At 37.6% G+C, this 144,179-nt stretch overlaps 10 protein-coding genes across 10 annotated transcripts; 7 read left to right on the top strand and 3 right to left on the bottom strand.

The window, feature by feature from the left end:
• Positions 1–6,925: 6,925 nt before the first annotated feature.
• LOC137253636 (uncharacterized) lies at positions 6,926–45,874 on the top strand. The gene is made up of 8 exons (XM_067790989.1): positions 6,926–7,241; positions 9,586–10,082; positions 10,157–10,523; positions 12,537–12,723; positions 42,042–42,244; positions 42,324–42,826; positions 45,231–45,600; positions 45,666–45,874. The coding sequence occupies exons 1-8, from the start codon at positions 7,004–7,006 to the stop codon at positions 45,872–45,874; spliced, it is 2,574 nt and encodes an 857-aa protein (XP_067647090.1). The 5' UTR covers positions 6,926–7,003.
• Positions 34,512–37,656, top strand: LOC137246265 (uncharacterized). Its single transcript, XM_067777374.1, has 3 exons — positions 34,512–34,863; positions 34,943–35,445; positions 35,505–37,656. Exons 1-3 carry the CDS (start codon positions 34,668–34,670, stop codon positions 35,559–35,561), a joined length of 756 nt encoding a protein of 251 aa, XP_067633475.1. The 5' UTR covers positions 34,512–34,667; the 3' UTR covers positions 35,562–37,656.
• Positions 45,875–47,734: 1,860 nt separating the features above from the next.
• On the top strand, positions 47,735–54,366 carry LOC137253585 (uncharacterized). The gene is made up of 9 exons (XM_067790853.1): positions 47,735–48,085; positions 48,255–48,751; positions 48,808–49,171; positions 49,707–49,898; positions 50,765–50,790; positions 50,999–51,262; positions 52,056–52,667; positions 52,746–52,962; positions 53,987–54,366. Exons 1-9 carry the CDS (start codon positions 47,881–47,883, stop codon positions 54,178–54,180), a joined length of 2,571 nt encoding a protein of 856 aa, XP_067646954.1. The 5' UTR covers positions 47,735–47,880; the 3' UTR covers positions 54,181–54,366.
• Positions 54,367–58,979: 4,613 nt separating this feature from the next.
• Positions 58,980–60,651, bottom strand: LOC137246259 (uncharacterized). Its single transcript, XM_067777362.1, has 2 exons — positions 59,329–60,651; positions 58,980–59,254 (listed from the first exon to the last, which is right to left on the bottom strand). The coding sequence occupies exons 1-2, from the start codon at positions 60,458–60,460 to the stop codon at positions 59,055–59,057; spliced, it is 1,332 nt and encodes a 443-aa protein (XP_067633463.1). The 5' UTR covers positions 60,461–60,651; the 3' UTR covers positions 58,980–59,054.
• An 8,551-nt stretch (positions 60,652–69,202) lies between these two features.
• LOC137253542 (uncharacterized) lies at positions 69,203–82,364 on the top strand. The gene is made up of 6 exons (XM_067790720.1): positions 69,203–70,284; positions 71,157–71,353; positions 78,809–79,904; positions 79,965–80,170; positions 80,994–81,342; positions 81,401–82,364. The coding sequence occupies exons 1-4, from the start codon at positions 69,246–69,248 to the stop codon at positions 80,162–80,164; spliced, it is 2,532 nt and encodes an 843-aa protein (XP_067646821.1). The 5' UTR covers positions 69,203–69,245; the 3' UTR covers positions 80,165–80,170; positions 80,994–81,342; positions 81,401–82,364.
• Positions 72,085–74,042, top strand: LOC137246251 (uncharacterized). Its single transcript, XM_067777351.1, is given in 2 exon segments — positions 72,085–72,549; positions 72,551–74,042. Coding segments are annotated over 2 exon segments (996 nt in total). The 5' UTR covers positions 72,085–72,147; the 3' UTR covers positions 73,145–74,042.
• Positions 82,365–87,475: 5,111 nt separating the features above from the next.
• On the bottom strand, positions 87,476–94,534 carry RIOK2 (RIO kinase 2). Its single transcript, XM_067777343.1, has 6 exons — positions 94,235–94,534; positions 94,034–94,175; positions 88,987–89,365; positions 88,721–88,912; positions 88,417–88,588; positions 87,476–88,214 (listed from the first exon to the last, which is right to left on the bottom strand). Exons 1-6 carry the CDS (start codon positions 94,298–94,300, stop codon positions 87,501–87,503), a joined length of 1,665 nt encoding a protein of 554 aa, XP_067633444.1. The 5' UTR covers positions 94,301–94,534; the 3' UTR covers positions 87,476–87,500.
• Positions 94,535–98,863: 4,329 nt separating this feature from the next.
• Positions 98,864–104,081, bottom strand: LOC137238814 (uncharacterized). Its single transcript, XM_067763837.1, has 7 exons — positions 103,943–104,081; positions 103,734–103,872; positions 100,536–103,661; positions 100,154–100,456; positions 99,976–100,097; positions 99,223–99,881; positions 98,864–99,164 (listed from the first exon to the last, which is right to left on the bottom strand). Exons 1-7 carry the CDS (start codon positions 103,976–103,978, stop codon positions 98,990–98,992), a joined length of 4,560 nt encoding a protein of 1,519 aa, XP_067619938.1. The 5' UTR covers positions 103,979–104,081; the 3' UTR covers positions 98,864–98,989.
• A 477-nt stretch (positions 104,082–104,558) lies between these two features.
• Positions 104,559–111,362, top strand: LOC137238812 (uncharacterized). Its single transcript, XM_067763836.1, has 2 exons — positions 104,559–104,716; positions 110,367–111,362. Exons 1-2 carry the CDS (start codon positions 104,660–104,662, stop codon positions 111,150–111,152), a joined length of 843 nt encoding a protein of 280 aa, XP_067619937.1. The 5' UTR covers positions 104,559–104,659; the 3' UTR covers positions 111,153–111,362.
• A 12,624-nt stretch (positions 111,363–123,986) lies between these two features.
• LOC137246231 (FAM172 family protein homolog CG10038) lies at positions 123,987–132,866 on the top strand. The gene is made up of 6 exons (XM_067777332.1): positions 123,987–124,115; positions 124,377–124,482; positions 124,566–124,681; positions 124,752–124,939; positions 132,157–132,415; positions 132,484–132,866. The coding sequence occupies exons 2-6, from the start codon at positions 124,413–124,415 to the stop codon at positions 132,796–132,798; spliced, it is 948 nt and encodes a 315-aa protein (XP_067633433.1). The 5' UTR covers positions 123,987–124,115; positions 124,377–124,412; the 3' UTR covers positions 132,799–132,866.
• The last annotated feature ends 11,313 nt before the right edge of the window (positions 132,867–144,179 follow it).

The following is a 144,179-nucleotide window of genomic DNA, read 5'->3' as shown; positions in this document are numbered from 1 at the left end:
TGGCATGTAGATGAAATATGTTTTTCATATGTGACATCATTAAAAGAGTACATTTGAAATATGTAGATACGCCACACGTGTTGCGATTTTAATGTGGTTATACCTGTTCTGCCAAGTGCCTGTTAGATTTCAATAGAGATCACCAACAGCTGAACTAAAATTAAATATCATTTAAATAGCAAACCACATTTAAAGTTAGGAAGCATTTAATTCCCCCTGCAATTAGCCTTAACAATTAGAAACAGCTTATTATTTAAAATAATGACAACATATGTGATGAGTATTATCCCCCAGCGGGTTAGGGGTTAGAATATACCCTTGGTGGGTATGCCTGTCGTAAGAGCCGACTAAAATACCAAATAGATTCTAGGGGTTGTGTAGCGCTACCCTTTCAGGTTACCAGCGCAATATATAGCGTCTCCAAACCCAATTGCCAACCTCATCTATCCGTGGCGAATCCTAATAAATTAACAACCGAGGCTGGAGTCTTAGCCTGGTAAGCGCAGGGCATGAGCACAGAACGTGTTCGATCGTTTACTCCTCCAGCTCGCACTTCCTACATCTGCTATCACTGGCCAAGCCTAATTTAAAGGCATGTGACGCCAGAAGGCAGTGTCCAGTCAGAATACCCGTCCTCTCTTTTTAATGATAGAAGCAACTTTTTTAGTCTAAGGTTGTAAGACCTACACATAATCTTCAACACTTTACAGCCCCGCGCTTGAACCCACGCCTTTCCTGCTTGGTTGATCATGTGCACCTCTCGCATTCGCTTAATCTCGCCCAGTGTAATTGGGACGTCTACGGAGCAAGATTCAAGGGATGCGCCCTTTTTAGCTAGTTCATCCGCTTTTTCATTCCCATCTATTCCCATATGCCCTGGGACCCAATATAGATGTAAGACTCCAGCTACTAGGAGTGATACAGCTGTCAGATCTAGAAGCAGCAAGTAGCTTAAGTCCTAGGAAGCTTCTAGTATTTGCCAAAAGGACGGAGTTATTTTATAACATAGGTCCTGGTTTTTGATAGGGTTTTTAAGTTTGGTCGTTAAAACAAACTTCTGGTAACACTACTCATTCAGTCTATGTGAGGTCCTCATGGACCGGCCAGTTCAACCTCATGGCTCTAGGGGGTGGGAGGTCGGTATGGCCTAGAAGGTCGCATGTGGTCATAAAAAATCGTTCCCGAGATGTTCGGGCTTGGTACCGGAACGTACCGGATCTGCATCCGGCGGAGAACCATCAACATCGATAACACTCCCCAAGACATTCGGGGAGTGTCCTTACCGATACAACAACAAAAACAACAGTACATATTTCGTTTACATCGTGTATACTGGTTTCCAGTTATACATTTTTTTGATAAAAAAAAGCTTCTCCTTTTTAAACTGAACAATTTTATACCTTTCATGAAAATGAAATGGTATATTAATTTCGTCACGAAACCCAAAATTGTAAGTCCTTAAAGGAAAATAGATAGACCCACCATTAAGTATACCGAAATAAACAGAATGAAGAGCTGAGTTGATTTAGTCATGTCCGTCTGTCCGTCTGTCTGTTTGTATGCAAACTAGTCCCTCAATTTTTGAGATATCTTGATAAAATTTGGTGAGCAGGTGTATTTGGGTGTCCGATTAGACATTTGTCGGAACCGGCCGGATCGGACCACTATAGCATATATCCTCCATACAACCGATTTTTCAGAAAAAAGAGGATTTTTGTAATATCTTACTCAATTTAACAGATTGAAGCTTCAAACTTCACCATATACTTTCGTATATTGCACATATTGTTGCCTGAAAAAATTGATGAGATCAGTCGTATATATAGTATATATCCCCCACAACCGATTGTTCAGATAAGAAACTTTTCGTAATTACTGCCCTATTTTAAGAGCTAGAGGCTTCAAATTTCAACGAATGCTTACGTATATAGCATATATTGTTGTCTGAAAAAATCATACAGATCGGTGGTATACATAGTATATATATGGTGGTATATATAGTATATATATATATTTTCACAATTTTAGCCCCATTTTAACAGCTAGAAGCTTCAAATTTCACCGAACGCTTACGTATATGGCATATATTGTTGTCTGAAAAAATCATAGAGGTCGGTTGTATATATAGTATATATCTCATACAACCGATTGTTTAGATAAGAAACTTTTCGCAATTTCTACCCCATTTTAACAGCTATAAGCTTCAAATTTCACCGATTGCTTACGTATATAGTATATATTGTTGTGTCAAAAAATCATAGAGATCGGTGATATATATAATATATATATATGATGGTATATATAGTATATATATTTTTTTTTTGCGATTTCGGCCCCATTTTAATAGCTAGAAGCTTCAAATTTCACCAAATGCTTACGTATATAGCATATATTGTTGTCTGAAAAAATCATAGAGATCGGTGGTACATATATTATATACCCCATATAAACTGTATTTTTTTGCCCCTTTTTTACGGCTGGAAGCTTCAAAATTCAAAAAGTTTCATCAAATAGTTACGTTTACGTCATATATTGTTGAAATACGTGATTCGTAGTCATAGTTTTTACACGCAGATCACAAAAAACCTGAAACTTTGCATCCTCACACAAAGTACCTACCTATTTTTTATTTTATATTTATCTTAAAAATCGTTTAGGTATGTAGATCTGTTCACTAGATATTTCTTATCTTATACATCCGATTATTCGGAAATTACGAACGGGATAAGATTATTGTTCAGCCCCATTCATGAAAGGTATGAAGTCTTCGGCATAGCCGAAGACAGTCCCGTCCTTACTTGTTTAAATCTAATAACAGCAGCAATATCAACGATGGTAATCCCTGCAAAATATCATGCGACTAGTTAACCCCCAGGATGCAAACCGCTTTTGATTCCCTTTGTCTAATTTGGTCGTATCGGGATTTGGTGCTGTCTAAATCATGTTTTCGGGACTATTTCAAGGATATACTCGAACTTACGTTAAATTACATTTTTTCTGCTACATTCACTCAACGTGTTTATTCAGCTGTCTGGCAGTTGATAACGAAGAAAAATTTTCCTTTTGTTACTTAAGTGAAGTGTAGAGAATATTGTAAAATGTCCTTTTTCTTAAAATTCTAGAATAGTTGTTTCATTTGGCAGTTGGTTCAACTCATCCCGTTCATAAAACAAATGTTCTATCACTCAAAAGCGCCCAGTGTCGCATATCATAGTCATAAATCATAGTTTCTGTATACACTGAAAACAAAAATGTATACGCTCATAAAAAACATTTACCCAAAATGGGAAAAAACATTGGAGAATGAAATGTGAAAGCACTTGCTAATATTTAGTTGTAAGCGATTCCTGCTACACCGATATATTACCCTATCGAGGTCTGACGGAAAGAAGAGCTTGAAAAAATTTGTTCCTTGACTTTTAAGAACCTCCCCAAGGTAGTATCACATACGAAACAAAAATAATTGCTATCACTTTAGAAGTCGTAAAACAAAATTGGGTAATAGTAGCAACTTCGATGTAATAACAGTAACATTTTTAAGTGAAATAAGTAAGTAACAAATTTCGATTATAAAAACAACAATAGAGGCATTCCAAAACAAAACGCAATGATTGACTCATAACAAGTTCTTAGATAAAACTGGAAATGTGCCCAGTTTGAAATGGAGGCATATTTTCAAACGATATTTATGATATTATAGCAATTATGGAAGAACAGACATGCAGCCAAAAAATCACATTTATCGGACAACTAAGTTTGAAATTCCGACAGTAGTTGTTTGTAATTATTGCGTTTTGGGGCTCGTTTCACAAAACATACAAGTCAAAAGCTTTTCAGAATACATTTTTTTTCATTTTGGTTTGAAACCTTTTGGAATTATTTGGTTTTGCTTTCGAAATTATTGGATTTTATACACTTTGGTGTAAATGGTATTTGCTATTTATAGAATGGAAGTTTTGATACCATTATTTCAGCGACCCTGGAGAAAATCGTTGAACCATGTGTATCATTTTTGTCATATTAATACTCCAATATGAAGTATATGCTCCAGCTCTAGAATTGCTTGTGTATAGTTCATTAGTAATTCGTTAGGATTTTTTGGAAAGTTCTCGCCCGAGGATAGTTACGGAATTCTCGTATACGCCTGAAATACTCGTAAAGTACTTCTTATACTATTTTCACACAGACGGCTTATTGAATAATAAAGGCAGTTTTCTACATTAAGACGCTTATTGAGCTCAATCTTCCCTACAAAATTCGAATCTATAATTATTTCATTAGTAGCTAATCGAATGCCTAATGAAGTCAAAAGCACAATGCAACTCTGTTGGCCGCGTTCCGCTTCTTAGTTTTTGGTGTGTTCAGTGCTTAAAAATGTCATTTGTCAAAGTAAATGTCACTGTCTGCATGGCGGAACGATACAAGGTGGTCGCATCGAACAGCTGATTATAACCTTTTTTATTTGATTTGATACATCAACTACCGGCGCAGTACGATTTTGACATTTATCCATCGAATTTACAAGTACATGGAATTTTGTTTGTTTGTAGGTATGTCACCATGCTGCCACCTTGTATCGTTCCGCCATGATTGTCTGTCATATAGCATTGTCATTTTATTCGCTTGACATTTCATCCTTCATACTAATCGAGCAGTTACTTCTGTGTGAAAACAAAAAATTTACGATTTCATTAGAAGGTGAAATGAGATCATTAAGTTTCTGTGTGAAAACAGTATTAGATAGACCTTAAATGGGATGCCAGTAATCCACAACTTATCCCCTTTCATATAAATATAAAGAAATTTTCAACTCAAAAAATTTATAAAATTATTGCGTTTTGCTATGAAACGTATTTTTTGGAATTCTCCAAAATGGCTAAATTTTATATTTCTTACTTCACATACAGATAGTAACATAGGTTTTAGAAAGTTAAGTTAAATTCCATAAATATCTCAAAAAATAATTAAGCGTGCACTTATTGCGTTTTGGTTTGGAACTCCTCAATTGATCTTTATACTATAAAATTAAGTAAACACATATATAATTAATTTGTATTCACGTAGTAGATAATATTCAGACACGTATGGATGAAGATAAGTATGTACAGTGGCATGCCACAGAATAAGATCGTCTACGTCCTACTTAATACAGGTTCCTTGCAGTGAAATAAAGTTAGCAAGGTCGAAAAGGGATACGACTGAAACTGCACCCAGGGTATCTAAATTAGAGTAGCAATAAAAAAACTGGCGTACATACTCAATTTTACAAGGGCGAAACTTCTATTTAATTTTGTGGTAGGGAAAGCAACAGAGGTCATATGTCATAAAAGTCATGCTTCTATATCAAACAGTTGTTTGGTCCATACACGATCGTAAGAAAATGGGTCGCATATTCTTGTATTAAGGGTGCACCTCAGTTACCTCCAGCTGATTCTATAGCCCGAACATGTCGGACCAACAGTTGGTTACTTATTTTGAGGCCACTTAGCCAACTGCAAAGTTTGCCGGCTGCACCAAATCACGTGGAATTACATATCGCACACCTAGATCAAAAGGGAGCTAACCCAAAAATCAAATTTGGAAGTTATGAGTATCAGCGGGCTTCAGAATTCAATACCTAATCAGCGAGAAATTGCTTTAAAAAAAAAAAAGGTCCATTGGCGCATGTGGATCTCAGTTGTCTGAGCGATTTTTTTTAGTTAATCGCACTTTTGCTCTCGGTGTGCAATATCGTCGGTCCCAACGAAAACTGACTCATTTTTGACTCCCATGAAATACCAACACTTTTCATCATTCGGGTGGGAAACTAGCACAGTTCGTTGGTTTTCTGGAAAAACTTCAACAGTTCCGTTGTGTTAGTCTTGGACAAAAATAAACGAAATATATGACGACGAACTTATCGCCGTAGGAACATTTCGTTCAACTTGAAACGGTACTAAGATCCGAATAGTGGATCTCTAAAAATATCGTGACATTAAAACCTATAACGCATAAACTATTGTTATCGGGAGGCAATTGTATTTACTTGTAACATTTATCACCATGGCCAATGAATGTATTCTCATATCTATATATAAAAATGAATGTCCGTTTGTGTGAGGCTTATAGAATCAAAAACTATCCGGCCGATTTTGTCCAAACTTTCACATAAGTTGCGTAAACCTCACGCGGTGGCTCGCACATAGGTTTGGTTGCGATCGAATCACAGGGTCCCGAGATATAGGCCAAAACGTGGACCCGGGTACCCCTAGAATGTGTTTATAGAATATGGATAACAGATGAAATCCGTTAATGAGTGCTTTAGTAGAGGGTAATTTTCATACCCCTGGGTGACTAGGGTCTCGAGGTATAGGCCAAAACGTAGGCCCGTGAACGCCTAGATAGTGTTTTTACATTATGGGTATCAAATTGAAGCTGTTGATGTGTGCTTTAGTCCAGAGTAAGTTGTATGCCGCTGGGTGACTAGGTTCGCGAGATATAAGCCAAAACATGGACCCGGATACACCTTGAATGTGTTCTTTTTAAAATGTATGCAGATAGACCAAATTTAGGGCAGAACAACGTCTGCCGGGTTTGCTAGTCTTTAATAAAAATGTAATGTTATAATATATGATTAAATAAACTTATAGAAAAATAAGCTCGTTCGATTTCCTTATTCATTATTTTTATTTTATTATTGCGTCCAAATAGATATGCGTCCAATAGAAATGAGTTGAAAGTTCATAACGTCAAACGGACGAACACGACCCAATCTATAACTTTTTTTTACGCGACACATTTTTATATATAAAGGTCTTCTATATTATCAATTCCAACTCGCCAATGTTTTGTATACCTATTCATTTGAACAGCACTGTATTTATGTGAATCTTAAAGGTTTTATAAAGGCTCGAAAAACTAGCATCGTTAGTAGTTGTCCGCGAGATTCTAGCCCTAAAGACAAAAGATCACAAACATACATACGCCTAAATGAATATTAAGTGCAGTGCTAAATTGAAATAAAATGACGTCAAATACTCAACATAACGGGAAATCAGATTTTTCATCCGCTTCAAATGAAGCCACGCCGCAAACTTTTAAAGCCCCAGAGTGGGTCAACGTGGCGGTTTTCGAAAAACTTTTAAGTCGAATTGTTCCATATTATCGACAGATCAAAAACTTCGAAATTAAACCGGCTGTAGCAGCGGGAGAAAATTTTTTCACAGACTTGGTTCGCGTTAAAATTGATACTGAACTTAAAGGTCCGTTAGGGATCAGTTATGCCCACTTAATGACCGAGACACAATGAAGTTTCCATAAAGATGCGTTTAACGCAATCTTATGCATGCCAGTAACATCGACACAATCACGCAAGACGTTACGTTTCTAAATATGAAGGAGCTTCAGGCTCGGCAATTGAAGTTTATTTCGCCTTCCCAATTCACATACAAAATTTTGCCAATCAATGTTATAAACATTCTCACTATACAACAAAAATACTTGCTAACATATTTTGTGTCCGTTTCATTTGTTAAGTTTCAGTTTTTAATTGTGAAAACTGTTAGAAAAGTTACCAACAAGTGGGAGAAATAATTTCACTTGCAATGTGTGAAAGCATCTTTAGCCAAAGCAAATGTCAAATTCTTCTTATGCTTTGCTTGCAACAAAAGTTGGAAGTTGGCTACTTTTTCATATCAGATGGCGCCACTGTTGCTCAATCTGCCGTTCTGCATAAAAATTCGTGCAGTATACTCATAATGCATAAGATTGAGTTAAACGCATATATGTAAATGGAAAACTGCTTATGTAACGGGGCTATACTTGGAAGTGCCGCTAAATTTCCTACCTCCACTTAGTTGTTGTAAACTGATCCCAATTTCAAATCCTTTCAAAAAACGTAATAAAAATTTCTATCGAAATTTCGAATGGCGAATTTAAAAAATGCAACCAATTCTTTATTACGTTGACTGGAAACCATCATTTTGGACTATCTATAGACTAAAATATAGACTGAAATAATTTTTTTACTACGGTATTAATCACCCAACGACCAAATTCGCTAATCTGAAAGTTATATAATTCTTGCAACAATTTTGATTTTTCCTTTTTGTATGGAGTTTCATATCAAAACGACACATTTACATATTTGAAAAGCTTAAATTGGCTATAGGGACATGTAAATTTAAAGTACAAGTAATCCCTTCGTTAAATGCTTATTAAGTCAAACATACTCGATATGAGAAGAAACAAATTTCGTTTGGTATAAGTGGTAAAGTAAACTTTGCCGATTTTCTCGGAACTACTTACGATGTACATGTTTTATTTCGGTGTGGACCCCTCTACATATGAATAAGCTTGTCTCATGTAATTTAGTATAATAATAATATGATCTCGTATATTAAGAGGCCAATTTACACCTCTAAACAAAATATTCGAGAGTGCCTTTGAAGAATGGCTCCAACAAACATTTCTAAAAACAGCGTAATGTATAGGATATGTTAATTCAATAATTATAAAAGTGATATGTAATATGTTCATGGTACAATAAGTAATCGGCCAGTTCAAAAAAAAGTAGCAAAAGAGTGCCCATTAGTTTGATACTGTTGTTTGAAAGGAGCCGGAACAATTTTTTTTAAACGGTTTTATTTAGCTTGACTTGTCAGGCCGGCCGCCCTGAATAGAAAGCGACCTATGAAGAAAAATCGCCGCTAGGTGGCGCAAGGATCGAGATTTTCAAAAAAAATCGTATCTATGGTCCGATTTTGTCCATATTTTGAACACATAAAATATACACGAATAGAAAGCGACCTATGATGTCCGATTTGGCTCATGTTTGGAACAAATATTACATATAGTCCGGTAGAAGTGACATCAAAATATTTTGGAGTTCGGGGAGGGACAAGCATACGTGGCGCAGAGTCGAGTAAAGTCTTTGGAAGGATTATGTATTTAGTACTTAGATTGTAACAAATTGTCAGGAAATAGTCCTTCTAATAATGAGTCACTAAATGAACTAAATAAATTAGGTAGGTCCTAGATACTAGTCATCACATTCCTCATCAATCTAGGGCGCTGATCAGACAATTAAATAAAAGCGTTAGACGCGTCAAATTTCTATTGATAGTCATATATAACACCAACTAAACCTTAATAAGGTTATGCTACGCCTCACATTTTTAAAAATTTCACGCTCCCAACGCTTTTATTTACTTGTCTTCAACGCCCTAGGTTGATGAGGAGTGTGAAACCTAGTACCTAGGACCTACCTAATTATTTTCTACCTTTTAGTATTATTATTACTTCATGGAAGTATTGTTTTCAATAAAACCGTTTAACTTAGAAATTTTTTTTTAATTATTTTTAGAGCTGCCTTAAACTGCCGAAATATTTTTTTATTTAATATTATAAGGTTTCCTGACATGTGATTTTTAAAATTGCTGTCATTATTTTAGTCTTCAGAAGCTCTATATTTCCTTACATCGTCCTTTAGAAATTTTATTGCACTTTTGTCGGCTAAACGAGTTGTAGACTCTTTAAAGTATATCAGAGCTTAAAAGGACGTAAGAAGGAATTATAAAGCTGCCACTTATGTACTATGCATTATAGATGATACCACAAAGTTGCTTGCGTTTATGATGAAGTTACCTCTACAAGATGAGTTCATGACAGATATGATGACAAATCATAATATTTTCATGGTAGAATATAAGATGTATCATGATGTTGTGCCCGAACTTGAAAAGTTGTATCGAGATGCTGGAGAGGAGGTAATATTTTCGGCAAAATCTTACAACATCGAAACACCATTAAAATGTGATGTCATCTTACTGGAAGATCTGGGCCCCCAAGGCTATAAAAACGTCAATCGCTTAGAAGGGCTCGATATGGAGCATACTAAAGCGGTGCTTAAGCGTTTAGCGCAATGGCACGCTGCCTCTGCTGTACGTGTGGAGACTAAAGGTCCATACCCAGATTTGTTCAATAAAGGCATGTTTCACGAAACGCAACGAAAAATCTTGACTGAGGTCAATACGAGAATGTGTACACAATTTTTAGAATCATTTAGGACTATCTCTGGCCTTGAGAAGTATTATGACAGTTTGGTAAGTTGATGAGATACATAGATTGGTGCAATTTTTTGTTTTATGTTTTATTTATATTCTATCTTCATTATTAGGAGAAAACTTTAGTTAACCTGCTCGATGAAATGTTCCAGACAGCGAATATCGATCCAAAAGAATTTAATGTTTTGAATCATGGTGACAGTTGGTGCAACAATTTGATGTTTAAATACGATAGCGAAGGAAAGTTAATTAATACATTACTTATCGATTACCAATTGGCAAATTATGGCACACCTGCGAAGGATTTGCATTATTTTTTGATGTCGTCAACGAGTTACGATATCAAAGTAAAGCATTTTGATTACTTTATTAGCTACTATCACGAAAATTTATCGAGGAGCCTAAAGCTTTTGAATTATCCGAAAAAAGTGCCAACGCTGAAAGCTATTCACATCGCAATGCATAAATATAGCATATGGGGTGAGTTGTTCTAAAGTTTAAAAAAATTCATAGTATGTATATTTATTTATATCACACAGTTAGATCTGAAAAAGCTCGGTTCATCAGATAGATGTTTTTGCTGTTGTGTAGCACCTATAATTTGCTTCCTTCAAATGGTAGCTTAGGTTAGGGACGCATGCTTCAATTCTGATTCCGTCTTCGGATTTCGGTCCCAAAATTTTGAATTACGACGTGTAAGGCAAGTGGATTACTAAAATGGTGTAACGGGAAACGTATAGAGCTTACGGTGCGTTTGATTTGTCACCCGTAAACAATTTTCATTTGGCTCAGGAAAATCGAAAATATTTTCACCAAAGTTGTATACCCAGCTGTACTTTTAAACTGGGTATTATAACGAGTCAAATGAGGAGGGTTGCAATTGTATAAAGAAACCAAGGCCGACTACTTCTTTATGTCAAAACGCTTGATAAGTTCAGAAAAATGGTGTTATTTTGACCAAATTTATCAAAGTGGCAGATTATGCTGAAAATAAGATAAATCTGACGATGTCATGTCCAGTTTTTCTATATCGAAAGTTTCGAAAATCGGAAAAAATTCGATAGTGCATTAACAAATTCTGGTGATACAACTTGGCTAGTTATGACCTAAAGTACAAATTTTGTAAAATTTTCAAAAACAATCGTGGCACCACCCACAATCAAAAGAAGAAAATTTAAAAGTTTTGCAAGTCGTAAGTTGAATTTTGGAATTTTATTTCCACACAGTAATCCAATTACTATGCTCATCGTGAGCCTTAAATTTTCTCTCTTTAGAGATATAAGCAATTTTGTGACTCTATCGTCGTAGGATTTGCACATGATCTTCGACATTTTTCAGCCACACGCTTCTGTCCACGTCTTTCCTGCCGGTGGATCATATGCAACTCCTGTCTCCATTTCATTTCACCCTTACGGATTGGGACGTCTACCGTCGATTTATCGACTTCTGCACCCTCCTTTGCTCATTCATCGGCCTTTTCGTTAGTTTCTATCCCTTTATTACCGGGAACCCAGTATAGATATATGATCAGAGCGAAGTATCTACAATGCTTCTTGTGTGAGATTTTTGACTTAATATTTATCTGACTTTCAATATGTATATTGATGTGACTGCAGCTTAAGCACGCTTCCTCCGGAAATTCGGTTGCTATCTTAACGGCTACAATTTCCGCCTGAAAGACACTGCAGTATTGCGGAAGATTATAGGATCTCCTTATTTTTAGATCGACGTAGTATTCAACAGATCCGACACTTTCCGTTAGTGACATGGTAGAAGGGATTCAAGGGCTTGATAAGTGCAATACAAAACTGTATAGCTTCGAAGCTTCCGCAACCCAATTGTCAACCTCACGTACCTGAGGGGAATCCTGTTACAAATATGAATGTATCACACACATATTTAGCGGGCGAAGCTCTGGCGACCCCAAGTTCCTCATGGAACTAGGGGGCGGTGGGCGGGATGGCCTAGAAAGTTTAATGTGGTCATATTAATCGTTCCCGAGCTGGTCGGGCTAGTACCTTAATGTTACTTTGTTACCGGAACGTACCGGATCTATATCGGGCAAATGGCCATAAACATCGATAACACTCCCCAAAACCTTCAGGCAGTGTCTTTGTCGTTAATAAAACAACAACAGTGATATGGTTGAAAATGGGCGCGGCTTTGTCCTTATTTAGTTAATCGTTTAGAGTCTCGAAAATACTTTGCCAGTCCCAACGAAATATGGTAAAAATATTATTTTTATGACGGTTACTGCAAGAGGCTATATCTTTCGGAGGACAATATTTGCATATAAATAAGAACTACCTTTCAGCTTTCATCTCATTCATTGTTTGTGACATTTATCTTTGATTATCTCCTTAAACTATGTGCCACCGCTGGGTATAGAATGTTCAGTTTCACCCGAACCTAGACACGCTTACGTGCTTTTATTTAAATATATTGCAAGCTTCCATAGATAAACAAATAAAACACATTTTATTTTTACTATAGGACTAACATCAGCCTTGAGTGTTATGGCCATTGCTCTATTGGATCCAAAAGAGGCTGCTGGAGGCCAGGTTCTTGGATTATCTAAAGATTGTGAACGTTTTAGAGCTGCAATGTTTAGAAATCCTCTTTATCGAAAGCATTTGGAAATAGTTATACCGTGGATGAGCAATCGCGGCGTGTTTTTGGCGTAACTGTTTTAGTTAACTTTCATTATTAAGTAAATATCTAGTTTTGCAATTAAACGTTTTTTTTTATTAGAATGTAATAGAAAATAAAAACAAAACGTCAAAAAATATACCAAAAAATTTTAAGAAAAATACAAGTAGAATTACAAAAAATATCGTTTTGGAACGTTTCCCCTCAATATAAACCATGGTTCAATCATATGGTTGGCTCATCTCATCAGCTGATTTTATTTATTTCATTGCATGGCCGATGGGGTTGTCAAAAGAAGATAGCAAACTCAAAATGAAACCAACACATTGGCAACATTTTCTTAGACATACAAAAACTGCTAAGTTTTATGCATGGTTCAATTATACAGGTTGGCTCATCTCATCAGCTGATTTTATTTATGTCATTGCATGGTCGAAGGGATTGTCAAAAGGAGATGGCAAACTCAAAATGAAACCAACACATTGGCAACATTTTACTTACACATACAAAAACTGCTATGTTTTATGTTTCCATTCCATACCATTCGCACTAACTAATACACAGATTTTGAAAATTTGAACAGACATATTTTGTTATTGCACAGATGAGCCAACCATATAGTTGAACCATGATATAAACATAACGAAATTTTCAACCCAAAAATTGTAAAAACTTCGATTTATGTATGTAGGTACATATGTATATCATAGTGTACCTATACCAAGTGTGTTCACTAAGCGATAAACGTCAAAACTACAAACAGCCTCGCTCACCTGATGGAAATCTCAGGTCTAGAGTCGCATTTTTAGTCTCAACGACAACATTTTTGACTACCAATCGTATGGACTTTTTCAATTTTTCAATCATTCGGAGCATTCGGTAATGGTATCCATTTTGAATTCGCTGTCATTCCGAATCCAGCGAGTGCCTGTCAGAATGCTTGACAGATAAGTCAACACACTTGTACTTGTACACTATGATGTATATTAGGACAATTCTGTCCATGATTCAATTACTAGAGGTTTGTTCTTCAATGACGGCAGAGCTTTCACACTCCCAAATTGAAAAATCTGGACGGGTTGCTTTTACGAAGTAAGGAAAGCGGGGAATAATTCAATCCCCTTTAGCGAAAATTGTAGTATAGTACATTTAGTAGTATATTCGTAGTGATAATAAATTTGTAAATGCCAACAGGTTTTGGAGGAAATAATTCATTTTCAACTAAATATTTCGTGAATTTATAAAGAGCTATGTTGGTTTAGAATTTTATTCAAAAATACACTACCAAAATTTTTTTCAAAAACTCCTTATATGAGCACAAGTTCAATGCATTTTGACACAATAGAGAGTTAATGAAAACCATTCTGAGGCGTTCTTCAATCTAATTCTAATATAGGGCGTTTTTGTGACAAATCATGAAATGGGAAGTTTTTGAAAAGTATTTTGAGATAGGACGATATTGAAAAGGCAGCCGACATGGTCATCCAAAAAAAATGGCTTATCGTCTTAGAACTTTATATTCCGGTCTTGACTTTGACAGAAGAGTTCAGCTTTTATGCGGTCCTGCTACACAGGGAGTATTCACCTTTTTATTCTGAAATTTCGGAAAGCTCCTTTACGTTGAGTAGTCATGGAAGTCTTCCGTTAATTTAGAATATTCGGAACACGTTCGTTTCATACTACCTGACGTGGTCCGAATATATCAAATAAGTATATACTACATAATATTCCAAATATAAATCGATTCCCCAAATAATTAAATAGAGACGAATTTTCCGAACTTACGGAATGAATAAGTTAACATGCTCAATGAGTACATTTCGTTATGGCATCTCCGATATTTACTAATTACATTTTTACATAAATCGATTTACTAGTAGAGTTTTTGACGTTGAACGATGAATTTTGAAGTGGTTTAGGTTTCGTATGTTCATAGGTTTACGAAAGTGCACGATTCCTTGGTGTCCGTACTTTTCAAAAAATTACCTATGTTCCACACTAATAGATCATGGCATAGTTAAAAAATTCATCATAAAGTTAAAATAAATGTTTTAAGGAATAATGCAGTTCAGTATTTATAGGGGATTTGTAAACTGATTGCTTCCTATTTCTACTACTAATATTTTTCGAAAAATTGCAAAGAAACAACACAGTTAACGGATGTCAATTCGATTTGGGAGCAAAATGGCTGCAATTGTCAAAAAATTCGCCTGTCGAGCAAACCTCTTGTGATTGAATCATGCTCTCTGTCTAGGAAACGTAAATATTCCATATGAAATGTTCCACAAATTATACTTTTTGTTTTTCAGGAAGTGAAGTTGAATCCCATCCATATCTTAAACAAAATTTAGTCTGCATTTATAGTGTTTTGATTTGGAACTCCCCATATGTACCTATGTATTACATAACACTGGTCTTACGAGTATTATAATCTCAGCACTAGTTTGTTTTTGTTTGTATGTATGTATGTATTAATGTATTTTGTTTTCATTATCACTCACCAAATAATCCAACATTAATATTTATGTTTAGCATTATAGAGGCATAATTTTTGTCACGAATAAACAAATATGAAAAGCAAATTAGAGGCGAACCACTATTTATTTATGCTGATAGTGTTTTATTTTTAGGTTCTTGTTTGTGCGTTAATTTTGAGTGCGAAGAGCTTCTTTTAATTTTTTATTAATTTAAACAAAAGTAGAATTTTGTCAACAGATCAGAGCACTGAAAAAAGTTTTCTACGTTTTTCCATTTTTGTTACTCAAAAATTTCCTTGAGCACCCACGCATTTATAGCGGTTTCGATTCTTGCAACGTGTCAACAAAAATAGTATTCCCTGAAAGCGTCCAATGGTATTTGGATTTTAATATGCAATTTTGATATAAACCGTTATTGAAGCGAAATGTGTGGGCATAGTGGGAAAAGTTTTCTATCCACTAATGGCGTTTTATTTTCTGCAAAAAATGTCGCTCTGTTGGTCCTTTTCAGCTCCATTTAAGTTTATGTGCTTCTCTTGCGAAATATTTCCCTGAAATAGGAAAAGGGCTACCATTACCTACAAATTTAGCTATTTTGGAAAGCGCCAGCTGACCTAGTTCAAAGGTTATAATTTAAGATTTCAACATAGGGTAACATTTTTCCAGAAAATGAAAGGCCAACGGAAAATATTTTCACTCACACAAAAAAAAAAAAATAAAGTGCTGTGTTAACACTTTTCGGAGTATGAATAAAACTAATTTTAAATTTAGCACCAAAATAAAAAAAAAAAATGTAAGGCGCGATAACCCCCAAAGAGGTTTTAGGCCGAGCTTCTCTTCCAATTTGCGTCGTGCTCCTTTTTAATTTTTCTTACAAATTGGCGGGACGGGACCTACTTGTTTTATGCCGACTCCGAACGGATGAGTTTTCACTGAGAGCTTTTCATGGCAGAAATACACTCGGAGTGCTTGCTAAACACGGCAGAGGGGCGACCCCGCTTAGAAAAAATTTCTTCTAATTTAAAAACCTTATTTCTAAAATTTTAAAACGGTGGCCGCCTAGCACCAAAATAGTGCAATGTGAAAAACTTTTGTGTAATTGTCCATCCATTTTTTTGTTTTTTTTTTTTTATAATTATAACTTAACTTCTTGGAGGTGAAATTCACACTAATTTGGTTTTTATTTGAAACAATACAAAGTGCGGGTTTGATAGCAAAATTTGTTTGTGCACTAAGCTATTTAGAAGCATTGGAAAGTTATTTCCATTAAAATAATATTTTTGAATGACAGTTGAACATTTAAGGGGCGATTCTGTTTAGAAAAACTTTTTCCTAATTGAAAAAACTTGTTTCTAAATTTTTATCGGTGGCTTAAAGGCGGAGCACAGTATCACCATACCACGGCAGCCGACGTTAACAAAAATAAAAAAAAAAAAATTAACGTATCATGTTGCAAATCATTTTTGCTGCTATTATTTTACTCGCAGATGTATGTACGTAGGAATATCGAAAATATCTAAATTATTATCACATGTTCAATCAACATCCATATATATTTTAGAATCATATATAAGTATGTACATACATATATACTCATAGATAGAAGTACATACACACTTCAAAAGCATATACCAACTCGGTTTTTTATATAACAGTGTTGCGCAAGCCATGGGCCGATGCTCTGCATTACCTGAAACCACTAACTAAAAAATTCCGGTTTCGTTGTTAAAACGTTAAAATAGATATTAAAAAAAAAATATTTATAGAGGCTAAATGACTGAAACAAATCTTTTATTTCTGTTTTGTTCGGAATGGTATTGTAAGATTTTTATTTTTATTTTTAGGGTTTCATTCTGTATTGCGAACGATAGCTCAGACCAATGTGAATTCATACAAGTGGCGAATGTTTGATAAATTCGTTCACAATAGTAAACAGCCTCGATCACCTGTTCAATCGCTGTTCGATTACTTAAATCATTTGTTCAATAGTGTTTATCAAACATTTTGTAGACAACTGATATATTGCATTATTTACATATTCTAAAATGTTTGCGTAACTGGCTGCTCACATTTAATCTATTAACTAGATTTCAGAAATGAATATTAATATGTAATGATTTTCTGCATACACATTTAAAAGAAAAGCTGATTTGAAACACAAATGGGCATTTCATGGCACTTCAAATTAATAACTGTGAGCAAAAAACAAACCTTGCTTCCATTCTCTGGCCATTCGCGACGGCAGTTCTCCCTGTCAGCTATTATTTGACGCGTAGGTATAGTAATGGAGGAATAGAAAGATTTTTCACTAGTATGAATTCACAATGGCTCAGACGAACGATTCGCCTCCAAAAGATTTCGGCTAGCAATGATATTCTCTATAAATTTCTTTCGGCCCTTACTTTTCTTACTTTATGTCAAACAGGAAGGCGAAAGCAAGTGTCAAATGATATGTTTCCATCGTTTAACATAGTGCAAATACACCAGCGATTCGTCTCTGAGGCGAAACGAACGTTCGTCCTTAATTGTGGTATTTCGCGTTGGGAATTACCTTTACAGTTAATGAGTAAATTATACATATGGATTTATAATCTTCAGCACATTATCACAACCATTAACATCAATCAGTTATCATACATAAATTAGAATTATCAGTCAAAGAATTGGTGAAGTACTCCCATTTCGTCGATTAGAACTGTTTGCCAATTGGTGTCTGATAACAAAAGTAAAAAGCCGAGGTGATTGCTGTTTGCCATGGCTTTTACACAGTGTGACATTAAGGCAATCATATTGTGTCTCAAACAAATACTAAGATTTATATTTAAATAAAAAAATTTCAACACTACTTACGCTGTTATCGTTTTACACTATAGTAGTAATGTTGGTATATCGCATAACATTCGGAAGGATGTCTTTAAAAGAACAAAAAATCCAATGTCACTAACAAGTTCTGTTGAACGCGTCAAAAATTATTCCTCACAATATGGATAAAACATAGAGTAGATATGTACCGTAGTATATATAACAAGGAATAGCAACAACAAGGCATTACTTAGAGACTAGTTTCAAAACTGCTGAGTGAATAGAGTCATCTGCCTTTAAACCAGTATGAAGTATAACAACGTGAAATTCAGAAACATGTCGTGGGGCCCTATTCGCTATCTGTGAGTTTTAAAGTGTACACAAGATATTGTGTAAACTTTGAAATTCTGATTCTGTAAAGCAAAACTGTGAACAAGAAAACTCACTGATAAAAACTTTGTGAGTTTTCTTGGCAGCCAGTGTACACTACTGTGACATTCAAAACTCATACGCACTATTGCAGAATAACTTTTTTCTTTTCATGGCGTTTGATAAACATTTTCTCACTGACATATGAGTTTTACATTCAGCGCTCATTCAGCAAAACAATGCGCACAATACTTTACAGAATCGCATGAAAATTTTAAGTGTAAATTTTGTGTGCAAATGAGTTTTCGATAAGTGTACATTTTTCAGTTTTTCACAGTTAGGGAATTGACCCCCTGGTAACCATCGCCGTGTGAAAACAAATTTTGTAATTTTGCTTTAGTACCAATAACAAAAAAACATATGTATCGGAAAAATCAAGACAAGACAATGATCAGCTAATTAAAATGTCTTCGATATGATACTGCAATATAGTGCTGAAATTTTTCTAAACAATTTTATGTTAAATGTTAGCATTAAAATTTAAAGAAGCAATTTAGTTATTTCATCCCACTGTGCTGCATTTGTTCGGGAGTCACCGCTGGTTGCTGATCTAGAGTAGGGGATTTATACTCTTTGTTAGTGTTTTTATATTAAGTAGATTGAAACGAGTGAAAAGATATCAATGGAACTTTTTACCGCAAAATAGGCTTGGCAATACCAATCTCTAGAACAGAGCCGGCCACACAAATACTAAAACAATTGTATAAGTGTGTGTAAAAATTGAGTGACAACTCCCCACAGTGTGCTAAAAGAAAATGTGAACTGTGAAGTTCGAAATTAAAAAGGACTCTGGTTATTTGATTTCAAGCTAATCCTAACAATATTTACTTATATTCATATAAATAAGAACGCGGAGGTCGAGCTAGCCAGATAAAACTTTTTTATAAAAGAAGATATGGTGTTTCTTCAATGCAAAATTTACTTAAAAAAATAATTTTTTCATTAAGAAAGAACTATAAAACAAAGTAAATGTAAAGATAGAAATATATATTTTCAAAACATATAGTTATTCAATAAAAAAAAATTATAAAAATTAATAAAACTAAGTAGAACGTATAAAAAGTTACTTATATTAAATTGTCAATATTTATTAATAATTAATTAATTATTAATATTTAAATTGTCAATATTAATATGTATGTTCAAAGGAACTTAATAATACTAACTAAAACGTATTAAAAGTCACTTTAACCTTGCAGCATATTGTTTTTATTATGTGCCCAAAAAGTAGCATGGACTTTTCCTTTTGCATTCACTGTTGATTTTAGTGAGTGACAAGCGAAAGCAAACGATCGTGATCGCACATCGTTAGTGTCTGTGTGAAAATACGTACTCAAATTGCGCAATGTGCAACTTTTGGCCGGCTCTGCTCTAGAATACTAACCAATCGCTCTGCACACACTGACAGTGAAATCACTCGTTGCAAATATTACAAAAAAAATTAATAACTTTATAGAAGCAAGAGGTAAATAACTGTGAACATACATTTATTTGTTGAAATTATTTATTACTTTTCACTTATTGAGGAAACCTATAAAATCACTTTATGAAAATACCTAAATATTTGTTGATATTTGGCGATGGAGTCGTTGGTGAAAAAATGTTTAAGCTAAACAAATACGAGATCGCGCAACAATTAATTCGGGTTTGAAGTCCATCCGACTACACTGTGCAAAATTAAGGAATGAATGTGTTCTAGCAAAATTTGCGAGAATGGAAGATCTTTAGGAAGGCGTTGCTTATTACATTTATTTTTACAGTGACTGAAGCTACACTAGTCTGGTGTTAAGGTAGTATCACGAATCTTAAAAATTAAAATTAAAATTAGATGCAAGGCGCGATACAGCTCTGAAGAGATTTAGGTCCAGCTTATCTTTCAATTTCCTTCCTGCTGTTTTTTTATTTTTAATAAATTTTTTATTACAAATTGGTGGGACATGTAGTCCCATGTTTTTTTACGCCGACTCCGAATGGCATATGCATGGCAGATGAGTTTTCACTGAGAAGCTTTTCATGGCAGAAATATACTAGGAGTGTTTGCCAAATCACTTCCGAAGGGCGATCCCGACAAAAATGCCCCATTAGTTCGTTTCGGAAAACAATTCTGGGATAGGGCGTTTCTGAACTCGCAGCAAAAATAGGGAGATCATCGACGATATTGCCGTAACAAATTCTTCTGCAGTAATGCAAAAATATTTTAAAAGTACACCCCAAGACTAAATTGTTTCTTAAAGTGTTGCTTTGAAGATTTCATGGAATTAAGTTTTTACAAAATAAGAGCATTTTTGCAGCATTGCTAGAAAATTCAATTCCTCTTCCCATGAATTAGAAAAAAAAAAAAATTTTAAATTCTGTTTTTCATTTAAATTTATTTATTCAGCAAATTGTTTAGAACTAAGAACATTAGAAAACGCGGCGTAGTTACGAGATGCATATGTAAGTATGCATACAGATGAAATAATACAATTTAGACATCGACCTATCTTAATAGAAAGGTCATCACTCGAAAGTTTTGTTTAAAAGGATCAACTAGAGCATCCTGTTTTCAAATTCCTGCAATTTGATTACTTTTGGAATTTTTGGTTCTCAATTTTGATATGTAAGTTCGGGCTGATGATTTTATCAAGGTAAAGAGATACCCGAGGAGTGCCGGGATCTTCGGCTCTAGTATAAATTCAGGTTTTATGTTTAAAGATTACTGAAAAAACTGTTTTTTAATTTTAGTTTTCTGTATTCGTTAGGGAAACTTATGAACCTGCTGTATAATGATTTCTTATCAGATACCTACATTGGTTGCATGGTGCCCGGGAATCAGAAACCTGGACCCTAATAGCGCATTAGACAGCATTGTGTAAAGCTGGTGACAAACTTGACGTAGCCAAAAAGTCTTAGTCATAACCATATTGTGTACTTAATTAAACATATTTAATAATATTCATTATTGGTGCCTTTATCTTAAAAATAATTTTATAAATAAGTAGAAAATGAAAAAAAAAAATGCCCACATCATTTTCCAGCGCTTTGAAATAGCTTGCAAAACTATGAAGTGATGATGCCATTGCTCTGGTACAAAGTCACATGCAGGGCTACATATACATATATGTATGTATTTTTCAAAGAAATACAGTTTCCCACCCTTTATAATAGATATGTGTGTATGTTCATTATTACACATTACACATAGCTCCGCCCATAAGTAATTGCGCCATCTAGATGTGAACTTAATCCACGTTCCAGTTAAAATTGTTTCTGATAATTGTAATAAGGTAACGTTAAAAACGACACCATATTTCCGGGATATAAGCCATTCACAATTCACATTCACCATGTTTAATAGCAGAGAAAACTGCGTTTCTCCCAGTTTAAGGACCGGCTTTTCGGTGCGAGTTTAAACTCCAGTTAAAGTTGACTATTTGTTGCTGTTTTGTTCTGTAATTTAAAACTTTACTGTTCATATTAGCTTAATCGGCCGAAATGGCAGGATTAGAGTCCAGTCAAGTCCTGGTTTTTAAAGCAAATTTGAACTCCACCTAAGCTGCTACTTTGGCCGCTTAAACTAATATGAGCAGCAAAATGGGACGTTATCCCGCCTTGCTATAAAGTTTATTTAATAATTAATTAAAGTGAATATTTCGTAAATATTATTTCTTCTAATGACTATTTTCATGTTTCAAAAAAACCGGTTCCTTCAACTTACTTTTAGAAAAAATACACTGAGGGGGAAAACGTCCATCTAAAAACCAGAGCAAATTGCTTAGATTTAATTTTGTAAATATAAGACCCACTTACAGAAGGGCAAGTTATTTTTTTTTTTTTTTGATCATAATTCATTCTTAACTTTGTGAAAAATGTATGAGTTTAACCTCTCATGTGAAGCTAATTGTGAGTTAAAAGCATAACTTCGGCAACTGGGCCTTAACATGCCTTTCTTAAAATAAGAATTTTGCCCTCAAAATAAGTATTATTCCGGTCCGTTATTTTCCGATCTTGCAACATCACAACCTTTGTTTTAGGACTTTATTCTGTATTGCAAATGATAGCTCAGACGACCGATTCGCCTCCAATAGATTTCGTCGAGCAATGGTATTCTCTATTATTTTCGTTTGGCTTTTTCCTTTCTTACTTTATGTCAAACACGAAGGCAAAAGCAGTTGTCATATGATATGATGTCATAGTGCAAATACACTAGCGATTCGTCTCTGTGGCGAAACGAACTTTCATTTCGTAATGGAGAATGAAGCCTTTAAGCAAGTTATGCTATGGAAACGAATCGTTCGTTTAACTTGATTTTATAAAAATGCAACAATCAATCGTTTCATGTACATTTGGCGAACATGCGAAAAATGTATCTCAAAAATGCATGCAAATGTGACTGCATATAAACTAAAACATGCATTTCATTTAGAAAGATATTCCTTTGCTTTGACGAAGTACCTTAGTGTCTTTTGAATAACTTGAGGAACAAAAAAACCTAAAAAAATCAAGAAAAGTTTTTAAATTTTCTTGATCTTGATTTCAGTATTTATCATTATAAGAAGTTCGTTCACTACTTCAGTATTATCAGCCTCGAGCCGTTTTTAAGTTCGGAAATACATATTACACACAAAAAAGGGATTCAAGGGGTTGATAAGCGCAATACAAAGCTTTATAGCTTCAGAGCTTCCGCAACCCAATTGCCAACCTCACCAAAGCAAGGGGAATCCTGCTAGAAATATGAATGTATAATACACATATTAGTTCCTCATGGAACTAGGGTGGGGAGGGCGGTATGGTTGTTGTTGTTATTGTTGTTGTTGTAGCGATAAGGACACTCCTCGAAGGCCTTGGGGAGTGTTATCGATGTTGATGGTCTTTTTCCGGATGCAGATCCGTTACGTTCCGGTACCAAGCACCATAAAGGTATTAATTAGCCCGACGATATCGGAAAAGATTTGGTATGACTACATGAAACCTTCTAGGCCATAACGCCCTCCCACTCCCTAGATCCATCAGGAGTTCCGGGTCGCCAGAGCCTTGGTTGTCAATGATACAGGTTTCGCCACGCGTAGGTGAGGTTGACAATTGGATTGGAGAAGCTGTATATTGTCCCTTGAATCAATGGTCTAGAAGGTTTAATGTGGTCATAACCGTCGTTGTCGAGATGATCGGGCTAGCACCTTAATGGCGCTTATTACACGGAACGTACCGGATCTATACCCGATAGAGGGCCATTAAAAATGATAACACTCCCCAAAACTTTCGGGGAGTGTATTTATCGTTAATACAGCAACAACACATAACACAAACCAAGAGTGTGGATTTAATCCCCAAACTGGAAAAATAGAATTTAAGTTATAATGAAAAAAAAAATTTATTTGAATGTTGCTTCGGCCCGCGCTTGAACCCATGGCGTTCACATCTGCAATTACGGTAATACCACGAGCAACAGCGTACACTCAAAAATTAGTTTTGATGTCACTCCGAAAAGTGTTAACACTTTTTTTGTGTGCAAGGTTGAGAACGAAGAACTTATTTTTTCTTTTTATATATTTCCAAATAAATCCACACTAGATTTTTAAATCCCCCATGGAGCCCATACAAAATGGCAACGATCAGCAAGACAATGAAAATTTGCCAGCCTGGCTGAAGACAGTAACATTTGAAAAAGCTGGACGCTCTAGCGTTGGTGATAATTTTACGAACCTTTTAAAAATCTTTTCTATAAAAGTGGGCGTGGTCCTTAACCGATGTCGTTAATTTTTCTTCAAAGCATTCCTTATAGTAAAAGCAACATCGGCCGAATTTTAACGATTTATGATTAATAACATTTGTAAAATTGATTTTAGCACAAGTGGGCGGTGCCACGCCAATTGTAAACAAAATTTTTATCAAAAGCCTCAATATCAGTACACACGTCAAATTCCAACATTCTAGGTGTATTATTTACTAAATAATCAGGTTTTTTGTGTTTTCAAAAATGTTATTCATATATATAAAAAGTGGGCGTGTTTATCATCCGATTACGCCCATTTTCAATACAAATCTATTCTGGGTCCAGATAAGCTCATGTACCAAATTTAGTGAAGATATCTCAATATTTACTCAAGTTATCGTGTTAAGGGACATACGGACGGACGGACATGGCTCAATCAAATTTTTTGTCGACACTGATGATTTTGATATATGGAAGTCTATATCTATCTCGATTCTTTATACCTGTACAACCAACTGTTATCCAATCAAAGTTATTATACTCTGTGTGAAAAGCATTTCATTCACCGGCAGTCACCTTGGTCCAATTCTGTTCTTACTATTTATTAATGATATCTGTACCACTATAAAATATTCCAAAATCTTAATGTATGCTGATGATGTAAAACTTTTTAGGTCTTATGCGTTTATCAAAGAACGTCCCTTGCTTCAAGCGGATCTAAACGGCTTGGTTACTTGGTGCAACGTAAATTCAATGCCGCTGAACTTCAATAAATGCAAATTCATGTGCCTCTCTCGAAGATCTTTGCCAGCAACCCCTTACGTAATTAATAACTTTTGTCTTGTATCAGTAAATTATTTTGCTGACTTGAGAGTTACGATGGATGCTAAACTTAGTTTCAACCTTCATATTATGGCTATTGTCAATAAGGCTAGATGTGTTCTATCATTCGTGAAACGATGGTCTAAAGAATTTAGTGACCCTTATGTAATAAAGCCCTTTTTACCACATTAGTTAGACCGATCCTAGAATGTGGATCAATAGACTGAAATTAGCGATATCAAGTTCATGCAATACAGAAGCAATTTTTACTTTTTTCTTTAAGGAATTTTCATTGGGACTGTGGGTATAATCTTCCACCTTATACTAGCCGGTTAAAGCTTATCAATCTTCCAACTCTCGCAAGTCATAGAGAAATGATAGGCGTATTATTCATGGCTAAACTATTGAATGGACTGATTTCTAGCCCCTTTCTTTTGAACGAAGTAAACTTCAATGTCCCATCACGAGCGTCAGGACATTACAAACCTCTTCTTTTGAGGCAGTGCAGAACTAATTTCGAATTAAGTGAACCTTTTCGGTATTTGTGTCATGATTTTAACTCTCATTCGAACTCATTTCATATAACAGATTCACTTTTCACTATAAAGAAGGGAGGGTATTTATCCGTTGGATTTATTATTATCACTCCATAACGTGTAATACTGACAATTACGTCAAACTTTTTGACATTGCATTATTTTAGTGCTAAAACTACACCAAGATTAGTTTTGATATCAATCCTAATTCTTAATTCAAAGAAACCATTATACAAGGCGAGACCACGCAAATATTTTGTACACATGTGCGCGGTTAGAAATTTGAGCCTTAATTTTAAACCATTCAACGGTTAAGGCAATTAATGAAACTTGTTTATACTAAATGAACAACTGTGTTTTTTAGTTTTATTCGGTTTAAATTTTAAAAATATTTTAAAAAAAAGTCTAAAATCTTAAAATTGTTTTAAAACAAAATCAACAAAGTTTCAAAAATCTAAAAATATAAACTTGTATGCAATTCTGATTTTAAAACAAACCCAAGATTTTAAACATGGAGCTACAATTTTTTAAATCACAAATCTCATTTGTGAGAGATTCAAAAGTCATAGTCACGGTGCCACGCCTACTACTTTTCTATTCTGCGTCAAAAGGTCAACCCACCTACCAAGTTTCATCGCTTTATCCGTCTTTGGTAATGAATTATCGTACTTTTCAGTTTTTCGAAATTTTCGATATCGTTCCAGTAGTGATCTGAGATGAGTGCCCAGAACTTACATACCAAATTTCATTAAGATACCTCAAAATTTACTTAAGTTATCGTGTTTAAGGACAGACCGACGGACGGACGGACGAACGGACAAGGCTAAATGAATTTCATTTTTCGCCCAGATCATTTTAATTTATAGATGTTTATATCTCGATTAGTTTATGCCGTTACGGGGTACCGCTATACGAACAAAATTAATATACTCTGGGAGCTCTGCTCAGCTGAGTATAAAAAAAGATACATATTTAGAATTAAACTTTGAACCGTGTAGATAAAGATCCAAATGACGATAATGTGAACATAGCCTATGTTTCAAGCCTTGTTTATGCTATTATACATTGCGCAGCCAAAACTCTATTTCAATACTTTGCTCCCGTATTCCTGGGACCAAGTTTTGAGTTTCATTCAACTTTTTCAGGAAATCAATTTTTATCGAAATTTTTGTATGCTTAGCTATGTTTTTCTCACTGGAATCGGAAAGCTCAGAAAAATAAAATAAGGAAATTTAAAAAAAGTGATGTACATACACTGGAAAAATTCGTTTTTTGGGATATAATTTACGATTCACCATAGAACTACACATCTAAAACATTAAAAAAGAGCACACACAAGGAAAAGTGTTTTTTTTTCATTACGAATCTACTGACATGTGTTTCGACGTATTGAATCCGAATCTGGGGTCCGTTTAACTCAAACAAAAAGTTGTTTGTATATTTAACTAGAGGTGGATTGTTTCCCTTCGTATGTTTCTAATTACCGATAAGAATTACTTTCTATACTGGAGCGTCTTCATGCATTCTTATGACATGACCTAGCGGTCGGCATCTCGGAGACCCACATAAATCGTTGGTAGAACTTTGATCTCGATTCACGACACGGTCCACGATTCTGACCCATACATCAGCGCAACTATGATGAGAGATTTATAGGGGGTTATTCACCGTTTGATTTATAAGGTAAAATTTCAAAGGAAGCAGAGTTTCTGAAGAAATTTCTGTTTACAAAATTATAAATGAATTTGAACAACACCGAATGTGCGATATTTCAGTAACGAACATACTAATAATCCTAATCCGATGGAAGGACCAAGTCAAGAGCCAAGTGGGACCCCTTGACGTTGCCAATTAGCCGCGCTAACGAAACGAGGAAGAAACTATCAGCTTTATTAAATGGTATAATTTTTTTCGACTAAATTTTATCGATTAAATCGATTTTTTGGAGAATCGTTTTTTCGATTCGAATCGAATCCAGCTCTATATTAAACCAGCCCCACCTGGCGGCTAGTATTTTTGTGTGCGAGTCCGGTTTCGGTTTAGTTCACCACAAAGTTTCAATTGAATTGCGAAAAAGTATTGAAAAATCGAGATATTGGTATCGGTTTTTAGCAATTCACTGGATCCAGCAGGTCGAAATAATTGTAGTTATATGGGTCTGGTCATGTGTACAGGGGTATGTACCATGCAGTCTGGAATTACTTCAACTCTGTATTTTTGCCAACCTTGTACAACGTGATGACTTCTTGCATAAATGATGGTGTTGTGGAAATGTTTAAATTTGTCATATGGATGCCGAATTCATTATATTGTTTATAAAAAGTTTACAATCCGAGAATAAAAATCCTGAAAATACATATACACAGTTTTCAACGCAAATCCTAGGTAAACCATCAGAAATTTTTCAGTTTCTTTGGAAATTTCATTGAGACAAGATACATTTTTTTGTCCGTTCTTTGAGTAACAAAGTAACGACATTCGTAATGTAAGCTCAAACTGCTGAAATTGGAAGTTTTGAAAGTCTGGAATGCTTTATGAAGCGTGGGGATTTCAGTATAGACAACAGTAAAAACTTGCAGGGAGCCAAGAAACTATGATTTTAAATCGCACTCATGTGTTGTTTCATTTTGATGATAGCTCTCTGTTTGGAAACAAATTTTGCCTCTTATCCCGACATGACAAATCAATTTGATTTTGCTCGCTGTAATTCGGCAATTAGGACAAATTGTCTAGCAATATAGACTTAAAAAATCTAAAGACTTATCCCAAAATCTACTGCGTGTTCTATTCTAACACCGAGGCTTCTTATTTGACAAATTTTAAATTGTCGGTTAAAATGTTTGGCATTTTATTAAATTTTTTCGATAGATAGCGATCTATTTACGAATGCCCATCTTTTTTATTGGAACGATTGCATTAAATAAAAATGTAATACTATGTAGTTAATTGCTTAATATATATGCATTGTAACGAATATTAGCAACACTAAGGGGTACTGTCATCTCTAAGCCGATGCTAAGCAGTAACGTGAATGCACATCATTATGTCTACACATATGTACGTACACGCAGCGGAGAAGCAAAGCACAAACACATGCAGATATCTTATCTGAGATATGCAATTATAATTGTGGAAGTGTCGCTCGCAAACACACGCGCATATGAGAGCTATACACGTACATCTGTAGTTATAATTATACCAGATAACCAACTAGTAGATTCTAGAACAGAAGCGCCTAGACGATGCAACGAAGAAATCAAAGAGTATAAAAAGCAGCAACAGAAGAGGCACTGCAATCAGTTCCGATTAAGCACGCTATCTGTCGAGCAATAGAAGTGTTTTTTTGAAAGTACTTAAATAAAGGCCATTTTGCATTATTAAATATTGTAGTTATTTATTCAACAGTTTAGTGATTTGAACTTAGCAGAAGGTTGCAAATAAGAGTATTTGCAGTAAATTCGTTACAATTCGTTACAGTATATTATTTTTTCTTTAAAGGCGGGCGGCTGCCGTGGTGTAGTGGTAGCGTGCTCGCCTACCACACCGAAGGCTCTAAGTTCAGACATAGAGAAGAAACCACGAAAGTTCATAAGAACACCGATGCCGTTAGGAATGGGCATAAAACATTAGGTCAAGTCCCGCCAATTTGTAGGTAAAATTGACGACGTAAATTGAAAGACAATCTCATGGGAGGTATATCGCGTCTTTTATTAACTTATTTTTTGTTCGTGTTGTAATTTTACTAGCCCATATCTTGTTTACCTACATACATTGTTGTACATTTTAACAATATTTATTTTAAGTGCAGGGCTGTTCAAACATTTTTATATTGAAGTGCAAATCACCATACATACACAAAATTATATGTATGTACACTGTAACTTTTCAAATAGAAAAAAAAGAAAAAAATTAAAATTATTTATTTAAGAAGTTTTGAATAACAATTTTTTTCAGTGGTAAAATATTTTTGAAAAATTTTTTGCTGTCAATTTGTTATTGTAAATTTTAATATCATTACGAAATGCCTTGGCTACATATGGAAGTGTTTTTTCTTTGCACTTTCATATTCAAATTCAGGCTCTTTCATATGAATCGAAATTATATGTGAGGGCATATGAGAGTGGTATGAATTTTTTTATATTCAACGTGTGAATTTGTTTCTACGCCTATTCTTCAAGGCAAAACAAAAACAAAAGTTGTACAAGTGAGTAGCTCTGTTCAAGTGTATGACGCTTATTATCTTTACCGCTTCTCAGGAGTAGGGAACCCCGTTTATTGTTCATATGTGGAAAATTATTACGATATGGTCGAAAAGGGTATCAACGGATGTGCATGACTGCCAGTTGTAAGCATCCAATTGCGAAATTTAACTCTTTCTGCCCTTTAAAAAGTTATTTAAAACAAGTAAGGAAGGTTAAGTTCGGGTGTAACCGAACATTACATACTCAGTTGAGAGCTGTGGAGACAAAGTAAGGGAAAATCACCATGTTGTAAAAAGAACCTAGGGTAACCCTGGAATGTGTTTGTATGACATGTGTATCAAATGAAAGGCATTAAAGAGTATTTTAAGAGGAAGTAGGCCATAGTTCTATAGGTGGACACCATTTAGGGATATCGCCATAAAGGTGGATAAGGGTTGACTCTAGAATTTGTTTGTACGATATGGGTATCAAATGAAAGGGGTTAATGAACATTTTAAAAGGGAGTGGGCCTTAGTTCTACAGGTGGACGCCTTTTCGAGATATCGCCATAAAGGTGGACCAGGGGTGACTCTAGAATGCGTTTGTACAATATGGGTATCAAACGAAAGGTGTTAATGAGTATTTCAAAAGGGCGTGGGGTTTATTTCTACAGGTGGACGCCTTTTCGAGAGAGCGCCATAAAGGTGGACCAGGGGTGACTCTAGAATTTATTTTGTACGATATGAGTATCAAATGAAAGGTGTTATTGAGTATTTTAAGAGGGCGTGGGCCTTAGTTCTATATGTGGACGCCTTTTCGAGATATCGCCATAAAGGTGGACCAGGGGTGACTCTAGAATTTGTTTGTATTATATGGGTATCAAATGAAAGGTGCTAATGAGTATTTTAAAAGGGAGTGGGCCTTAGTTCTATAGGTGGACGCCTTTTCGGAATATCGTTATAAAAGTGGACCAGGGTTGACTCTAGAATGCGTTTGTACAATATGGGTATCAAATGAAAGGTTAATGAGTATTTTAAAAGGGCGTGGGCCTTAGTTCTATAGGTGGACGCCTTTTCGATATATCGCCATAAAGGTGGACCAGGGGTGACTCTAGAATGCGTTTGTACAATATGGGTATCAAACGAAAGGTGTTAATAAGTGTTTTAAAAGGGAGTGGGCCTTAGATCTATGGGTGGACGCCTTTTCGGGATATCGCCATAAACGTGGACCAGGGGTGACTCTAGAATTTGTTTGTATTATATGGGTATCAAATGAAAGGTGCTAATGAGTATTTTAAAAGGGAGTGGGCCTTAGTTCTATAGGTGGACGCCTTTTCGGAATATCGTTATAAAAGTGGACCAGGGTTGACTCTAGAATGCGTTTGTACAATATGGGTATCAAATGAAAGGTTAATGAGTATTTTAAAAGGGCGTGGGCCTTAGTTCTATAGGTGGACGCCTTTTCGAGATATCGCCATAAAGGTGGACCAGGGGTGACTCTAGAATTTGTTTGTACGATATGGGTATCAAATGAAAGGTGCTAGTGATTATTTTAAAAGGGAGTGGGCCTTAGTTCTATAGGTGGACGCCTTTTCGAGATATCGCCATAAAGGTGGACCAGGGGTGACTCTAGAATTTGTTTGTATTATATGGGTATCAAATGAAAGGTGCTAATGAGTATTTTAAAAGGGAGTGGGCCTTAGTTCTATAGGTGGACGCCTTTTCGGAATATAGTTATAAAAGTGGACCAGGGTTGACTCTAGAATGCGTTTGTACAATATGGGTATCAAACGAAAGGTGTTAATAAGTGTTTTAAAAGGGAGTGGGCCTTAGATCTATGGGTGGACGCCTTTTCGGGATATCGCCATAAACGTGGACCAGGGGTGACTCTAGAATGCGTTTGTACAATATGGGTATCAAATGAAAGGTTAATGAGTATTTTAAAAGGGCGTGGGCCTTAGTTCTATAGGTGGACGCCTTTTCGAGATATCGCCATAAAGGTGGATCAGGGGTGACTCTAGAATTTATTGTACGATATGGGTATCAAATGAAAGGTGTTAATGAGTATCTTAAAAAGGAGTGGGCCTTAGTTCTATATGTGGACGCCTTTTCGAGATATCGCCATAAACGTGGACCAGGGGTGACTCTAGAATGTGTTTGTACGATATGGGTATCAAATTAAAGGTATTAATGAGGGTTTTAAAAGGGAGTGGCCCATAGTTGTATATGTGAAGGCGTTTTCGAGATATCGACCAAAATGTGGACCAGAGTCATCCAGAACATCATCTGTCGGGTACCGCTAATTTATTTATATATGTAATACCACGAACAGTATTCCTTCCAAGATTCCAAGGGCTTTTGATTTCGCACTGCAAAACTTTTTCATTTTCTTCTACTTAATATGGCGTGACACCCCGTTTTACAAAGTTTTTTCTAAAGTTATATTTTGCGTCTATAAACCAATCCAATTAACATGTTTCATCCCTTTCTTCGTATTTGGTATATAATTATGGCATTTTTTTCATTTTTCGTAATTTTCGATATCGAAAAAGTGGGCGTGGTCATAGTCGGACTTCGGCCATTTTTTACACCAATACAAAGTGAGTTCAGATAAGTACGTGAACTGAGGTTAGTAAATATATATCGATTTTTTCTCAAGTTATCGTGTTAACGGCCGAGCGGAAGGACAGACGGTCGACTGTGTACAAAAACTGGGCATGGCTTCAACCGATTTCGCCCTTTTTCACAGAAAACAGTTATCGTCATAGGAGCTTTGACCTTACCAAATTTCACAAGGATTGGTAAATTTTTGTTCGACTTATGGCATTAAAAGTATCCTAGACAAATTAAATGTAAAAGGGCGGAGCCACGCCCATTTTGAAATTTTCTTTTATTTTTGTATTTTGTTGCAACATATCATTACTGGAGTTGAATGTTGACATAATTTACTTATATACTGTAAATATATTAACTTTTCTTTTAAAATTTGAATTTAAAGAAAAATTTTTTTAAAAAGTGGGCGTGGTCGTTCTCCGATTTTGCTAATTTTTATTAAGCAGACATATAGTAATAAGAGTAACGTTCCTGCCAAATTTCATCATGATATCTTCAACGAATGTCAAATTACAGCTTGCAAAACTTCTAAATTACCTTCTTTTAAAACTGGGCGGTGCCACCCCCATTGTCCAAAATTTTACTAGTTTTCTATTTTGCGTCATAAGTTCAACTCACCTACCAAGTTTCATCGCTTAATCCGTATTTGGTAATGAATTATCGCACTTTTTCGAATTTTCGAAATTTTCGATATCGAAAAAGTGGGCGTGGTTATTGTCCGATATCGTTCATTTTAAATAGCGATCTGAGATGAGTGCCCAGGAACCTACATACCAAATTTCATCAATATACCTCAAAATTTACTCAAGTTATCGTGTTAACGGACAGACGGACAGACGGACGGACGGACGGACGGACATGGCTCAATCGAATTTTTTTTCGATACTGATGATTTTGATATATGGAAGTCTATATCTATCTCGATTCCTTTATACCTGTACAACCAACCGTTATCCAATCAAAGTTAATATACTCTGTGAGCTCTGCTCAACTGAGTATAAAAACAGGCGCTTTCAATGCCAGCTGATCACTGATTTTCCATCGCCCATTTCACCAAGTTATTAAAACAAAACGCAAAAAAGAAGAGTTATATAATAAGTGCAAATGCTCACTTTCAATTCCTTTTTCAGAAAATTAATAAAGAACAATGAATTCAAATAAAAGCCTCAGGGTCGAACACGTTTTCAAATTGTCCGCAAGTTATTAAAAACACTATGGACACATTCAGTCTTTGTGAGTTCAACCTATTAAAAAAACAAGTTATCCAAAATATCCCGATCGGCTAAAAGAATAAGCGAAATCGGTGACGCAAAATCCTTAAGTAGGTTGCAGTGGCTTAAATACACCTTTGAATTGATTTTCACCTCATAATTAAGTTCACGATGAGAAGGGTTTGAAAAATCACTTGGCCTTCTATTCAAACCTCTGTTGCTTATTTGTGGAACTAAGAAATAGCGTCTGAAATTTTAATTTCGATTTTCACACTTGATCATTACCAAAACTCAAAAAAGCAAAAGCTTTCCCAAGACTGTCGAACAAATGTTCGGGGGTGCTACTACCCTAACGTAGTGGACAGTCGAACTAGTCGGAAAACTGAAGCTCTACCCAGGAGGCAAACATACAAGATACTTGCAAATATAATGGTTTAGAAAGCTAGGCCTTCAGACACAATTGACAAAGCATTTGTATTTGGGTTGTCGTGTAGCATTCGCTTTATTGGAGTATTCTGTCCAGGGCTTTTCGTACTGCATCGATAGAGTCTTGATTAATTGTTTATGAGTTTTCGCATGCAGTGCTGTAAGAATGTGGTTTATCGTTTATGTAGTTTCTACTGGTTGGTCTATATAGATAGAAGAAGGTAACAAAATGGTTTGAAAAGGGATGTAAAAAGCTGAATCTCCACTTGATGAACTTTGGATGTGAACGTCCACGCAAGTCTTGATTGGCATTATTTGAATCGGAATGGAAATAGTAGAGGCGCATAACCATATCGATAAAGTTCTTTATTTAGCATGAGGCTATCTATAAGCTGATACAGTCGCAATACCTGCGTATTTACAGTGGCCGAAAAAGGTTGTATCGTCGGTTCCATGGAACTCTAGCGCTTTTAATTATTTGGGTCGAAGACTTTTCATAAATTTTTGTATGACTTTGCATCTTGAATATCGGTGCAAAACCAATAATTTTGTTAATGCTACATAAGTCGGTTGATCTTTTGCCTGCTGGGTCATTTAATTAATAATTGGAATGTACTGCACGCACACACATATTCAGTCGTTTGAACTGAACAGAGCCCCACAGATTTTGCACACATGACTTTTGGATTTAAGCGGAAATTCTACATAATTCGACATCAATCTATTAAAAGCTGTGGCAGTGCTAAGTTAGAATATATTTTTGCATTGTAATTTTTTGTAAATTGAAATGTCTAAAATCAAAAACCCAAATGAAGACTTGCTGATACCCAAATGGATAACTGTAGACTATTTTGAAAAGGTACTCACAAACGATGGTGAGATATTTGAAAAAATCTCGAATTTTACGCCAGTTGCAGCAACATCCGCCGGAGAAAATTTCACTTCAATTATATTGCGGATACACTTAGGCTTAGAATTGAAGGGTAAGCGATCGTATAAAATTGTGTGAGTGAAATTAGTATGCCTATACCGTTAACTTATTTTTGTGCATAACAAACTTAGATGGGTCAAAGAGGCATAAGACGTACATAATGAAAACAATGTTAGATGATGAACACGGCGGCTCTAAAGTTAATGAAATGGATTTGTTCCCCAAAGAATTGCTAATGTATGAAAAGTATTTGCCAGCCTTTGAAGAGTTATATAGATCAGCTGGGAAACCCAAAAAATTAGCACCACGCTGTTTATTTGCTGAAACGAGAGATAATGGCATCAACTTTGTATTTGAGGATTTGTCCTGTAAGGGCTTCGTAAATGCTGAACGGATTAAGGGCTTGAATATGGATGAGATGAGAAGGAGTCTGCAAATGCTGGCAGAGTTTCATGCTGCAACCGTTGTATATTTCGAGAAGAATGGCCCCTATCCCGACATTTACAAATTTAGCTTTGTCAAAGAATCGGGCTATGAAGGTCAGCAGAAATTGTTTAATATGAGAGCGGAGGAATATAAAGAAGCGATGAAAACATGGGGACTGAAAGATATTGATAAATACTTGGGCAAGTTTGTAAGTCGCTTTTTTACTCATTTACACATCGACACCTAAGAGGATTTAATGATATTTAGAGAGAATATTCGAAAACGCCATATCCCAGATTTTACTTCAAACATGTTTTATGCTAGAATTTGATTAAGAATTCGGTTGGTGTAAATGTTATGCTGGAATAATGTACACGGTTTAGTTGTAATAAGCGCAATCAACAAACCGGGATTTGAAAGCTGGACCGAAAACATGGCCGAAATCGGACCGAAACAGAATCCAAGCCCGGAACTAAACAGAATGTTTACATGTCAAACTTCACGAGCATTGGGTACTCATGCCTATCACAGTAGTTATTATAATAAATTTATGCCCAGATATGGTGTTTTTAAAACATATTCTCATTTAGGTAATTTTTCAACCGGACGTTGAGAAAGGCTGTTTTCAGCCAAATTTTTTTTTTTCTTTTTTTAGATTAGATTGTAATGTATTTATTACGTCCTTATTCTCTATTGCGAAACGAAAGTTCGTTACGTCTCTCAGGTGAATCGTTCGCCTATTTTTATTTTGTAAAACTCTCACAGCAACTGACGAAAGCAGCTGATGCTTACGTGGGGAACACGTAAAGTGTTATTCTGTATAGTGAAAAGCATCGTGGATAAATCAAGTGTGATATCTTATCCGTCAACTGCCTGACAGAATGTTCAAGATGGCTACTTTTTAGCATTTCGGCTGCAATTTGATAAGAGGTTCTATATGGCGACGACACGATCGGCTGTCTTCAGCGGGTGATAGAAAGAGATACAGGATAAGATCAGGATAGTCACCTTAAAAATCAGATGATCCATTCTATTTATGATTTTAACGCCTATGTAGAAGACATCACACTTGTCTTATCCACAATGGCGAAAAGCATGATAAAAACACCTATAAGGTATAACCGTTTCTGACCATTATTCACGTTTTTCCCCAATAAAATAAATCTAAAATTTCTCAGATGCACACATACATTTTTTTTTTTTTCTCAAACAAAAACAAATTTGAATATGGTAATTTGCATATTTTTTCATTTCCTTTTCTCAGAGATTGATTTTTAAATACTGATTTTTAAATATTATACTGCGCAAAAAATTAGAACGGTTATGCTTCGTAAGTGTTTTTATCATGGCGAAAACAGGCAAAACAAAGAAGAGATAAGTCCTTATAAAACGAGAATTAATTGTCTATCGCTTTTAAACAAAAATTTTCAAATAAAAATATTACAAATTCATTTAAAAATAATAGCTGCGATCTGACCGACTCTAACACATGACAGCCACATCTAGCCACAGCAGATGTTTCTATAAGCCCTAGAGCTTTTCAAACGGCCTTTTTTTAAGATCAGTATCAGTCCGCGCTGCTTAAGGCCACGAACATTATACTAATGCTTCTTTGCTTATTCACGCATTCTGCATTATCATTTTCATCTTGAAATCTGACGAAGGCGGCTATTTTTATAAACAGATTTAATTCAAAACTTTAATTTGTTGAGAAAACGCAAACAAAGTTTTTTTTCCACACTGTTTCAAATAAAATTCAAAGACCACTGGGCTGCACAGTGGTCGGTTCCATAGGCCAAAAATAAAAATATCTAAGTGAAAAGTATCCGCCACTAACTATGTTTTGCGACAGTTTTCTGATAGCATCACCCTGATAAATTATTATCGTATATTATATGTGCTCACATGTAACATACGACATTATTTTATCCAGTCGACGATATGCAAATGTATACTTTTGTCTGTGTTTGTTGTGTTGTTATTGTTATTTATGTAAGATCTTTAAATAACTTTAATTTCTTTATTTAATCCTATTAAACATTGTATTTGCGTTAGACACATCTTACCACTTTTCCACCCACATCTGCTTACCTTTTTATATGCATGCGGTGAAAGTGGGTGGTTGTGGGTCGGTATGAAGGTATCACCCGCACCAATTTTATGAACAAATAATTCTCACATATTTGTAAAAACGTGACCAAAGTTTCACGTTGATATCTCTACTGGAAGTATTTTTGCCTACCACCTCCATATAAGACCGACCAGTGTGGGCTGGTCACATTAGTCCCTGGGAGTATTCTATGTATGTGAACATAATCGCCTGTTGATATCTTAAAATCTCGATAAATTAAAAATTTGGGTTACATCAGTTTACAATAAAACGGGCGATATCTATAAAATAAAAGTATTAATGAGTATTTTAAAAGGGCGTGGGGTTTATTTCTACAGGTGGACGCCTTTTCGAGAGAGCGCCATAAAGGTGGACCAGGGGTGACTCTAGAATTTATTTTGTACGATATGAGTATCAAATGAAAGGTGTTATTGAGTATTTTAAGAGGGCGTGGGCCTTAGTTCTATATGTGGACGCCTTTTCGAGATATCGCCATAAAGGTGGACCAGGGGTGACTCTAGAATTTGTTTGTATTATATGGGTATCAAATGAAAGGTGCTAATGAGTATTTTAAAAGGGAGTGGGCCTTAGTTCTATAGGTGGACGCCTTTTCGGAATATCGTTATAAAAGTGGACCAGGGTTGACTCTAGAATGCGTTTGTACAATATGGGTATCAAATGAAAGGTTAATGAGTATTTTAAAAGGGCGTGGGCCTTAGTTCTATAGGTGGACGCCTTTTCGATATATCGCCATAAAGGTGGACCAGGGGTGACTCTAGAATGCGTTTGTACAATATGGGTATCAAACGAAAGGTGTTAATAAGTGTTTTAAAAGGGAGTGGGCCTTAGATCTATGGGTGGACGCCTTTTCGGGATATCGCCATAAACGTGGACCAGGGGTGACTCTAGAATTTGTTTGTATTATATGGGTATCAAATGAAAGGTGCTAATGAGTATTTTAAAAGGGAGTGGGCCTTAGTTCTATAGGTGGACGCCTTTTCGGAATATCGTTATAAAAGTGGACCAGGGTTGACTCTAGAATGCGTTTGTACAATATGGGTATCAAATGAAAGGTTAATGAGTATTTTAAAAGGGCGTGGGCCTTAGTTCTATAGGTGGACGCCTTTTCGAGATATCGCCATAAAGGTGGACCAGGGGTGACTCTAGAATTTGTTTGTACGATATGGGTATCAAATGAAAGGTGCTAGTGATTATTTTAAAAGGGAGTGGGCCTTAGTTCTATAGGTGGACGCCTTTTCGAGATATCGCCATAAAGGTGGACCAGGGGTGACTCTAGAATTTGTTTGTATTATATGGGTATCAAATGAAAGGTGCTAATGAGTATTTTAAAAGGGAGTGGGCCTTAGTTCTATAGGTGGACGCCTTTTCGGAATATAGTTATAAAAGTGGACCAGGGTTGACTCTAGAATGCGTTTGTACAATATGGGTATCAAACGAAAGGTGTTAATAAGTGTTTTAAAAGGGAGTGGGCCTTAGATCTATGGGTGGACGCCTTTTCGGGATATCGCCATAAACGTGGACCAGGGGTGACTCTAGAATGCGTTTGTACAATATGGGTATCAAATGAAAGGTTAATGAGTATTTTAAAAGGGCGTGGGCCTTAGTTCTATAGGTGGACGCCTTTTCGAGATATCGCCATAAAGGTGGATCAGGGGTGACTCTAGAATTTATTGTACGATATGGGTATCAAATGAAAGGTGTTAATGAGTATCTTAAAAAGGAGTGGGCCTTAGTTCTATATGTGGACGCCTTTTCGAGATATCGCCATAAACGTGGACCAGGGGTGACTCTAGAATGTGTTTGTACGATATGGGTATCAAATTAAAGGTATTAATGAGGGTTTTAAAAGGGAGTGGCCCATAGTTGTATATGTGAAGGCGTTTTCGAGATATCGACCAAAATGTGGACCAGAGTCATCCAGAACATCATCTGTCGGGTACCGCTAATTTATTTATATATGTAATACCACGAACAGTATTCCTTCCAAGATTCCAAGGGCTTTTGATTTCGCACTGCAAAACTTTTTCATTTTCTTCTACTTAATATGGCGTGACACCCCGTTTTACAAAGTTTTTTCTAAAGTTATATTTTGCGTCTATAAACCAATCCAATTAACATGTTTCATCCCTTTCTTCGTATTTGGTATATAATTATGGCATTTTTTTCATTTTTCGTAATTTTCGATATCGAAAAAGTGGGCGTGGTCATAGTCGGACTTCGGCCATTTTTTACACCAATACAAAGTGAGTTCAGATAAGTACGTGAACTGAGGTTAGTAAATATATATCGATTTTTTCTCAAGTTATCGTGTTAACGGCCGAGCGGAAGGACAGACGGTCGACTGTGTACAAAAACTGGGCATGGCTTCAACCGATTTCGCCCTTTTTCACAGAAAACAGTTATCGTCATAGGAGCTTTGACCTTACCAAATTTCACAAGGATTGGTAAATTTTTGTTCGACTTATGGCATTAAAAGTATCCTAGACAAATTAAATGTAAAAGGGCGGAGCCACGCCCATTTTGAAATTTTCTTTTATTTTTGTATTTTGTTGCAACATATCATTACTGGAGTTGAATGTTGACATAATTTACTTATATACTGTAAATATATTAACTTTTCTTTTAAAATTTGAATTTAAAGAAAAATTTTTTTAAAAAGTGGGCGTGGTCGTTCTCCGATTTTGCTAATTTTTATTAAGCAGACATATAGTAATAAGAGTAACGTTCCTGCCAAATTTCATCATGATATCTTCAACGAATGTCAAATTACAGCTTGCAAAACTTCTAAATTACCTTCTTTTAAAACTGGGCGGTGCCACCCCCATTGTCCAAAATTTTACTAGTTTTCTATTTTGCGTCATAAGTTCAACTCACCTACCAAGTTTCATCGCTTAATCCGTATTTGGTAATGAATTATCGCACTTTTTCGAATTTTCGAAATTTTCGATATCGAAAAAGTGGGCGTGGTTATTGTCCGATATCGTTCATTTTAAATAGCGATCTGAGATGAGTGCCCAGGAACCTACATACCAAATTTCATCAATATACCTCAAAATTTACTCAAGTTATCGTGTTAACGGACAGACGGACAGACGGACGGACGGACGGACGGACATGGCTCAATCGAATTTTTTTTCGATACTGATGATTTTGATATATGGAAGTCTATATCTATCTCGATTCCTTTATACCTGTACAACCAACCGTTATCCAATCAAAGTTAATATACTCTGTGAGCTCTGCTCAACTGAGTATAAAAACAGGCGCTTTCAATGCCAGCTGATCACTGATTTTCCATCGCCCATTTCACCAAGTTATTAAAACAAAACGCAAAAAAGAAGAGTTATATAATAAGTGCAAATGCTCACTTTCAATTCCTTTTTCAGAAAATTAATAAAGAACAATGAATTCAAATAAAAGCCTCAGGGTCGAACACGTTTTCAAATTGTCCGCAAGTTATTAAAAACACTATGGACACATTCAGTCTTTGTGAGTTCAACCTATTAAAAAAACAAGTTATCCAAAATATCCCGATCGGCTAAAAGAATAAGCGAAATCGGTGACGCAAAATCCTTAAGTAGGTTGCAGTGGCTTAAATACACCTTTGAATTGATTTTCACCTCATAATTAAGTTCACGATGAGAAGGGTTTGAAAAATCACTTGGCCTTCTATTCAAACCTCTGTTGCTTATTTGTGGAACTAAGAAATAGCGTCTGAAATTTTAATTTCGATTTTCACACTTGATCATTACCAAAACTCAAAAAAGCAAAAGCTTTCCCAAGACTGTCGAACAAATGTTCGGGGGTGCTACTACCCTAACGTAGTGGACAGTCGAACTAGTCGGAAAACTGAAGCTCTACCCAGGAGGCAAACATACAAGATACTTGCAAATATAATGGTTTAGAAAGCTAGGCCTTCAGACACAATTGACAAAGCATTTGTATTTGGGTTGTCGTGTAGCATTCGCTTTATTGGAGTATTCTGTCCAGGGCTTTTCGTACTGCATCGATAGAGTCTTGATTAATTGTTTATGAGTTTTCGCATGCAGTGCTGTAAGAATGTGGTTTATCGTTTATGTAGTTTCTACTGGTTGGTCTATATAGATAGAAGAAGGTAACAAAATGGTTTGAAAAGGGATGTAAAAAGCTGAATCTCCACTTGATGAACTTTGGATGTGAACGTCCACGCAAGTCTTGATTGGCATTATTTGAATCGGAATGGAAATAGTAGAGGCGCATAACCATATCGATAAAGTTCTTTATTTAGCATGAGGCTATCTATAAGCTGATACAGTCGCAATACCTGCGTATTTACAGTGGCCGAAAAAGGTTGTATCGTCGGTTCCATGGAACTCTAGCGCTTTTAATTATTTGGGTCGAAGACTTTTCATAAATTTTTGTATGACTTTGCATCTTGAATATCGGTGCAAAACCAATAATTTTGTTAATGCTACATAAGTCGGTTGATCTTTTGCCTGCTGGGTCATTTAATTAATAATTGGAATGTACTGCACGCACACACATATTCAGTCGTTTGAACTGAACAGAGCCCCACAGATTTTGCACACATGACTTTTGGATTTAAGCGGAAATTCTACATAATTCGACATCAATCTATTAAAAGCTGTGGCAGTGCTAAGTTAGAATATATTTTTGCATTGTAATTTTTTGTAAATTGAAATGTCTAAAATCAAAAACCCAAATGAAGACTTGCTGATACCCAAATGGATAACTGTAGACTATTTTGAAAAGGTACTCACAAACGATGGTGAGATATTTGAAAAAATCTCGAATTTTACGCCAGTTGCAGCAACATCCGCCGGAGAAAATTTCACTTCAATTATATTGCGGATACACTTAGGCTTAGAATTGAAGGGTAAGCGATCGTATAAAATTGTGTGAGTGAAATTAGTATGCCTATACCGTTAACTTATTTTTGTGCATAACAAACTTAGATGGGTCAAAGAGGCATAAGACGTACATAATGAAAACAATGTTAGATGATGAACACGGCGGCTCTAAAGTTAATGAAATGGATTTGTTCCCCAAAGAATTGCTAATGTATGAAAAGTATTTGCCAGCCTTTGAAGAGTTATATAGATCAGCTGGGAAACCCAAAAAATTAGCACCACGCTGTTTATTTGCTGAAACGAGAGATAATGGCATCAACTTTGTATTTGAGGATTTGTCCTGTAAGGGCTTCGTAAATGCTGAACGGATTAAGGGCTTGAATATGGATGAGATGAGAAGGAGTCTGCAAATGCTGGCAGAGTTTCATGCTGCAACCGTTGTATATTTCGAGAAGAATGGCCCCTATCCCGACATTTACAAATTTAGCTTTGTCAAAGAATCGGGCTATGAAGGTCAGCAGAAATTGTTTAATATGAGAGCGGAGGAATATAAAGAAGCGATGAAAACATGGGGACTGAAAGATATTGATAAATACTTGGGCAAGTTTGTAAGTCGCTTTTTTACTCATTTACACATCGACACCTAAGAGGATTTAATGATATTTAGAGAGAATATTCGAAAACGCCATATCCCAGATTTTACTTCAAACATGTTTTATGCTAGAATTTGATTAAGAATTCGGTTGGTGTAAATGTTATGCTGGAATAATGTACACGGTTTAGTTGTAATAAGCGCAATCAACAAACCGGGATTTGAAAGCTGGACCGAAAACATGGCCGAAATCGGACCGAAACAGAATCCAAGCCCGGAACTAAACAGAATGTTTACATGTCAAACTTCACGAGCATTGGGTACTCATGCCTATCACAGTAGTTATTATAATAAATTTATGCCCAGATATGGTGTTTTTAAAACATATTCTCATTTAGGTAATTTTTCAACCGGACGTTGAGAAAGGCTGTTTTCAGCCAAATTTTTTTTTTTCTTTTTTTAGATTAGATTGTAATGTATTTATTACGTCCTTATTCTCTATTGCGAAACGAAAGTTCGTTACGTCTCTCAGGTGAATCGTTCGCCTATTTTTATTTTGTAAAACTCTCACAGCAACTGACGAAAGCAGCTGATGCTTACGTGGGGAACACGTAAAGTGTTATTCTGTATAGTGAAAAGCATCGTGGATAAATCAAGTGTGATATCTTATCCGTCAACTGCCTGACAGAATGTTCAAGATGGCTACTTTTTAGCATTTCGGCTCCGATTTTATAGGAGGTTCTATATGGCGACGACACGATCGGCTGTCTTCAGCGGGTGATAGAAAGAGATACAGGATAAGATCAGGATAGGCACCTTAAAAATCAGATGACCGATTCTATTTATGATTTTAACGCCTATGTAGAAGATATCACACTTGTCTTATCCACAATGGCGAAAAGCATGATAAAAACACCTATAAGGTATAACCGTTTCTGACCATTATTCACGTTTTTCCCCAATAAAATAAATCTAAAATTTCTCAGATGCACACATACATTTTTTTTTTTTTCTCAAACAAAAACAAATTTGAATATGGTAATTTGCATATTTTTTCATTTCCTTTTCTCAGAGATTGATTTTTAAATACTGATTTTTAAATATTATACTGCGCAAAAAATTAGAACGGTTATGCTTCGTAAGTGTTTTTATCATGGCGAAAACAGGCAAAACAAAGAAGAGATAAGTCCTTATAAAACGAGAATTAATTGTCTATCGCTTTTAAACAAAAATTTTCAAATAAAAATATTACAAATTCATTTAAAAATAATAGCTGCGATCTGACCGACTCTAACACATGACAGCCACATCTAGCCACAGCAGATGTTTCTATAAGCCCTAGAGCTTTTCAAACGGCCTTTTTTTAAGATCAGTATCAGTCCGCGCTGCTTAAGGCCACGAACATTATACTAATGCTTCTTTGCTTATTCACGCATTCTGCATTATCATTTTCATCTTGAAATCTGACGAAGGCGGCTATTTTTATAAACAGATTTAATTCAAAACTTTAATTTGTTGAGAAAACGCAAACAAAGTTTTTTTTCCACACTGTTTCAAATAAAATTCAAAGACCACTGGGCTGCACAGTGGTCGGTTCCATAGGCCAAAAATAAAAATATCTAAGTGAAAAGTATCCGCCACTAACTATGTTTTGCGACAGTTTTCTGATAGCATCACCCTGATAAATTATTATCGTATATTATATGTGCTCACATGTAACATACGACATTATTTTATCCAGTCGACGATATGCAAATGTATACTTTTGTCTGTGTTTGTTGTGTTGTTATTGTTATTTATGTAAGATCTTTAAATAACTTTAATTTCTTTATTTAATCCTATTAAACATTGTATTTGCGTTAGACACATCTTACCACTTTTCCACCCACATCTGCTTACCTTTTTATATGCATGCGGTGAAAGTGGGTGGTTGTGGGTCGGTATGAAGGTATCACCCGCACCAATTTTATGAACAAATAATTCTCACATATTTGTAAAAACGTGACCAAAGTTTCACGTTGATATCTCTACTGGAAGTATTTTTGCCTACCACCTCCATATAAGACCGACCAGTGTGGGCTGGTCACATTAGTCCCTGGGAGTATTCTATGTATGTGAACATAATCGCCTGTTGATATCTTAAAATCTCGATAAATTAAAAATTTGGGTTACATCAGTTTACAATAAAACGGGCGATATCTATAAAATAAAAGTTTGCCTGGATATTTTTTCAGCATAGCCCAATTGAGGTCATGCATAAACCTAGTAAATGTTTTTTTCAAAGATATCACTTGAAATTATAATATATATTTTAAGCAATTTCAAATGGAAATGTCAAAACTGCCAGTAAGTGTTGCTAGAGTTTTTGAATTTATAGAATAATGCCTTTAAACAAAGAAGAACATAAAATTTGCTTACAGCCGACTTTTGAACAATATTGGAAAAGTGCTATGCGCATGTTGGATACGTCACAAAATTCCTTCAATGTTCTAAATCATGCGGACTTTTGGAGCAGTAATGTTATGTATACGTACCTGACAAATGGAAAAGTTGATGATATAATTTTGCTTGATTTCCAAATCTGCAAATGGGGTAGTCCAGCAGAAGACCTGCTATTCTTTATTACACTGTCAGCTGCAAATGATATTCGCATTAAGAAATTTGAAAAATTTGTTGCCATCTATCATGACCACCTCACTGATTGTCTTCGATTGTTGGAATATAAGAAGCCCTTGCCGAAACTTAGAGACTTACAAATGGCTATGTATAGTGAGAACAACAGTTTCTATGGTAAAATGTTTAATGAAATAATTCCTTAACAAAACGATTGACTGTTTTTATTTTCTTGTTTTTAGCTTTTTTTGCGATTTTCAATCATTTGCCGGTTATATTATTTCCTAGCGATAAAGACAGCAATATTCATATGCTTTCAAGGGCCAGCGAAGAGGGCAAACGCTTAAGACTTCGAATCTTTCAAAATACTGCTTTTAAAGAGGCTATGCAAGACATTCTTCCATTTTTTTATACCCGTGGCATATTTAACTTTTCCGATTATGATACTTAGTTTTTGATCGTAGATATGCTATTGTTGTTGTTGTTGTTGTTGTAGCGATATTGGTTTTAGAGTAGTCGAGCGGCGAGGAGACGAAAATAAATTACTTTTTCCGTCTTTACTCGATTCTAACAAAAGTTATTAACAGTACGGCAATACTTAAGGAATAGCGCTGAAGATGTATACGATATTTGCACTATAGATTGTTTTTGACATTTTATAAAAATTTAGATAGATATTATAGATAGCACTATTGAGTTTTATAAACCACGCTAAGTTTAGGATTATTATTTATTTCGCTAAATTGTTTGTATGTAATTACACAGTGCAACAAAAAAATTTACAAACTTTCTGGAAGGTTCACATATGCCACATATGAAACCTTATCATGGAAGCCAAATCTGCATCCGCAACATTTTTTAAACTATCAAAACTGCTTACGATTTGAAGCTACCTGTACAATCGATGGCATATGGATTTTTGCTTACCAAGTTCGTTTTTAATTCAGGTATCGAAACGAAACAAAATGTTTTAATTTTTATTTATTGGTGAAATATCAATATTTCCGGCTGCCGGTTCGAATGCAGCTTAGCAAATTTTTGAAGAACACCCCAGTTTTTTTTTATTTTTCAAATGTCACAGAATCGGTTAAAGAACGTTTTTTCTCAGCAAATTTGAGTAAATTTTGAACTGAGATAGGTGTTTACGAAAAAAAAAATCCGGGTTATTCATATTCATATGCATGTTTTTGTGATGGGACTTGAAAAAAAAAAATAAATAAAAATGAATGAAACAAATTTTTTTCGCGGGCGGAGCAGCTAGTTTAGTCTAGTAAATTTTAAAGTAAACCACTCGTATCTATCCATCCAAATTCCGAGAAGAAACAATCCAAATAGGCAAAAATTAATGCATAATTAGAGCCACGCCCGCCTGCACTATATACATACATAACATTTTTCGTAATAATAGAGCAATTATGTAATACACCTATAATAAAAAAACATTTGAGCTCGCGGTTGCATTGGTTTAAGATCAATTATACAAAAGAAAAAAGACTCAGGAAGTGGACGTACTCCAAATCAGAACAACAAAATCGGATAGTTCGAAAAATAAAAAACATCAATAGGAATAGAGGGAGGAAAGAAGATTAAATATGAAAAAGTAAGGTAAAAGAAAGGTAGATCTTTGTCGTCTTTGGCATGTGAGCATCAGGCGGGCGTCTCTCACGATCTGAGCAACAGAGCACCGCGCAGAGACCCATCTGAGGGCAATTATTGAAGAAGGCAGTGGTTAAATAACTCGCTCCAAAACGAGTTGTGCTTAATAGCGGAGACGCGAACCTCTGTGCTACGGCGTGTTGTTTAGTTTTTTTCAACTATATTTGTTTATATTTTACAATGTCGATGGGATCCTATTTCTGGTGAAGACAGCGCTTCAAGTCGTTAGCTTCTTAAAACAGCTTGAAGTTGCTAAGCGTACAGAAATGCTGGTCGGCTTGTAGTAGGAACAGTTCAGTTGACATCATCGGATGACTAGGGATGTGCCATTCAGTTACTCTTACTTCATCCACTGGGTTACTTTTATATATATTCTTACCAACGTAAAGATTAGCACAAACTTAACAGTATTTTACTCTTTGGGTAAATAGTTTAGACCACGGAGAGCGAGATTTAGAGATAAATTTCAGTGAACATAAATAAACAAAAAAGTTGACTGACACGCTCAGTTTTAGTTGTATATTTTATTTTTATACTGACAAGCTAAACAACTTACTAAACCTTTAGCAAATGTGCGTGTTATTTTAAGCGCGGGGAGGCGGGCAGAAATGGCGACCACACATACACTACGCGGTTTATATATTCGTGTCTGCATCGCACTGCGCCAACTTATAGCTAATGAAAAAATCAAATAATAGATATTTGGAACGTCCAGTCATTGCTCAGCCGCAAGAAGGTTTAGTAGGTACTCGGTAAATTAAATGCGAAGATTGGTATAAGAGGCATATCGCAGCAATAAATATGCCAGATAACAGCCGTAAATTTAATCCGGATATCGAATTGGAAATTCCAAGTTGGATAAATGCGAAATATTTTGAGAAGATACTGCATAAGGATAATGTGAATTTCAACAAAATATTAAAAGTAACACCAATACCAGCCACGCCCCCAGGCGAAAACTACACATCGCTAATGTTGCGCATTATAATGGATATTGAATTGAAAGGTTTGTAATTGAACGTCTAGGGTCTTCTAGAAGTAAGCTGAGTCATTTTGTAAGTGATTTTGTTTGTAAAAAACTTTCGTTGGACTGCAAAAGCTCTGATAAGATTATGATTGTTTGAATATGTGTTTTTTTCTTTTTCTACTTGCCTTCCCATCGCCTGCTTTCTCAGATGGCTATACACAACAGAAATCATATATTGTAAAAACAATGCTGGACGATGACAAAGGTGGAACCATAATCAATTCTTTGAATCTCTTTCCCAAAGAAAAACTTATGTACGAACGTATTCTGCCACATTTGGAAAAACTGTACCACGACATCGGCACTAAAGTGAAGTTCGCTCCAAAATGTCCATGGATCGAACAAAATTCCAAGCGTATTACGATCGTCTTGGAAGATTTGAATACAAAAAAATTTCGAAACATTAATCGGCTTAAGGGCTTCGATATGCCGCACATGAAACGTGTTCTCGAGAAGCTTGCCGAATTTCATGCCGCTAGCGTCATTTGGTATGAGATGCACGGTGCATATCCAGAAGAATTCCAGAAGAGTTATCTACCTGCCAACTATCACAAATCGAAATCTTATCAAGCACGCGTACAAAGTTTCAAGGCGGCAATGGCGTCATGGGGATTAGAGGAGTGTGAGAAATATATGGAACGTATTGTACGTAAGCAAAAAGAAATAGTGCCGATAACTATGTTCATTTATTATCATTACAGCCGAATGCCGAGCAATTTGTGAATGCAGCTATGAGTTGCTTCAATTCGGAACCCAATGAATTCAAGGTGCTCAATCATGGCGACTTTTGGTCCAGTAATGTTATGTTGAATTATACCTCGAATGGTGAAGTGAATCAAATACGTTTTGTAGATTTTCAGTTGGGCAAATGGGGCCCTCCAGCACAAGATCTTTGGGCTTTGATTGTTTGTTCAGTGAAATGCAATTTGCGTATTTCTGAATTTGAACATTTTATACGCATTTATCATACGCATCTTCTCAAGTGCTTGAAGATATTTAATTATGCTAAGCCGCCTCCTAAACTACGTGATTTACATATTAGCATGCTGAAATACGGATTTTGGGGTAAGTGGACATACTGTAACTCTATCATTGGCCTAGCAGGTTCAATGTGATCATATTAAATGGTTTCCGAGATAGTCGAGATATACAGTACCTTAATGGTGCTTGTTTCCGGAACATATCCGATCTAGATCTAAACAGTTATTTAATGCAAGCTACACATTGGGACAGGTAGAACGGAAGGTAGAACCTCATATGCGGTATAAAGCAACCAGATTCCGCGATAATAAACATTTTAAGGATTTGGGTATGGAATTCGTGACCTTCCTCGCTATCGAGCAGTACGGCAAAGTGTTCCCTGCTTAATCTAAGCACCCTCCGTATGTATGTTACCAGGTCGCCATTAGCGTTTCTACACACATTTTTCCCGAGATTTTTGTTGTTGTTGGAGTTTTTGGAACTATTCTTATTAGCCAGCACATTAAGTTCCTCCAACTAATGCCGTTCAGTCTCACGTCTCGATATAAGTCGCAGCCCGAATTTAGACTGCCTTACATGCTTATTATGACTTCTACTCAATTCTCGATTTTTTCAACAGGTTACAGCACTGCATTTACACATTTGGTTTTAATACTCCTGCCTTCAGATAAAGAAGCCAGCCTGCTTAAACTGATACAACCGGGTGAAGAGGGCGACAAATTTCGACTCAAAGCTTATACAAATCCGTTATATGTGCGCGCTATGCTAGACATTCTACCATTTTTGTACAGAAGAGGAGCTTTAGATTTTAGTTAGACTTAAAAATCGAATAGAATTAAATTAGTTGGTAATATTGTAATTTATATGTAATGTATGGCCTAGAAAGAAGTAGGTTATAAATTACTTCGTTAAAGTCATTCACATCCATTGATAATTTAATATTGAATCGTATCCATGTAAAATATTTGTAATAAGACCGTTAATGTTGATAAATAATAATTCTTAAAAAAATCATAAATTTTTTCATTCTTGAAAAACAATCCTATAACCTTTTCATGGGTTGTAGCGGTTTAAAGGGCTGCTGTGGGAAAATTCGAACATTGAACGCAATACAAGAAAAGGTCACTTACAATTAAATTAAAAAAAAAAAATGTTTGTTCTCTCTTTTGGGGCGAGAGCCTAGAAAAAGGGGGCGTGAACCGTTTAATTTGGTGACTATAGCACCAAGAATCGGCACCGCAGCGTTGAGATATTTCAGCACTAGTTTTAAACTAGCGCTATTTATTGGACGATATGTATATACATATGTAAGTAAGTATGTATATTTGTCAATACTAAAAAGGTGCCGATCGCTTTAATACTCAGAAAATACAATCAACAGAAATCACGAAAGACCCGATTAACGGGTATGATGAAATAATAAAATAAAGGCTGATTATAATTTTTCTTATCAGCATAAAGTTTCCATATACAACATTTTAAATTGTTACTTAATAAAAGCTTTCTTATCAAAATCAGCTGTTCCAGTTCTACAAAATATCTGGGTTCGCTTGTTTGCCGTTGAGTACACCGCCGTCTTATTGAGTGGAGGGTGAGACGTTTTCTATATTAAATCTTTGTGTAAATATGAATAGATAATGAAAGAGAATAGTAATAAATTCAAAGTAAACTGTATAGTTAGCAGTGAAGTTTACTATACGCTTGTGAGAGCCGACATTAATGCTTCACTTGGGTGATTTGATTACTCACAGCAACAGCAAAGCAGTTCGAGGAAACTTAGCAAAGAAAATTGACTATTGACAACCGATTAGCGGAGTTTTTTCTTACAGTCAGGTGACTACTAGAAAATTATGATAGATTTTGTGCAAGTTTGTAAGATCTCATTAAACATTTAAAATTTTATATTACAAGGCTCGTTTTTGTTGTTGCTGTTCTAAAAAAGTAGTAATGGGAACCGGCTCTAAAAATTACCAACCGCCAGAATGGATAACAGCCGACTTTTTGCAGGATGTGCTCAAGGAGTATTTCAAAGATGATACCCTCCAAGTGCATGAGATTGTGGTTAAAAATGCTATGAGTGGTGAGAATGGCAGCGGATATGCAAGCGAAATGCATCGGGCTACTTTCAATTTGGCACGGAAAGAGGGAACTGGACGTTCTTCAGTGATAATTAAAGTGAGTATAACATTTGGGAAATTAGAAATTTAATTGCTGAGAGGAACCACACCTTTCTCGTCTGTTGTTTCAAAAATGCTCGTTGAAGTAAACTTTGGAAGTATTCGTCCAGAATATCTGAGGAGTGATTTTTTTTAAGGGCGTTTTCAAACTGGGAACTGAAATAAGATGATATTTCAGTTAGACGTCGATATGCTCTTTCGAACGAAAATAATTTTTGAGTCCTTACTTGCCTCTCAAACTGATTTCACCATACATAGTGAACACTTAAATAAATTTTGTCACAATACCGTTAATAGATTTTTAATCAAAAGACACACTCACTTCTTATGTGAACAACGCGGAATCTAATATATATTATACTTAGCATCTTGCTGACAGCGTAATCAAATTTTAGGAGATTGGGTTTTCGACAAGTTGCGATAGGTCGAACATATTTTGAGTTATGTTATGCAAAGTTAATAAAAATATGCATCCACTTTTTATAACCCGGGGCACTGTTGTCACAAAAATTACATTTCAAAAATCAGTATTCATTTGGAAAATCAACAACTAAAGCAATCCCAAAATAATCTAGAGTCTCGAAATGATCAATTGAAAAATTTTTGAGTTATGTAACACTGTATGAGTGTTAGGGATATAAAGTTTGGTGACGAAGTCGTCGCTGTTTTCTTGTCGATCGAGACGCTGCCCGCCCTGAAACTTCGGCTTGATACGCTTATTTCCTTCGGAGTGTTGTAAAATTGGCCACTACCCAGATTTAAATAAACTTTTTTATTTGTTCTTTCTCTAGGACCATCCAAAAGGCTACACCGGTGTTGTTGCACACAAAAGCAAATTGTTTAAGCGTGAAATTTTGGCTTACAAACAAATCCTACCACGAGTTGAAGAATTATTGGCTTCCATTGGCGATAAAACTAAAATTGCACCGGCATGCTATTACACCACCGAGACGCCGGAACCATTTCTTGTGCTGGAAGACATGCAACTAACGGGCTATGACAATTTCGAAAGAGGTCGTTTACTCAATTTGGATTACGCCTTACTAACTATTGAGAGATTGGCCAAGTTACATGCATGTTCCGCAATTATAGCAAGAGAGACGCCAGAAGTATTAGAAACATTTCAAGAGGCACCCATATCAAGGAATCCTGATCGCAAAGATTTTCTTGGTTTCTTTCCTGTAAACCTACGGTGTGTAGCTGAAGAATTGACACATTGGAAGGGTTATGAAGAAATCACTGAAAAAATGTTTAAATTAGCTGAAAGCGTCCTTCAAAATGCGATTGAAATGTACGATGCACATAAGACGGGATTTCGGGTTTTCAATATGGCCGATTTATGGATTGACAATCTGATGTTTCATATCCATAATGACACAAAGGAGCCGGATGATGCGGTTATGGTGAGATTTGTGAAATTTAAACAAAATATCCAAATTATATGTATTTTAATTAAATAAGTTGATGCACTTTCGTTACAGCTCGATTTTCAACTATCTTACTATGGCTCCCCAGCAATGGATTTGAATTATTTCTTGTTTGGTTCTTTAAATGAAAATGTTCGAAAAGTGCATTTCAAGTATTTAGTTCGTGAATATCATCGTATATTGAAGGAAACACTGGAGAAACTTCACTACGAGGAAGATATACCCACCTTGAAGGAGATAAACATCGAGTTAATTAAAAACAGCTTGCAAGGTAAAATATTGAGAGCTGAGCTACCCACTTAGACTCTTAAGGCATGTTCTTATTCCTAGAATACCTAGAGCGAAGTTGTTTCACACATACACGGTTCTCTAAAGGTATTTTAATATCACATTCTGTAAAAGGTGTGTGGTCTCCAAAGATTCCTTGAATGTCCCTAATGTGACGTCAACAGATTCCATCTCATATTTCACTTAAGAAATATCTCAACTCGGTCTGGCAATTTAAACTTGTTAAAAGTTTTTACCGCTCAAATTTGATTCGCTTATTTGGAGTGATGTTGTTTCCTATCACCTTCCGATGGGAAATGAACGTCTATTATTGTCTCGATGGACTCTTTTCAATTATATCCCCGTTATTTCTCACCTCGTTATTTCACTGTTAATTTCAATGATAACCGGGCCCAGCACGCCTCGGTTTACTAATTTCTCGCCACCTAAAAAATCTCTCATACCTGCCTAATAAGAAAATTCAGACGCCACCTTGGCGGTTTTCCCTTTCCCCTAAACCATTTTATAGAGCAAGCTCTGTAAAACGCAGCTATTATCGCCCTTGATAAGATGTTATTTAATTCCTCCAGTTCATCTACATTGACCACCTCTTGAATCCCTTTAGGGTTAAGGCCTTACCTTCTGCCCTCTCAATGGATAAAATCAATAGGTACTCACTTTTAACTCCGAGGCGCTGTGCAGTCATGAATGCTGCACATTATTGTGAGACGGCTCTATTCCCACCACTGTCTCGTTGCCTTCTTTCTATATTTCCTAGGCTCGCGGGTTGCGCCTTCAGGAAGCTCACATTAGGGGCCACGCCTCATAATTCTTAACGCACGGTTTTTTGATGGTCTGGCAGAGGGCTAGAAACTGTATTTTTTACTCCTGCTTAAGTTCAACAGAAAAGCAGTTAGTTCGTGGAGGAGCTCTAGGAAAAAATCTGGTTGGATGAATGTGCCGCACACCTTCTTAGCATAATCGAATCTCAGAAAATACATTGATAAAACTGTTGTTTTTCATTTCAGGTGTCATCGCAGCCACATGCCTTACTCCTCTAATTTTTATGGAAACGACAGGAGATGAAACGCTGGAAAATCTCGCGTCACTCACTGAGAAGGGCGATCAGATGCGAAGGCGAAATGTTGAAAACCCCAAATACCGCGCATTTCTCCAGCGAACAATTAAAGAGTTTGAATTATGTGGCTTTTTAGATAAGTGAAATTTACATATTTTTCTAGCGTCAGTTGGAGTACAGGCTTAAACACTTCGCGATACACAGAAACCCTGTATTATATTACAAATCTCAAATGTATATATATATATTATCATATAACAAAAATTGTTCTAATTAGTCCTGGGATTTGCAACTTAATGAAAATATTTGCTTAAACTAAGTAATAATAAATGCTGTATTTGTTGTTGTGAAGGGAGAACCCCACGGTGTGACAGTCACTTGACGGGTAAGAACCCACGTCAATCGGGTTCTAGCATGTTCTGTTCTCAAATATGGGTAAAAAGTGACTAACAATGCGATAATCGGAGACGAACGTAGTCATATCGCTTACGTCACATTTCGTACCCGGAACGTACGATAATCGGCAAATGATCATCAACGTCGACAAAACTCCTCAAAACCTTCAGGTAGTGTCTTTAATAATACTTAAAATAATATACCCAACGGATTAATACCCTCGAAAGCCCTCCCAACCGTTGCGGGGGCCGCATCCGCATGATGCACGGATTTTGTTTTTGCCGAGTCGTTTCACGGATAAAAGAACACCTCTAGCCTTATTGCTACTGTCACTGTTAATATGAAAGTTGAAACTAAGTTTAGCATCCATCGCGACTCTCAAGTCAACAAAATAATTAACTGACACAATACAAGAAGAATTATTAATTACGTCGGAGAGGGGCACATGAATTTACAATGCACCAAGTAACCAAGCCAGTCCCGGCCACCGTGGTGTGATGGTAGCGTGCTCCGCCTATGACACCGTATGCCCTGGGTTCAACTCCCGGGAAAAGCAACATCTAAATTTTAGAAACAAGTTTTTTCAATTAGAAGAAAATTTTTCTAAGCGGGGTCGCCCCTCGGCAGTGTCTGGCAAGCGCTCCGATTGTATTTCTGCCATGAAAAGCTCTCAGTGAAAACTCATCTGCCTTGCAGATGCCGTTCGGAGTCGGCATAAAACATGTAGGTCCCGTCCGGCCAATTTGTAGGGAAAAATCAAGAGGAGCACGACGCAAATTGGAAGAGAAGCTCGGCCTTAGATCTCTTCGGAGGTTATCGCGCCTTACATTTATTTTTTTTTAAGTAACCAAGCCGTTTAAATCCGCTTATAGCAAATGATGTTTTTCAATAGACGCATAGGACTTAATAAGTTTTACGTCATCAGCAGACATTCAGATTTTGGACTATTTTTTAGTGGTACAGATATCATCAATAAATACTAAGAATAGAGTGGGGCCAAGATGACTGCCCCGCGCGACGCCAAAGGGAACAACAATGACATTTGAAAGAGTATTTTTAAAAACAACTTTTTGCGTTCGACCGTAGAGATACGACGAGATCCACTGGGTGAGACCAGGTTAGAAGCCAAGTCGATTCAGCTTGTAAATAAGCAAGGAGTGGGATGCTTTGTCAAATACCTCACTTTGAATCAGTATATATAAAATCGGTGTGAAGATTTTCTCTAAATTCATTAGACACTTGAGTTGTGAATTCAAGTACGTTTATAGTGGTAGATTCAGCTTTACAGAATCCGTGTTGGGATTATGCAATCAAAGTAGAAATGGAAAATGTTAGCTGTTATGTAGGTAGCGATAGCTTCAAATGGGATGGCCGACAACTTTGCAATTTCTCGATAGTTTTCTACACACGTCCTACTATACCTTTTGTGAAGGGATATGAAGAAAGATTCCTTCCAGCAGCAGGAAAAATTTCGTTTTAGGGACAGATTGCATAAATCAGTTAGAGGCTGAAGGAAGTGGGAATTAGGCCAGGATCGTATTTGCAAGATTACTTACCGCTATAAGAAGAATAATAGAGCGATCCTCCCCATTCATTGGCCTAACAGGATGATATCGCAGCCAAGGATCTACATGGAACAGGGTTATACCACTTGTAAGGCTCTGCGAATCTGACACTTTCCATGAGCTGAACACAATTAACCGATGTCACTATGTCATCGGTGAGATTACACCTCTCCCCTAAATGGTGAGTTCAGGCATGATAAAGAGTTTCGTTTAAATATTCTTGGTAGTTGATATGTTGAGAGAAATTTGTGGAATATTCCGAATACACTTTTGCAGCGCACTTTAATAAACAAATAAATACAAGGCACGATACAACTCCGAAGCTTCTCTTTCTTAGCGTCGCGGTAATACTTAAATTTTCCCTTAAAATTGGCAGGACAGGACCGGCCAATTTTGTAGATATAATTTTGGCTGAACATATTTATAGTCCCGCACATCTCAGCTCATTTTTATTTACATTTCAAGGTTAAATAGTCACAGAGGTTCTTATACAAATCTTAGCATTTCATAAATACCAGGGACCCAGTTGAATAGTTAAGTATTTTCGTTTTTGGTGTCATAAAGTCCGGGTAAGAAAAATGTTCAAGGTGAAAGTTTAAATTTGTCATAGAAAAACTGGTACCAACTCTCATAGTTCTATACTTTTCGTAGTAAACTTGCACCTCTTTTTTCGCAATTCTGTCGAAACAAGAAGAATTCTTAATTAAAAAAAATATTTTCATTTGGATGAGTCGTTCTATAGTTATAGGGCTGGACTTTTATTCTGTCCTTAAATAATAAAAGTCCGGATTCAACTTTTATTTTCGGACTGAGTACCAATGCTCTTGAATTTCGAGATGTAAGCATGCAGCTGTACGTCTAGAATACTAATTATTCAGGGACTTTTCTTCGGCGGATTTTTATTGTCAACAACCGATACCGACAAGTTATTGTTTTATTATCGAATTTTTGTCGATTGCCAATTATTATTGTGGAGTTACCGGCTTGTTATCGCCAAATAATCGGTTTCTTATAAGTTAATTCTTATTGGCTTGTTTTCGAAAGATTACAGATGTGTCATCGATTTTATATTGAAGTTTTATTGGTATTTATTTCGTAACAAACCAATGAATTGCTAACAAATCGATAGCATTCTGCCAACAAACCTATAACTTCTCCATAATAAACCCGTAATTTTTCGATAACGAGCCGATAAGTCGTTGATAAAAAATCAACTCATTGATAGCCTTCGTTATCGATAGCAAATTTATAACAAATTGATTACTTTTTATATATTGGTATTTCCTTTAATTTTCTTTCGTTTCCTTTTCTTTCTGGCTTTCCTTTCTTTGCTTCTCTTTTCGTTGATTGCCTTGATTTGCAATCTGATTTCCTCTGATCTCCGTGCGCATTCTGGATTCTTCCATACCGTCAGCGAAGATGTTTACAAATAAAAAAAAGCTAGGTTAAGTCGAATGGGCAGGACTAAAACTTCCAAAAGCGAGAATCGTACTGGCCATTATCTCATAAAGACTGATCAGAGCCCACGCTGATGTTGACCCCTTTGCAGTAGTAAAGGAAATTGGCAGCTAGTACGAATAGCTCTTCCTATCAGTCCCGATAAACTTTGATAACATTTGGATGCCCATTGATATTCCTTTGATCACTTTATTTGTAAATAATTTCAAACAGAACCTCCTTGACTTCCTAACTAATTCAAATTCTTCATGAAAAAATTAGAACATAACCTAAGTTAAACAATTTTGGGTACACGAGAACTTGAAGTCATAGCGGCTCCCCAGTGCTAGTGCACTGGTGAGAATACGTAAATAAATACTTATTCAGTTGATCGAGATTAAGAGCTATGAATAACGAAATGCAAAAGTATACCACAATATATACCTGAATAAATAAAATCCATGGTTGCACAAGGCTTCATTTTGCATTCCTCTGAATCTGTGCTGTGTGTGCGTAATATAAAAAGTTATATGGTTTAATTCGCAAATATTTCAGAAATAGATGTGTAAATGTATATTTCAATTACCTTTCTTTGTAGACTTCAGTAGTGTCCGAGACCACCTTATCATCATATTTACTTGGCGCTGTCGGGTCGACTAATATGCTTTCTTGGCCGAAGCGTCTTCGTCCATTCGCATAATATGACCTAGCCAACGACGCCTTTAGGTTTTTATTCGCTGCACTATCGTCATATCTACGCAAAGCTCATACAGGTCATCATATATACCTCCTGCAATACATACCGTTGGCATCGGGTAGAGAACCATGAATCTTCCGAAGGACTTTTCTCTGGAAGACTGCAAGAGCATTTTTGTCTTCTCTCGACACCGCCCTTGATTTATGTTCGTCGAGAAAGGACTTGTCATTTCCGTTTGATTTCTAAGCACAATTTTTTTTGCTGTTTATGTTGGTTCCCAAATAGACGAAATCTTTCACAGGCTCGAATTAATATCCGTCAACAGTGACGTGGCTAGCAAGGGCTGATTCTTTCTGGGACGACAGCAAGTACTTCGTCGTGTCCTCATATGCTGTATACCAACTTTTTTTGCTTATTTATCTAATCCAGCGAAGGCAGAACTCACAGCGCGTTTGTTCAGGTCAATAATGTCAATACCATCAGCATTCTCACGTAATTGTATGCTGTTATAATAGATGGTACCATCGCGGTTGATTCTGCTGCTTAAATTATCTTCTCCAGTATTATGTTAAAGAAATCACACGAAAGGGAGTCGCCTTGTCTGAAGGTTCGTTTGGTTTCGAATGTCTCGAGGAGGTTCTACCCAATCCTTACGGTGCTGGCGGTGTTGCTCAACGTCATTTGGCAGAGGTTACTAGCTTTGTAAGGAACTTAAATTCAGACATAGCAGCTATCAAATGCTGCCGAGGAGACAAACATACTTCCATAACTTTAAACTTTGCTTCATAATATGTTACATATTATTCAACACAACCTAATTATGTAAAAATGTATGTAATATATGTACATAGGAGCATAAAAAAGGAAATCATTATTTGTTATATTATAAAAATTCAGGATCACATCAAAACAAATAGGAACGATTATTGCATTACTTCTAATAAACCTCGTCGGTCATAGAACGGCAACAACTGTTTGATTATGCGTTGAACGTAAGGATTCTTAAAGCATGTATCCTTGAAACGAGTCGCACGTTCATCAGTCTGCATTATATTTTTGAAGTCTGCATCCTCGTTGTCCTCATTCCGCTGAATTGCCAATACAACACAAGTTGTGTGGAAAGCTGTGAGTATAATTAAATTAAAATGTTTAATATACAAAAATAAATTAATAATTTCTTTAATTTTAAAGATTTACCATAAAATTTCTTTTCGTCCAAGTGTATATGGAACTTGTGTAAACTAGGAATAAAAGATTTATATTTCAATTTGCGCAGTGTATCCGAGAAAGTGTCGTAATAGCAATGTATCAGCTCATCCTGTTTGTGCAAATTCAAATGCAAATCCTCGTTTAGCGAAGTATTAATGAAGTAATGCAAATCCAAAGCAGGCGATGTCCACACAGAATATTGAAAGTCAATGATTATCACATCCAATGGTTCACCTGTTTGTTTGTCATATTTAACCATCACATTGTTGGTCCAAATATCGCCATGAGCCAAAACATTCACATAACCTGGCGTAGGTTCGAACATCTTTTTACCAAACTCGATATATTTCGACTGCAGGTTTTGCAATTTTCGTGCATAATATTCATAGCCCTCCCATTGGGCTACACGGCGATTGCAAGCCACAAAAATTCCCTCAAAACCAGGCATGTAATTATCCGTATGATGATTGAATAAACCACAATCATAGCTTTCAAGGCAACCATTTTCACGTTCATTCAACACTGCAGAGGTGGCATGAATTTTGGCTAGCTTCCGCAACACCATCTTGGCCAAACGCATATTTAAACCCTCCAAACGATTGGGCATCATAAAATCACGTACATTGAGATCTTCAAAAATGAGCGCCGATCGCTGGCGATCCACTGCCATTGTTTCGCAGAAGATTTGATCGTTATCTCCAATCTCATGCAGCAACTCGTTTAACTTTGGCAAAACTTGTTCATAGATATTCATTTCACGGTTAAACATATCGAAGGGTTCCATTAGTTTACACGAAGCCTCATCACCTTCGAAAGATGATTTCACTATATAGCGACCGATAGCGTTGGTGCCGTTTGAAGTATGATAGTCCACGCTTATGCGCGTCATAACACCACCAAAATTTTCACCTTTTCCCAGCGCTGGTTTTATATGCAATCGACGTATTTTTAAATGTTTGTCCTTATGATAAATACGTAAACAGCGTTCTAAATAGGATATTGTAAGCCATTCTGGAGCATCTGTTGATTCGATTTTACCCTCACATTCGCGTGGAGTGAGGTAGGTATCCTTTGATAAGAACTCCTTAGAGCTCATTATACTTATATCCGGTGTTGACATTTTTTTTTTTTTTTTTATTTAAAAAGTAATAAATTTCCGAAATTCTTGCAGAAAAGAGAGTGTGTTCTCATCTGAAGCTATCAACTGACATAAGAAGGACAACCGATTATCTGTGACCTTTATATAACCATACCACTTAGACACTATGACTCGACTCAACATTGTCAACTTTTATAGCTGCACTGATTTATAGTACTGTATATGTAGGTGAAAATCCGAAACATTTTTTATATGAAATAGAAGTAGAATTTTTGAAGAAAGACATTTTACGTCAATAAATCTGTATTACTCATGCAATAACCGCTTAAGTCGTGATAATAAAAATGAACGTTATGTCATGCGCTATTGGATGCTACAAACATGTGTTCATTTGATAACTATCGACAAATCGTCACCTTGATAGTGAAAACCCACTAAATGACATTTAACAATTTTTCATTATAAAGTTGATTTACTTTGTGTGTGCCCAAGTTGCCCTGTTGATGCATTAAAGTATACAATTTGCAATCAATTACTGTTTAATTAATGTTTAATTATTTGTCCATTAGCGTAGTCCCTAAAATTCGATTTAATAATATTTTCAGTCAAAGCACATCACACGGTAAAAGTACCGTCAACGACGTGACGTACAATCTTATGGTTTTGATGTGAAACGGTGAAATTGCGTCGTGCAAAGGAAAACGCTCAGTTTTCCATATGGGGACTCAAAAAGTTTAAATATCTATATCTGTTTTTTATGAGCTTTTATTTAGTTTCACTTGGCTGTTGTCTGTAATCAAGTCTTGAAAGTTAAATGTGATACACTTCCCGGTGTCCGATTGAGCTGAAATTCTGCACGTATGTATAACTCCGATGACAATGCAATATTACTTTGCGAGAATTCGATAAATTAATCGATAACAGAGTTCTTAGTAAAGATTTGTGCTTACTTTGTCATAAAAGCCCAAGTCCTCAAGAACGCAGGTAAAGCGCCAAATACACGACACGAACATTTCCGCGAATATTCCCGTTATGTCATGTTTCTGCGACCTTTTCTGTCGTGTATGGTGGTGTTTGCCAGTTCGCGCAAATGTTCGCCAAAATTCAAAATATTTTAATTTTTGGCGAACAGTTGCGCGAACTCTTCGTGCGTGTATGGCGAAATAGCTCATAATCGTAGTAATTTCTGAACGGAACAGACGTGCGCGGAAAAGTAAAATGGACAATAAAAAATTTCTGAGTGAATTTATTGAAATGTATAAATCTTTGCCATCATTGTGGCAAGTAAAAAGCAAAGATTATTGTAATAGAATTAAAAAGAATAATGATTATGCGACTTTAATCGAAAAATTAAAAGAAGTAGATCCTGATGCCACAAAGGATACAGTTATAAAAAAAATAAGTAGTTTGCGGGCGCAATACCGGCGTGAATAAAAAAAAAAGAGAGATAGTTTCTTTGCACCAAATTCTTTTTTTGCGATCTTCTCTCTTTTTTTTACGCTTAATTGCCACAGCGAGCAATATTGCTGCGGCACAATTATTGTCCGTATTCATCGCTGTCTGAAAGAGAACTAATGTTCGGCCAAAAGTTCGTATGGTGTATGGCCAAAGCTGGGAACAAGATTGCGGAATGTTCGCGGAAATGTTGTGTCGTGTATTTGGCGCTTAACTTCGCTTTGTTTGTGTATACACGAACGAAGGCTGTTATCGCTAAATGTTCCATACTTGATCTTGTTTTACAGATTTTTGGAATTTTAGCTAAGCGAAAGTTGGAATTTTATTTTAAAACAGAGCAGAGATCTGCAATGAGTAGTTGTAAACTGAACGCTACATAGGCAAAGTCACAATAAAATATGATTTTAAGTTAGTTAACACTCGAATCGAAGAACTTGACTGTTCAAAGTTGACTTCGAAGAAACCTTGTAATGTTGATGCAGTAAAAGAAATGGATAGGATGAGAAACGTTACAAATAATTAAGTAAAGATTACATAACTAATTTAAACAATATTTTACCCATATATGTAATACTCCTATATTGCTAATACAAAAAGCTCGCAATGTGTTTTGGATGCGAAATAAAAGCAAGACAGCCTATAAAATTTGTGTGATTGTAGCAGAATAAGTGAGACAAGGAAAAACTTAAATTTTGGTACATTCGATTATTGAATACAAAAACAAAAACATGTAAACGCCAATATATCGGCACTCTGATGTTGGGGAATGTACTTAGCTTTTTGTAGCATTACATATATGATTTTACCCTACTAAATATTAAAAAAAGATTGATATTTAAACTAAATTTAAGAAAAAAGCTTTTCTATGAACAAGCTTTTATTACTTGTTAATAAAACGAACTAAAAGGTAAAAGATAAAATTAAAGAAAAAAAAAACTTTTTTAAGCTTTTATTATTGGTTAATAAAATTAACTAAAAATTAAAAAATAAATTGACTGTAAAGACATATAACACTTTATAAGTTCATTGTAACCTTTAACGATAATTAGGCTTCTTCCTCTGTGACAAAAAAATTCTATATTGTACATAATTATATATTTCTGACATTAAAATTTTACACCTAAATTATTAAATCTTACAGTTTATATCACAGTCCTAATTGTTCTAATAAAAAGCGTGTTAAATTTTGATGGTATAATTAAGAACATTTAGCACCTCCTTTTCTTGTTATAACAATAATTTTATTTTATGGCTACATTCTAACTGGTGCTAATCATATGCGGAACAGGACAGTTGGTAGCCGCACTTGTACCAACAGCGCTTAAGTCTAAGCCAAAGATTATAGAAAGTAAAGATGTTGCAGGGACGAAAAATCGTGTGAAGCAAGCTTCACAAAACTTCTAGTAGGTCACATTCACCACTTACCACAGCAGAATTTGTTAACTACCACTGTCTGAATTTGTTATTTAATAATTATTTGTACACTTTTTATTCAGGTAATGTGTTCAGAATTTTAACTTTTAATCTCTAAAGCTCCAATCAGTGTATTTCTGTGCTTAAATTATGTTAAAAATTGTGTTAAAGTTTTTGGTGTGGTGAAAGTGACCTACTAGAATTTTGTTACGCTCCGCTGCTTTCCACCGAAGTTTGCGCCTGCAAAACTTCATTTTCGATAATCTTTGCCTGAGCTATACTCAAAGGCAGCGACTATTTCAGAATTGCCGATGACAGAACCAGTTAAGAACGCATTCGAAAGGTTAGCAAAGGGGGACAATTGCCATTTCGTAGGACACCACAGCTTAAACCACTGCGAAGGGACAGAATAAGAACTACTATCGTCGAACTGGTGCGTTCGCTACAGGAATGCTGCTCGAATTTAAATAGAAAAATTTGATCGATTGTAATACACAAAATCAATAATAATATAGCCGAAGATAGCGTATTTCAATTTCTGAATTTGTAAGTATTATCATATCGAAATCTGAGCTTTGACCCACAGCATTCAAGTCCAAAATATGTGTCATATCTTTGATCGTGGTAATATCGTTTGAAGGGTGAGATAAAAAAATCGGTAATTTGGTTGAATTTGTTCTGAGTGAATTCTAAAATTGAATCTAAATTAACGGCGAACCTTAATATAAGACTTAAGCGGTTGTTGCAATAACTCACAGATAACATTACATTAAGCTGGGTCGAATTTTTCATTACAAAAAGGAGAGTTCAAGAGGGGAGTGGAGGAGAAATGACTAACAACCTGTTATATAAAAAAACAGTTGTATGATCCCGCATATGCAACACTGCTGTCTTATTTGGGAATGGGGGTATCTGCATTTTTTTCGTTAATGTGGTATTTACATAGGCGGCAGCGTAGCCACTTTACTACAATTGCTGTAGATATTCCACTTTATTCGAAATTTTTTCTTTCTACCTCATTCAACGTCAGAAATTTACAGAACAGACATTTTCTATTAAACGTATTTCATTTCACATATTCATATTTGACATTTTTCTATGCCATCGTTTTTTCACAATTATTTTTTTCATGAACAATTTAAACTATCCTAATGTACATTCACTGAATATAAAGACGTAAAGCTAGCAACGATATTTATATTTAAATACGTAAGTAAGCTACCTCAAACAGCAACAAATGTGTAAAATTCATTTAATTTAATTGCTAATTTGTAAAGTGCATATTTTATATGTAACAGCATCTTACACCCGCACAAGAGACGATTATTAGGTGCAAAAAAGGAGACCTTGGAGGAAACTTTCAGAATACATTTGAGCTCGGTGCTAATGGATCAGCCATCTAGAAGTGAGCGCAAATGCCACATATCAACCTCCTACCAGCAAATTGAAGCTATAAAGAACTAGAACTAACGTTAATAGCTACAGAAAAAGATATAGGGTGGTTAGGTTTGATTGAATTAGAGGGATACCGACTAGGAATTTAAATAATAGATGAAAGGAACGGAGGTTGGTGTTTAACAGGAAGAGTGGCGAGAAGGGGAAAAAATACGGATATAAACTACTAGATATTGAGGGTGAGGAAGCCGTAGCGCAGATTGAGCTATGGCGAGCCCAGTTGACGTTTTTCTTGTTCAAAAGATTTCGAATGAGGGTAATTGATTTTCCACACAGCCGTCTAAGTATATAACTCATATACCAACCACCCCCCCACCCCCCCCCCCCCCCCTCGATTGAAGAACTGTGCAAGTAACATTTGAACAAACAGTAGATAGGGCTTTGAAATAGCCGAGATAGTGTGCTATTCCTCTCAATTTCTAAAGCTTTATTCAAGATTATCCAACTTACTCAAAAAACTGTAATAAAATATGTATATTTTCCCGCAACAGTTTATGAAAGTTTTAAAATATATCCGCAGGGGCACTTACAAGGATTGTTTTCAGATGGGTTTTGTCTTTAATTTTGTTGGTTTTAAGGAGTATGATGTGGGTGTACAGTGTCGCTATCACATATAAGAGCGGTCAAAAGTATTAATCATGATGTACTTTCACTGTAGTTTAATCTCCACTAAAGAGTGATGCACGTCTCCCTGGGAAGGTTGCTTTAAATACGGGGTTCACCGGGCAATCTCTAGCATAGAAGTCAGATGCCTTTTTGTGGATGTCTCTAAGGGCCTTTTCATGCTCATGTTCTTCATACGGCTGGACTCTTTTAAGTGGCGGATTTCTTCATAGCGCTTACGGGAATGACTTCTTAAATTCCTGGTAGGCAAAACCTGTTCAATCAGATGTCTGTTGGGTTGCCCAGGTATGTGAGTTTCAGCAGAAACTGTATTCTCGCCTCACTGTGTAGATAATATTCTGGAGACATAAGAAGACATCCCGTGGCAGTGCTGAGCGCGGATTTTTACAGGCCTGCAGTTTCCTCTAGTGTCTTTCTTTTGGAATCGGCGACCAAATTGTGGACGCGTTGCATTCAAGCGGCCATCCATTTGATTTATATGTGGTTATGAGGGCTTCTTTACCTTTGAACGAAGTGCTGTTGAGTATTTTGCTACTGCTCTGGACTTTAAATACAACTGCGGCAGCATGCTCGCCAAAATGTAGATCCTGATCGAACGTCACACTCAGTATTTTTGGCAGTAAGACCATCGATAGCGTAATGCCATCAACGTGGATATCCAATATGGTCGAATTTGCTTTGTCTCATTCTCACTAGTCTTGAGTTTATGTTAACATTGCTTGTGACAAAATATGAAAATATTGCGGTGGAGTTTGGGGAATTTTTTCTATTCTCTTCTAAAATTAGAACTTAGGATAAAAATGACCTTGATTTTTAGCACTTGTAAAAAGTAACGGTACTCATAACTTGATCGATGAATAAATCAAAAACATACGGTTGCGATAAACTTCAAAATATAAAAAAAAAATCGTTAGAGATATTTAAATTTACTAACAGGAGCGTGTTATGTATCTGATCCGATTCACTATTTTAGAACTATTTGGATTTAAAAATTCGATTCGGCCAGGGATCGTAAACTATGTGGGTCCTGAATTTAAAATACTTTCAGTTAGTTTTTTGAGGAAAAACGTGGGCAAAATAATCGATTCCAGGTTTGAGAAAATCCTAATAAAAGCGCGTGTGTTGTATAAACTATTGTGTGAAATAATTAAAAGGATGTATTTCCCAGACTTTCACTAAGTTTTATAAAAAATGTATCCATGAACTTTTTTCACTTTTGGTCGCTTCGCGACATTGCGCGGCATTGGCATTACTTGAAAATTCCTACAAGGCTTCGTTGCAACATATTTATATTTCAATATGATAACACAAACCATATTTTGTGATATTCATTTTACAATGCCTTTTGTATTTAAATAGCTAAACTCTATTTATATTGGAAACATTATGTACACAAAGAATATAAAGAATTAAAATAAATTGTTTTCTTAGAGCTGTTGCCATTCAGACCGTAAAAGTCGTCGTACAAAAAAAATTTTGCATTATACATAGAGACCTAAAATGAACCCAATTAATTAATCCAGAAGTCAAGTATGATGTTTCAACTCAAATGTTATTGTACTAATTATCCAATGCGCAAATTAATAAAGAAAATGTTTATTAAAAAATAAGTCACGAGGGAAATAAAGCTAACATCGCATAATACATCTCATAATAAAGATAGTGAGCATTTGGTATACAAATCAATTTCAATAAAACAATACGAATTTCGGTAGTAATTTTTCTGCAGAATAACTTCAGTTTTGAATCAAAAATTGCTTGAAAGCTTTCTCAAAACATCATCCTAGAATGAGCATCATCCTAGAAACAGCAAGTAATCGTCGAAGCTTAATGTGGAGGAGGGAGTAAAGAAGGCACGACCCCACTTTGCATGTAAAAGAATGCTGAGGTGTACGTGGGGTCTGATCTATCGCGCTATCGTTTTTTTTGAGTATTTACATCGATTGTAAAGCCTATCCTATACTATGAAGTCTTTGTTTGGTGGACAGCCATACAAAAAAGCAACAACTTAAAAAAATTAGGAGCATGAAAACAAACCTGACGGCTCCACTATATGCCATTCTGTATATTCCACCTATAGAACCGGTGGCAAAGAACATAGCGTTAACAACTGCAAAGAGGATCAATGCCTCGGGGCAATTTGAGCGCAGACCTTACATACACATACTACTTAATTGCGTATCTGCGTTTCGAAGGGGTTCTTAGAGCCACAATAGAGGGGCACTATAAAAATGTGAAAAGTTTGTCCAAAAGCTATTTTCTTCACATTAGCTTTAATTTCTATAATACTTAGTGTATTTAGGGACTCTTGGTACCCCAACAGGTCGCCTTAGGATGATCGCGAGGTTGCCAAATCTAGCGGTTTCGTGAAATTTATTTTCTTAACGTGAGAACGGGCATAGTCCTAGGAAGTATAACATTAATAAAAGGTTGGCTTGACGTCCCTTGGTACTGCAGCTTGCGGAGAGCTTTCATCAAATTTGTATTCGACCTCTTGGATTATGAAGAATAAATGTCCGAATAGTCAGAGTTTTCAATTCTCAATAGTTACTTAATGTTGTAAAGTGGCGAAAAATCAGTTTTCAATTCAATAAAAAATATATATTTTTAAACAAAGATTATTGTATTGAACGGAATAATTATTTTCTGATTTATGTACCTCAAAATCATCAGAATTCCGTTACCCGAATTCCTTTGTCTGGAGTTTATTTTAAAATCAGTTTTTATGTTGAGACATGCATTTAATTTCGTGGCTTTACCATAGGATCGGTTGGGATAACTAGCTGGAAGATTTCTATGACGAATTATCGTAAACCACTTTTCCTTATTTTAAATATTATTTTCTTCAATTTATAGATATTTTTTTCATTGCATATTTTGATAAATATATAAGCATAAAACTGTGGATTTTTAAATTTGCATTCTGAATTTATCTCAAGTGAATACCAGCACAGTCTTTAATATTTTCTATTTACGATGTAAGGTACATAGCCGGATAAACATAAATGATGCTTGAAGGCGTGCATTTACTTTAATTAAACAAACGAAACGAAATACGTAATCGCAGCGTTACGGTAAATTGCTAAAATATGAATATAATATACTAGTGTACTGGGTAGACTTTGGTCTGCCTGAAAATTGGTTTGCCTACATTCAACTTCCCCTTTTCACTGCCTTAAAACATTTTCATAATTTTTATCTTCCATTTTACTTCTTATTTTTGTCCAACCCTTATTTTATTTATCTTCGTCCCACTCCAACTCAAACTCCGCCACTCACTCTCACTCCAAGATCCTCCCCCATTCACACTCTCACTCCCATTCCCTCTCCCACTCCAACTATCGCTCCCACTCGCATTCACACTACAACTCTCACTTCCATTCCCACTGCTACCACAGCCGCACTTACGTGTATATAGAATTTCTATAATAAATTTTGGATATGTTTCTCAAATAATTTCCGAGATAAAGCGAATTTAAAGTTTTCCTAACAGGGGGCGTGCCACCCCCTACTTTTCCAAGAAAAACTTTCTAAACCTTCCTTGAATTGCAACGAACGAAACAAAGAAACAATTATCGAAATTGGTTAAGCCGTTTTTGAGTTATAGCTAGACTAACGCACAGCAATTCATTTATATATATTTATTAGATAATAAATTCTTATTTACATAGATAAATGCAGTCGCACTCTGTTAAAAGTCGTCTGAAACGTTAATTAACAAACAAACTTCCTTATCATCTATGACGGTAATCTAAGTATAGGCTTCGTAACTTGGCGCTATAAAAGAGGCATAGCATTCATTGCAGTTTTATACAAATCTGCAACGACTTGTTGAAACACACTCTAGCGCTTCTGAATTATGGATGCCCCAGAATGGTTGACGCCAAGCTATTTGCAGGAGGCATTACGTCTACACCACAAAGATCCTAAACTACAATTACATTCGATGCATGTGCAACCCGCTACGGGAAAAGGTGAGAATTATGGTGGTGTTTTGACGCGCATCAAAGCACAATATCGACTCAGTCAAAATCAACAGAGAGTGGAGCGGAGCTTCATTGCAAAAACATCATTCGAAGCAGATCCAATTGCTAGCACTATAATAGCACCATATGATATATTCAATCGTGAGATGCGTATTTATGAAGAAGTTCTGCCCAAACTAAACGACTTACTAAGTGAGATCGATGATCCCGACCAACTTTTCGCTAAGGCCATACATGTGGATTACAAAAGACAATTACTTATTTTTGAAGATCTCAGCGCCAGAGGCTATGTTATTGCAAATCGTTTGCATGGTTTGGATATGGCTCATATTAAATTGATTTTGGATAAGCTGGCTAAAATGCATGCCACTTCGGCGGTGTTGAACGAGCGCGAAAATGGTTGTTTGGAAATTTATGATCGTGGTTTCTTTAATCGGTACACAGACAATTATAGTCCTTATTTCGTGGGTACACTGATTGCGTGCAGTGAATTCATTTTGAAAAATATGCCTGAAAGCTCGTACTATGGTCATAAACTAAAAGCACTGGCTCCACATTATATGGAAATTGGAAAACGTTGCTTTTCCCCAACGCAAGGAGAAGTCAATGTTTTGGCGCACGGTGATGTTTGGGTCAATAACGTAATGTTCAAATACGATCCAAAGACAAGCGAGCCCGTTGATGTGCTCATTATTGATTTTCAGTATAGCTTTTGGGGCTCCCCGACTATCGATTTGCATCATCTCTTCAATACATCTTTACAAGAGCCACTGCGTTTAAATAAGCAGGATATTCTCTTTCAATACTATCATAATATATTTAGTGACATTTTAAAACGATTAAATTATCGTACGCATCCAGTGCCCACATTGAAGAAATTCCTTCAACGGGTTGAACAGAAACGATTTTTTGGTGAGATTATTTCCTAAGTTAAGTCTATATTGAACCGTAAGGCGCACGACAGAGTGAAAGCGAGAAGCGTTGCTAAAATATAAAGATAGAAAGATATGAATATTTTTTCTTATGGAATATTTAAAAAGACGTCAGAAAGCCTGAAATGTTTAAAACTTGCAAAATATATGAAAATAAAATTGCTTCTCGCCTAGCATAACTTATAGCGAGCACTCTGCCGTCCAACTAACTTTGCAATTATCTCAACAAGATACAAAATCAGGAAAAGTATTATTATTAAAAAAGTAATTTAAGTGTCGTATCCTATCGTACGCGCCGCTCTTAACCCTTTATAAAGCATGCGTATTATTAGTAATTATAAGTATTGCAAGAAAACCAGTATTTTTCAGAAACCAATGATTTTTAAAAAATTGTTTTTACTTACCCGTACTTGTAGTGCAAGGGTAAAAAGATTGTGACTTTATTAATCGTAAAAGTTTAATCCTCAGTTAAAAAAAAAACTCGAATATAATGATTTTTGAAAAATGTTTTCAAATGTGGGATGTGGGAGGTTAAACGAATGTGATTAATTGCCTTATTTGATTATGCGATTATTCCATCGATTTTACAGCTGGTAATATGTAGTCACGTGTAAGGAATACAAAATTGAATATTATCCCGTTTGATTTTACATTCACATTGCGCCATAAACTGGAGCCATTTTGGAGTTCAGCATTCGAATCGAACCTTGAATCATTCGACATTAAACACAAAATTACTTCGAGTTAATGGCGCAAAGTGAATGTAAAATGATGCTTTTTAGGGGTTAAGCTCCGATTTGTACGCAACTGCCATGCTATATTAAATAATATTGTTTTTTTGTTTACCTTTAGCTTTTCATTCATCATGTGTCATACAACCAGTGATGATTTGTGAAGATACTGACGATGCCGATTTCAATACACTAATGGGCGAAGACGAACGCGCTCTAAAATTCAAATATAATATCTACCAAAATGCGCAAGTACAGAAGAATCTTAAAAATTTGCTACCTATATTCGATAACAGAGGTCTTTTGGAAATAAATCAAGCAAATTGACAAATATATGTGATATATAATTATGTTTGTATACAAATATGTTTGCAACACTCTCTTAGGCTTTTTGCAGTTACAACAAATCTAGAATAAGGTTATTTCTAAAATGCAATGAAATTTTTTTGATTGGAGTTGAAACATTATCACCACTGATTACCATAAGGGTGTGTTCAATATTAGCCAAATGCAGTTAACCCTGTTTGGCCGTGTAACTGACCTTTTAACATTTCTACTCGCTAGCGAAAAGCGATTCTTCGTCTATGCTAGTTGTAATATTTTGGCATTATGAATAAAAAATATGTGGCATAATAGCCGGGATTAAAAACACTATGTTTGGAGTTAGTAATAGAGATATATACCGCCGATTTTCGTCATTTTTCGCACACCGCCGCCGAATGTCAAAAGTATCGCCTGGGCGGCGGCTGCGTTCAGCGCATTACTATATTTTCTACTTTTTTAAAACTGTCTAGGCCATTTTTTGATCATGTCGAAAATTGAACCGATATGGTCGAAAGGGGTATCAACGAATGCGCATCACTGCCAATTATAAGAATCCAATTGCGAAATTTAACTTTTCTACAGATAAAGCTTTGAGATACTAAGTTAGAGTGAATATCAATAAAATATATTTGTTATGGTTATACTTTTCATAGATTCTTTAATTTACTGCAGTCATGCCTCACAAGCGGTAGGAGCTTTCGCTATAAAAAGCAGCGTTTAACGGATGAAAGTTGTTAGAAATAAAAATAGTTTCAGCGGCAGAGAACCAAATATATTTTGCATTAAATATGGATGATACAAATTTACATCCAGCGCCAGTTTGGCTCAACACTCAATATCTTCAGCCAATTTTATGTAATTACAAAAAGGATCAAGGCCTGACCATTAAAAAATTGGAGATTAAACCTGCAACTGCGAAAGGTGGCAATTATTGCAGGGTAATGACACGAGTTATTGTTACTTTTAAGCTAAGCAACAACAAAGCAGAGTGTGGCTCTTATATTGTGAAAACCACACATGAGGGCGATCCCTTTGTAGCCGGAATTATGAATGACTATGATGTTCATAGAACGGAAATGTTAATGTACGAACAAATTTTACCCAAACTCACCGAATTATTAAGGGGAATTGGTGATGATGATAAACTTTTTGCTGATACAATTTATGTGGACTACGAACATTCGGCTATAAATGTTTGAAGATCTGTCGGCACAAAAATTTGTCATAACCGATCGATTGGCGGGCATGGACGAGGCACAAACTGTGATGTCTTTAAAGAAATTAGCAAAAATGCATGCGACAGCCTCTGTACTGAATGAACGCATGCCCGGCATTTTAACTCAACTGCAGAAGGGGATTATAAATCGTTCGACAAAAGGATTTGCACCATATTTTGAGGGTATTTTAGATGCAGTTGCCGCTTTTGCGGAAAAATGTCCAACCTTGGGTTCCTACTATAAAAGAAAGTTGCTTAAGTTGAAACCTTATACCATGGAGTATGGTGCATGTGCTATTGATCCCCAGACTGGACACTTTTTAACACTTACACATGGTGATATGTGGACAAATAATGTGATGCTGCGTTATAGCGATAAGCAGAATGGCGTTGTAAAAGCTCGCGCTAGCAGGGCTATTGAAGATATTGTGCTGATCGATTTTCAATATAGTGCATGGACATCGCCAACAGCTGATCTTCACTATTTTTTTCAAAACATAGTGCATCGAATGCAACGTGAGGATGAGCTTGTGCAACATTATCATGGGTTTTTGGCAGACACATTATAAAAATTGAATTACGGCGGTCATATACCGTCCTTGCATGAATTTTGTGTACAAATGGAGATGCACAGATTTTATGGTATGTATTCCTTTAAGGGCCAATTAATGGTGACGTATAACCATAAAACCATAACCAGATAAAACTGCTGATCGAACTTACCTTATGGGAATCAATGTAATCGATTAATGGTGCCATACCATAACGCTAACGCCAAAACCATACCATAGCCAACCAATTGGTTTTGGTTTTCTCGCCATATCTTTAATATATATCCCATACAACCGACTGTTCAGGTAACAGGATTTTCATCATTTTTGTCGAAATCGACTTTTAGTCCGATTTAGACGATTTTTTCAGACAACCATCTATGCCCAATACGTAAGCTTGTGGTAAAATTTTATGTTGCTAGCTGTTAAAATGAGGCAGAAATGTCGAAAACTCTCTTATTGAACAATCGGCTGCATGGGAGGTACATATATGATATAGTGGTCCGATCCGGTCGATTCCGACAAATGTCAAATCCCCCATCAAAATATGCCTGCTTACCAAATTTCATCAAAAATTGAGGGACTAGTTTGCGTTCAAACAAACGGTATGTACGTGAAAAGTTGTAAGTGTTTTAAATATTAAATAATTGTGTTTTCTTGTTTTAAATAAACATAATTAATCCCTGAAGAGGACACAATATCGTGTCGAAACGCGTCGAAGTTATAAAAGAAAAATTAAGTTTTTGCTTTAAACTCAACGGCCAATACAGCTCTGAATAAGTACAAAACAAAGAGGTCCGCTAACTTTGTTTGGTTGTGCAAAGATGTCTAAAAAGCTCACGCCGCATTAGAGAGAATCAGGGGAACCCATAAATAAATAAAAGTAATGATAATAAATAAAAAATTTCATCCTTTGCTATTCGTCGTGGGATCAGATGAATATTCAAGGTCAAAGTTCTAGTTGTAAAAATTGCATACGCAGGTTCAACATCTAGTTTGAGCCTTAGCAGAGTCAAATCATAATTTTTGCCCAAGCGTGGGCGTTATAATCGTCCGGTTTCGCGTCGCTTGGTGTGTAGGAAGTCGTACGCGCCAAACGTAATGCAACGGACATCTATTGTAAACATCAAGTATTCGGAATTGGAGTTTTAAAATAAGAACGTAAAACTGGGATGCCTTGTTGATTTCTTCCTCACTGCCAAAAAATCCGTATCCTCTATCAAAATTATATTAATAATGCCCGGCCTATTGTTCCGAATTGTGAAATACGTATCTCAAGTCGTCCTGATGGGAGTTTTCTCCTAAAACTTTGGAACACTGAATTTTGCAACTGTATATTAAACCCATCTAAAGATATCGTTACCAAACAGCTTATAAAAAGTTTTTTTATAAAAATGCTAATGCTAGTTTTTTACAAATTTTTATACAGATTAAGTTAGTACTACGTAGACAGCCACGGTCAATTAAATTTGGAAATATGCAAGAATTTTATTTAGGGGAAATATTTCATATATACAAAGTGAATGTGCTTACGTACCTATTCCACCCATTTAAGTAAAAGCTTTTCAGATGCCGGAACAAAAACATGCGAGGATGAACCTTCATACTGAGGCTTCCGACTTTTTCGGTTGACTTAAATCGGTCGAGGTTTGTATTACATTTTGCGTAAACATGTATAGCTCTTTTAGCTACGGCACGTTTTAACTAGAGATGATACGTTTAAACTGTAATTTATGTATTTAAATTGTCCAAATATAATATGGGAAAACAATAAACATATGTAACACCTATTTAATTTACATAGCTTTGCGCGAATTTAATTTACAAAGCAGTTAACGAACTTAACGTTAAGCGTTTAGACGGTTAAGCGCCAATTAAGTAAGTAAGTAAGAAACGAACTTAACGTCCTTATTCCGAACGTTACCGGTAAGTTTGTTATCGGAAAATTAAGTAACCGAACATCGTTACCAGTTCCTGTAACCGCGATTCTGGACTACACGGTTATACTTTAAACAACAAGGATGCGCATTTGAGAATAAAATGAAAATGTGAACTAAATTTTGTTTTAAAAAGTATTAATATTTAGCAAACACGTGCAATTCTGCGTGGTACCATGAGGTTATCACCTATTTTACCCGCAATATGATTATGAAAAAAACATTGTTACTAGCTTAACAAAAATTGTTTTTTTATTGCTTTAACTTTCCACATTTGAAGTCAGGGATGAAGGTTTCGTTATGTCGCACTTTTATTTGATTTTCTCTGTTCCTCAATCATTTAGTAGCCGTTTTTCTAAAATATATTGGAATATGCCTAATGATGTTAGCACCAGTACGTTTGTATGAAGATTTTAACTCAGATCTCATCATAGTTTTTTTTTTGTAGTAACGTGCCTGGCACGAGAGGATTTTACCTATAATGCCGGGTCCTTTGGGGGTAAAAAGAACTAGTATAAGCATATCCTCACCTTACCTATCTGAGCTCTAAATGATGTTTGGAATTACCAATGCCGCCTAACTTGAATGAAAGCAGCAGCTCGATAGTGAAAGGTGATACGGGTTATGTCTGTTATTCAGCCATCGGGTCGCGCTTAGACACCTTTTGTGGCACCCTTAAATTTTTTCTTATCTGCGAGCAATTCAGAGGTGATAATTGTATAGGATTTCCTATATTGTTTGTTATTAAATTGTAAGATGGTAACTTTGAACAAATAGCGAATTGTATTAGATTAGGTACTAGATTAAGAAATGTACGATATTGCAGATTAGGGCAACTCTGTAAAAGGAGAAGAAGAATAAGATGGTCGATTTTCCGGTTGTGAAATATAGATTGATTGTGGACGACGGTGTGTTTTATTAACCCAATTGCATCTCCGCTAAAATAAGTAAATATATTGGTCAAGTTTTACAAAATAATAAATTTATTTGCAAGAAAATCATCATTCACTATTTTGTATTGCATAAATCATATGTGTTTGTAAAAATATGTCATTCAAAACCGTACTCTTTTCAGAACACGTAATGAAATTGCTTAAAAAAAACAACTGAGGATGAATGAATTTCAAATGTTTGGGACAAACTTAAGGCAGAGTGGAGTTTATAGATGTTTAATTTATCTTTACAGAGACATTTTTCATCTACACGGACTATAAGAAATTATTCACCCCGATCCCTAAGCTATTTTCAAAGCTTCAAAGTCCCGAGCACATCGAGAAAATAACTTAAAAACTGATTCCAAGATTTCTAGTTTGATGTGAATTTTCTTATTATCCATGCACCACCTAGCGGAATTTTTTGCCTTTGTTGCTTTCACGGTGCCCTGAACCAAAGCGGTCCATAAACCGAAACACCCGCTGTTTGGAACTTTGAACCGAACCACAAACCGTACCGAATTTAATTTAAAATTTAAAATCGAACCAAAAACCGCAAAAAAATGGCTCCGTTCAAAATAAAGTTTTACCAAAATAATTCCGAATTAAAAGAATTCCCCACTTTCCCTTTAAACTTTTTAAAGGAAGCAGCTCATATAAATTCAGGTATAATGCTTTGTTATCTTAATTTTTCTTTCGAATTTGCTCATATTCGTTTTTTTTATATAAAGTAAAATTCTAAAATTGTATGTTTGACGTTCTTTTGTCTATTCTGCCTCACTATGGTGATACTTTTTCTAATACTAATTTTTTTGGAACGTGAAATTAAATGTACTCTTCATCTTAGGTAAGGTGGAACTGGCCGGTCCCTTAGGATCTCACAAAGACTGAATGTGAGCAAGGTTTTTACTAGAATGCCCTCGACACTAGAAGCATTTCTGACTTATACTACTTGCTGCCTCTAGATCTAATAACTGTAGTCTTAGTCTAAGAAAAGTTACTCAAAAATGCATTGCGAAATTAGACAATTTTGAACTAAAACTTGCAGACCAACATGAAAGACCCTTATTTTGAATGAAGTAATAACAACCAACACTTAAAAACGCAGAAACCAGTTTTATTTTAACACAAATCATAATATGTCAGGAGGATGTGCCAGGAGGTGAACATTCGGCTGAATACTTCAAAATCGTTAATGAACGGCATCCAATCTGAGCTCTGCACGTGATGTAAAAAATTGTATAAATACAGTAGTCGCCCACAAATTAGAACCTTCAGTAATTAGAATGTCCAGAAATTAGAATCAACTTTTTCAATACATTACACGATCTGAAATTAAAATCGAAAATTCTAATTTCTGAGCGTATTTTGTTTTTTTTTTTTTTTGTTGCAAAATAGATATAAAAAGGGGAATCCCATTTATTCATGTTACGCTCGGTAGTCGTTAGATTTTCGTCGCGGTTCTGTACAGTTTTTGTGTAAAATTCGACACGCGTGCACGAGTTTTGGCATTGTTTGTTTAAAAGTAAAAGTATTTCGCTGAGATGTCAAATAAACGTAAGAAGACTACTTTGTCCTTGGAATCCAAAGTTCAGATCTTGGAAAAGCTTGACAAGGGAAACGGTTAGCCCTAGAATTTGATGTGGCGCCATCTGCAATCAGCTATATCAAGTCGAATAAATCATCAATTTTAAACGCTGTTTCTAATACCTATCATGAAGCTAACAAAAAATCATTGCACATCGCTGAATATTAGTTACTAGCAGAGTATCCAATATATTAGACTAATTCCAAGCCCCATTTGTATGGGAGATGCCACGCACCTTTTTCGCTATCCCCAATTTTTCCCGAGGGTGTAGGGATTAGCCTTATATACATCCTCACCTAACTTTAGTCGTCTATCTTTAATACTTTCAGATATATTGACAACAAAAAATTCCAGTTGTATGGGAGGTGCCCCGCCCCCTTTTTCGTTATACCCAGTTTTTCTGGAGGGGGTAGGGATTGGTCGCATATAACCACTCACCTAATTTCAGTCGTCTAGCCTTAATACTTTCAGATATATTGACTACAAAAAATTCCAGTTGTATGGGAGATGCCACGCCCCTTGTCAAAAACTTTTTTTATGTAGCCTACCATAGATTGACGCACTCAGGGTATGTCATGGCAAAATTTCGTTCGATTCAATTATGCGGTTTAGGCTGCAAGTCCAAACATACATACAGACATACTTTCACAAATATATAGTAGAAAGAAGATGAAGTTTTTGATTCATTTTTGGCTTTTTTAATGTGTTTCTATCGGTCTTTTATGTATTTTTAATGAAAAAATATATTTATTGTAATTGGAGTTTTTTGGATCTTTTTTTGATTTAGCATATATGTATATACATATATGTACATATGTATGTATATTTAATAGAAAACCTGTGATATGTATTGTACTGTATTGTTATTTTATGTTTTGTCGTTTTTATGAATAAATTGAATTTTATACAAATAAAAAACCTCCAGGAATTAGAATTTTTCAGAAATTAGAATCACCCTAAAAACAAAGTGTTTCTAATTTGTGAGCGTCTACTGTATTTGAATTTAATCTGTAGTCTAATTAAGTGGCTAATTAAAAAATATAAATAATGTCCCATTATATCATCGTTTTTATTTACTAAATTTATTACATATGTGCATGCGGAAGCAAATATTTAAATGTTATAATGCAAAACGAGATAGTTATATTCGTCAAGTGTGACATGCCCAGCCGCTCCCTTAAAATATTTGTTACATGCAAATATATTAAATAAAAATTTTCATTAGATCAAAGCATTCACTGTTAGACCTTTAAGACATCTACATATTACAGACACAATGGAGCCCGAATCGAGTCCTGTAACTGTTTGGTTAAACGAAGAGTATGTGCAGAAGGTGTTTCGTAAATATAAACGGGATGAAGGACTTAAAGTTTTGCAGCTGGATTTGAAACCAGCCACTGCCAAAGGTGATAATTATGTTAGCATTCTGACACGCATTAAAGTAAAATATCAACTAAGCAATAATAAAACGGAAAGTGGTTCGTACATCGTTAAGTCCTCCTTGGACGATGGGTCATTTGCAGCGCAAATTATCCAAGGATATGAGCTTTGTAGCACCGAAATGCTCATGTATGGCAAAATCTTACCCAAATTGTCGGCAATGCTTAAAGAAAGTGGCGATTATCAGAAAATATTCGCCGAAACTGTACATGTGGACTACGAACATTCAGCTATTTTACTTGAAGATCTGACAGCACAAGGATTTGTTTGTAGAGATCGCATTACGGGAATCAATGAGTTGGAGGTCAAGTTAACATTGAAGAATTTGGCGAAAATGCATGCGGCAGGCGCTGTGTTAAATGAGCGCATGCCCGGCGTACTGGACAAATTAAATATGGGATTCTTTAATCGATCAACGAGCGGCCTCGCGCCATATTATGAAGGACTTTTTGAAGTGTGCGCTAACTTTTCGGGCGAGTGTGAAACGTTGGGTTCATATTATAAAAATAAATTGTTGCAGTTGAAGCCGCATGTAGTGGAACATTGTACAAGAGTTTTTGAGCCGCCACAAAGTTACTTTCAAACACTTTTGCATGGTGATCTATGGATTAATAATACTCTGATGCGTGACTCTGAGGGAGGTGAACTTAAGGATATCGTCCTTATTGATTTTCAATTTAGTTGCTGGTCAACACCTGCCGTAGATCTTCATTATTACTTCAACACGTCCTTATCAAATGAGTTGCGCATTGATCGACAGGACGAGTTAGTGAAATATTACCACGATAACTTAGCAGAGACTTTGCTAAAGTTGAAGTATGACGGACGAATTCCTACCCTGCACGATATATGTGTACAAATGGAAGCTGGAAGATTCTATGGTAACTAATTGATGAAACTGTTGATAAAATTACGTAATATCTGTTTTTGATTGATTCTAGCAATGAGTTCGACAGTTGTTAACCAATCGGTAATGCTAAATGAAGACACAGACGATGCTGAATTTGAGAGTCTAGTCGGTTCTGATGAACGTTCGTGTAATTTTAGGAGGAGTTGCTATACTAACAAAAGAGTACAGGATAATATAAAAACACTCTTACCATACTTTGACCGCAAAGGTTTACTGGATATATATAAGTAAAGTAGAGTAAGTTAGTCATTGAAATATATATAGATATATCTATATCGCTTTATTGAATTACTACTAAATGTATTTGTTAATTTCCTTAAAAGTTCTGAAGAAGGAATATCGGCTTTTTAGCCCCATAAAACGTAAACATATAAGGCGAGTTATTTTGTTTTGTTCATTTTCCGACAGGGTGAATAAATGATGTATATTGGAACGATTTTCCGTCATCCCTTGTCAAATTTGGTTTCGAGAACGAAAATATAAGGCGAGGTTTAGTTATGTCAATGAGAAACAATGTGAAAAACTTCAATGCCCAAGAGGCTAGTTGTGGAGCTCTGACTTGGTCTTTCATTGAGGTCCTTTTAATCTTAATATAATTTTTGTTAAAGTAGTTTTGTGGAAGTATATTTATTTCAATCAGTGTATCTAGTCATATTAAATATTCTTTCGGAGGAAGGTATTCCATTTAGTACTAATCATGATATTTGCGGTTCAGAAAATTCATAGACTGGAAGCTTTAGACTCCAAATTCGACTTAACCTTACAACGACTGCGGTACTCTTGTGATTTAAGTTTAATACAAATAAAGAAGAAAGTTTTTTTTTTTGAAGTCGTTTTCTTAATGATAATTAAAAGTAAATAAATATTTTTAAATTGCCTAAATATCGCCAATTTCGGAAGGGATGGACCTTTCTGATGAGCTTCATATCAAAATCCAATAAGTGTATATAATGGTATTTGAAAGATGTAAGGATAATTGAGATCAGCTAATTAAAATATGTATTCAAATTATTCGATTTTATCTAAATTATTAAATTTTTCTATCATGTTTTCTCAATAGTTTAAGAGGTGATATTTGATCGACTAATATAATGTTCAAATTTAAAACGGATGATGCAAACAATGGCGGCTCGAAAATAGTTAAGGATGCGCGTCTTATTGACTTTCAATTTAGTAATTGGTCATCACCAGCTACGGATCTGCATTATCTTATAAATACTTCATTTGCTAATGAGTTACGTTTGAACCGTCAAGATGAATTAATAAAATATTATCATGAAATGTTGGCAAGCACACTGACAAAACTTGATTATGGTGGGCATGTGCCTGCATTACATGAGCTGTGTGTGCAGATGGAAGATCGACGTTTCTATGCTAAGGTACTCTAGCCATAGTCGCGTTTTTTGCAAGTTAGTTTTTTTTTTTATTAAAAAACATTAAAATAATTATTTTATATATAACTTACAGCTCTGACATCATCAATAGTAAATCATCCTTTGCAGTCCAGTGAAAACACAGAGGATTCGGACCTTACACGTTTAACCCAGCTTAACGAGCGATCAACAAATTTTTATAACTTATTATACAAAAGCAAAAAAACACCGGCCACCGTGGTGTGATGGTAGCGTGCTCCGCCTATCACACCGTATGCCCTGGGTTCAACTCCCGGGCAAAGCAACATCAAAATTTTAGAAATAAGGTTTTTCAATTAGAAGAAAATTTTTCTAAGCGGGGTCGCCCCTCGGCAGTGTTTGGCAAGCGCTCCGGGTGTATTTCTGCCATGAAAAGCTCTCAGTGAAAACTCACTCGCAACACTCGCATAAAACATGTAGGTCCCGTCCGGCCAATTTGTAGGGAAAATCAAGAGGAGCACGACGCAAATTGGAAGAGAAGCTCGGCCTTAGATCTCTTCGGAGGTTATCGCGCCTTACATTTATTTATTTTTTTTTTTTAAAAAAACACAAGAAAATACCATAGCACTTTTGCCATTTTTCGATAGGCGAGGATTACTAGATGTAGTTGATTAGGTGATCTAGTTCGAGGAGAGCAAGGGCTATATATTCTAGTTTCGAAATATTGTAACTCTATCGTAAGTAATAAAATATGAAAAATTTTCGGATAGAGTTACATAAAAACTCGAAGCATTTTTTCGATCTATTAATATCAAGCATGTATGAATTTGTTATAGTGAGATATATGTGCTCTTTTGGACTTATTTTGGCAATATAAAAATTTAATATCGCCCGAAAAAATAAGGGAGCTCAGATGCAGAATACTGTTAAAAAATGTACCTATATACTTTGCACTTTCGTACTTGAGTTACAATACTATAATTACATCTTAGTAAGCAATGTTTTTCCTGAATGACTTTTGTACAAAATTAATAAGATTTTTTCAGTCAATAAAAATTCATTCACTGCGTTTAAACAAATCGTTTTTCATCAGGTTATGGGCCCAGACCCGCAAACTGAATTGTGCTAGTTTTTCTATATGTACGGTTGCAAATAAAATCGCGAATTTTTATAATGGCTTCGTCACTTTATTCGATCGACAAATTGGATGACTCGAATTATGACTCCTGGTGCGTTCAAATGCGCAGCGTTTTGGTACATGGCGGTTTTTGGAGAGTGGTCAATGGACAGACCAAATTAGAAGATTCAATGACGGCTGATGAGAAAACGGCGTGGGAGTTGCTGGACGAGAAAGCATTGGCAACAATTGTTTTAAGCGTGAAATCTAATCAGTTGCTACATTTAAAGGAAGCGAAGACATCGGCACAGGCGTGGGAACAGCTTCAGAATGTGTATAAACCTAGAGGGCCAGTACAAAAGGTGGCATTATATAAGAAGTTGCTGAACCTACGTATGCGGGAAGGCGAAGGTATGTCAAGTTATTTGAATTCTTTTGCGGAGGTTACAGGGAAATTGTCCGAAACTGGTATTGACTTACAAGAAGAGCTTCAAACGATCATTTTGCTAGCTAGTCTACCAAGGGAGTTCGAAAATTTTGTAATTGCCATCGAAACGCGCGATGAACTTCCTAAGTATAACGTGCTTAAGGTTAAACTTTTGGAAGAAGCGGAAAGAAGAAGTCAACATACTGATATTCAAGCTGAAAATAGTCAGCAGGCGTTTGGTGCTAGGAATGCAGCAAAGAAACATCAGAAATCGGCGAAAGAAAAGTCCCAATTTACTGGTAAATGCTTTAAGTGTGGCAAAAAAGGCCACTATGCGAGTAAATGTGAGAAAGGTAAGAAAGGGGAACAATCCTCATTTTCTATGGTTGGTGTTGCAGAAACAAAAGCTCTTGATAAGACATCCTGGTATCTTGATAGTGGTGCTACATCTCATATGTGCAATAACAAAACCTTATTTTCTAAGTTAACAGATCATAAGGAGAAAATAATGCTAGCAGGGGATACGTATATAGAGTCTCAGGGCAAAGGCGAAGTGAAATTGTTTTACAAGCAAAGAGAGATAGTTTTGAAAAATGTTCTTTATTCACCAAAGCTCAAGGCGAATTTCATATCGGTGAGTAAGGCGGTTCAGCATGGTTTGATAGCAATTTTTTCGTCCGATCATGCAGTTCTGAAGAATGCAGCAAATGCGGTTATACTCAAAGCTATGAGACAAGAAAATTTGTTTGTGATCTCAAGTGAAACAGAGCGTTTGTTCACCATTACGGGTGAGCGAGAAATATGGCATAACAGATATGGTCATTTAAACTATCAAAGTTGAAGTCAGTTAGTTCAGCATGATATGGTTCGTGGAATGCCATCAATTAAAAGCAGCGAAAAAGTTCATTGCGACACATGCATGGTAAGCAAAATACATACTTTGCCATTCTCAAGTTCTGAGAGTCGTGCTACAGAGTTGTTGGAGCTGATTCATAGCGACGTATGCGGCCCTATCAATGTAAGCTCACTAGGTGGCTCCAGATATTTCCTTACTTTTATCGATGATAATTCAAGGCAGATATTTGTATATTTTTTTGAAGGCTAAGTCAGAAGTTTTTGACAAGTTCAAGGTTTTCAAGAAACAGGTGGAACGACAAACTGGACGTAACATTAAGGTGTTACGCAGTGATAATGGCCGCGAATATGTGAATGGAGAGTTTACAGATTATTTGCAGCAACACGGTATTTGTCGGGAGTTGTCGGTTCCATATACACCGCAACAAAATGGTGTCGCCGAACGTGCAAATCGCACATTGGTTGAAATGGCGCGTTCAATGCTGGTTCATGCTGGCCTCAGCTCGAAGTTGTGGGCGGAAGCAGTTGCGACTGCAGCATATATTAGAAACAGGTGTCCATCAAAAGCTATTGGTAACAAAACCCCGTATGAAATTTGGAACGGAAGAAAACCTTATGTTGGTCATTTGCGCATATTTGGCTCAAAGGCTGTTGCTTTGAACAAAGTCCGTAAGGGAAAATTTGATGCTAAAGGTGAGAATTTGTTAATGGTGGGTTATTCCATGGTATCTAAAGCGTATCGACTGTATAATGCTAAAACGCAGAAGGTAATTGAGAGTCGAGATGTTCTATTTAATGAGAATATGCAAAAAGAGGCAGCTAATGACAGTTTCCAATTTTATATTGAGACCGCCGAATTTCAAAGTCCGAATCAAAAAGAAGAGAGCCAAGGTGAAGGTATTTCTGATGGTGTTGAAAGTGATTGTGAAAATGTCCAAGAAGAAAATTTTGACACAGCGGAAGAAGACGAAGAAAGTGACGAAGGTAGTGGTACTCCAAAAATTGGTCCAGGTAGACCAAGACTTATTCGTGGTAATAGAGGTCGTCCTAAGAAACAGTATAATATTCTGAGTAGTGCAGTAAATGAAGATATTCCACAGACCTATGCAGAGGCTATTTCGAGCACAAAATGTGAAGAATGGAAGCAAGCAATGCAAGTTGAATTAACGGCACTTGAAAAAAATGGAACATGGGCACAAGTTGAATTGCCACCAGGTGAGTCAGTAATTGGTTCTAAATGGGTTTACACCATTAAGCGAGATAAGGACGGGAATATTGTAAGATATAAGGCGCGATTGGTAGCCAAAGGATGTTCTCAAAAATGGGGTGTAAATTATAATGAAACATTTGCGCCTGTATGTAGATTTGAAACAATTCGATTGATTTTTGCTCTCGCTGTAGAGCTAAAATTATATATGCATCAAATTGACGTGACCACGGCGTATCTTAATAGCGACTTACGAGATACTGTTTTTATCAAACAACCGGAAGGTTTTGTTTGCGGCGATAATCCTCGTAATGTGTTGAAACTGAATAAGGCCATATACGGTTTGAAACAGTCAGGAAGGGAGTGGAATGCGAAACTGGACACCACTCTGCGTGAGATCGGCTTTATTCCTTGCAACAATGAGCCGTGTTTATATCGACAACACGGAAATCAAAATTTGAATCTAATTTTGGTTTATGTAGATGACATTATCATCGCAAGTCAAACGAAAAAAGACTTATTACATATTAAAAAAAATATTACCGAGAGATTCAAAAGCGTAGACGGTGGTCCTCTAAATTCGTTTTTGGGAATGGACATTCAACGTGAAGGTGAGCGTGGTAATATAATGGTAAGCCAGACGTATTATATAAAAGAACTGTTAAAAGAGCATGGTATTGAGAGCTGTAGACCTGCAGCGACACCGCTTGACGCTGGATATCAAGTTGTGTGTAATAACGATACATGTAAGAAGGTAGATTTAAAGACTTATCAATCTTCGGTGGGTGCGTTGATGTGGCTAGGACTTACAACAAGACCTGATATTTTGCATTCAGTTGCGAAACTTGCACAGCGTTGTACAAATCCACATATTGAGCATATGGCAGGAGTGAAACATGTTTTGAGATATTTGGCCACAACAATCGACAAAAAGTTAACCTATGAAGCTACTGGAAAGGCTTTGATAGGTTATGTGGATGCTGACTGGGGTGGTGATCAGTCTGATCGCAAGTTATATACGGGTTATGTTTTTTGTTTAGCAAATGGCCCAATTTCATGGAAGTCAGAAAAGCAGCACAGCGTAGCTCTTAGTAGCACGGAAGCGGAGTATATGGCGCTATCATCAGCAGTCAAAGAAGCGATTCATTTGAGGAGATTAATCATAGAAATGGGATGTGGCGAAGAAAGTACACCAACAACAATTTTGAATGATAATCTTAGCGCTCAGCAACTAGCAAAGAATCCAGTACATCACGCACGTAGCAAGCACATAGATATCAGATATCATTTCATTAGAGAAATCATAAAGAAAGGCGATGTTTGTTTGAACTATCTTTCGACTGATTCTATGTTAGCAGATATTTTCACAAAAAATATGTCAAAAGGAAAACATTTACAATTTGTACAATCATTGAATTTAAAATAATTATTGTATTGAGGAAGGGTGTTAAAAAATGTACCTATATACTTTGCACTTTCGTACTTGAGTTACAATACTATAATTACATCTTAGTAAGCAATGTTTTTCCTGAATGACTTTTGTACAAAATTAATAAGATTTTTTCAGTCAATAAAAATTCATTCACTGCGTTTAAACAAATCGTTTTTCATCAAATACGTTTAATATACTATACTAACAAAATATACAGTTATGCATTTCTACACCATTGCAAATTCGATATACCAAAAAAAACCGGAAAGGCAGTTCTGAGGGTATGCATTTAATATTGAAACGTTACAAATATAAGCAACTCAACGTGAACAATTTGAATTTTTGTGAGTACGTTTTAGTTTGTATTGCCTGCTTTTGCTTTACTATTCAGTGTTGTAAAAATATACCATGGTTATTGATCTTGCGTTGATGCAATGACGTAGCAAATGCGTAGCCGTATATTATATTTGCAAACGCAATGATGATGGACCATTGATAACACTACCCAAAACCTTCGGGGAGTGTCTTTACCATTAATACAACAACAACCATTTGGTCACAATCCTGAACTTCCCTATAGTATCAGTTTACAGTACTAAATAGTAAACGACAACTGTGATTATAAAAACTAAACACAAAAAAGGTGATTAACAAAAATGCGCAAATAGAAACAAATACAGTTAAATGTCTCGCCTACGTGCATAACATAATAAATTAAATGAGCAATTAAAATGTGTTCCCGTAATAATGGAAATAGTGAAACAGATAATCTGCTATCATGGAGTCTCAAAATCAGTAAGCTTTGCTAAATATAATCTGAACAGCAGTATGTGAGTAAATAATTGTTATACTTATCTGCGTTAAATTAGATTACACATTAACAATCATTCATACCGACAAACATACTTTGATATGGCATTCAAACTTGATTTTAACTGAGTGACTTGATATTTCTGTATGCATTTGCAACTATGCAAATTTGGCTTCATATTGAAATCGGGTTAAACTCATCTATTGACAAACATATAACCAATTTTAGTTAGGTACAATTGTGTTTATTGTATCTTTTTATTATTCTTTTTTTTTTTTTTTTTTGTTCTGAAAGAATGAATGGATTTAATTTATCTGTAAAAAAATCTACCGATTGCTTACTTTTTCTAATGTTTACATAAGATGTTCAGAAATCCCATCCTGCATATTCCTTAACCACATCCTTATTTTCTTTGCGATGCCTATGTACAGCACTTGCTTCGCCTTTAGCCACACAATGTTTGCGCATTTCGCGCCTTTCTTTTGCACCAAAATTTTTTCTTATGCGATCTGTTATTACGGAAGGTGCTATTGTACTCGCAGTTGTTGAATATGACCGTTGGCTACGGGCGTCATTTAGAAGCTTTTCAACCATTTTTAAGCGATACATGCGCGAATTCGGATCCACGCTATTCAACTCGGCAACATTTTCCGTTTCTAACTCATTAGAGCTCAATGATAACACATCCGAATCATGATCTTCAGTGGCTGAATCTGGTTTGTACTTTTGCTCAGCGATACTTGCTTTATTTTGTTGAGCTTCGCTATTACCGTTTTCATTTATATTTGTGACAACTGTTTGTGGTAGTTGTGTGTATAATGCAGGTTTTTGTTTAAGGCTCAAATTTGCTAAATATTGTGAGCATGATTCAATGTAACGACGAATGGAATCATTTGTTTTCGTAGTATTTTTCATTTCACTAAAATTCACCTCGTTTTCAAGTTGTTGTCGATAGTCTTCAAGGTTTTCTTTTGAATAATCCAGATTTGTTGCCTCATTGCCTACTTCAGTAACACATTCCTTAAAATCATCATCGTCATCGTCGTCACCATCGACATCTTCCTCGATCATACCATACTCCTATAAAATAAATCCAAAACATTATAATTAATAAAAAAATCTAAACTCGGCTGGAAACGAAAATTATAACGAGTGGAATGGTTTTTTTGAACATCGCCCCATTTATAACAATGGTATAGCAAAATAATAGGTTCATCACCAGTCAGGTCAAAGATCAGATATACCACTGGATATAAGGCAATAAAACTCATTATTAAAAAACCTGTAAAATATCCCTCTCCATTTCTTTAGTGACTCCATATCCAGTGCAATGTACTTCTGCATCTAAATCATCCTCTCGTTTTAAGTCTGCAAATCTTGGATAATCTTCACTCTCGTAGGCAAATTTTCTTCGGAAAATTTCACGTACACAATTAACGTCACGATCAAAAAAGCTAAATAATATTACATTATTAGTGATAGGCTTTCTTGATCTTAAAAGAATGTGCGAACAAAACACAAAAAATAACTTTTACAATTCTTATAACGGCATTTGCAGTAATTATATAAACTATTGATTATCTTACAATTCAGCGTTTTCATGTGAAATGGACATCATTTGAGGAAAATCGATAAGAATGGGTTTTCCATCATCTTTGAGCATTAGATTGAATTCATTAAAATCACCATGTATCACACCAGCATTACCAAGACGCACAATCAAATTCATAAGGTCGTCGTAAACTTGTTCAACATCAACTAATTCTTGAATCTGTGTCCTTTTGAGGAAATAAATGAAATATTATTTTTAAAAATTTTTACACATTCTAGTAATGAAAATAATTTTACTTACATAGGCCAGCCGTTGATCAGCTCCATTAGTACACAGTGTCGATTAAAATCGATTGGTTTAGGCACAGGAAATCCTCGTTCATACAATGCACTCATGTAAGCGAATTCGCGCGTCGCTGAAATGCGTGACAAATACAGCCATGATGCTTTGTGTCGTCGTCCATGGTAATCCCGCTTTGATTTAATATTACGAAAACAAGTGCGTCCCAACCGATGTAGCTTTAAGCATATTGGTTGGCCTTCCTCATCAGCAACAACGTATATATTCGATTCTTTTCCCACACCGATCTGATTGCCAAATGAAGATACAGAGCCACGTAACGTTAGGGACTTCAATGCCAAATAGTCATAGCCAGTATTTGTAAGGCGATAGCCATCATCTACAAAAAAGGGTATACGAAATTGTAAAAAAAAAAATAAATTAATCATCCTTAGAATTAAGAGGATAAGAATTTGGAAAACCGTTTATCTTAGAAATCTAAAAGGGTCATAAAAGTCGCATATACCTTCAGTACACGTCGTAAATTACTAAGGGTTGAAGAACCCGAAAATTAGTCTTTTGCAAAGTTTCTCGCTTGCTTATGACTGATCTATATATATACAAATGATATATCTTCGGCGCTAAAACATAGTAAAATAAGGCTGTTTGCGGATGACGAATTGCTCGAAGTAAGTGAAATGCAGGAAGACTTGAACCCCTATACAGGTGGCTTTGTAACAATAACTTTAAACTTAATGTTAATAAAACCCATTTTATGGTCATATCCAGAGCAATGAACAAGGAATCTTGTAATATCGAGCTAAAAATTATGAACTCAAACATTAACGAAGTTAAAACTTTCATGTACTTAGGGGTTCAGATTGATCACAAATTAAATTTAATGATCATAATGACTATATAGATGCCAAAATAGGTAAGAAAATTGGTTTTTGGAAGAGGTCATGCTAATTTACCAGTAGAAAATACAAACTGAACGTGTATAAATCCATCATAGAACCGCATTTCATATATTGTCCGACAATATTCTTTATTGCCAATGAAACTCAGGAAGGTAAGCTATAAGTTATGCAAAATAAAGCTATGAGGTTTATATTAAACATGAGGTATTATCATACCCCCATTAATAACATGATAGAAGTACTAAACTGGTTGACTATAACACAGCTTATATTCACCACAGTATGAAATTTGTATTTAATATCAAGCACGGTAAATTACCAACATACCTCAGCGAAGAGCATATTAACTTTGTTCGCATAACGGTAATCCGTAACGGCATAAACTAATCGAGATAGATATAGACTTATATATATCAAAATAATCTGGGTGGAAAAAGAAATTCATTTAGCCATGTCCGTCCGTCCGTCCGTCTGTTAACACGATAACTTGAGTAAATTTTGAGGTATCTTGATGAAATTTGGTATGTAGGTTCCTGGGCGTTCATCTCAGATCGCTATTTAAAATGAACGAAATCGGACTACAACCACGCCCACTTTTTTGATATCGAAAATTTCGAAAAACCGAAAAAGTGCGATAATTCATTACCAAAGACGGATAAAGCGATGAAACTTGGTAGGTGCGTTGACTTGACAATGGGCGTGGCAACGCCCACTTTTAAAAGTTTTGCGAGCTGTAATTTGGCAGTCATTGAAGATATCATGATGAAATTTGGCACGAACGTTACTCCTATTACTATATATATGCTTAATAAAAATTAGCGAAATCGGATGACGAACACGCCCACCTTTAAAAAAATTTTTTTTTAATTCAAATTTTAACAAAAAATTTAATATCTTTACAGTATAAAAGTAAATTATGTCAACATTCGACTCCAGTAATGATATGGTGCAACAAAATACAAAGATAAAAGAAAATTTCAAAATGGGCGTAACTCCGCCCTTTTTCATTTAATTCGTCTAGAATACTTTTAATGCCATAAGTCGAACAAAAATTTACCTATCCTTGTGAAATTTGGTAGGGACATAGATTCTATGACGATAACTGTTTTCTGTGAAAATGGGCGCAATCAGTTGAAGCCACGCCCAGTTTTTATACACAGTCGACCGTCTGTCCTTCCGCTCGGCCGTTAACACGATAACTTGCGCAAAAAACGATATATCTTAACTAAACTTAATTCACGTACTTATCTGAAGTCACTTTATCTTGGTATAAAATATGGCCGAAATCCGACTATGACCACGCCCACTTTTCCGATATCGAAAATTACGAAAAATGAAAAAATGCCATAATTCTGTACCAAATATGAAAAAAGAGATGAAACATGGTAATTGGATTGGTTTTTTGACGCAAAATATAACTTTAGAAAAAACTTTGTAAAATGGGTGTGACACCTACCATATTAAGTACAAGAAAATGAAAAAGTTCTGCAGGGCGAAATCAAAAGCCCTTGGAATCTTGGCAGGAATACTGTTCGTGGTATTACATATATAAATGTTATAGCGGTACCCGACAGATGATGTTCTGGGTCACCCTGGACCACATTTTGGTCGATATCTCGAAAACGCCTTCACATCATATACAACTAAGGGCTACTTCCTTTTAAAACCCTCATTAATACTTTTAATTTTATACCCATATCGTACAAACACATTCTAGAGTCACCCCTGGTCCACCTTTATTGCGATATCTCGAAAAGGGGTCCACCTATAGAACTAAGACCCACTACATTTTAAATAATCAGTAACACCTTTCATACAAACACATTCCAGGGTTACCCTACTTTCATTTTGCTAAAAGGTGATTTTCCCTTATTTTGTTTCCAAAGCTCTCAGCTGAGTATGTAATGTTCGGTTACACCCGAACTTAGCCTTCTTTACTTGTTTTAGATTACATATTTTCAAAACAGAAGTGGACAAGCAAAATATATTTTATAAGGGCTTGAAATATTTCAATGAACTTCCTAATCACATAAAAAGTAATAATAACTTCAATACTTTGAAAAACAGTTTACTGGAGCATTGTAAAACCCCTGCAATAAGATAAAGTTTTTCTCCTTTTATTTTTTACACGATATATCCGATATTGGAGCGCGAAAAGGGAATGGTAATATCGGAAGCAGCAAAATACAACACATCCGGCCCTAAGGAAAAGAAAATCGGTCGCCACATGTAACTCCAGACAGTTCCAACAACTAATTTCGCTGGAGATCGGTATTTTCAGCCGATATTTACTGTTGCTGATCGGAATCACTCGCATTCCGACAGCATTAATATAACAATAAAATTATATGATGTGTAATGAAAATATTAGCTGTGTTGATCGGAGACACATTCCGACAGCTTAAAATACAAATATAATTGAAAAATATAAGTTCCAAATTTGTTTGCCTTAAGCTGGGAGCACTGGTGGATTGGAAACGCGTGCTTTCCAACCTCCCTTAAATAAGTGGCTCCAAGACTTCTCCCTTTGTCACGCTAGTAAATATGCTGATCGGAATCACATGGCATTCCAACAGCATATTCAATAGAAATAAGATATTATAATAATGAATTGTACTTAGCATTTTAAGTTTTAGGCCTTAACAGCCGTAATAATAAATAAATTAAATAAAAAAAAAAATCTAAGTTTGTGTAATGGTTGATTAACAATTTAAGAAAACGCGCGGTAGCCCGTAACACTTCAATGGAGCTTCCGGGAGTGTTTTTTCGGTTAAGAAGAATGGCGTAGAAGGTTTCATGCGGTCATACCAAATCGTTCCTGAGATTGTAGGGTTAGCACCTTAATGGTGCGTTACCGAAACGTACCGGATCTGCATCGGGAAAAGGACCATCAACAACGATAACACTCCCAAACCCCAGCGGGTTAGGGGGTCAGAATATACCCGCCCTAGGTATGCCTGTCATAAGAGGCAACTAAAATACCAGATTCAAGGGGCTGTGTAGCGCAACCCTTCAGGTTGCCAGCGCAATATATAGCTTCTCCAAACCCAATTGTCAACCTCACCTATCCGCGGCGAATCCTCTTTCACTAACGGGCGGGGCTCTGGCGGCCCCAAGCTCCTCATGGAACTTGGGGGTGGGGAGGGAGGGATGACCTGAAGGTTTAATGTGGCCACACAAATCGTTCCCGAGCTAACACCTGAATGGTACTGTGTTACCGGAGCGTACCGGATCTGTATCCGGCAAAGGACCATCACATCGATAACACTCCCCACAGCCTTCGGGGAGCAACCTTATCGCTACAACAACAACAACAACATAACACTCCCCAAGGCCTTCTGGGAGTGTCCTCATCGCTACAACAACAACAACAGCATCCGGAGAGATTTTAGGCCGAGTTCTCTTTTAGTCTGTGTCGTGCTCCTTTTAATTTTTCTTACAAAATGGGGGGACCCACGTGCTTTACACCGACTAGGAACGGCATCTGCAATGCAGATGAGTTTTCACTGAGAAGCTTTTCATGGCAGGAATACACTCGAAGTATTTGCCAAATCTCTGCCGAGGGGCGACTCCGCTTAGAAACTTGCCTCTAAAGATTTGTTAAAAAAATTTTGATGTTGCTTTCCCCGGTAACTGAGGATCTTCGGCGTGGTAGGCAGAGCACGCTACCACACTACGGTGGGCACCAAAGGCAAAGGACCATCAAACACAAAAACCGATGTTTTACAAGACGGTGCACCACCTAATTTTTATCAAAGGTGGTATCAAAAGACGCGTCTCGACCTCGGTTTTAAGAATCCAAAAGCGGAAATCAAAAATTTTATTTCTGTAGAAAGTTTTTACAAAAAACCGTACAATGACCCCGAGAGGGTCCGAAATATGGGGCCCGATCCATAGTTTTTTTTGCACAGAACAGCTTTTTGCGTTGGCGCCCTTCGGCCACGATTTAAAAGAATACCCCCGTGTGTAAAACGTTAACCAAAAACGTCCTGGGGTCTCTCTAACTCTACAAGAAGTTTTGGATATTAAAAGGGATCATGGCTCTTTCTTAATTTTTTTATAATTTGCATTGTCCAGAGCCGTATATGTACATACATACATACATACGTACGGTAATCCCAAATTATATTTTATTGTTGAAAACTCACACTTCTTTCCACGTTCATAAGAAACCAACTTGTGTTTACAAAGCTCCCTCAGTAATTTATGTACTCCACCGGCTTTCAGGTTGGCAATAGAAGCGGCCAATTGCCCGGGAACAAGCTCGTGATTCTTCATACCCATCTCAATCTGAAAAGAAGTTCAAATATTAATTTCTTCGCTCTTCTGAATCAATGGCCATGACAAACCGCTGTGAGAACCCGGAAATCCTCTTTGGATAAATAGCGCAACACTGTTACATCCAGCTTTCCCATTTTGTGTTTCTAGGTGAATAAATTTAATTTTTTTATTGCCAACGAAAGGAAACCATAGTAAATCTTATGTATAGTAAACAATGATAGAAACGTTGCTGCTGAAAAAACCACATTCATGGCGGAACGATACAAGGTGGCATCATGGGACAGCTGATTATAAACTTTTTTTATTTGATTTGAGACATCAAATTCCGGCGCAGTACGATTTTTACATTTGTCCATCGAATTTACAAAAACAAAGTACATGGAATTTTTATTTATGTTTGTAGGTATGTCGTCATGCTACCACCTTGAATCGTTCCGCCATGACCACATTTCAAGAACATCAGGGATGCAATTTTGATTGTTGAAGCTTCCTCTGTGTGGTGCCATCTATCAGTCAGATATAAGTGGCATTTCAAAAAGTGTTTTGTCAGCACTCTGTTGGAAATGTTACAGCTGTATTCAGTAATACTATGTACAAACACACACCAAATTGGCACTTTATATCATTTGGGCAATTTATTACGTAATTTATCATACAATAAATTGTTATAATAAATTGTCAATTTAAAAAAATTGCGTAATAAATTGTTTCAAACCGCAAAAGCAACCTTGTAAAGTGTGTTTATTGAGTAGCTTTAAATGTCAGTTACGCATGGCTCAACTATATGGTTGGCTCATCTCATCAGCTGATTTTATATTTTTCATTTCACTGAAGTCGGGAAGAACATGGCAAACTCAAAATGAAACCAAAACATTGGACATACATATTTTCTTACAACAAACAAAAATTTCAAATTTTATGTTTTCATTCCATTCCATTCGTCTAATACCAACACGCACATTTTGACAGTCTGAACAAAGGTATATTGTTCCTGTAGAGATGAGCCAACCAGCTATCAAATTACTTTTGTGTAAGGTAAATTGAGTGGTATGAACACCACTCAATTTAAATCGAAATTGCTTCAATTTATTTCTCTGTTTGAATATAGTATAAATCATCACATTTGAAACTAATTGGATTATATAAACACATATGGTGGCATGACATAATAGAGCTACAAAACTTGACTAAAATTAAATCTATTGCAACATAATTTTTGGATACATGAGTACATGAGTAACCACAAATAAGAAATGCTATACACATTGAAATCATGGAGACATACATATGGATTATTCACATGATGAAATCATAAGTGACGTTAATCTTTGTAATACTTTGTTTACAATCTATATATATACAAAAAAAAAAAAAAAAAAATCACTACATATTGCAATAGCTGGATGGGAGAGGAAATAGTTAGCTGTAACTTAAAGCTACTATATAAATGTATATAAAAATTCATGAACAGAGCAAACACAGTAATACTGACACAGAAATATAATTCAAATTACAAATCTTGAAAAAGCACATGGCAATAATGCCATATATTAAAACTTAACATTTGCAAGAAAACATCTTTGTGCTACGGGTTTTTACTTTGTGACATGTGGCAGTTGCTTAGGCATGTCTAAATGTTGCAAGTATATTACCCTTATACGTTTGTTAACCTGGCGATTTAAGAGGCAAATTAAGGGTCCTCTTGCCATCTTTTGGAGTTGAAAGATTCAATTCCTAAAACCAAAAAAAAAAAAAACATTTGTGAGCTGGGCCGGGGCAGATCACAAACATGAAAATTTCAGAAAAAGTATGGAAATTCAAAATTTAATCTCCAAATGCTGAGTTGGACTCCTTCAGGCGCATTACGAAACATTTATGAGAGTGGAACATGGTTTAATTATTAAAGGTTACCCATGTAGCCTTAGACCACCCTGTGCTTTTCACATTCCAAAGTAAAAGTCGCTCCTAAAAATGAAGTGTTGTTTCTTTTGAAACTCCTGATCTATTTTAGGGAATACTTAGCAAATTTCCGAAGTTCCGACTGTGCTTACCTGCCCATAGTTTGAAACTTAGTTGAGCATTCACCGGAGCTCCTGATGATACTGTAAAAACTGATCCCCGTTCTCTCAGCATACAAGCCAAGAAGCCAGTGATTGTGGAAATGATCCTAAAAATTAATTTTATTGAATGTGCATCTCGACCATCTCTGCTGCATCCAGCAGTGCCTCTGCTTTTGCAAGCTCATCGGTCTAATGTGGCCCTGAGCAGATCCTCAATGCTCCTGTGATCAAGAACCCATTTACATAAGCGTTATGTTTGCAAAGGCAGCTGCGGCCTAAGGGGACCTTTTTCAGATTCTGAACCGCATTTTTCTTTGAATCAAGTTACAGAATAATACCCCAGGACTTCCGCTCGAAGATACTAGCCGAGTTGAGAAGACGGACTGACAGCGACACCTCAAGTTGTTCAGAGAAGAATACAGCTCATACATCGCATTCCATATAGACATCTTATAATTTACTTCGGCCACATTCTTTCGCAAAATTAAAGATAAAAAAGTTGCAAGTAAAATTTTCCAGTGGCAAATTTCCTTAACATGATTTAGTGCTTCACAGTATTCCATTAACTATTAGCTCTATTGGTTCCTCTCGAAGTCGTTCTGAGTTCAAAAGATAACTTGCAGTTATGCATGGGCGTAAATTTAATAGTTCACTGTTTTAAATTCAAAATTTCTATTTTATTTTAAGATATGTCTACACACTTTGTGCCTTTTCGAAAAAGGGGATTTAGTTTTTCCCTCTTCTCCCATGAGTGCGGAGTGTCACATTTTAAAAAGCTACATCCGAAACCTCGTGTAGTTAAATCTTACAGGGACCGATCATTCGATCAAATCATATTCACTGCTCGATTTGCCTGAAATTTGGTATATAGGTAGCCCTTTTTATCATAAGCCACTGATAACTGGAGTCCCGATTCAGTCATTACTGGAGTGGACATAATTTAAAAACATTCGATTAATTCGCGAATTTATGCTTCACTTACGCCCGGTTTTTCTAGTCAACTTTAACTGGATTTAAACTCGCACTGAAAACCCGGGCATTAATGTAAGAAAATAAATATTATTTGATTTTTCAAATTTAAACTGATATTTATTGACTTTGTTGACTATCTTTTCCCAGTACTTTTATTATTTTATTGTATTTATTTGCATGCAATTAAAAACTATTTTTTAATGCCAAGAAGTGTGGCTTCCCACACGCGTACATAAATACACGCACCCATTTTTGTTATGTATATAAAGGCGCTTTGATACGGCCGCCGTGGTGATATAGTAGCGTGCTCCGCCTACCACACCGTAGATCCCGGATTCATCCCCGGGCAACATCAAAATGTTGGGAATGTTTTTTCAATTAGAAGAAAATTTTTCTAAGCGGGGTCATTCGTCGGCAGCGTTTGGCAAGCACTCCGAGTGTATTTCTGCAATGAAATCTTCTCAGTGAAAACTCATCTGCCTTGCAGAGGCCATTCGGGGTCGGTATAAAACAAGTAGGTGCCGTCTAACCGATTTGTAGGACAAACTAAAAGCGTGACGACGCAAATTAGAAGATAAGCTCGGCCTACAATCTGTTCGGAGGTTATCGCGCCTTACATTTATTTCTTTATAAAAGCGGTGTGATCCTTTCAACCCATGCTACCGTTTGCAAATATCGCGTTGCATTCGATCTCAACATGGCACTGTAGATAGAGTCATTTCTTTCGGTTGAAACGAGCCTGCTTCACCGTAGAGTATTTGTTTTTTTGCTAATGGATTGAGCTGTGCAAAATTGTACAAATTTACACAGACTACTTGGAGTTTCAGACGAATAGCCAACTTTGTGAAGTTAGGGAGTGTTAAAGTATTTTATACGAATAGATTTTCTGGGGATTCAAGGGGTTGTGTAGCGCAATATATAGCTTCACCAACCCAATTGTCAACCACACCTTCGAGCGGTTTCACTAACAGACGAGGCTCTGGCGGCCCCAAGCTCCTCATGGAACTTGGAGGTGGGGAGGGGGGATGGCCTGAAAGTTTAATGTGGCCAAATAAATCGTTCCCGAGATGGTCGGGCTAGCACCTTAATGGTGCTGTGTTACCGGAGCGTACCGGATCTGTATCCGGCAAAGGACCGTCATCGATAATACTCCCCAAAGCCTGCGGGGAGTAACCTTATCGATACAACAACAGTCGATTTTCTGGTAAATTTTTTGACGTTTAGCCAAGTTAGAGGTAATTCTTCCTACAAATTGGCGGGACAGGACCTACTTCTTTTATGCCGACTCCGAACGGCATCTGCATGGCAGATGAGTTTCCACTGAGAGCTTTTCATGGCAGAAGTACACTCGGAGTGCTTGCCAAACACTGCCGATTGGCGACCCCGCTTAGAAAAATTTTCTTTTAATTGAAAAACCTTGTTTCTAAAATTTTGATGTCGCTTTTCCCGGGGCGTGAAACCAGGATCTTCGGTGTGGATGGCGGAGCACGCTACCATCACACCACAGCGGCGGTCATGGCTTAGTGCCAAGAAATCAATTGGAAGATCGACTCGTGTAATAAGATCTTTACGGATATGAACAGTTCTTTGCCTAATCAAGGTCCTATTTTAGTGTAGCAGAAAAAAATAAATTTTTTTTTATCAAAACACGATTAATTTCTTATTTTTTTGTATATATTTTAAAGATTGCTTTAGGTAAACGAATAAAAATAAAGTTAGCACGATTCACAATTTTCCTTATGCATAAGGGTTTTTTTTTTAATTTTAATTAGTTTTGCAATCTTTCTTTCTTTACGTCTCTCCCTCTTCTTCCATACATCTCACTATTACTTTTCTATAACCCACATTTGATTCGCAAAGTGCTCTTCGGAAGGCCTTCTCAACCTCTTGCCATTCAAAAATTTTCGCCACCAGTAGACCAATGGGCGCCATTCCACCCTGAATTAAACTGAGCGCAGTCGGAAACCTTAAAGGAAGCAGTGGAAACATGCACCTAGGTAGTAGGAAAAATAACGGAAACTTACATATTTATCGAACGAAAGCTGGGTATAAATTTCAGGTTTTTCATGAGAACGTCCATAGCATTAAAGCAAGCACACTCAGTATCGCACTCCGCCAATACACATATGCCACACGGCTTCAAGGCCATTACTGCCAAATTCATTGTCTTCTCCGAGATGGCACAGTTAATTACTGCATCTGGCCAATCGTGTAGGTGGCTATATAAACATTCTAGTATCATCCCATATTGCATATCCTGCTCATAATGCATGCAGTTAAAATCAAATGTAGTCTCGATCATATCCAGAGGATCCTTCATTGTAGAAACAATACAAATATTATGGACACCGATGGCTCGAGCGCATAACGCCGTCGATATGGCTGTGGGACTTGCACCAATAACCAGTAGATTTGTAGTAGGTAGCACTTGCGCTTTGAAGCAAGCTTGGCATCCCAATGTCAGTGTTTGAGTTAATGTGGCTTCAAGCAAACAGACATCCCCTGGTATTTTGTGGCAAAGATCAGCGGGGTGAACTTGGTATTTTCGAAGAAATCCATTGAAAATCAATTGGTTGCATATATTATAACATCCCCGCTTGCAGTAGTCGCATATACCACATGCTAAGCCCGATTCGACCACTACTCGATCTCCCGGGCGTAATTTTTTAATAGAGCAGCCAACCTACATGAAGAGTGAAACAAATTGACAGAGAAATACAGAAATTTTAAGTCGCCCTTTTACAAGTGAAAACTCAGAGCGATTGGTTATTACGTACCTCCTCTATGACACCTGTTGCATCGTGGCCGAGGGTCATGCCCGGATAACACTTGCCACCAGTTTCATAGTAATGTAAATCTGAGCCCGAAATCGCTACAGCTGCAGTGCGCACAAGGACATCTGAAATTTAAAGATTTTTGAAATATTCGCGTATCTTCAGAAGAGCTCTTTCATACCGTATTCGCTGAAATTGGGTATGGCTTCCAAACACCGTTCAACTGTGCATGGTTCCATTATTCTTACTACTTCATTTCTTGTATCATTTATTAAGTTTGTATCGTTTTCATCTTTAACGTCACATTCGTCCCTATCATATTTGTCTTTATTTTCACATTCATTATCGGTCGTAGTGTCGTCATAACATTCCGCATTGGTTTGTTTACATATATCTGATCCATAATACCTCTTTTTTAAGGATGTTAAGGGACCAGCAATACGTAAGCATTTTCTCAAGCTTAGAGACATGGGGCTCTTATTTTCTACCTTATATAAGAATGGAAGTTAAAGTTAAATTGTTTCCAAAGGGTTTTTTTTTAACCAAAGTGTTCGATTACTTACCCTTCTTGTCTCTATCAGCGCAACTTGATTCTTTGGGATCTTTACAAGTTCTCTCTTGACACATGTCTTCACTCTCGGTGTAACAGTCCTTGGGCTTCTTTCGTTTTAACACATCAACACGCTTGGTTCTTCTCGGGGTTTTATGTTTCATACACATGCTGCTCTCTTGACCAGATTTCTTTCCCTTTGAACCTTTCTTCGAACTGAAGTGCCTCCAAGATATCGGGCCTTGAGGAATTTTATATGTGGCAGAGGTGCTGAAGTACCGTTTGCCCGCAAATATTTCACTAATTGGTGTTGAATGGGTAAATGTGCTATATTTTTTGCAGGCAGAGTCGGAGCCTGACTTTGAACCGGAGGCAGATTTCTTGCAGTTCGGCGCTGTTTTCTTTTTTGCCTTGCAATCAGAGTTCGATCTCTCTTCGGATTTGCATTCAGAATCGGATTTGGACTTTTTCTCATATTTGCATTCATTGGGTGTATTTTCGGACCCAGCCTTGGATTTTTTCTCAGATTTGCACTCAGATGCAGCCTTGGAGGTTGACTTCTTTTCACCGCAGAGGTTTTTTGACTTTTTGCATTTCTGATCAGATATACTGGAAGACTTTTCGTCCTTCGTGCATGATGATTTCGACTTGTCGCCAGAGCTGGAGGATTTCTTGAGATCACAAAGACTTTTAGTGGGCTTACATTTTTTTCCGCTGTCACCAGAAGACTCCTTATCTCCGGAATATGAAGATTTTGATTTCTTTAGATCACAAGGGCTGTTGATATTCTTACATTTATTTACCGATTTGTCCTCCGATTTCTTAGCATCGGAACAAGAAGTTTTCTTATCACTGGAGCAAGCCGATTTTTTCTTCGTGGAACAAAAGCCTTCGTATCTTTTACATTCTTCTTTATTTGATTTATCGCTTTTAGCGCCGCATTTTGAGTCGGAAGCGGACTTTTTCGGAGCGCCACACTTCGATTCGGATTCAGACTCTTTAGATTTTCCACACTTGGAGTCAGATGCTGACTTTTTGGGTGCTCCACACTTAGATCCAGATGCGGACTTTACGGGTGCTTCACTCTTTGAATCGCAGGCCGACTTTTTGGTTGCTGCACATTTCGAGTCAGCAGCAGACTTTTTAGGTGGCTCACATTTTGAATTGTTGCTTTTTTTGCCTCCAACAAATGGTACACATTTCTTTTTAGAATTAGATGATTCCGAATTTTTGGAGGGGTCAGAAGACTTGCCTCTTTTCTGTTCGGATTTATTGCCACATTTTGTGACATCACTGGTACTTTTCGATTTTTTCATGCTCAACATTTCTTGCACTTCCTTGCCTTTACATTCCTTAGCGAAGTTATTGGTTTGTTTGGTAGGAAGCGGACATTCCTCACTATACAATACTGGTGATGAAGAACAAGTCTTTTTAGGTTTGGGTTCGGACTTCTTCTTCGACTTTTCGCATGGATTACATGGATCGCCTAGATCGCATTTTTGTTTTTTTGGTTTTGGGCATTCCTTAGGTTTTTTGCAGGCATCGCTGTCGCTATTGCAACGGTTACCCTTATTTTTTGGTTTACCGCAACCAGTAGTCTTTTCATCGTCTTTGCCTTGGTTCTTGTTTTTATTTTTACCTCCGCAAGGTGTCTTTGAGTCCATTTGCAAAGTTTCCTTCTCATTACTATTACCATCTGCTTTCTTACAAGGATCATCATTGGGACACTTATCTTTTTTCTTTTCCTTCTTCCTATCGGGACAATTCTTTTTTACCTCATTACCACATTCATCTATTATCGGTTTTGTACAAGGATTATTTTTAGGATCACCACATTTATCTTTCTTTCTTTTCGCTTCCTTCGTGTCTTTCGATTCGGTCTTTGGTTCAGTTTTGGTTTTGGTTATTACGGCACGGCGCTTTGTTGCTTCTATTAAAGCGAGGGCGTATGCCTTACAACTCATGAGTCCCCGCGAATTGTAGCCAATGATTTCCGAAGATGAAAGTAATGAAATCTCGGATGAAATGCAAGTACCATCTGTCTTATCCTTACCTGAGCCTGCAGCATCATTGGAGACCGTTGCAGCACCACTACTATCTTTGGGTATAAAATTCGGATATACAGCATTTCCGGGAGAAACGCAACCTTTCGAGCCCTCACGCACACAAACTATGTGTGGATTGCGTTCTGTGGACTTTTTTTCAGTACAAGGCGTATTAGTGGAATAAGCCATGCGACTAAGATCGGCTGGAAACCCTTTCTGTAAAGCTGTGCTGCAAATATTTGCAGCTATTGCAGTTACACAGTCACTAAATTCAGGTACTTTTATTTCCCCCAAATTGGTCGGTGTATATTTGGATGGATCTATTTCAACAGTTCCCTGAATAATAGCATTGAAGTCTAATGGAATTGTATTTTTAGCATCATTTTTTTTAAGATCCAAATTCGCTTTCATAGTCAGTGTTGGATCCTGCAACGATTTTGGTGTGGGCGGTTTAAATAAATTTATATTTCTTATAGCCGCACTTCTCATAATGGCATCGCGTATATTACTCATATCCATTTCAAAGGCCAATTGCATAGATGATATTGCCATTTGCTGTAATTTTTCCTCCAGACTTTCGGGTACAATAACAGCCAGATCACGCTTAGTACTGTTCCAAGCTGCAACATCATAACAGTCGTGCGCTTCAATACGATTCATTTCTTGTTCGGCAACAGCACGTTCAAGATTCTCATACAGCGAAACATTACCGCAATTGCGACTCTCTTCAGCAGGTTGATGAGCATGTGAACCTGACGCCTCCTCATTTTGGCTCCATAATGTTACGTCCTCCTGAGCTGAATATTGATCAGGCAATGTTGTTGCGTTAGTCGGCGGTAACTGTACGTTATAAAGGGCCGGGTCTGATGTGTCCATTAAATTTTCGGTGAACGCCTCTATTTGTCTCGCGTGTTCCCGTATTACCGATAGTGTTTTCATTGCTTTTTTATTTGACTCTTCGTCCACGTCCAAAAGGTTTAGTGGGATTAGCATTATATTCGTTGTTGTAGTGGGACTTTTTGATTGTATCAAAGCCACTGGCAATATATTGGCCATATGCGCCTTACTTATATTGCATCCTTTGCCAGATGAATCTAAAGCACCAAAAAGATTTCGAATATGCGCAGTAAAACGCAACACTTTAAAAAAGAAAGGATTGTAGTTACCTGATTTGGAAGATACTGTACGAGTGGTAACATTTTTTATGATGCGACTATTATTGAGTGTGGAACGGCGAACAAAGCTATGATAGCAAAGAAATGAAGAAGTGCGACGTGGTTTAAAATTCGATTGTCTCCTGGACAGCTGAAAACGAATAAATGATTTAGTACAGCGAAGTAAATGTTAGATAGAGATGTCCTTATTTTCAACTTACCCGTAAAGTCTGTAGGACTTTCCCAAATATTCGCATGATTATCAATGGAAATTTTGACTTAAACAAGAAATTTTGCTAAAAACCAGATATTTTTTTCGTATTTTTTAAATTTTCATTTAAAAAATTTTCTGAAATAAAGTTGTGAAGTCAATAGCTTGCTGAAGAAAAAACCTGTTTTAAAGTGTTTTTGAAACAAAGAGTAGAGAAGTACAAAATAAAGCGATGGGCAGTGCAGTGGTTAGTTAAGAGATATGTTACTATTATTCGGGTTTTTTGCATTTCGGTCTTTGTAAGTCTTGCACTAAATTTTCTTGGTGGAAATATAACGAAGATGTTTCAAATATTATCAGCAATTTAAAAAAAAGTTTAGAGAAAGAACAAAAAAAAAAAACGCAAATTACCTACTCAGTTTTGTATTAAAATTATTATCTACAATAATAAAAATACTCAGATGATACAAGCTTAATAATAATATGCCATCTATGTATGTAAGTTTTATGTAAACGCATATCGCATATTAATTAGTAAATTTATTAAACTGCACATTTGTATATTTCGTTCATGGCTTTGGTTCATTGATGACATTGCCAATGAGTTCAGTATGATTCCAACTTGCAACTGTAGTGCTGCTTCAATAAAATATTTTTGGACACTTTAGACTTTGTTTTGTTTTGACAAAGTTTGAGTTAAAAGTGGTATAAACGTCAATTTCGCAAAATGTTAGAGGCGCATAGGCTTCGGCAGTTCATTTTGTGGACTTATATATTCACAGTTGTAAGTGAAAAAGGACCTATCAGCCAGGGGACTATTCGGGTTCTATGAAAACATGAAGTGAAAACTTTTACAAGTTTTGGTTCACATTGTAAGGAAAAGCGAAAAAATGTTTCTTTCAGATGAAAAAAGTCTCTACAGAACTATAGTGAAAATAGAACAGTTTTTCGTTATTCTAATGGAAATCGCAAAATTAAAGTTAGTGGAAAGACAAAGAGATAAGTCTCAGTAAAAAAATGAGTTTTATTATCACTTCAAGTTTTAAAAGACCTCGATCCGACTCGTGTTGTTGTTGTTGTTGTAGCGATAAGATTGCTCCCCGAAGGCTTTGGGGAGTGTTATCGGTGTGATGGTCCTTTGCTCTCAGAACAACACCTACCTTGGCACTGAACGTCATGCTGAACATATACCCAGTAGATATTGCGGGAAAGGCGGCCGCGGCAAGGTCGTTGGTCAGGCTTCGTGATATGGGATATAGACTTTCTGACCGTGGACACTCTAGCCTTCTTACCAGTTTCGACTTCATCCCGGACAGAACGGACTACGGCCGATAACTGCTCCCTATACAACCTTCACCCCAGTTATTCCAGAGAGAGAGAGGATTGGGGAAGTGGAATTATCTGGGGCATGGGACCGGTTAACTTGTTCACGGATGGGTCAAAGCTGGATGGAAAGGTTGGTGGGGGGGGGGGGGGGGGGTCTTTTGTCAAGAGCTAAATTTAAGCCGCAAGTTTAAGTTGGCTGATCACTGCAGTGTATTCCAAGCGGAAATTGCTGCGATTAAGGATGCGGTGGATGGAATGCTATCCAGTGCTATCACGGTTAGGGAACTTAACATCTACTCTGATAGCCAAGCGGCTATCAAGGCCTTGAGCTCAACTACAGTGCGATCGAGGGTGGTCTGGGAGTGCCTGACCTCGCTTGCGATTGCATCGAATTATTTTACAATTAAGATTATCTGGGTCCCGGGCCATAGTGATATCCCGGGTAACTGTCAAGCGGATCTCTTAGCCTGCATCGGTACAACTGAACCGGATGAAGATGGCTGTAGGGATTTCGGGATCCCGCTGGCCACCTGTGGATTGCTCCTCCATAGCTGGGCCTCGAATCAGCTCAGCAAACGTTGGGCGGATACCACGTCTTGCAGGGTAGCAAGATCTTTCTGGCCAAAAGTGGATGGCAGGAGGTCTGCTGAAATAATTGGGTTCACTAAAGCTCACCTATCAATGGTCATTGGGGTTTTGACGGGGCACTGTCCCATGGGTATCCATGCGGTACGTCTCAATATACTGGAAACTCCATCCTGCTGCAGCTGTATGGAGGATGATGAGGTGGAATCACCAAATCACTTTATGCTTGATTGTCCAGCTTTTGCCAGAACTAGGCGAAAGTACTTCGGTCGCGACTCACTTGGATCTCCCGAGGATATATCCAAAGTTGAGATCGGTATCATTCGGAGCTTTATCGTTGCTACCCAGCGATTCTCTAAGTAGCTAGATCTAAGTCACCGTTATTTTTGGTGTATGTGGTATCACAACGGACCTTCGTGTTGTCCAAGTGAGCTATCCTTATCAGGGCAGCTACCACCTAACCTATCCTATCCTATGGTCCTTTGCCGGATACAGATCCGGCACGGTCCGGTACCACAGCACCATTAAGGTGCTAGCCCGACCATCTCGGGAACGATTTATGTGGCCATCCCCTCCCACCCCACGCCCAAGTTCCATGAGGAGCTCGTGGTCGCCAGAGCCTCGTCTGTTAGTGAAACAGGATTCGCCGCGGATAGGTGAGGTGGACAATTGGGTTTGGAGAAGCTATATATTGCGCTGGCAACCTGAAGGGTTGCGCTACACAGCCCCTTGAATCTGGTATTTTAGTCTCCTCTTATGACAGGCATACCTACCGCGGGTATATTCTGACCCCCTAACCCGCTGGGGTAATTCGAAGGAATACCAGACGAGGTGAAGGGTTGGTAAAAATTGGAATTAAAGTGTGCTCTGAGATCGGCGTGCACAATCTTTGTGCCGATTTCCTGCATGCTACTGATTTTGAATTCTCTAAAAGGCTTTGCAACATGACATCGCGCAATTCCGGGTACTTCATTAAGATTGAGAAGAACCTCTTAGAGGATTCAATCAAATGACCTTTAGACGGCTATTGTGCAATGAAAGCCTAAATATCATCAACTTGCCAACTAGGGTTTTTGAAAAGTAAAGTCTTGACTAACGAAAGTGATGCTCTATACGTCCCACATCATACATGTCCTAATGAAAGGCTCAACGTCATGGACGGTGTAGAGGGAAAAGTTCTCCGAAATATTTCTGGTCATGTCTGTTTTGCCATCGGGGCATGTCGAAGGAGGTTCAATGACGAGCTGTATGAGCTTTACCCAGACATGGATATAGAGAAAGAAATAAAACTCTTCGCTGGCTAGGTCATGTTATACGATTTTCCCATGTGTTGTTTGAATTTGCCCATATAAAAAATAAGAAATACATAAACAGAAGGCGCAATGGGATTTACCCATATAATTCTAATATTTTTAAACATAGTGAAATGAGGATCTGTTTTTGAAATTCATTAACAGGAGCTCGGGCTTCTAATAAAATGAATTTTACAAATACATAAGTTGCTACCACAAAACAGAACAGAATGGAAAATGGTTCTGGTATCTCTGGGAAAATTGTTTTATATCAACGTTTTTTGCAATAAGTGGGCAAAAGTATGAGTTTTGACATACACTGCCCCTGTGTAACCCAAGAATTTGTAGCATAACTTGATTAAGAATTGACTTATACTAACAAAATTCGGTATCATATTAAAACAAGAATTATGTGAGATAAAAGCTGATAAAATCAGTTAACTGTCACGCCCAGAGAGAAGACTTAAGGCTCACGATGGGCATATCAACTGGATACTGTCTTTTGGACTCACATGCTTATAAGTTAGACCTCGTCAATAGCAGCCGATATAAGGAGTGCAGGCTGCAGAAAGAAAAGGTTGAGCGCGTTCTGTGTTCGTGTCCTGCGCTTGCCAGACCAAGGCTCCAGGTATTATAGGCAGCAGGGTTGCTAGATCTCGAGGCAGCAATTAAGCTAGGTCCTAGAAAACTTCTTATATTTGCCCAGAGGGAGGAATTATTTTATAACATAAATCCTGGTGCCTAATTGGGGTTCTTCCCTTTGGTCTCGTAACTACTATGGACTAGAGGTTTACGGCGATCACTTTATGGGCGGCGGCGGCGTGGGCGGCGCGCCGGAGTACGCCGGTGTTCTTACTTTAAAAGGCTTGATTTTCTATTTAAAAAAACAATACTTAGGAAAGATTTTATTTTTGTGTATTTAAGGATATTAATGTTTCGGCCATTTCGGAAAAATCCGGGATTTTTGCCTCAAAAACCCCCAGTTCGTTCAATAATTTTCAGGAGTAGCTCTTTGCGGAGGGATTGTCCCTCGTTCACTTACTCCAGGGAGGCTTTGAACCTAAGCCCGGTCTTTGAAACGTACTGCTACGTCTGCTGAAAAGAAATAGAGATACACAAAATGGTCACACTTTTGTCTGTATATCTCGTGTAAAGCGTAGTTTCACCTGGGGTTAGCTACTAATAATCGTGGCGAACACAATTTCTTTAAATCATTTGTGGCTCCTTGCCGGTCACGCACAAAGGCAACTTACGGTTGCTATTAATGGTCTATTAATACTCATGATCCTCGTGGCACAGAGCGCATCCAGTTTTTTCGCGCTACAATTGCCGAACAGTAGCAATACCAACCACCAGTCGCTACCACGCCTTCTGACCCTCACACCATATGCCAGGACAGAAGCTATAGGACTGCGACTTCTAACTCATATGTACGTCGTCGACGTCACTTTCCTAGAAGCTCTAGGTGTAGTTACGAAGACTTTCTAACTGATGTTTTTGTCGCGCTATGCTGCCGAGCTACACCAGAGAAAGACCTTCAAACGTTAGGGAGTGACTATTCGGCCAAGGATGCCGCCCTCTAAATCATAAGCACTGGATGTCATTGCGTAACCATGGGTGAAAATCGTATAATCCTCGGCGCATCTACATAATTAAAATTTTACAAGGACCCTGGATACAATTTTTAAAATGTAGACCAAAGTTTGCAGACGTTTGTGTTCACAACATTCAAAACGATATTTTAGAAAGGATGACCGCGTAACTTCAGTTTTCAGACTAGCTCGACTATCCACTACGTTAGGGTAATAGCACACACGGTCATTAGTTCGATTGTCTTGGTAAAGCTTTTGCTTCACCACTTTGGGTGTTCTTGCGAAAGACAAAGCCTCACCTGGTAAATATATGTGACTACGTATTCACATTTGTAAAAGGAGCCGTAACGCGTAGGTTATATTTAAACTTGGTTGGTATGCTATAAACAATGTGATTCACTCCAAGGGACTAGTTTTGGATAGGGCCGCCAACCTTAGGAAATGTCAAACCGGGAGACTTGGGTGTTGAAGGATGAAGTGTGAAAATCAATATCAAAATTTTAGACGCTCTGTATAGTTTCGCAAATAAACAACAGGTGTTTACATGTAAGCCCGAGTGATTTTTCAAACCCTTCTCACACGTACATATATCCTCAACTTAAGTATGAGGTAAGAATCATTTCAAAGGTGTGTTTATGCCCCTAGAACCTACTAAAGGATTTTGCATCACTGATTTCGCTTATTCCTTCAGCCAATCGCAATGTAAATTTTTTTTTTAAATCGGCACCTTTTTTGGGTAATTTGCTTTTTTTAACAAATTTATTATAAAACTTGTCTTTTAGTGTTTTGTTTTAATAACTTGGTGAATTGGGTGATGCAAAGTCCGTGTTAAGCTGACATCGAAGTAGCAGTGAAGCGCATCCGTTGATACCACTTTTGACCATATCCGACCAATTTTCGACATGAACAATAAATGGCTTAAACAGTCTTAAACGGGGAAAAAAAAATTTAGTAACGCGCCGGACGCCGCCGCCGCCGCGCCGATATTTTTGACATTCGGCGGCGGCGTGCGTAAAACGACTAAAATCGGCGGCGGCGGCGGCGTTTATCGGCGGCGTATATCTCTTCTATGGACACACTCACTATATGTGAGGTCTTTATTTGTCTGCCAGTTTAATCTAACTAGAGTCAAAACAATGAAACCAGCCTGCACGATAGAAGCTAGCAGCTGGGTATATAATGTTTAGTTAGACCCGAACTGATACCCCCTTGCTTGCTCAATACAAAAATTCGGCTCAAATAAAATAATAAAAAAGGAGATTTACACTTCCACGATTATTATTTTGGATACTTTTCTAACAACAAATAATCTAAAGTCGTATTGAGACTGTTTTGAGACCTTGAATACAAATTTGATTCAGTGCCAATAATTGAGTGTTGGCACATCCATACGCAAATACATAGTTCTACATGAGCACTAATATGCAAATTTTTAATATGAACCCCATTTACGTAGTTATATGTGCGTAATTCATTTACACGCTGTCCAATCCATTTAAGTTTGGCAATTCCACTAAATGCTAACCCACGCCAATAAACAGACATGCATTGAATTGAAACGGCTTAGATTTGGGAAAATTTCAAAAATATCTTCCGCTATTCAAAATCCCGAAACAGTATAAAACTGTTCTCTTTTCAGTGTATACAATGGAATGGAATTGATGCATTACCGGGAACCACAACAATTCCTCACATCACGCACATTGTCAGCTATGTCCATCAAGGTACAGTCAAGTCTAAGAACGCCGATATAAAGGAATTCGATTTCGAGAAGATTCAAGATAGTGGAAGTGGGCGCACTGCAGCTATACATGCCACAGCACCTCCAAGTGGGATTACACAATTACATGGCGTATTTGTCGAGCAATTAGATATGAGTTTAAACAATACGAATTTTCTAAATCACAACACCAAAACTGCGGTTGCTACCTCGTCCCCAAAGTTTTCGAATATCACTGATGATTTGTTAATGGCTCACCAAAACACCTTGGAAGGTATTGATGAAGTTTTTGGTCACAATGAGCAGCACGAGTCCTCTACGACGGTCAAAAATGATAGCACTCATCCTATGTGGAATCGTATGAAACAAAGCATACCGGTGCTGGAACCTGTGCGCCATCTTCTGAACACAGTACGTGATCAGCATAATCAGACTTTGCATGCAGCCAAGCAATTTCATCACGTGCTGGCTAACATGGCTGGTGGATTGGAGGGCGATCATGGGCCCAGCAATGAGTCATCCGCTATTGAGACGGAAGAGGATCGCGAGACAGCTAACGATAGCACTGAGTTCAAGTTACTGGATTTGGTTGGAAGTATCGTAAGCATGCTATGGGGTTTCGTTGGAAATCTTCAACGTGTCTTTGCTGCTAGCAGTGGTGGTGTTTTATCGTCCTCCTCCGCCAGCTCATCAGGTAGCCAGTAGGATATTTAGCTTACGCTTCCTTACTTTTAAGTAAATTTAATTCAGTATTAGTATATAAGTGCTAGGCGAATTTTAGTGGTGGTAACTGTGATTACAACGTATATATTGAAAATTTTATCAAAATTTAAAGCATCATTGTTATATTCATTAATTAATTTAATATAAAGAAACATCAGTTTTTATTTGAATTAACTGGTATGCAAATTTGAACTGTAGACTAATTTTGATATCAAAATAATATTTGGGAACGAAGTTCGTGTCTTAAGTCTTTCGTATTGAACCGTATGCCTGCATATAGAAATATCTATGAAATGTTTAGCGATGAAGGCTGTTTGTGTTAACTCTTCAATAATATTTCTACATAGTTTGTTGGTGCAAGAGTAAAAAATTCGTGCAAAGTAAGAAATATAAAAATTCAATGTGAGAAATGCCGCAGTGTCAATTTCAATATTAATGCCGACATATTTCAAACAATACCTGTTTGGAATCAGCACGTTATCACATATAATACGTATCTTATAAACAACATGTTCGTACACCGGAACTTGCGTATACATAACGTTGGTTTGTAATCGATATTAAGGCGAACCGCACGGACTTTCATTCGCCAGTATCCTGCTCACACTCCAGTAACCTTTAGCTGACTCGAGGCTCAGCTCTGAAGAAAAAGAGAGAAAGTGGGGAGTAGGTTCTCAAATCCTCCACTGATAGTCCCGTTCTATTTGCAAATTCCGGGCCAAGAGACCAGCTTTACAGTTGACACGGATATTCTTATGTCCTGGCATTCAGATAAGTATTATCAAAAAATAGTTCGGTGCCAATGTGATGGAAGTCGAGCAGAAACCCTCGCACAGTAAAATGCCCAGCCAGGGATCGGTTTTTAAGGCAGATAAAATGCTGGGGTGCCGCTGATTCAAAAGTTGTAGAATATGTCTTGTACGAGGCGTCCCGTTAATTCCAACCAGAACCTATCGCTGCAGTGCAGCCGTCCATTTGAACGTCAAATAATCATGTAGTGCTGCCCACCAGACTCCACCCACTTCTCTGTTTTCACTGAGCAGTCGCCACTCTGCTATATTTGCCAATGGGCAACCCTTTGATGAATTCTACCAGCACTGATTCTGTCCCCAATGCTATCAATGGTCATTTTTAAAGGCTCCTGCGAAATAAAGACAGGCCGCCAGCATAAATTGTATGCTAGCGCGACTTTCTAGACTGCGACTCCTCCTCTTAGAGCAGTTTGTCATTCCCCTGCCATCATCCTTGGAAATCCTGACGCAATTTGCTCTAAACCATTTATGCTGAAAGCTATTCTGTCAGAGAGTACCATGCGACTCCGAGTCAGAGAAACGGACTTCTTTAGTCTGTGAGCTCTTATGAGCACGATAGCTATGGTTTCAGTACCGTATAAGATCAAGGATCGTTTCTCTCTACTGAGGATTGGTAGGAAAACGTACCCAAGCCCTTGGATGCAGATGAAACTTACTTGTGCCAACGATATCGCGTTTTCTTCTTGTAGCGGTAAGGAGAATGCGAAAGTTTTAGGGAATTTTATTGATGTTCATTGTCCCATCCCTGATACGTTGAATCTTCTGAGACATTCCACACCCGCCTACGCTGTTCCTTCCCAAAAACTCTCAAAAGCTTTATCTTTCTGAACCTGTAATATCACCAAGAAAATTCGAAGAACGGCTGATATACAGGAAACTACCGGATGCTATCCATGTATCTGTCGTGCGCTAGCTGCGTACAAACATTCTGCAATTGATATAGCCTCGTCTTTCCTGCTCCGCCCAAGAACACCAAGATGAAACGACAAGTATTGACTTTGGCAACAATAATCCGCTGTGTGTAAATTTTTAGCTCTGTTGAAGTTGAAAATGTCGCTGCGGTTGTTGCAATTTTGTTACACAGAGGAAAAAAATTGCGTAGAAATGGGGTTTGCATGGATTTAATTTTGATTTCAAGGCGGTGTTGGACCGGCCATGAATTTTTTTTATAACCGCGGCCGAAGGTCGCCAAAGCTGGAAAGTGTTTTGCGCAAGAATACTATGGATCCCACTCCAGGTTTCGGGTTGTTGTTGCTGTAGCAGTGCTTCGCCCCATCCAATAGGTGCGACCAATCACAAGTTGCCATCAATGTCCTCTAACGGGAGTCCAAAGAAACATTCTGTTTCAACAGGGGTGGACCATAATGAGAGGGGTCTTAGAGGAGTTGGCTCCATATTGCAATGGAAGAGGGGGTTGGTGTCATGTGGGGACACATTGCAACTGGGACATACATTTTGTATGTCGGGGTTGATTCTAGATAGGTGGGGGTTTAACCTGTTACAGTATCCAGATCGAAGCTGAGCTAGAGTGACGCGCGTTTCCCTAGGGATAGTGCGTTCCTCTTCTGCTAGTTCTGGGTATTTTTTCTTTAATTTCGCCGGGCAATACCAGGCATAAATATCCGAAACCTGTTTGTGGATATCGCTGAGGACCTGCTTGCGTTTTTTTTTTTTTTGCTACATACGGCTGTTTTCTCAGATGCCGTATTTCCTCATAATGATTACGGATATGACCCCCTAAGCCCCTGGGCGGTGTAGCCTCTGTTAGGATGCCCAGGTTTCTGGGTATTCAACAGAAACAGTTTGTTTAGCATTTCATTTCTCCACCTAATGGGGAGTACCCTCGCCTCATTGTGTAGGTGGTGTTCTGCGGACTTAAGACAGCCCATAGCGGTTCTGAGGGCAGTATTTTGGCATGCCTGTATTTTCTTCTAGTAAGTAACCTTTAGGCTTGACGACCATATCGACGTGTAGCATGCAATCGGCTGGCCAATTGCTTTATAGGTAGTAATGAGCATTTCTTTGCCTTTACCCCAGGTGGTACCGGCAAGAGATTTGAGGATTTCATTACGGCTCCGGATTTTCGGTAAAATTGCGGTTGCATGCTCTCCAAAATGTAGATCCTGATCGAACGTCACACCCAAGATTTTAGGGTGTAAGACAGTCGGTAGCATTATGTAGATTTTCAATATGGTCGACATTTGCCCTATCCATGTTGCTAATAAGGTCGCCGATGATTTGGTCGGTGACTTTGTCGGGTTTCGCGAGGCGAGAAACTGGAGAGATCAGGGAGATAGCTGTTTATTTTGTTACAAACTCACCGATCTCTGGGCCTGGTACCATTATTGTGCAGTCATCGGCGTATGAAACGATAGTGACCCCTCTGGTGTTGAAGGTACCTTAGATATGTAGAATTTAAACAGAAGTAGGGATAGGACACCACCCTGTGGCACCCCTTGTTTAATTCTTCTTGAGACTTGGGGGAAGGGGAGACCCTTCCAGATCTTGGAGTAACGTGCCGTGGTTGACCGTATCAAAAGCTTTTGACAGGTCTAACGCAACGGGGGTTTTGATTTAATCCGCAATTTATGCATGTATTAATGGCGTTAAGCGCGGGGGTAGTGCTATGTAATTTTCCGAAGCCATGCTGATGTTTTGCATTGAAATAGGGAAGAAGAGATATCGCACTGTAAGAATCTTCTATGTTGTCTGGTTTCCCAGGCTTTAATAGCGGAACCACCCTGGCCATATTCGGGGATGACGAAGGTGGATAGGGACAAGTTGAAAACATGCGCTAGATAATTAAATCCCTCTTTGACTAGGTTTTTAAGCATCGATTGCATCGTCAACCCCTTTGGCGGTGATGGTACTTGGGGACGCGCTTTATTTATGCTTGTGTGCCCGTCTGTTGGCCCGCCGTCTGAGTTTATCAACCGTAGAATGCATTACATATTGTCGGCAAAAAACGCAAAACGGCAAAAAGCACTTTATCGCCACTTTCATCGCGCTAAGCCGGATTCTATAGGGTCTTTACAGTGGAACAAAGCTTACCCACACCGGCAGAGAGGTTACAATTCTATAAGTGCTCCTCCCATTTCGCACGCTTGTGTTCATCCACAAGCAATCTGTTGTGTTGGTTTCAAGTTTCAGGTTGGTTAGGGGGTATTTTTCGGTTTTTCCTAAAATTCTTTTTGTGCATTCGGTTGGTAACTCTCTACTTTGGCTCATAATTACTAAAACTGTTCCAAAAATATTGGGACAGACATCAAAAGATCCGTTTCGAACCCAGTACTACGAAAGCGGAAATTAAAAATTGTATTTATGTCAAAAGATATTTCAAGAAAAAAGGCCCTGAGCGCTCCGAAACTGGAGGGTGTCCATGGTATTTTTGCGCAGAGACCTTTCTCCATTAGCGGTCTTCGGTCGCGCTTATAAAACATTACCCTGGGTGCGTCCAACACTTTTTCTCGCAGTTTTTTTGGGCGTATAACAAAATCATCAAAATTACGGCAACCACATGAAAATTTTCAATTTCGTTTCCAAATACATATGTATATCTGGAAAGAAATAAAATATTCGATTTGCGCTTTCGGATTCATCGTTCTGGGTATAAAACGCGTCTTTCGACACTTCTCCCGAAATTTTTGGACGATGTTTAGCCGTTGTGAGGTAAAGAATCACCGCCGACCGCAAAAGTTAAGATTTTGTTGCGAAAAATGCGGTAATCGTTTTATGGGCGCTCATCATTAGAATTCGCCATTTTGCACATGTCCTTTTTTTCTTGAATTATTAAAATATGATTAAGGCAAGGAGTGTAAATAAAAGTCGCATGAGATAATAAGTTGAAGCATGCGACAGGTCGGGTGGAATCTCAAGCAATGAACAGATCAAAAAATAAAAAAGTTTTAACAGTGAAGGTATACATATTTCTTTATTTCAAAGCAGTTACTAAGTATAAGTATTTACTTTTGATATTTGCCACATTTCAATAAAAAGCTTTGATATACTCTCTGTCACTAGGTCTTTTTGTAGGTCCTCCCATAACAAATTAATAATATTAGCTTAACCATGTCATATATATATATATATATATATATATATATATATATTATTTGCTGCTTCATTCTTCAATTGACACTATGGAGCTCGGAGCGGGCGTGCATGCTTGCGTTGACCGGGCTTAGTCACTCGGGACTGCGATCCACCGTAGTATAAGCATCTATATATAACCACATTATTTCATGCACTACGCGGAACTAAACCGTCTAAAGACAAAGCATCGAATTCCGAGAAACAAAAATTACACAGCCTGTTTTCGTTATTTACTCTATTAACTAGCGTAGTAGAATCGGAAGGACTTCATACAGGAGAGAAATGAAAAACCTAAGGTGAAGGTCTTAACACACAACAAAAAAGAACTATGCCGAAGGAAAGTTGTGCATCAACATATCAGCGTGTGGAGGAGATAGGTGTCATTACTCCTCTGAATGTATTCTCAAACCCTACCCTACCTTGTATTGAGAGTTACTGGACACTCTCCCATACTCAACCAAAATATAAACTCACGACTACATTATAGGCTTACAATAACTAAACAATAATCTAGTCTTTATCATTTTTTTTAAATTATAATTCAACTAGCAGACCCGGCAGATGTTGCTCTGCCCTAACTTTGGTCTATCTGCATATATTTTAATAAGCTTTTTCCGTCTAACTCTGCCCTCCCCCTCTACACTTTTTCCTTATCTTTGTATTACTCCTCCCTCCATATTTTTAGCTTCATCTATCTCAATCTTCGTCTCATTCTACCTCTTTCTCAGTCTCATTCTCTCTTTTCTCTTCTCTTAAGTTTTTCGAATTCTTCTTCATCTCTTATTGCCAGTCCCAGAGGGTGGTATGTATTTTGTTTCAGTCTAATTCCGAGTCTCAGTCCCAGTCTCAGTCCCATTGCTAGTCCTAATCCCAGTCCAAAAGAACTATGCCGAAGGAAAGTTGTGCATCAACATATCAGCGTGTGGAGGAGATAGGTGTCATTACTCCTCTGAATGTATTCTCAAACCCTACCCTACCTTGTATTGAGAGTTACTGGACACTCTCCCATACTCAACCAAAATATAAACTCACGACTACATTATAGGCTTACAATAACTAAACAATAATCTAGTCTTTATCATTTTTTTTAAATTATAATTCAACTAGCAGACCCGGCAGATGTTGCTCTGCCCTAACTTTGGTCTATCTGCATATATTTTAATAAGCTTTTTCCGTCTAACTCTGCCCTCCCCCCTCTACACTTTTTCCTTATCTTTGTATTACTCCTCCCTCCATATTTTTAACTTCATCTATCTCAATCTTCGTCTCATTCTACCTCTTTCTCAGTATAATTCTCTCTTTTCTCTTCTCTCAAGTTTTCCGAATTCTTCTTCATCTCTTATTGCCAGTCCCAGAGGGTGGTATGTATTTTGTTTCAGTCTAATTCCGAGTCTCAGTCCCAGTCTCAGTCCCATTGCTAGTCCTAATCCCAGTCCCAGCCCGTCTCTGGTCTATTTCCCGGAAAAAGCATCATAAATACTAATATGGGCAAAGTTATATACCAAATTTCAGGCAAATCGAATAGGACGTATGTAAATAGGTATGTGGGTATTATTAATTCATGTCTTTATTTCGGCTTCGCATGCATATTTATCAGTTTTGCCAGGTTGATGCGACTAAATCGAATATCATTATGAAAAATACCTTAAAGCTCTCAGCAACAGCTGTCATTTGATATCCATAATACACACACATTCTAGGGGTATCCGGGCCCATGTTTTGGCCTATATCTCGATACCCTAGTCACCCAGCGGTGTACTAAAGCACACATCAACAGCTTCAGTTTTATTCCCATAATGTAAAAACACATCCTAGTGTTACCCTGATCCACGTTTTGGCCTATATCTCGAGACCCTATTCACCAATAGGTATGAAAACTACCCTGTACTAAAGCACTCATCAACAGCTTCAATTTGATACCCATAATGTAAAAACACTATATAGGCTTCACGGGCCCACGTTTTGCCCTATATCTCGAAACTCTAGTCACCCAGGGGTATGAAAATTACCCTTAACTAAGGCACTCATCAACAGCTTTCATTTGTTATCCATATTCTATAAACATATTCTAGGTGTACCCGGGTCCACTTTTTGGCTTATATATCGAGACCCTATCACCCGAGGGTATGAAAATTACCCTCTCATAAAGCACTCGTCAACAACTATCTGATATCCATAGTCTATAAACACATTCTAAGGGAACCCGGGTCCATGTTTTGGCCTATATATCGAGACCCTGTACGTCGATCACAACCAAACCTATGTGCAAACCACCGCGTGGTATACGCAACTTATGTGAAAGTTTGAACAAAATCGACCGGATAGTTTTTAATTCTATAAGCCTCACACAAACGGACATTCATTTTTATATATATAGATATAGATAACCTTATGTATGTAAACTACTGTGCCATTCATATTTCTCCACAGGCATTTCTATAAAGGTTTTTACAAGTGGCGTAAAGTAAACTTACTTTGTGAAACGATATAAAGCGTTTTCAATATCATATAATTTCTTTAACTTCTTCCAGAAAAAGAACGTATATAAATGTTGGAGGCAAAAAGGTTATAAATAATTGGATTCTGAATCAATTTGTAAATGTTTACAACAAAAAAAAAAAAAAAAAACAAGAAAACAAATTGTCAGTGTGTTTTACTTAAACCTTATACCATTAGACAGAGAATAGCTGCATTAAAAGTCTCCTTGCATTGTTTAAGAACTCAGTAGCATTGCAGCTATACTCCTTGTAATGAATGTATGACGCCAGGAATTTATGTGTGTATATACATTAGACTGGGTTGGTCCCCATACAAAAAAGTTGCTAATGTCCACCCCTAAATTTAAAGATTATGTTGAGAGGGTTTTGATCCTTCAAAATACAGTCATTTTTTCCTCGGCGAAGAAGTGATTTAAATAATTTTCTTTAAAACATGTTTGAAAATTTCTTAAAATAAAAGAGGCATTATTTCCTGCCATGGATAATACATTTGATAGATAATTCCCCCTAAAACCTTCCTTATAAAAATCATCTAAAAGCTGTGTTCTCGTCTCATCAAACCAAACATCATGAAAATTTTTTAAAGCAGAACATATATTAGGTTGCGCTCCGTGTAATATCTCAGATAAATTACTTGCTGTGTTATTAAAAAATGGTATAAATACTTTTTTGTCTCTCCTATAAAACAAAAATTACGAAATTTTTTTAAGCCAACAGCTGATCCACTCACTATACTACATAAATCATATCGCCTAAAACCTCCCTTATAGAAATCAGCTAAAAGCTTTGTTTTTTTTCACTTTTCTCATTAAAACAAACAATATGCAATTTTTTTAAATTAGAAGAAGTACGAACCCCTGATCCACATAACATACACGATAAGTTGATTGGCTTAAAACCTTCCTTATAGAAATCATCTAAAAGTTCTGTTCTTTCTCCTTTTACATTAAAATACAGATCGTGAAATTTTTTAAAGCATCCTTAGCATTAACTCCTGCTCTACTTAATATACCAGATAAGGTATGTAGCGTAAAACTTTCTTCCCCATCTTTGTTCTAAATATTGAGTTTTATTTACTTCTGCATCAAGCCAAAGATCATATAATTCTTTAAAAGCTTTTGTAGCATTAGCTCGTGCTCTATGTAAAATACTGGACATATTAGCTGGGTTTATTCCATTTGTTTTCAGAACTTCTAGTCTTTTTTCTCTAATTAAAAAATCTAAGAACTGATCAAATTCAGGTGTTCCATCTCTACCAATCACACTTTTAGCAAATTTAATTTCCTCACTGTGTAGCCTCTTCGATAATATGTCAACACAACGCCTCCGTTTTCCAGAGCTAGAACCATTTTCAGGACTTTCCTTGGCTGAATTCCTTGAATCACTACTATGTTGTTGTTGTTGTAGCTGTGCTGCGCACCACCTAGTAGATGCGACCAATCACAAATTGTCATCAATATCCTCTAACGGGAGTCCAAGGAAACTTGCTGTTTCAATAGGGGTGGACCATAATGAAAGGGGTCTTAGAGGCGTTGGTTCCACATTACAATTAAAGAGATGGTTGGTGTCATGTGGGGACACATTGCAAACGGGGCATAGATTTTGTATGTCGGGGTTGATTCTGGATAGATAGGAGTTTAGCCTGTTACAGTATCCAGAACGAAGTTGAGCTAGAGTGACTCGCGTTTCCATAGGGAGTATGCGTTCCTCTTCCACAAGTTTTGGGTACTGTTCTTTGAGTACTGGATTCACCGGGAAATTCCTGGCATAAAGGTGCGACGCCTGTTTGTGGAGTCCACTGAGGACCTGCTTGTGCTTTTTGCTTCATACGGCTGTGTTCTCAGGTGCCGTATTTCCTCAAAATGCTTACGGAGATGACTCATTAAGCGCCTAGGCGGTGTTGGCTCATCAATGAGATATCTGTTGGGATGCCCAGGTTTCTGGTTCTGGTTTCGTTAGCATCTCATTTCTCTCCCTGATGGGGAGCATTCTCGCCTCATTATGTAGATGGTGTTCTGCGGACATAAGAAGAGAGCCCGTGGCGGTTCGGCGAGCAGTATTTTGTGAGGCCTGTAGCTTCTTCCAGTGAGTAGTTTTTAGGCTTGGCGACCATTTAGTGGACGCGTAGCATGCAATCGGCTGGTCAATTGCTTTGTATGTGGTAATGAGCGTTTCCTTTGTCTTTTCCCCAAGTACAGCCAGCAAGGGATTTGAGGATTTCATTACGGCTCTGGATTTTCGATATAATTGCGGCTGCATGCTCACCAAAATGTAGATCCTGATCAAACGTCACACCCAAGATTTTGAGGTGTAGGACAGTCGGTAGCGTAGTGCCATCGACGTGGATGTTCAAAATGGTCGACATTTGGGACGCCCATGTTGTAAATAAGGTCACGGAAGATTTAGTCGGTGATAATGCCAGGTTTCGCGAGGCGAAAAAACTGGAGAGATCAGGGAGGTAGCCGTTTATTCTGTTGCAAAGCTCATCGATCTATGGGCCTGGGCCTGTGGCCATTATTGTGCAGTCATCGGCGTAGAAAACAATAGTAACTCATTCTGGTGGCGAAGGTAGCTTAGATATGCTATGGAGTTTTCTGAAGCCATAACAGGCTAGCTGCAAATTTGCTTTGAAGTAGGGGAGCAAAACGGCTATCGGGCGATATGACTCTCCTATGTTAGCTGGTTTCCCAGGCTTTAGTAGCGGGACCACCTTGGCAATTTTCCATTTTTCGGGAATGACAAAGGTGGAAAGAGACAGGTTGAAGACATGTGTTAAATATATGAAACCCTCTTTACGTAGGCTTTTAAGCATCGGCATGGCTATGCCGTCTGGTCCCACTGCTTTGGATGGTTTAGCATGACCGATGGCATCCTCAACCTCTTTGGTGGTGATGGTAATTGGTGACGCGCTAAATTTATGTTTATGTGCGTGTCTGTTAGCCCTCCGTCTATCTTTGTCGACCGTAGAATGCATTATATATTGTCGGCAGAAAGCGCTCGCGCATTTTTTCGCATCCGACAGCACTTTATCGCCAAAGGCGATGGAAACTTTGTCATTGTGCCTAGACGGATTCGAGAGGGACTTTACGGTGGACCAAAGTTTACCTACACCGGCAGAGAGGTTACAACCGCTTAGGTGCTCCTCCCATTTCGCCCGCTTGTGTTCATCCACAAGCAATCTGATGCGTTGGTTTATATCCCTTATTTGGGGGTCGCCGGGATCGAGCTGTCTTATAAGGTCACGTTCTCTCGCTAAACTTGCGGCCTCCGCCGGGAAGTGGGGCCAAATTTCGGGAACTCTACCGGCGGGAATGAAACGAGCCGAGGCGGATTCAATGATTTTGCGGAAAGCACGCTCCCATTGGCGGGTATCAGTCGGGATAGGAAGGGCAGCAAAGCGGTTGTCTGTAAAGGATTTGTATTCGTCCCACTTTCCTTTTTTAAAGTTAATGAAAGTGCGTTTTTCTGTGACGATGAAGTAGGCGGCACGCTCGAGCGAAATAAGTATAGGCAGGTGGGCGGATGCCAATGTTACCATCGGCTGCCAGTTGACGCAGTTTACGAGTTCTGTGCTCACGATTGATATATCTGGCGAACTGTGACAGCTTCCTACCATACGTGTGGGGGCGTCTCCGTTTATTGTGCAGAACGTCGTTTCTTCCGCCAACATCTCACCCCTACTTTCCGCCCGCAAATTTGAATGCCATAGATCATGATGGGCATTGAAATCGCCTAAGATAATGCGATTTTTGCCAGTGAGTAAGGTGCTGATATTAGGGCGGTATCCACTGGAGCAGCAGGTGTCAGGAGTGAAGTAGATGTTGATGATTTCTAGGTTTACATCGCATGACCGGACAGATAAACCTTGACGTTCTAAGACACTGTCACTGCGGCCGATGTCAGGATCAAATATGTGATATTGCACAGAGTGGTGTATGATAAACGCGCGGCCGCCTCCATTTCCGCTCTCGCGAACTTTCTGTGGAAATTATACCCAGAACAGGTCTGCAGAACAGATCTTGCTGTGAGTTTAGTCTCTTGAATTGCAGCAATGCGGATGTTGTGCCGCTTCATGAAATCGACTATCTCCGTGATCTTCCCAGTTAATCCATTATAGTTTAACTGCAGAATTCTGAGGAGAATAGGGGGAGACGTCGCCACTCTGGGGGTAAGTGACGGGTGACTACGCCTGGGTTGTGGAAGGCTAGGACGCAACTGCTGCTGTGGCCCCTGGGACTGGACGTCCTTGGGTAAGAATTGGGGTACCCGGTGTATTTGGGTATGCGGTCTGGCAACATGGCGCAATGAAACCCATCGGGGGTTGCCGTCGCGGAGACCAGAACATCTAGGAAAGTGGCACCATCCATGGCAGGAGCTGCATTGGGCGGATGTCGCAAACATATATATTCTGTGCTGGCAAACGGTGCAAAGGGAGGTAGGGACTAAGAGTCTGTTGCCCTGACCTACACAATTACTGCCGGAAAAGAGGGGGGAGAATACGGAGGCAGGAGCTGATGCTCGGAATTGCTCCCGACTCTACTATGGAGATTGTAGGTATGAGTGGGGGAAGCCGTAAGAGTTGGTGGCGCCGTGGGGCGCGAGCAGCAGCGGGTGCTTGTTGTGGCTTGCTGAGTAGTGGGGCTGCTTGAAGGTAGGGGGAGGGGCGCTAAGGCGTAGACTACGGGACGCCCTAGGGCGTATACAGCAAGGATCCACAAAATATTTATAAGTCTGGTTTTGGGATCTAGCCCAGAACAACCTGTCCGATGCAACCATCCCTTACACGAGACACACTGACAAGGGTATGACAGTCCTAAAAAGATTTCTTTTCCGGCAGATGCAACAAAACCTTTTCTCAGGACCGGGGTCAAGAGACGGACCGGATTGGGTTCGATACCTTCCCGGAGCAAAAGAATATGGAGCAGTCCCGTTTCAAGGAGCCGCTGGGGAGATGACAATTTGTGGGAGGGACGCAACAAATTAAATGGGGTTACACTGAAATGACAGTCCTTGGTCGGTAAAAATCCCGAGTCGATGCAGTACATAGAACCGACTGCCTTGAGAGCGCACTACTATTGTCTGATGGGGGTAGTGCTAGCATCTAGTAATCGTTTCGAAGGCTCTTTGCCTAACATGTTTCAATTATCAATGTCTTAATTATTGATGGTATTCAAAAAGAGCAAGTTAAATTTTATGACTCATTGTATGAGTCCAGAGTATTAGATATAATATTCAAGAGATCGCAATAATAGCAAAGAAATTGAAATTTCTTTGGTATAATCCGATTAATTTATTCTATTAAAAGCGGAAATAATATTTCGCCATTGTAGCGATGTACGGCGCCATCTATCCCTCAGTTACATATGGCATAACTGTCCTTGAACTGGCTCAGCTGTTTTCTTAATTGAAATGCCAAATTTTTTACGTCGATTTTGGTCAGCCGCATTGTATTTTTGGCGCAGTAAACAAAAGGTAAACAAACAATTCTTGTTGAAAACAGATAAAAAGTGCGCCGCCTCAGGGAAGAATATATTAGATTCTTAGTAAGTTTTAATTGACCTTGTACAGATTTTTTAGTTGTGATGCAACACTTAACCTTTTTGTGATTAGCTGCCTGTGATTATTTTCCAAATATTAAACAATTCTAGTGATTGATAATGTTTAAAATGTTCTTAAACAAAAGAATCATTATTATTAACCCTTAACTCATAACCCATTTGACGTTCTGTATAAGGGCTTAAGCTCGTAACCAATGAAAGAGTTTAATTGGTTCACAACTTTCATTTTTTTATTGTAATTAAAAGTCAGCACAACCGCCAAGTGGGAGTGAGTGTAGAAATATGTCTTCAGCTGAAAAAAGTGGTCGGGCCTTGAAAAAATTGCGTGAATTTGGTTATGCTTTCAATGCAGGTAAGAACTGAAATTCATTAGCAACAGCAAATAGGAGATGTACATATGTGTGTGTATATTTGATGTTAAATGTTTATGCTCAGATGGACAGCTGCGAAAGATAGACGAGGCGACCGGCGAACCTGGCAATGAGCCATTTCATTTTACCATTTCTGATGATCATGCAAAAAATCAAGAGCATTATGATAAGCTAGCAGAGGTAAATATACATTTCTTATGGATATTTCGATACATAAAACACTTTTCAACTCTTCCTTTCTCTGCTTCAGCAAATTCCGGATATAGTCTACGATTTATTAGAACAAAATGGCTTAAGGAGAGTTTATGTGCCGGACGATGTTCCCCAAGAGCAAGCAACATTCATTTTCACAAAACCAGCAAAGCTTGTGGAACCGAAAAAACTAATGGTCTTAATACATGGTAGTGGTTATGTGAGAGCGGGTCAATGGGCAAGAAGGTAAGTTTTTTAAAGAAGCTATTTGATGTTATAACTTAGAAAACACAACGCCAAGGCTTAGTAGGTGTTGTGATTATGGACAGTTGTTTGAAGGATTAAATTCGGCACGCACCGGCACCAGTATCTTCTGGTTCCATACGTAGTTCCTGTAGAACTCTGAAAATGTAAAGTCTGTCCGGAGGCATACTCCGACTTACTTCGATGGACGATTCCTTCCCTTAACCACGATGCCACCTGCTCATCAACGATACGTCTGTCCGCGAACGACATTCGCTTTGGCCCTGAATAAATGGCTACATCGTCCATCACCAAGATCTTCATCTCTACTGGAGATCGCTGCATCTTCCTCGGCGTATAATCTTTCACCAATCGCTTCACTGTACTCGCCTTTTCCCAACTGAGATGTGGAGATGTGACAACTCTATATCACGTTCTTCCCTTTCGATCGCTACTGCTGCGCACAAGGAACCAAACTCGTCCCACAACTCGTTACCTTCCATCGATTGTTCGCTCATAGTGCCACATGTACCACTCTCCTGTATCTTCGGCTTCAACTCTACTAGGTCCTCACTGACAACCAAGGTTACCTGCTTCAGGATGTCATTGCAAATCACTGCTGCGTATACCATGTCTCGCTCTCTGGTCACATGGAACCTCACCTCCAACAACAACCCATCTACGCTAACCGACTTAGTGAAGCTAACCAACGTGGTCAAACCGCCCTGTCCAACACCGATCAGACGGCGCCGATCTTTATCCAGCTCAATATCTTCATCCAATCTTAGCAAGGTGTCGTATCGCATTAGGCAGAGATCACACCCAGTGCCGGTCAACGCTGGAAAGGTAACCTGATCGCAGGTCAAGTCAACAAAAACACATCTACCACACCTACTTGGCTTACAACAACCTTCTGCGCCCAAAGTATTCGCGTTGTGACTTTCCATTTTAATTGCAGCTGGAGCGGTCGGACAGTCGGTAGATCGGTGTCCGGGCACACCTAAAACATTTGAACGGTTCCCGACACTCCTTGGCTAGATGAGAACTACTACCTCACTTAAAACACTTCTTTCCTACATCTTTACGAGCGCCCTGATTGGTAGGACCGCTCTCTCCTATACTCAGTCTATTCGGGTTCGATGTGGTTGCTTGTTGGCGACTTGATCGGACCCTTTCGTTCGTGTTCTTTCTATTGGCTAACAAACTTCGCCAAATAAAAATTCATTTTGTTTTGTTTAGAGTCGGGGATACTTTCTATAAAATATCGATGAGGCTCATCTCCTCAAGACCTATTGGCTTTCCTATCTCCATCAACGAGTACAAATATTTTCTATAGTCTTCATTGCTACGATTGCGCCTATTCATTAGAGCCCTATGAACTTCTATCGACAATACTTTAGTACCAAACTCGGACTTTAGTGCTTGCAGAAACGAACTCCAACTAGTGACACCACCCTGGTTAGGTTAGCTTGAACTGGCCGGTCCATGAGGACCTCACATAGACTGATTGAATCCGTAGTGTTACCAGAAGTTTGTTTTAACGACCAAACTGAAAAACCCTATCAAAAACCAGGACCTATGTTATAAAATAACTCCGTCCTCTTGGCAAATACTGGCAGCTTCCTAGGACTTAAGCCACTTGCTGTTTCTAGATCTGACAGCTGTATCACTCCTAATAGCTGGAGTCTTAGCCCGGCAAGTGCAGGGCACGAGCACAGAACGTGCTCGATCGTTTCCTCCTCCAACCCGCACTTTCTACATCTGCTATCACTGACCAAGCCTAATTTAAAGGCATGTGACGCCAGAAGGCAGTGTCCAGTCAGAATACCCGTCTGGAGTATACAGTCCTCTCTTTTTAATGATAGAAGCAACTATGTTAGTCTAAGGTTGTAAGATCTTCACATAATCTTCGACACTTTACAGCCCCGCGCTTGAACCCACGCCTTTTCCTCGCCCAATCTAATTGGGACGTATACGGAGCAAGCTTCAAGGGATGCGCCCTTTTTAGCTAGTTCATCTGCTTTTTCATTCCTATCTATTCCTATATGGCCTGGGACCCAATATAGATGAATGCTTCTCCCTGTCCCGATTCTCTCCAGAGACTGCTTACACTCTAACACGCATTTAGATGCTGTGATATGCGAGATTATTGCCTTAATTGCTGCTTGACTGTCAATATAAAAGTTAACACGGTTGCAGCTTAAGCTATTATCTTCCAGGGTTTCTACCGCTTTGGTTACGGCTAATATTTCCGCTTGGAAAACGCTACAGTAATCCGGCAGCCTGTAGGATCTGCTTATTTCCGGATCAGCGCAGTATACCGCAGACCCTACTCCTTCCACTACTTTGGAACCATCAGTTTACACATGTATCGCCTCGTCCGTCATTTGCGCTCCCTTGCGCCAACCGTCCCCTTTATTGTGGCCTTAAGATCTCCCTCGAAGCGCAGATAGGGAGCCAGGTAGTCTCTTCGTCTTGTGATTGATGACGCTATACTATTATGGCCATATGGTCGGCGCTCAAGCTGCCCCGAAGCGCCGAGGTTGCGGTCGTTAATGCTTTATTCTTTGCTACCAGGTCTACAGGTGGAAAGTGCAGAATGGCATACAGTGCAGCCGTCGGGGTTGTTTTCAGGGCTCCCGTAATGCTAAGCATCGATAGTCTGCATACCCCCTCTAATTTTTTGAGGTATTTTGTTTTTTGTGTGGCTCTCCACCAAACAAGTACTCCATAGTAGAGAGGGCGATAAGCCCCTCGTACACCCCAGCATTATTTTACATGCATAGAGTACCGTTGAAGCCTTCTTCACCCTCTCCTCCACGTTGAGCTTCCATGACAGCTTACTGTGGATGATTCCTAGATTTTTTGTGCAAGGTTTGTCCTGTAAGGTCACCCCTCCTAACTTAGGCCTGGTCCAATTTGTGAACTTGTACCTCCTTATAAACAATACTATATCCGTCTTCTCCGCATTGATTTTCAAGCCGACATTAGATGCCCAGGTATGAATATCCTGAAGAGCCGATCCATCAAAGAACTAATCGTTTGAAGGCACTTACCACTTATGACAATTGCAACGTCATCTGCGTAAGCCGTAAGTTTTACGGGTCCCTCATCGAATCGTCTGAGCAGTTGTTTGATGACCAGCGTCCACAGCAGAGGTGATAGCACCCCTCCCTGCGGCGTGCCCCTGTCCACTGATTTCGTGGCATCGTACAATCCCCATTTGATGTAATCTTCCTGCAATGATCCATCTGATTAAGGCGGGATGTACTTTAATGTTATTAAGACCATCCATAATCCCCCATTTAGAAACATTATTAAAAGCCCCGGCAATGTCAAAAAAAACTCCTAGAGCATACTCCTTATATTCCAGGGATTTCTCTATGCTATAGGGTGGTAGTATACAATGCGGTGTCTACTGACTTGCCTCTGTTGTACGCATGCTGTGTTGTGGAGAGCAGCTTTTCATCCACGTTGAACTTTATGTACACATCTATCAGCCTCTCAAAGGTTTTGAGCAGAAATGATGTTAAGCTAATGGGTCTATAGTCTTTGGGATACACGTGACCGATCTTCCCCGCCTTTGGTAGGAAAGCTACACGAGCAGTTCTCCAAGAGTGCAGTACATGATTCAGCCTTATGCATCCATCGAATATTATTTTAAGCCATTCCACGACCGCCATACTTGAAACTTGTAGCATGGCCGGGAGTATACCATCTGAGCCCGGCGATTTAAACCTAGAAAACGTTTTCACTGCCCATTCCATCTTGGTATCGGTCACCAAGCCCGGCACTACCCGCTCCGTGATCGAAGTGTGAGTGATGTCTGCTGGCTCTTCTAAACCATCTCCCGATGGGAAATGTGTGTCGAGAAGCACCTCAAGGGATTCCTCACTATTACGTGACGATTCCCCGATCTCTTTATTTATTAGTCCCTGGACTATGTTTTCCTTTGCCAGGACTTTTTTCAACCGTGCTGTTTCGCTGGAGCACTCTATGTCCGTACAGAAACTTTTCCATGAGTTTCTCTTCGCCCTGGTAATTTCACGCTTGTAGATCCTAAGTAGATCCCTGTACTCGTCCTGACACGCTTCGCTTTCCGCGGTCTTTGCGAGCTTAAACATTACTTTTACGTGTCTTCTTAGAAGACTCAGCTCATTGCTCCACCATGGCGGCTTTGCTTTTCCTCTGAATCTTCTTAGAGCGCAAACTTTGTTATACGCAGTCATAAGCGTCCTTGTTAGGAATTTATTCGACTCCTCCAGTTCCTCTACATTAGCAACCTCTTTGGGTTGTCCCAGTTTTGTTTTTACATGTTTCTGGAATTTAGTCCAGTTCGTTGACCTAGGGTTTCTAAAGGTTCCTCCCTTCTCTACCCCCTTTAGGGGGATCCTGAAGCTGATATACGCATGGTCGGAAAAGGATGGTCTATCCTATCAAGAACCATCCAATCATACCTTGATATATCACGCTCGGAGCTCAATGTAATATCCAGAACGTTGCTGGATGTTGGACCAATGTATGTAGGGATATTTCCTCTGTTGGCTATCTGCAAATTGGTTTGCAGGATGTAACAAAATAGAGATTCGCATCTATCGTTCGTATCTGCTCCTCCCCACGCATTGTGGTGCGCATTTGCATCTGCGCCTATGACCAACCGCCCTTTACGCTCTTCCTCCTGTACTAGCCTTTTGCACTCCATCGGTGGAACCTCCGCAGCATGGGCCATGTAGCAGGACGCCAGGATAAATGCCTGCTTATTCTTTTGCTCAACGGCCACCGCTACGAGATCCTCAGTGGTGTAATTAGGCAGCATATATGAATGCAGCTGTTTCCTTACCAATACTACAGCTCGCACCCGTCCTTCCGTTTGCGCGTAGTAAACGCCAAACTCGCGCGCGCTAAGTCCAGAAACCTTTCCTCCCGATGAGAGCCACGGCTCCTGGATCAGCGCCACGTCAAACGAACCCTCCTCAAGGGTTAGGAGGAGTTAGCTCGACGCCACTTTACTGTGTTGGAGGTTTATCTGTAGGACTAGCAGCACCATTGGGCTGTTTGTCCCCCTCCAGCACCTTCGTGTTGACGTCGTCGTCCTCCCCTTGCCCTTTTGGTTTAGAGTATTCGAGGCCCCCTTCAGCCTCTCGTGACTGTTGTGCCGGGTGTTCCTCTGTGCGAGTCAGAGCACCATTTAGCGGTTGATCCTCTCCTAGCACGTATTCGTGGTGACGTCGGGGACCTCCACCTGTCTTTTTTCCCATAGGCTTTTGAGGTCATTTTCGACTTCGCCCACCTCTAGCGTGTTAGGGTTTTTATCCTCGGGACTTCTTTTCCTGCCTCGAATGTAAATTTTGCCAGTGCCAAAGAACATTTTGCCAAGCTGCGTGTACAAAATATCCTCCGCCTGCTTGTTTATTTGGAAGATGTAGAACTGACCATCCTCGGTAGGCCGAGATACAGTAAGTACCTTCCAATCCTGTGTCGGCATGTTCGGATTCTGATTCTGCAGAAGTCGCAGTGTATCCTCCGACTTCATCACGCATGGTATCCATACCTTAACTTTTGGTACCGTGGGGATTTGCGCTTTATCCACCACCTCAAACCGCGCGTTCGTGCCTTGCCTTTTGAGGTTTGGAACCACTTCCTCCAGCCACCGCAAGCTCGCGATGTTGTCGCACGCTATCATCTTCACACCATTATACCAGCCCCCCGAATCAAAGGTTGGAAGGGGCTTACTTGGTTGTTCCCGCATCATCTTAAGCATTAAGCTAATAAGCTTAAGCTGACACCACCCTGACTATGTATAAATAGTTGTGCGGCTCCTTTCAGCAGCTGCTTTGCGTAAATAAATTTTTGAAGATCGTTCCACTGCACAGCACAAGCGTTTTGCTCAAAATTCTGCAACAATTCTTCTATCTGCGGCGCCCCGAAACCACTAAAAAAGGTTAACGAATCTTCTATATCACGTAAGGTAAAGGTACAACGAGTGGGAAAACTGATTGGTATTGCCCTTGATGGAGACGAACCAGCGGGGTCGTAAATGGAATCTGCATCATCATCACTGCCCGCGTCGTCATTTTCACTGTCAACGTTAAGAGCGAAATGCTCTAGGAGTCGGTCTTGCAAAGTGACTTTTCTACCAGTGGTGGCTAGACCTAGCTCGGACAACCTTTGCCTTACAACGTTAAGTTCTAAAATCCCGTTACGTTCCATTGTAGACCGTTTCCGCTTACATAAAATAGAATATTACATACAATATTTTCTTTTTAAATTGCTAAATTTGTACGTTTCCTTATAAAACTTGGACACACTCTCTTTACAGATATTTTTTACCCTGTCTCTACCTTAATAAAATAAGACAATTGCTTCAAATTTATGAGCAACTAGGTACGTTAAAATATTCGAACGATTTTCCAATTTCAAAAAATTTCCGATACTCGGGTTTAATGGGGTATTATCAACATAAAACATTCACTTTAAACATTTAAAATAGATATAAAAGTCCAGGTTTGTATTAAAATTCCATATCATACTGTACACAATATACATGTGCCTACAAATAACGGCACCTCTACTCTTGGATTTGCTGCTGCTACCACTGCTTCTGCCTGCTTCGTTGTCAGTCACGTCACCTCTGCTTGCTGCCAGTCAGTTCGCCTCTGTTTGCTTATCGGTGTTTTATGTGCTATATGGTACAGCCTGTCAGCTGTTCGCCGGAATCACTGCGTCTTTTTTGTTTTAAATTGTTAACTTTTATATTTCAAATTTGCGTTTCAGTTTCGCACACCGGATCAAAATTATTTAGAAAAATTTCTGTTTATTTAAAGGCGTTTGAATTTTGTTCGCATCCCGATTCTGGCACCATTTGGAATTTCATGTTAATTAAAAGTTGTCTTTACGATTTAAATTCGCTTTTATTCTATTAATTTAAATTTTATTTAGTCAGTTGTTTTACATTCGGTTTAACATTTGTCATTTTAAGTTATTAATAGCAGTTAACAATTAAACACATTCACTTCTTACGTTTTACTTCTCAACACGGCGACGGCTGACAACGGGCTATATCTCTCTCAAAACGGACAGTTTAGACTAGGTCGGCCATCATAGGCTTTCTTTCGTCAAGTTGTACGATTATGTTAAAGGGTTGCTCCCAGTCTGGTTGACTAATTCGTACTTAAGTACCTAATCCCACATTAATATTGTTAATTTGTTTATCCTTACAGTCTCATAATTAACAACTCACTGGAGCATGGTACACAGCTTCCATATATTGTACGAGCCGAATCACTTGGATATGATATATTGGTGACAAATACAAATGACAATTACCGCATGATTGATGGCGTTAATAAACCAATTCCACGTCTTGGATCTGCTTCACAACATGCACGTTATGTGTTTGAGAAACATGTAATAGGTTGTAATCCAGAGAGCGTTGCTATTGTGGCGCATAGCTATGGTGGTGCCATCGCAATGGATTTGGTAAATGAAAATAATTGAGCCAACTTTCAGTCTACTATTAAACGGTTTCATTTTTTATTTTATTTAAGGCTAACCAATTTAAAGATTTCTTTGAAAAAAAAGTCTTTGCCATAGCACTAACTGATTCTGCACATTTTCAAATACCAGTAGCAGCAAAAAAATTGGTGTTGGATATTGCATGCAATTGGGTATCGAATGCAGCACCGCTCGACCACGAAATGTATTCGGGTGAAGGTGAAATGTACAGTGTATCGGCTGGTCATAAAAAACACGAATGGACTTCTTATTCAGCGTTTGAATCCGTTTTTAGATTCGTTGAAGATAAATATAAACATTTTATAGCACAACGTTCGGGAAGTAAAAGAGCCAAAAAGGAAGAGTAGTAATGTAGACAAGTAACTTGAATATGATATTAATATTAGTAGATTTATAAAAATAACTTGCAAAATGACGAAGGATTCTTTTAATTGAACATTCCATGTAGAAGCTATTATGTAGTTTTTATAGTTTCTTTCTGTGTATATTTGTATATACATATGTATATCTCCAGGGTCACTTGCAGAAAATTTTTCTTTCAAACTATTGAACAAATTATGTATCTACAAAAAATGTTTTTAGTTGCACACGAGTTTGCACTCTTTCTCAATTGATAAGGTTCCACATTTCAAAAATATTGACTATATACTCTAACTCTACGATAAATATTAATCCGTCAAACTATTCGTAAAAATCATGAAACATTAAATATCTAATGAATACTCTCAGCCATTAATTCATGTCACAGGATAAGGGCCCTGGGTCGATGTTGTTGTATTAACGACAAAGACACTCCCCGAAGGTTTTGGGAAGTGTTATCGATGTTTATGGTCCTTTGCCGGATATAGATCCGGTACGTTCCGGTAACAAAGCACCATTAAGGCACTATGCCGACCATATCGGAAACGATTTATATGACCACATTAAACCTTCTAGGCCATCCCGTCCGCCACCCCTAGTTCCATGAGGAACTTGGGGTCGCCAGAGGCTCGCCTACTAAATATGTGTATGATGCATTTATATTTGTGACAGTATTCCACTCGCGTAGGTGAGATTGACAATTAGGTTGCGGAAGCTTTGAAGCTGTAAAGCTTTATATTGCACTTATCAACCCCTTGGACTGGGTCGATCCTATTTGCAATCGAAATTACATAAAATAAACCACTCAACAAACCAAATCAAGCTTTTGTTGAGAGTCTTGGAAATATGTTACTTTTTTTAGGTTTGCAATACATTTTGTTTTTTGATTTGTTGTCTTTTTTTTAATTATAATTCGGTAATGCTTTGCCGAAGCATACTTTAAAGGGTTACAACTCTTTTAGTAGAAGATGAAAAAGGAGAAAAAAATAAGAAAACAACTCAGCTGTATTTTTAGGATTAAAAAAATATAAAAACTATTTTTGTTCGAGATTCTCTCAACATAAGTTTAAAAGTTGCGGCGAAGTTATTTGGTAAATTTTTGGAACTTTAAATTTATATAAAACTTTAAATTTATATATAATCTCATAAGATTAATAAAGTAAACTCACGGCTGTAAAAAAAGCTGAGGTGGTTAGGTTGTTATGGCTACTTTTTTATGTATATGTACGCATATCAAATAATCTTTTTAACACTTAACATACATACGTGCATTCATATTTTTATCTGTCACTATCACTTATATCAATTTATTAAATTTGATTCGCGCTTCTTAGATTCACTCACAGTAAACTTAGTCATTTTGATGTACCATGTACATATCTAACGATATAACAATAACACAAACAAAAAAACCCTTAAAAAGTATAGGCGTTTCCCATGTTCGTAAGTATGGTATGCCTGTGCATACATAGATCGATTTCTGTGAGTGATAGCGGTCAGTTTGTAAACACTTAAGAAAAGATGCGCATAAAAAAGAACTGAAATTATAGTGCGTTCACGGTTTCGTGGGGGGCATTTTTTCTGCACAACGGCCAATACAAATCCATTTGACTTGCTGTCACTTTCCATTGTCATCGTAAGAAGCAGCTTATCATATCGCATAAGCAAAAGTGTCATATAAAAATATAATGCAAGATTTGATAGTGAGCAGCCTGTGCAGCCAAATATGGTCCGGCTGAGGTGGAGATGGATTAGGTGTCCTCAGGGAAATCATATTATGCCTCATCGCTGCTTATGCATGTAGATTGTAAGAGTGTTTGTACATATGTGCAAGTAACTGAGTTTGTGATGTCAAAAGTATACTTATGTATATATGTTTTGTATGTTAACTTTATAGTTATTACACAATCTCTTATCATACACCATAGTATTTATTGGGAGGAGATTGACCATTGTAAAATGTCCTAACATTTGTATGCATATTATTTGTGGCTTCTGAATAAACTTATATATGAACTATATTTAGAGTAAACAAAATTAAATTATGCATGATGATTTTTCTTTTTCAACAAGTGCTTCGTTTCGTGTGCGTATTGTTTATTGAACACAACTTTTGAATTTCTTTAACTGTGCTGAGGAAAGCAGTGAATACGCCTTTTTGCGCTTGCGACATGAAAGGCTCTGAACATGAAAAAAAAAAAATGCCTCCAAATGATATCATTTCATGGTTTGTGTTTGCCTTGATTAGTGTTAGAATGGAGTAGGGAAATCGTAAATCCCAAGTGTAAAATCAAGGTAGGAAGTGTCAACAGTATGACGATATGCAGCTTGTCTCAATAATTTTAACTAGATTGTGGAAAGGGGTTTTACTCACTAGGTTCACGTATGTACATATATAGAGTGCTATTTTATAAAGAGACGAAAAGTTCGGAAATTGAAAACGATTTTTTGTCCTGCTTGCCTGCGAAATTGAAATGCCAAATGATTATATATTCTAATCAGACTCATCCGATATGTAAGAAACTTATATAAAAAACAAGTAAAGGTGTCTAAGTTCGGGTGTAACCGAACATTATATACTCAGCGTGAGCTTCAATTGTGCATTTCATTTCAGATAAATTACTTTTCTACATAACACGTTTAAAAAAAATGTCTCCCCATTTTTCCTCTTACAATAAAACTTAATAAGTGAAATATCATTGATTAAAAAGTATTTTTTGCTAAGTTATAGCTTATTATTCTAGTCTACGAGCCTTTTAAATTTGTTTTATATCTAAGTTGCCGTGGTCTTTAACCGATCCCGTCCATTTTTACTAGAAATATATTCTACCATAGGGAAAATTTGTGTACCCAATTTTATTACGATCAGTTAATTTTTCTTCGAGTTATGGCTCCCGAAACATAGAAAATTGCTTAGTCATAAAAGGGGCGGTGCCACGCCCATTTTTTAAAATTTGAAGTTTTTCCTATTTACTGTTATAAATCCACTTGGGAAATGAAATACCATTGATATAAAGCTCTTTCTTGCAAATATATAGCTTATTTTATTTGTCCACGACCCTTTTAAAAACTTTTATATAAAAGTGGGCGTGGTCCTCAACCGATTTCGTTAATTTTTCTTCAAAGCATTCCTTTGCAACCTCTCTGCCGAATTTTGTTACGATAGGTTTAACGATTTTTGATTTATGATTAATAATAATTGTAAAATTGATTTTATGAGAAGTGGGCGGTGACAGGCCCATTTACAATTTTTTTTTTAAATTTTTATCAAGAGTCAATATTAGTCCACATGTCAAATTTCAACATTCTAGGTGTATTATTTACTAAATAATCAGGTTTTTTTGTTTTTTCAAAATGTTATATATATAAAAAGTGGGCGTGGTTATCATCCGATTTCGCTCATTTTCAATACCAATCTATTTTGGGTCCAGATAAGCTCGTGTACCAAATTTGGTGAAGATATCTCAATATTTACTCAAGTTATCGTGTTAACGGACAGACGGACGGACGGACATGGCTCAATCAAATTTTTTTTTGACACTGATGATTTAGATATATGGAAGTCTATCAGACCAATTCTAAATATTCTCGCGGAATTTTGTTCTCGCGGATTTTTTTATTCCCGCGGAAAAACTCCTCCAATTCTTTTCTCCTAGGGAGAAGAATAATTTAGGAATAGGAATTTCGAATTTTCGAAGTCAGCTGTTTTGTCAATTGAAATTTCGTTGCGCATTTCTTATTTTGTTTAAAAAATTGTAAAGTTTAATTATTGTTGCCAATTTGTTTGAAATTAAGAAATAAGGTATAAACAATGCACATTATTGCATTTCATGTTGTATTCACTGAAATGAGTAATGAATTGGTGCCATAGCAACATCAACAGAGGAGCATAAGAAGACTGGCGGGATAACACAAATCCGCCGGAGTTGCCAGCATTCATTCTGCAAAGCAATTTTCTGGCGGCCAAGTCGATTTGAGTTCGCCTTTCGCCATATACCAAAATCGATTTAAGCCTTCTTAAAAAACCCTTGCGCACTTTCTGGATGTCTGCATCAAATATGCGAAAAGCTCTTCCGTTGCTTATGATATATTTTTCGACTTAAAGAATATTGTGGTTGTTGTTGTTGTTGTTGTTGTATTAACAGTGAGAATATTGTGGTAGAATGTAAATACATATTTTAGCACAAATTTGTACAAATAAGTGTTCTTTCTTAAAATAACCAATTTCCTTTAACTATTTTGATGCATTCCTTTAATTTAACTAGTGAAAAAACTCCTATGAAATGGCAGAGAAATCTCCCTCACATTCATAATACCTACTTTTCTCCCATAACCGGTTTCCGCTTTTTCGAACATCGTTCAGAATCGGAGGAAAGGGAGAAGTGAAAACACTCACAAGGAATTTTTGTTTATAATGGGCTGTAAAAGTTTTCGAAATTTCTTCAGGCCAATTTAAACCACCCTGTCACTTTCTTAGGCAAAAAGGGGTATCAAGTACACTTACAAATAGGATAAAAATTGTGTTGCAATTAGTTGAAATAATCCTTTTACTTATGGAAATTCGATAAAATATTTTTGTAAACAGAGCTAAACATGTGTGAAATGCTTATATATGTATGTATGTATGTATATAGGTATTTAGTAATATTTTTTTTTTTTTGCGGGGAGGCTGAAAAATGCCTAATGCACCATAATTGCTGCGTCGCAACAACCGTGTGTCCGTAGACTAAAAAACAGCCCCGTTCTGGAACCGTCGCCCACCCCGGCACCACTTTCGCATTACTTCAGGGTGGCGTTCCATATTTCTCATTTTTTAAGAGCCTACTGTTGTCCCTACGTCCAGGTTCCCACTATTTGCTCTGAGTGTCCATTTAATCGCCACTGCTTCGCATGCGCAATTCTCTGCGCTCCCTCTCAGCATCCATCAGGCGTGTCATTACTATAAATGCCATTTTGCTCACTGCAGTTCAGCATTCTTTCCTGTTGCACATATGTGAAACTAAATTTCTCGTGGTAGGTTCCTCCCCAAAGACTCCATGCAAGGTGAGTCTTTCTTCGTGGAAACGGGGGCAGTAGAACATGACGTGTTCTGCGTTTTCTAACTCTGTGGTACACATTGGACAATGAGGATCTTCCTCTATCCTACTCTTCCATAAATACTCTTTGAAACCGCCATGTCCACTCATTATCTGCGTGAGATGGTAGTTCAGTTCGCCGTGCTTCCGCTCATTCCATTGAGCTACGTTCCAAACTAGTGTGAAAGTCCAACGCCCTTTACTCGAGGCCTCCCACCGTTCTTGCCACTTAGCTATTGTTTGTGTCCTTGCTCTTTTCTTGTCTTCTTCAGATGGTCGCTCGATATTAGTGTTATACAGATCGGCCATTTCGCTTGCCAGTAAGTCCACTGGGATTTTCCGGGTTAGAACCAGGATCGCGTCGTCGGACACCGTCCGATAAGCACTTGCTATTCTTAAAGAAGCAAGTCGGTACGCTGCTAATATATATTTTTGATGGGCCTGTTTAGATCCATACCACACTGGTGCTGCGTATAGTATTATTGAGCTGGTTACTCTGGACAATAGCTGACGTATAGCTTCGCTCGGACCACCAATGTTAGGCATTATTCGCATAAGTGATCCATTAACTTTGGTAATTTTCTCCCCCGCCGCTCTGAAGTGCTCTTTGAAAGTTAACTTAGAGTCAATGTGCACTCCTAAGTATTTTAAGGAATCCTTTGAGGTGATTTGATGATCCCCGACAGTTAAGACTAACTCGTTCGCCGACCGTTTGGAGCTTACTAATACCACTTCCGTCTTTTGGCTAGCCAACTCCAGTCCTGTATTGGTCAGCCATTCCTTTATTCTTGCTACGGCGTCATTAAATAATGCTTGAAGCAGGTCCAGTTTCTTGGCCACTACTACCACTGCAATATCATCAGCATATCCCACAATTTGCGTGTTTTCTGGTAGATCAATTTTTAGCACCCCGTCATACATTACATTCCAAAGCGGTGGACCGAGAACAGATCCCTGTGGGACGCCTCCTGTGATTTTGTACTCTTTTGCTCCTTGATCCGTGTCAAAAAGAAGTACTCTGTCTTTAAGATAGCTACCTATAATTCTGCGTAAGTAAGCTGGAGTGCCGAAGCTTTGCAGCGCTGCCATTATCTGCATCCAGTTCGCAGTGTTAAAAGCATTCTTGATGTCCAACATAATCAGTGCACAGAACTTTCTTTTATTTTGGCCTCCAGAGATAGCTTCTCTATCTATATTGACGACTGTTTGTATTGCATCTACGGTGGATCTTGATTTGCGAAATCCATATTGACTATTCGATAAGCCACCTGGTCTTTCTAGAGTCAGCTGTAGGCGCTCACTAATTATACGCTCGAAAATCTTCCCTAGGGAATCCAGCATACAAAGTGGCCTATATGAGGATGGTTGGTCCGGCTGTTTACCACGTTTCAGCAATAGGACAAGTCTTTGTCGTTTCCACGGGCGAGGGAACACGCCGCGGCTTTAAGGGCTATGTTTGGTACTTCGTCGGGTCCTGGGGATTTGTTATCAGCAACTCTTTTTGCAGCGTCCAGCACCTCTTGCTCTGTAATTTGCGGAATTTCCGTACTTTCTAGATCCTCGCTTGGATAAGTCCAGCGATCTTGCGCCGGGAAAAGTGTTTCAACAATAATATTCATCAGTATCGGGCACGTAGGTTGCTGTGATATCGGTCCTTTAACTTTGGCCATCACAGTTCTGTAGGCTGATCCCCAAGGATCTAGGTCGACATTATCCAGCAGTTCCCTAAAGCCTAACTTCTTGCTCTTTATTATGGCATTTTTAAGTGCCTTTCGTTGTGCGACATAGGTGCTGTGTAGCTCTGCATATCGTGGTGATGAGCGTGCCCTCTGCGCTATTCTTCGTGCTTTGTGGCATTTTCTACGCTCTTCCGCAATTTCGTCATTCCACCAATATACCGGAGTGCGCTGTGCTTTTCCGCGACTTCTGGGCATGGCAGCATCACATGCCATACATAGCAACTTAGTGATTTGAACCGACTGGTCTTCCGCATGCGATTCTCGTACTATGGCGTCCTTCCAGATTATGTCAAATATTTGTGGGTCGAAAAGGTGCTGTTTCCATTTCCTACTTTGTCGATGTCTTGCTGATACCGTTCGTGGAGTTTCGAGCAGCTCTACCCTAAGGTATTTAGTAATATGTGTGCTCCTATATGTACTATGCAAGCATGTATGTATGTACATACTTATATTAGACTGAAAGGCTGCAAAAGACCCCCCGAAATGGTTGTTTCACTGCTACAACAACAACAACAACAACAACCCCCGAAATTGTATTTTTTTAAATTCACTTTTTAAAGTCCTATAATTGAGCATCTGCTACTTTACATCCGGTTTTTTAAATTTATGTCATTATTTTGGTCTTAAGAAGCTCTTGATATCGTTCTAACGTCCTTTTGGGATCAGCTGCCGTTTCACATCTAGACTTTTTCAAAGATTGGTGGAACGAGAAGCATAGTTTAAGGAGCTACAGCTGGTTTAGTTGAAGAACTATATGAAAACGTCTTTTCAGTCTAAGAGGAAATTACAAGGAAATATCGAGCTTCTCAAGACCAAAATTTCCATCATTATTTAAAAACCGAATGTCATATAATCCAGTTTCAACAAAAAAAAAAAACAAATTAAAAAAAATTTCCGCGATCTTCCCAACATCAGCCGCAAATTCAGAGGCAGGCTTTTTAATTTTTTTAATTTAATCGCACACACAACAAAGAGCTCTTTAATTCCCGAGCAATGCTATTTTGCAGCAAATTTCCACTTTAAATTTTTAAAGAAATATCGTTCTTTATTGGAGTTTGTGCAAAACTTCATAAATCAAGAAACTCTATACAATTGTTGAGCCATAACCAATATTTGAAATATTGCAATTTTAAAATGCCCTTTTACATTGACCTGTGGGATGAGATGGAGCGGCAGCTTTGCGCTCAAGTTCAAATGGCGGCGTTGTGAAAAGTCATAAATAAAAAATGTTTTCCAATAAAAATGTTCATGTATGGGGATGCGCATGTAATCGCCGCCCAAAATTCATAACCATCAACCAACCTCCCTCCATTCGTCCTTCCAATATATATACAATGAGTGATGTAAAAAAAAAATTCACCATAACTTTAGCCACATGCCGGTGTTTAATGGTGGTCAGTCAAAAGTCGTAACATTTACGAAGGTCATCGCGAAGAACCATTAACAATTTTTGAGTATCCCAATAAAGTAAGAACGCAGAGTGAAATGCGCAGCTATGACGAATTTTTATATTTGAAAAATGATTGATGTTTTAATAGCCTCTCAGACGGTGCTCGTAGGAAGGTGATGTGCATTTTTTATTTACAACATAATTTTAGGCGTTTTAAATTTTTATTTTTAACACAATTTTTATGAAATGAATGTTCCGCCGCAATTTCCGTCCAACAACATCCAATTAGTTTCCTATTTTGAACTCATTCTATTGTTACGTTTTATTTGGTGATTAACATATTTGTAGAGCGTAAAAAAAAAGATAAAAGGATCTTGTTTCCATTGATATCGTCAGTGACAAAAGTGCTGAAATGCAAGTTGAACTTAAAAATAATATCCGACGAGATTAGATAAGACTTGCAGAGAGTGTAAAAAACAGTCGTTTTATGTTGGGTAATTTTCACCCTTTTAAATGCCATTAAATGTCGCACAGTGGAATAAAAATGTCTTAAACGGGAATTTAAATTAGTTCTACGATTACGAGCAAACAGGCTGGAAAATAATGATTTCTCATATGAATAATAGAGGTTATACACCCAGAAAAAACGAATAAATTTTTTTGTTTTAGCACTGAGGTAGTACTCAAGAACTACTCCGTCCAAGTACAGGATTGGCTAGCTTCTTTCATACACTTCTGTATAAAGATAAGAGTACTTCGAGAGTCTTTTTTAGTAATTTTGAATCCTCCGAAACCGAAAATGAATGATTAGTAAGGGGCCTTTTGAAAACCCTCTAAAAGAGTACTCTTATAATAAAGACATTCCTCCTACGTGAGATATAAAGATGTTTTGGATAATCCTCAATCAGGTCTTAGTTCTGGGTCGAGTTGCTAGCAAACTTCAAATTCTCACAGATAACCAATTGTGCTAGCTCTTCACGCGAACCATGAAATGTATTAATCTTGCATGGGAATTTGAAACGTACTTATTTTCCACGGAGGATTTCATTGACAGCATCTGATCACCATGACGTTCGGCTACAAGAGTCTGCTTTGGATTAAGCAGGTCGGTATACATTTTTCGAGGGTCGAGCGAGTTGGGCGCTGGATTTGAGTCCCGCCGTAATGCCGACCACTGCAAACGCAGGGCCATTCTGCAGAAATGTCCGGTTAAAGGCAAAAGCGGATGAACGAAGCATGAAATATGACCATTACTGGAGAGGTAATCCAAATTAGCGTAGCACAGTTTTGTCACGGCGGCCGCCGTGGTGTGGTAGTAGCGTGCTCTGCAAAATAATGATGCTGGGCTCATGCCCCGGGAATAACAACACCAAAGAACAAAGGAAGAATCTTTTCAATTAGAAAAAAGTTGTTCTAGGCGGAAAAATTAAAAAGAAGCACGACGCAAATTGGAAGAGAAGCTCGGTCTAAATCTCTTCAGAGGTTATCGCGCCTTGCAATTATTTACAGTAATAAGGCAAGATTCTGTAACCCTCAGTGCCCGCGATCGAGATCGAGACATCTGCTCCCGGCCTTCGCCGCGAAATGGGCGCAACAACAATCACAAATAAAGCCAGACGTCGAAAAACTACGATCTGAATAAGCTGCAAATAGCTACGCCATTGTATGAGAACACGAGACAATGCGATGGAATACATAGGTATTGGTAGCATATTTAGCGCTTCGTACTGTCAGAAAAAATTCGATGCCACCTATCATCAAAAAACTTTTAGAACGAACCCAGTAATCTGTTCTTTCTTGGCCGGTTGGTCACCAATATACGTGGGAGTCCTTCTATTTTACAATGGGATGGGTTCATGCGGAATCCGTCGGGCTGGAATTTATTTTGCCTGAAAGACACCTTAAAGTTAACGAATAAATATAATATCCGGAACATGAAACCTTGAGTTTTTCGTTCAACTTACATAGCGGGATCCGTCATCAGTGTAAGTCGTCTGTTGGGGGAGGAGGAGGATCTCCTAGTCTCCGAGGGCGAAGCCGCCAAGGATGGGGTGCAGAAGAAGAAGAGTGGTGTTGATGGAAATCCGTCAAATCAATCTTCAGCATTCTAAGGCGGCTTCCGCAAACTTGTTGCTCTGTCTTGAGAAAGGCGGAGTGGATATTGTCCTTGTCCAGGAGCCGTGGCTGAGTAGTAACGGCGGAAAAATTTCTGGATTAAGGACGGGAAAATTCAACACCTTGGTGCATGGGGAGGCAGGTAGGCCTAGATCCTGTGTGCTTATTAAAAAGGAATTTAAAGCTTTTATTCTCTCTAATTTCAGCAATGCTGACGTAACCACGGTCTGCCTCGAGCGAGGCAGTAGCGAATTGTGGGTGGTCTCAGCGTATATGCCCCATGGGGACGTAACGGGACCACCGCCTGTGATACTGGGCGAAATCACCGCTGAAGCAAGGCGGAGAGGTGTTGGCGTAATCATAGGTGCCGATGCTAATGCACACCATAGCATATGGGGGAGCTCGGATACGAACACCAGAGGTGAGTCTTTATTTACTTTTATTGTAGATGAGGGACTTTGTATATGTAATAGGGGGAATGACCCGACTTTTATTACTGCGGTAAGGGAGGAGGTCTTGGACCTTACCCTGGTTAGCAGAGAACTGGAAGATCGGATATCTGGATGGAGGGTTCTCAACGAGCACTCTTTCTCTGATCACCGATATATTCAGTTCTCGGTGAATGAAGAACGTCCCGGTAAAATATCTTTTAGGAACCCTAAAAGTACCAACTGGGACTTGTATTGTAGGAAGTTGGGAGAGCTATTGCCTGAGGCGCCTATCGCTGGTTCGGACCTGTCCGAATCTGAAATAGACGATCTGGTGGAAAACTTCACCTTGGCAGGCAATAGCGCCTTTCAACAGTCCTGCCCACTGAAAACTTACAGGGGGAAGGGCAAGCCGCCCTGGTGGTCTGATTCCCTTGACGACCTAAGAGCGTCCAGTAGGCGGCTCTTTAATAGAGCCAGGAGGAGTAGACTACCCTCGGACTGGGAGCTCTATAAGGTGAGTCTGGGGATTTATAAATATGAAATAAGGTTAGCCAAGCGGGATTCATGGCGAAGCTTCTGTGAAAACGTGGAGGGCTGCAATGAATCCGCGAGGCTTAG

Source organism: Eurosta solidaginis, chromosome 1, assembly GCF_040869045.1.
Source record: "Eurosta solidaginis isolate ZX-2024a chromosome 1, ASM4086904v1, whole genome shotgun sequence".
NCBI lineage: Eukaryota > Metazoa > Arthropoda > Insecta > Diptera > Tephritidae > Eurosta > Eurosta solidaginis.
Note: the sequence above shows the minus strand (reverse complement) of the source record. Positions and strands in the feature narration are given on the sequence as shown.

Bases quoted from the DNA above. Each gene is read 5' to 3' on its own strand.
- LOC137253636 (XM_067790989.1), top strand. From the start codon at position 7,004: ATGACGTCAAATACTCAACATAACGGGAAATCAGATTTTTCATCCGCT. The intron at 10,083-10,156 runs GTAAGTTGATGA...CTTCATTATTAG, and splicing joins AGAAGTATTATGACAGTTTG to GAGAAAACTTTAGTTAACCT. The intron at 42,827-45,230 runs GTAAGTCGCTTT...ATTTGCTTACAG, and splicing joins ATAAATACTTGGGCAAGTTT to CCGACTTTTGAACAATATTG.
- LOC137246265 (XM_067777374.1), top strand. From the start codon at position 34,668: ATGTCTAAAATCAAAAACCCAAATGAAGACTTGCTGATACCCAAATGG. The intron at 34,864-34,942 runs GTAAGCGATCGT...TAACAAACTTAG, and splicing joins CTTAGGCTTAGAATTGAAGG to ATGGGTCAAAGAGGCATAAG. The intron at 35,446-35,504 runs GTAAGTCGCTTT...AATGATATTTAG, and splicing joins ATAAATACTTGGGCAAGTTT to AGAGAATATTCGAAAACGCC.
- LOC137253585 (XM_067790853.1), top strand. From the start codon at position 47,881: ATGCCAGATAACAGCCGTAAATTTAATCCGGATATCGAATTGGAAATT. The intron at 50,791-50,998 runs GTGAGAGCCGAC...TTATATTACAAG, and splicing joins GTGAAGTTTACTATACGCTT to GCTCGTTTTTGTTGTTGCTG. The intron at 52,668-52,745 runs GTGAGATTTGTG...CTTTCGTTACAG, and splicing joins AGCCGGATGATGCGGTTATG to CTCGATTTTCAACTATCTTA.
- LOC137246259 (XM_067777362.1), bottom strand. From the start codon at position 60,460: ATGTCAACACCGGATATAAGTATAATGAGCTCTAAGGAGTTCTTATCA. The intron at 59,255-59,328 runs GTAAATCTTTAA...TTATACTCACAG, and splicing joins GGACGAAAAGAAATTTTATG to CTTTCCACACAACTTGTGTT.
- LOC137253542 (XM_067790720.1), top strand. From the start codon at position 69,246: ATGGATGCCCCAGAATGGTTGACGCCAAGCTATTTGCAGGAGGCATTA. The intron at 70,285-71,156 runs GTGAGATTATTT...GTTTACCTTTAG, and splicing joins TGAACAGAAACGATTTTTTG to CTTTTCATTCATCATGTGTC. The intron at 79,905-79,964 runs GTAACTAATTGA...GATTGATTCTAG, and splicing joins GGAAGCTGGAAGATTCTATG to CAATGAGTTCGACAGTTGTT.
- RIOK2 (XM_067777343.1), bottom strand. From the start codon at position 94,300: ATGGGAAAGCTGGATGTAACAGTGTTGCGCTATTTATCCAAAGAGGAT. The intron at 94,176-94,234 runs GTTTGTCATGGC...ACTTCTTTTCAG, and splicing joins ATTTCCGGGTTCTCACAGCG to ATTGAGATGGGTATGAAGAA. The intron at 88,215-88,416 runs GTTTTTTAATAA...TTTATTTTATAG, and splicing joins TGGAGAGGGATATTTTACAG to GAGTATGGTATGATCGAGGA.
- LOC137238814 (XM_067763837.1), bottom strand. From the start codon at position 103,978: ATGCGAATATTTGGGAAAGTCCTACAGACTTTACGG. The intron at 100,457-100,535 runs GTAAGTAATCGA...TATATAAGGTAG, and splicing joins CGCTGATAGAGACAAGAAGG to AAAATAAGAGCCCCATGTCT. The intron at 100,098-100,153 runs GTATGAAAGAGC...TTTAAATTTCAG, and splicing joins ACCCAATTTCAGCGAATACG to ATGTCCTTGTGCGCACTGCA.
- LOC137238812 (XM_067763836.1), top strand. From the start codon at position 104,660: ATGTTAGAGGCGCATAGGCTTCGGCAGTTCATTTTGTGGACTTATATA. The intron at 104,717-110,366 runs GTAAGTGAAAAA...TTCTCTTTTCAG, and splicing joins GGACTTATATATTCACAGTT to TGTATACAATGGAATGGAAT.
- LOC137246231 (XM_067777332.1), top strand. From the start codon at position 124,413: ATGTCTTCAGCTGAAAAAAGTGGTCGGGCCTTGAAAAAATTGCGTGAA. The intron at 124,483-124,565 runs GTAAGAACTGAA...GTTTATGCTCAG, and splicing joins TGGTTATGCTTTCAATGCAG to ATGGACAGCTGCGAAAGATA. The intron at 124,940-132,156 runs GTAAGTTTTTTA...TTATCCTTACAG, and splicing joins GCGGGTCAATGGGCAAGAAG to TCTCATAATTAACAACTCAC.